This window comes from Fringilla coelebs (genome assembly GCF_963513975.1).
Source record: "Fringilla coelebs genome assembly, contig: SCAFFOLD_33, whole genome shotgun sequence".
NCBI classification, from domain to species: domain Eukaryota; kingdom Metazoa; phylum Chordata; class Aves; order Passeriformes; family Fringillidae; genus Fringilla; species Fringilla coelebs.
The window spans coordinates 2,099,679-2,240,706 of record NW_028167443.1 but is presented as its reverse complement, the minus strand read 5'-3'; the positions used below and the strand labels follow the sequence as shown (position 1 = coordinate 2,240,706).

At 51.1% G+C, this 141,028-nt stretch overlaps 3 protein-coding genes, 1 long non-coding RNA gene and 1 pseudogene across 6 annotated transcripts; 2 read left to right on the top strand and 3 right to left on the bottom strand.

The window, feature by feature from the left end:
- Positions 1-28,910: 28,910 nt before the first annotated feature.
- On the top strand, positions 28,911-29,843 carry LOC311165917 (olfactory receptor 14A16-like; the record flags this gene model as incomplete). Its single annotated transcript, XM_084227406.1, has 1 exon — positions 28,911-29,843. One exon carries the CDS (start codon positions 28,911-28,913, stop codon positions 29,841-29,843), a length of 933 nt encoding a protein of 310 aa, XP_084083532.1.
- Positions 29,844-48,329: 18,486 nt separating this feature from the next.
- Positions 48,330-77,331, bottom strand: LOC311165934 (uncharacterized protein; the record flags this gene model as incomplete). The annotated part of the gene is made up of 22 exons (XM_084227419.1): positions 48,330-48,667; positions 50,519-50,745; positions 52,032-52,197; positions 52,704-52,795; positions 53,658-53,822; positions 54,270-54,405; positions 55,648-55,748; positions 56,552-56,784; positions 56,905-56,911; positions 57,775-57,788; positions 58,177-58,368; positions 58,923-58,990; positions 60,922-61,145; positions 62,273-62,391; positions 63,269-63,393; positions 64,046-64,245; positions 65,680-65,814; positions 69,731-69,829; positions 72,442-72,687; positions 75,777-75,887; positions 76,630-76,782; positions 77,194-77,331. The coding sequence occupies 22 exons, from the start codon at positions 77,329-77,331 to the stop codon at positions 48,334-48,336; spliced, it is 3,285 nt and encodes a 1,094-aa protein (XP_084083545.1). The 3' UTR covers positions 48,330-48,333.
- A 132-nt stretch (positions 77,332-77,463) lies between these two features.
- On the top strand, positions 77,464-109,671 carry LOC311165933 (annotated as a pseudogene). The gene is made up of 28 exons: positions 77,464-77,489; positions 79,490-79,547; positions 80,500-80,610; positions 80,793-80,921; positions 81,373-81,504; positions 81,914-81,974; positions 82,070-82,206; positions 82,325-82,447; positions 82,982-83,134; positions 84,219-84,348; positions 85,729-85,854; positions 86,838-86,995; positions 90,218-90,517; positions 93,083-93,181; positions 94,144-94,263; positions 95,742-95,795; positions 96,055-96,189; positions 97,623-97,822; positions 98,476-98,600; positions 100,777-100,945; positions 102,876-102,943; positions 103,366-103,557; positions 104,958-105,190; positions 105,994-106,094; positions 107,321-107,456; positions 107,903-108,067; positions 108,935-109,026; positions 109,587-109,671. The product of its transcript is annotated as an uncharacterized misc_RNA (transcript).
- A 10,074-nt stretch (positions 109,672-119,745) lies between these two features.
- LOC311165932 (uncharacterized protein) lies at positions 119,746-120,450 on the bottom strand (the record flags this gene model as incomplete). The annotated part of the gene is made up of 1 exon (XM_084227418.1): positions 119,746-120,450. A coding segment is annotated over one exon (705 nt), but the record flags the coding sequence as incomplete, so codon positions are not given.
- A 124-nt stretch (positions 120,451-120,574) lies between these two features.
- LOC311165920 lies at positions 120,575-126,075 on the bottom strand. 2 transcript variants are annotated; one of them, XR_014616963.1, is made up of 3 exons: positions 125,977-126,075; positions 120,905-120,970; positions 120,575-120,749 (listed from the first exon to the last, which is right to left on the bottom strand). It is a non-coding gene; the product is annotated as an uncharacterized lncRNA (long non-coding RNA). The 2 variants fall into 2 exon arrangements; XR_014616964.1 differs by lacking the exon at positions 125,977-126,075 and adding an exon at positions 123,993-124,116.
- Positions 126,076-141,028: the final 14,953 nt, after the last annotated feature.

The window sequence follows — 141,028 nt, the reverse complement described above, 5'->3', positions numbered from 1 at the left end:
AGAACTGGAGGATATCACACATGGGTAATGAGCTTTTGTAAGGAAAAATTTCCTGTTCTTCTCTTGCACCAGGTGACCCTGTGCTCCAACACGGTGATGGAATTCTACAGGAGGATGCTGGTGGATCTGGAGGGTATTGGCAAGGGAGTGGCAACACTGATCATCACAGCCAGGTACCAGCCCTTGCTGGCCTTCCCCGGCACTGCCTTGCACAGGCTTTGCTGGCTGCAGCTGCCCAGGAGAAGTGCTGCTCAATGGCCTCATGTTGTGCCAGCTGGACATGAGAACAGCAGGGCTTGGACAGCAGCCTGTGGTGAAAAGCAGCCCTGCTCACAGCCTAACACAGCCCTGGGCCCTCATCTAAAGGGAGCAGGAATGATATAATTGATGGTCCTGGGTTTTGGTGCTTGAGGTGGGACAAATTTCCCGAGGGCCTCCTCTCCTTCTGGCTGCAAGAGGTGGAGTTGTGCTGGTTGTGAGCAGCGTGCATTGGTTTGGGCCACAGCAAGCAGCCTGCTGAGAGTCAGGGTCTGCTTCTGTTGATGAGGGCACCTGGCAGGGGGCAAGTGGCTCCCAGCAAGTGCTGAGGGCAAGGTCTTAGGAGGGGAAAGCAGCCCTGGATGTGGCAGGTCAGCTGCAGTTTTTCTCCTTCCCTCTGCTTCCCATTTGGAGCTTTAATGTTCTCAGAGTTGAGACCAAAAGCGGTTGTTGCTGCAGCAGAATTGCATCCTGCTGTGCTGCTGTGGGTGCCAGCTGAATGGCCAGAGGGCTGCAGCTCCCTGGTGCTGTTCCCTGTCCCAGGCAGAGCCATGCAGTCAGTGCCTAGGCTGCCATTGTGTACAGCAGGTGGAGCTGGGGCCAGTCAGTGCCTGGAGCTGGGCAGTGAAGGAGCGAGGGAGCTGCAGGGCCTGGGAGGGGGTGATCAGCCACTCTGGAGGGCAGCTGGTGTCTCGTGCCCTCCAGGGCTGGGGCAAAGAGCTGAGTTCTCAGGCAAGGCAGCAGCACCATGGGAGAGAAGGGAGTCATTTTTACTGAGACACTGGAGCTGTGTGTTCCTTGAGCCTTAGTGAGCCCTGATCCTTGTTGGGAAGGCTCCCCCAGAGCTCATGGATCACTGGGACTGTGACAGGAGTCCTTGCCAGCCTCCTTGGGTGAAGGAGGGGCTGAGGCAGCTGTGGCACCAAGTGCTCTGCCTGGGGCACTGGGCATCCTCTGGGTGCTGCCTCTCAGGGTTTGTCCCTCCTTGACAAGACCTGTTGGAGTGGGAAGAGGTAGAAGGCAATTTATCCCTGTAGGGCTGTTAAATGTCCATTTGACAGTGACCAATGTGTTCTGCTCCATTTCCCAATCTTTGGGGGTAAATGTTCTCTATTCTCTCAGTACCTCTGATTCCCCTGGGGTCATCTCTTTGCCCAGATGTCTCGTTCCTGAGCTCCAAGTGTCCAACCATGTGCTCCAGTACGATGAGTGCCAGCTGAAGGTGCCCTATGAGAGGAAGATCCTGATTAGGAATCCCAGCCACCTTCCTGGCTGCTACGGGCTTATTCCCCAGGTTTGGCATCACATCCACTTCCTCCTGTCAAATATTATTGAGGAGATTATTAGGGGAAAAAAGGCTTTGGATAAGACCTTGTTAATTTCTATTCAGTCTTAAAGATCTGCTGAGAACAGGATCCTACCCGAATGTAAACTCGAGGAGGCAGTTGAAGCTCCCGAGGAATCAGTTGATGTTCTAGTCTTGAGGGTGTTTTCTTGTGGGAGATCATAGAGGGTTGTGAAAAGCTGCTGCATCCACAGACAGCAATGCCTGTGCTGGCAGCCTCCTTGCAGGATCCCCTGGGAATGCTGAGCCTCCAATTCTTGCATCTTGTTTGTGCCTTTTACCTTTGTCCTGGGGGGTTTTAAACGTGTGTGTAAGTTGCTGTTGCGGTGGATGTTAAGGAGTCTAAAGTTTCTTCCGAGGTCCCTCTGAAGCTGCATTTCATTCTGTCCCTTCCAGAAACGCAAGGAGGACTCTGCTGTGTTCTACTCCAGCCCCAAGCCCTGTGGCATTGTCCAGCCCCAGAGCACAGCAGAGATCCCCGTTGTGGTGGAAGTGCAGGCGCCGGGCGAGCATCGCACCAATGTTCTCATCGGCGTGTTCGGGGATGAGAGAAACCCACGGGTGAGGGCACGGGGAGCTGTGTGCCTGTGTGCAACTGCTCCTGGCAGGGGGCACAGGGCACAGGGATTCTGCCGGGGAAAACAGGCACAGGCTGCTGTGGGAAGGACAGGAGGGATGGGTGGCACAAACAGCTCGTGCCTTCAAGGTGGGAATCTCAGTGTCTGACACAGAATGGAGTTGGGCACAGCTGGAATCCAGGATCAGTTTAGTTCATTATTCTTTCAAATGCTGGTAACTTTGGAGACATCCGGTTTAAAATGTCATCTCTCTGAGCAAAAAAGAGGATGTCAGAAGACTTCGGGGAATCTTGAGCTTTCTGTAAAAGAAAGGAAAGCTGGCATTTGAAGAGTGGTTGCAAGGATTGAAACTTATATTAAGACATATGAAAATGATGATGCCAAATTCCCTGGATGGCACCAAACATCTGAACCGGCGCCATTGTGGCACTGCCTGTAAATCAGTGAACAGGAAGAACAGGCAGTACAGGCTGTGCCAGGGAGCCTGAAGTCTGACAAAACAGTTGCTTTCAACTCTGAGGCTGCTTCTCTTAAAGAGGAGGGTTTCTCCCCACCAGAAGAACCAGTTGTTGAACTGTCAGCCTGGTCTTAACTAGAGATTTCTTGCAAAGCTTTTACGTTTGGGCCGGTAATTTGTAGTTTGAAAGGTTCTCTTACCTTAATCCTTTTCCATTTAGAGGTGAACATGTAATTTTCTTTTTCCCCAAAAGCCCAGCATTTCAGCTGGAGAGTGGTAGTTGTCCCTAAAGAAATGACTTGAGCAGGGTTGAGCTGTTGAAGGCTTTTTAGGTTTCCCTGTTGTGGTTTGTTTTGGGTTTTTTAAAATCTTTCTTGCTTGCTTCCTGGCACAGAGAGCACAATTACGGAGCTCAGGACAGCCGGCAGAAACCTCCCCAAGGCCAAGGGTGACAGAGCTTGGCAGGATCCCAGCACCACAGCCTGAGTATGTGTGGATGGATGGGTGGGGAATGTGAGCTGAGTCACCTGGGAGTGTTGGAAAATGTCACCCAACCCCCCAGCAGTGTCAGGGGAACATTGCTGATAAATCCCTGGTAGAGCTGCAGAGTTTCTGGCCTTGGGCCCTGGCGGGGCTGTGCTGGCTGGGCACTGGCTGGGTCTGCCCCTGGGTGCCTCAGATGTCACCTTTTTGCTGCCTTCTCTGTCTTTTCCTCTCCCACTGTGCTTTTCGCATCCCCACAAGGTGTTCATGCCTGTCCTCTGTAGTTGCTCAGTGCAAGCAGTTGCAGCTGCTGCAGCAGCTCAGTGCCATCCCTGGGCTGCCTTTAGAACAGAGCTGCTCCAGGCTGGATTGGGAAGGGCTGGATCAAACCATTTCTCAGTCCAACCTGCCCAGCACCCACCCAGGGGCTGCATCCTGGCCAGGAGCTGCTGGTGCAGGTGTCCCTCCCTCCCACTGCAGGTCCCTGTTCATGGTTATCTTATTTTCCAGAAATGAGCTTTACCCACCGAAATTAAAACCTGAACCACCAAAAGAAAAAAGGAGCAGTGCTTCCTCCTCAGGAACTCGATGGAGGCACTTCAGGATTAGAAAGGAGGAGGAGCCAGCCAGAGCCCTGAAGGAAGTGCAGGATTTTAGCCACTCTTCAGGAGCAGAGGTAGATTTTGTTGTACATCCAGTGCTTGTGTTGCCTCCCCAGCCTGCCAGCACCAAGTCATGCTCGTGCTGACCTCCCTTTTTGCTGCCCTGCTGTGCTGTGCCTGGGCAGTGGGCTGGGCAGCAGGGCCAGTGGCTGGACATGGGGTGAGTGGGAGGGAGAAATAGGAGTTTTCCTTGGAGAAGCTGACTCAGATCCTACAGGCCTGTGCTGAGTGTGGGATTTTTTGCCTTCTTTCCTTCCCAATGTGAGATGAGGCTTTTATCTGCATCATCTTGGTCAGACCTGCAGCTTCCTTCCCAGAGCCAGCTGGGATGAGTCCTGATCTCCATGGAGCCTCTTGCCAAGCCAGCCAGACTCCCTTTGTGCAGGGCTCTGCTTTCACCCCAGAGCTGCCATTGCACTGCTGGCCCTGAAGCTCTCTTACAGACAGTGACTTTGCAGAGTGGCTGTCTCTTTCTGCCAGCACAGAAAATGGCTTGTTTTTCAGGTGCCAGCACAAACTCCTGAAAACCCTCACCTCCCACGAGGCTTGGAGGGGTTCAGGTGCTCCCTGGACGTAGGGCACACTCCCCTGGAAGTGGAGAAGGCAAGAGGGAATCTGTCTCACTTGCCCATTGTCAGTGTGGCCAGCAGGGCTGGAGCTCCCAGTGCCACTGGGGGCCCTCAGCATTGGGCACAGAGGGGCCTCCCATCCCTCCAGGCCATCCCAAAGTGCTGCTGAAGCAGCTGCTTGTTGGAGAGGCCGTGCAGGACACATTGGGGGGCTGCCCAAGGACGCTGTGCAGCCCCTGTGGAGGGCACTGCTCCCCCTGGAACTGCTCCGGTGGTGCACAGGAAATTTTTGCAGGAGCTTTTGCTGTAGCACCTTGAGAAAGCAGCATTTAAATCGGAGAGAGAGAGAGGGGAAGAGCCTCAGGAGTCAGATGACCTGGGCTGGAGTCCTTCCCTCAGCTCCAAGAGCTCTCACTCTGAGTCTCCTCCTTGTCTAAAAGCAGGAAGTTTTTAAACTTTTTAAAGGCAAGTTGTGCATCAGAGAGAATGTCTACTGCCAGGCATACATCCCAGTTCCCTTTCATGTAATGTACTAATTAATGCATTGACCTGTGAGTATGGGAGAAGATTTTTGCCATGGTCCCTGCACTGGTCAGTGGCATGGATGCAGGATGAGGTGAGGGTGATTCTGGCAGTGTTTGGGGAATAGGCCCCTCCAGGTACAGCTGCACTTTGCTCCAAGATGCTCTTCTGCATCCATTTCCATGCTCAGCACCTCAATTTCTCCGGTCTTCCATCCAGGCTTTCAGTATCCTGCCACTGTCAGGTGTGCTGCAGCCAGGACAGAGCCAGCAGGTCTCCTCCACCTTCTCTTGCCAGGAAGAGAGGTGGAAAAAGGGACAGAAGGGAGTCTCTGTGGGGAAGCAACATCCAAAACCAGACAAGGGGAAAAGCAAACCAACCGAGAAGAATGAAACCAAAATCTCAAAAAATGAAACCAGATCTCCTGGGAAGAAGGAAAAGAAAGCCGCAGAGAAGAAAGCAATCAAAGCACCAGAGAAGAAGGGAGCCAAAGCCCCACAGAAGGGGGAAGCAAAAGCCCAGAAGAAGGGGGGGAACTGAAATCCCAGAAGACCCACCTGTGATGGAGAAGGACTCTTATTTTTTCAATAACAAAACTGGTTTTACACAGTTTGACTGACTTTTAGTGCAACTTTAGTAAGTTAATAGATTTCCTGCCAGTTTTTCTAATATTGGTTACTAAAATAAATTTTACTAGTGCATCACATCTCTCTATTGTATCATTTACCTGTTCTCTTCACTGATTCTCATGGGACAAATCCCTTGTTGTTGCAGGTGCATTTGTTTCTCACCCTCAGAGTAGATTGTTCACAAAGTCTCACTCTCAAAACAGCTTCAGATGGGAACTTGTAACTGCTCAGCTGCACTCAGAGGAGATGACAGGCCAGCTATTAATAGAGCAGAGCAAGGCCTGATTTCATAAGGCCTTTCTTTTATCATTGTTCTACCTGTCTCTGGCATCTCCCCCTTTTTGTTCATTTAAAAAAGGCTCCTATGTTCTGATGTTGAAACTGCTCACTCTTGTGAGGGTATTATCTCATCAAGGTTGTCACTGGTTCTCTATTAGATTTGGGATAAGATAGATAAAAGAGCAATTACAATCAACAAAACTTACCAAATTCCATCAAGTCATTGACACAGGGTTTTGCAGCATGAGAAAACAAAGGAATAATGCCCAAGGTCTCTTGGGGAAATGGAAAGAAATGACCATTGTTTCCAATTAGTTGAGAAGTGTGAGAAAGTCTATTAGCTGGAAATGTTGATCTTTGCCATCCCTGAATGTTCTCCTGGGAGCTGGAACAGGGAATAACTGAGGAAGGGCAGTAGGAGCACTGTACCATGAGGATGCCCTGAGGCTTTTGTTGGCAAATGGCCTCTGTCAGTTTCCAGACATAGCCATGTCTTGGCAGTCCTCCTCCTGCTCCTGCTCTGGCCACAGAGGCTGCAAGGTTATTTCTCTTTCCACTGGGCCTCATTATTTCAGAGCTGATCAGTGTCTGATGGAATGAACAGGTGACTGCTTTGAACTGCTGATGATAAAACACAGGCACATCTTCTCCTGAAGGTAAAGAATCAATTGGGCTTCACTGTGGTACACCTCAGTTGGGATTTAGAGGTGATGATCTTTTTTCCTAATTTCTCATGTAAATATTGCATCATTCAGAATGATTAGTCATCCAAATTTCTCAGGTACATTTTGCATTTTTTGAATGTTCTTAAGGCATTCATTCCTCTTCTTTTTTGTTTTTTAAGAATGAGATGCATGTCTTTTGTTATGAGTATGAAGCAACATCATAGTAAAATAATACATGCAGTGGACAAGAACCTTACAGCAATTAGGAATAATTTGGATACAACAATCAAGAATATTTCAAAACGCAGACAAAGCTAACAACAAAGGTGGAATTAGGTAAATAGCAATCTCTGAAATAATGTACCATCATCCCAGAATTTGCAAACAGCTGACAAACCTCCATTCAGGGGGGACTTGGATAATTATTTCCAGATAATAATTCCCAAGCTCCCTTTAAAAATAGTCCAACTGTCATATCTAGAGGGTCAGATTGCCCAGTCAAAGCAACTCAGATCGAGTTTTGATGCAGAAAACATCTGGGTCTGTTGGCAAATTCCCGTCCAGGCAGAGCTGAGGCCTGGCCACCACCCAAACTCTAAGTGGGAGAGAATTCCCTAAATGGAATTTAAAACAAAGCTCTTGAGAATGGCACTTAGGAGTGAAGGTCTGGGGGTGACAGACTAATGAACCATCCAAGAGCTGTCTCCTCCAAAATTCCCTCAGCACAGAGATGCTTTAAACCCAGCAAACTGTTGGAGTAATTGGGACTGCAGCTGATTCCTTGAGGAGATGGCACAACACCATCGGTTTAGAGGAGGCTTCCCCCAGGGCTGAGATATCATTTCTTGGAACTGTGAAAAATCCTTAAAAATGATGAGACAGCACTGGGTCACAGCATGGAGGATTTTGGTGGGATTTTGGGCAGATGGTTTGGTGTGTATCCAGAGTGACTTTTGGCAGATTTGGGGCCTGCTTGGGGCAGATCTGTTGCTGATGTTGGGGTTTTTCTCCCGTTTGCCCAGCTGTGGGCAAAGCCCCGAAGCACATCCTGTTCCTGCCCCAGCTCCTGAGGAGCCCCAGGAGCTGATGCTCTCCATGCTCTGCCCTCAGGGAGATCTGGGGCAATCCCGGCATCCCGGGGATTCCAGGGATTCCGGGCGGTTTTTGGGCATTGGGGAATTGTGGGGCTTGGGGGCTGAGAGGGGTGAGGTAGGCTTGGGGCTGGATTGTTTGGGGAAAGTATCGGGATTTTGGGAGAATGTCTGGAATTTTGAGGGTGAATTTCCAGGGTTTTAGGGGGAATTTTTGGATTTTTGGCGGGAAATATCTAGATTTTTGGGGGGGGGGGTGAATTTCAGGGTTTTCTAGAGGGGAATTTCTGAATTGGGGTGGAGACTTCTGGATTTTTTTGGGGAGGTTCTGGATTTTTTTGAGGGAGAATTTCAGAATTTTTGGAGTAATGTTTCTGGACTTTTGAAGCGATGGGAGGGATTTTCTGGATTTTTGGGAATGTTTCTGTACTTTTGGGGAATGTTTCTGGATGGGGAACCAGGTTTGTTTTGGAATTTTTGAGGAGGAATATTTCTGGATTTTCTGGGGCAAGTTCATCATTTTTTTGGAACGTTCCACGATTTTTCAGGAAAACATGTCTTGATTTCTTTGGGGAACATTTGTAAATTTTGGGGGGGAATGTTTCAGGATTGCTTTTTGAGAACATTTCTGGATTTTTTTGGGGAACATTTCTTCATTTGGGGGGCACATTCCTGGGGGTCTGGGGAACATTCCCGGGTGTCTGGGGATCGTTCCCGGGTGTCTGGGGCTCTCCTGGCCCCGTGTCATCCCAGGTTCCCGGGGTTCCAGGAGCTGCCCTGGTGCCGGGTGCCGCAACATCGCCTGGGTGAGGTTGGACACCGAGGTGCAGGCGGGTGCTGCCTGCGAGGCCCTGCAGGGCTCCAGGATCACCCAGAGCAGCGCCAGGAAGATCTCCTTTGCCAAAAAGGGACCCAGAACACCCCAAACCCCTCCAAAACACCCCAACCCCCCCCCACAAAAGGGTCTGAAATACCCCAAAATCCCAAAAAATCAAACTTTCCCCATCCTGAATCCCCCAATTCCCACACTAATCCCCCTTTTTTTTCCCAGCATTGTACCCAGGGTCTCTCTGCATACCTTGCACCTGGAGCTGTGTCATATAAACCCCAAATATCTCCAAATAACCCAAACAAACCCCACTGAGCACCCCCGGGCCTGGAATGGGTTTGGGGGGGGGGGGGGGGTGGGGGATTGGGGGGGGGGTCTCAATCCCAAACATTGGGGACTGGTGGGGTTTGACCCTAAGATTTGGGGTTTGGGGGGGGGTTTTGCCCCTCAGGGTTTGGGGGTTTTTGACCCCCAAACTTTAGGATCAGGGCAGCTGGAGACCCCAGATGTTTCAAACCCCAGGATTTGCAATCAGGGCGTTTTGACCCCAAAGTTTTGGATGTGGGGGGATTGACTCCAAGATTTGGGGGGGTTTAACCCAAAAGTTGGGGGATCAGGGGGATTTGACGCCTCAGAATTTGAGTTCAGACAGCTTTTGACCACAAACTTTGGGGATCAGGAGATTTGGGCACCCCAGGCATTTCAAACCCCAGGAGTTGGGGATTGGGGGTTTGAACCCCAAACTTTGGGGTCTGGGGGTGTTTGACACCTCAGGATTTGGGATTTGGGGGTGTTTGACCCCAGACTTCTGGAATTCAGGGTGTTGGACACCCCTAATGTTTCAAACTCCAGGATTTGGGGTCAGGGGGATTTAACGCACACATTTGGAAATTGGGGAGTGTTTGACACCCGAGGATCTTGGATTTGGAGGGGTTTGATCCTAAAATTTGGAGTTGGAGGGTTTGGGGCAGGTGGGAGGGGAGGTGGAGATCCCAGAGTTTGGCTTTCGGGGTGTTTCAACCTCCCCCCCCCCCCGCACTCCCCCGCCAGTGTTTCAACCCCCGGGATTTGAATTGGAGGGAGCTGACCCCAGGATTTGGGGTGTTTGACCCCAGGATTTGGGGTCAGGCTTGGGATCGGAGCCATTTCCTGGAAAGAGCAGCGGGATCGGGATTGGAAAGAAGAATGGGAATGGGATCGGGAATGGGATCGAGAAGAGACCCTGATGCAGTCCCGGACCCAATCGCAGGGACAGACCCCGCCCCAGTCCCGCAATGGACCCATCCCCACAATCCCGGACCCATCCCCACAATCCCGGACCCCTTCCCAGTCCCAGCCCCTCCCCAGCCGCTGATCGAACCCTCCTTAATCCCAGCCCGCCCCAATCCGGACCGGAGCCATCCCAGAGCCTCCCCCATTCCTGGCCCGGACCCTTCAATCCCTTTTTGGGGTGGCTCCTGCCACTTCCCGCCCATTCCTGGGGGTTCCAAAGGGCCCCGGGGACCCTCCTCATTTTGGGGGTGTTGGGGTGGCCCCAGGGCCGCCCCGAGGGCCGAGGGGGGATCGAAAGCCCCAAACCCGAGGGGCTCCTGGGGGTGCCCAGTTCCTCCCGTCCCCACCCCAAAACAGATCCTGGCCAATCAGAGCGCATGGCGCTGGACCCGCCTGGCAAATTTCAGCGAATCAGCACCCGGCTCTGCTCTGACTCATCAGCTGGCGGGGAGAACCCAGCCCCTCTCACAGAGCTAGCCAATCAGAGACTGCAAGAGGCCATTTCCAGCCAATCAGAGCGTTTGTCGCTGATGACTCATCAATGTGCAGGAGCGGAATTTTGGGAGGGGGGAGGTGACCCTGGGGATTGGGATGAAGCGTACGAGGGCAGCTGGGGCCGCACTGGTGGCACTAGGGGTGCTGGAGCCCCCCCGGCCGCGGGGGAAGCGAGGGCGCGGTGAGAAGGGGGGTGGGGGCCCCAAATTCAACCAAAAAGGGAGTCGGGACCCCCAAAGGGAGCAGGAAGAGCCTGGAATCCCCAAAACCAAGCACGGGGGAGGGGATTGGGGGAACAATGGGGAAGGGGTGGAAGAGCAGGAAGGAGGGGGATATACTAAACACAAAGCCAAACACCACTATAATTTCTCATACATTTTATCCAAACAATTAAACTTTAATAATATCCTTAAGTGCTCTAAAAATATTAAAATTATTTTAATTTAACTGTGGGTGAGTGGTCTTATTTCGATATTGGTTTTCGGATTGTTTAGGTTAGATTATTCAAAAAATGGGATTTTTAAGGAATTCATTCAGATGAGAAGGCAGCACTCTAAAAACAGAACTGACTGAAAATGAACAGGACAGAAATCAGTAACTCTGAAAGTTTTATGTGCTATCAAATACATCCCACCCAGCCAGCCCCACACAATCCCCATCCCACCGCTCTAAATTGGGATCCCACTTCTCCCAATCCCCTCCCAACCCCATCTCACCCTGGCAGCTGTGGAAGGGAGTGAGTTTGGCCTGGGATTGAGAATTTTTGAGGAGGGAACAAGCAATTTGAGCTGCTATGGCACCTTGATGGGCTAAAATTCAGTTCTTTACAGTGGGATTTGAGTGGTTTTGAGGTGACAGATCCATCCCTCTTGGTTTTGGAGTGCAAAGAGATGAGTGGATGACCCAAATTCAAATTCATTCATTTAACTCTATTTTGGCAGTTTTTAAGGGATGAAGATGAGGCACAAGAAAATTAAGGCCAAACCAAAAGGAGAAGCAGCCAGGTGTGTTCCCAGCATGGATCACAGGGAATGTGGGGCACCAGGGCTGTGCCGAAAGTGGCTCCTCCAGTGGGGGATGGAGCTGGAGCAGCACACGAAGCTCTTCCCACACTTAGGGGACTCGCAGGGCTTTCCTCATCGGTGCCTCCATTGGTGTCGGGTCAAGGTAGAGCTGCAGGAGAAGCTCTTCCCACACTGGGGACACTCGTAGGGCCTCTCCCTAGTGTGGATGCGCCAGTGCCTAACGAGGTTGGAGTTGTACCTGAATCCCTTCCCACAGTCGGGGCATTGGAAGGGCCTCTCGTCCGTGTGAATCTGATAGTGCTGGAGGAGATCTGAGTTGCTTTTAAACCTCTTCCCACATTTATCACACTCGTAGGACCGTTCCCCAGTGTGGATCCTTTGGTGCTTGATCAGGTGTGAACGCTGCCTGAAGCTCTTCCCACACTCCCCACATTCATGGGGCCGTTCCCCAGTGTGGGTCCTTTGGTGCCTGATCAGGGTGGAGCTCTGCCTGAAGCTCTTCCCACATTCTCCACACTTGTGGGGCCGTTCCCCAGTGTGGGTCCTTTGGTGTTCGATCAGGTGGGAGCTCTGGCTGAAGCTCATCCCACACTCCCCACACTCGTGAGGCCTCTCCCCAGTGTGAATGTGCCGGTGCCTGACAAGATTGGAGTAGTGCCTGAAGCCCTGCCCACAGTCGGGGCAGCGGAAGGGCCTCTCCTCTGTGTGCGTGTGCAGGTGCTTGAGGAGATGGGAGCTAATCTGAAACCTCTTCCTGCACTGATCACACTCGTAGGGCCGTTCCCCAGTGTGGGTCCTCTGGTGCACGATCAGCTGGGAGCTCCACCTGAAGCCCTTCCCACACTCCACGCACATGTGGGGCTTCTCCCTATCACGAAGCTGCTCATGGAGCACCAGCTCTGAGCCCTGGTTTGATCTCCGGCCGCCTTCCCGGCCCAGGCTGGGTCTTTCCCTCTCAGATCCCCGTGATCTGCGTTTGCAGCCCCTCCTCGTGCGGGATCTCCGGGGCTTTTCCTCCCCGTTGGGTTCCTGTGCCATGGAGCTGCTCAAAATGGCGTCTTCCACCAGGTTCTGCTGTGGGGATTTGTCTTCCCTGCTCTCCATGCTCAGCTCCTGCTCTGGAGGAGGAAGGACAAGGAGAGGATGAGATTTGCCTCTGTGCCACAGGCAAGGGGAAGGAGATCCCCCAGGGCTGTCCTGCAGCCAGGGGCCGTGCTGGGCTGGGAGATGGAGCAGCACAGGGGGGAACGGGGCACTGACTTCCTCCTCACCTGTCTCAGTCTCCCGGGGCATCTTCCTCTTCCTCACAGCCTCCCAGGGGTTGGGAATGGGAAAACCTGGTTTGGACAAAACAAGGGATGAGCATGCTGACTTTGAAGGTCTCTCTGCCCGACTCCATCTCTACAAGTCAGCAGCCATCTGGGCTCCAGAAAAACCTCCCAAACACCAAGATTCCGCCCTGAAAAAGCCTCCCAGGAGTTCCCCATCCCTGGTCCCTCCCCTCTGTTGTTTGGGGGGTTTCCCTCTGTCCCAGCTGCTGGCGGTCACCCTTGGATTAGGAGTCTCCCTTCTCTTCGGTGCCTGCGCTCTCCAGGCTGCTGGCAGTCCCAGCAATCCTAAAGGTTCCCCCTCTTCGCTCTCCCCATTTTGGGATGCCAGGGCTGTTTGGGCTCCCGGGGTCCCTTCTCCCCTTATTCTCTGCCCTGGGCTGCAGGGGCTTGTGTTGGTTTGGAAAGACAGGTGCCTGCTAAAGGAGACGAGAGTCTCCCCTGAAATGGAGAATGCAAACCCTCCCCACCCCTCCAAATTGCTATGAATTTTACATTAAGGGGCTCTCAGGCAAAAAATATGGGAGCAGGAAATAACAGTTCTTTAATAGGGGAGGAAAAAAAATAAAAGGATAAAATAAAACAATGCAATACACTAGAACAACACTGTCAGAGTCAGAACTCTACCTGATACCCTGCTGGTCAGGGTGTTGGTAGCAGTCCAGTTGGAAAAGGGGCTGCAGTCCTCCTGGAGTGTCAGGTGTAGTTCTGTTCGAGCAGGGAGTCCTGTAGGAAAGGGGTGTATTCTTCCTCCGCAGATCCGTGGAAGTAGAAGCAGCTGCTGTTCCTCTGGGGAGTCCAGTGGAGAAAGCACTGCCTGGCGTGTCAGAATCTTCCAGGTTATATCTGCATGGCACTGCTTGGCTCCTCCCTCTGGGCGGAGCATCTCATAATGGGATGGTATAGTTCTTATCAGTCATGTGGTGACATTCAGTAACCTCTTATCAGCAGATGTTCCCTGCTGAGGGACCTTGATTATGATCACCCAGGAAGAGAGATAAGGAGCATTGCCCACTTGACACCAGACAACTCCCATACAGATGGCAATAGAATACATCTTGCCTTGCAATCTGGAACAGACACTGAGAGGTCTCATGGAAGCAAGGGGCTAGTGTAAAACATCCAGGCCTGGTGGAACCAAGGGACCCTTATGATCCTGGGGAACCCAATCGAACCAAGGGGCTATTTTGAAACTCTGACCTCATGGAACAAATGGGCCATTGTGGCATTGTGCTGTCCCATGGAAACAAGGAAACCGTTTTGATACTGCAAGGTCTCATGGAAGCAAGGGGCCATTGTGCTACTGTGGAGCCAAGGAGACCATTGTTACATCACTGGGCCTCATGGAAACAAAGATCTGTTTGTGATCCTGCAGGGACTCATGGAACCAAGGGGATATTGTGATGCTGCAGGGTCCCAAGGATCTAAGAACATGGAACAGGTCTGGCGGGCTGGGCCTCCTGGGGGCTGCCTGACTGGTCCAGCTAACCTTGGCATGTTGAGGGTCACTTCTCATCACCCCTTGAAACCCTGGAGTCCTGTGCATTCCTTCCTGTGGGAAAGAACTGTCTTCCTCCTCCAGGGGTTCATGGCAGAAATTGGGATTCCTTCTCCAAATTTGATTATATCCAAGGATTATTCCCCTATGAAACCTGCCAGGACAGACAGCTCTGGCTGGCCTTGGCCTCTTAGGGGCCACCTCTCATCTGCCCTCAAAACAGTGTGGGCTGTGCTTTTCTTCCCATGGAAAAAAATCGTGTTTCAAGTCCAGGCATCCATGGCCAAAATTGAGAATCAGCCTCCAAAATTCCTTATATCCAAGGATACCTATCAGACAAAAGCTGCCAGGATTGTCCAGGTTCCCTTGGATTCCTCAGGGCCAGCTCTCATCTGCCTTCAAAACACTGGGGTTCTGCACTTTCCTTTCTATGGAAAAGAACTGTCCTTCCTGTCCAGATGCCCAGAGACAAAAGTGGGGTTTGGCCTCCCAAGTTCTGTCTATCCAAGGATTCTTCCCTGAAAACAGGTCTGGCTGGCTTTGACCTCCTTGGGGCTGCCTCTAATCAACCTTTGAAACACTGGGGCTCTGCCCTTTTCTTCCTATGGAGAACTGTCATTCCAATCCAGGAACCCATTGCTGAAATGGAATTCCACCCCCAAAACGCCCCATATATCCAAAGGTTGCTTTCAGACAAAAGCTGCAAGGTCAGACAGATGTGGCTTGCCTTGGCCTCTGGTGACTGCCTCTCATCTGCCTTTAAACCGTGGGGTTCTTTGGTTTCCTTCCTGTAGAAAAGAACTGTCCGCCTTGTCCAGGTGCTTTGAGCACACTTTGAAGGGCTGAGTCTGATGCAAAGAGCACCAAAGCCCCCGAGGGTGATTTAAGTCCTGGTGCTGTGTCTGTGCTGCTGAGCTGGGCTGGGCTCCTGGCCCAGAGGCAGCTCCTGGCAAGGGCAGTGCTGCAGGGAGACAGCTCTGTCCAGGAGCAGCTCCTGTGCACAGCCCAGCAGGGCTGGGGCACTGCCAGGGCACCTCAGGGACATCAGCAGGGCACAGACAGAGCTCACAGGGGCTCAGCACTGGCAGGGGCTGTGGGATGTCCCAGAGGGGGCTGTGTCACAGCAGCACCTCTGTGGCTGTGTCAGAGAGGCACAGAGCAGCTGTGATGTCATCAAGGGGCTGTGTGACAGCACAGAGTGGGCTGTGTGAGGTCACTGGTTTGGTTATGACTTCACAGAGTTTGTTGTGTGAGGACACTGAGCAGCTGCAGCACCACAAAGGAGATTCTCTGACATCACAGAACAGGCTGTTAGGTCAAACTATGTGCCGTGACATTACAGAGTGGCAGTATGACATCACAGAGAGGGTTTTTGTGACATAACGGAGGGGGTTGTGACATCACACAGCTGTCTCTGATATTATAGAGTGGGGTGTGAGGCCAGACAGCAGATCCTGCCACCATAGAGGGTGGCCCTGTGAAATTAGAGGGTGGGTTGTGACATCAGTGGGTGGCTGTGTAACATCATAGAGCAGGCTATGACATCACAGAACAGACAGTGATATCACATGGTGACTTTGTGACATCACAGAGTCTTCTGTGACATCACACTGCAGCTGCATGACTGACATTCCAGGGTGAAATCCCAGAGTGCGCTCTGTGACATCACAAGGGTGCTGTGTGAGGTCTCGCAGTGGGCTGTGACATAACAGGAGGTTCTGTGACATCACAGGGGCAATGTGATATCACAGGGGGCTGTGTGAGGTCACAGAGATGGCTGTGTGACGTCATTGGGGTAGTGTGACATCACAGCTCAGTGTGACATCACAGGGTCAGTGTGACATCACAGTGGCTGTGTGACATCTCAAAGGCTGTGTGAGGTCATTGGGGAGGTCACTCTGCCCTGTCCCCCCTCACAGTTCCCCCCAGAGCAGTCCAACCTTGCTCGTGCACAGCGGGGTCCCCTGTCCCCCCGGGTCCCCCCGCCCCCGGCGCCGCAGCCTCCCCCAGAGGATGTTCCATGAGATCGACCCCAGAGCCTGACACGGGGATGGGGGGCCAGGGCCCTGGGGGTGCGACAGGGGGACAGGGACCCCCAGCAGCGTCCCCGTGTCCGTGTCCCCCAGGGCCAGAGCCTGGGCCAGGGCTCCTTCACCCTGTTACGAACGAGGGCTTGAGAGCGCTGAAAAAATCCCCAGCAAGAGATCAGCAAAAACCAGATTTAATATTAAGGGACAGCAGCACAAAGTTCCTTGGCAAGAGTCACTCTGCTCCTGGCTGGACACTTCAGGCACTAAAGAAAAACAAAGCAACAACAAAACCAAACAGAATCCAGGCAATCAAACCAGAAATTAACTGAGAACTGTCCCTCTGTGTGTGTGTGACACAAGGACAGTGAGGGCAAGGATAAAAGGAATATGGCCTAAAAGCTTAACAGAGCTAAAACATAAGAGGACTTAACTTATACCTTAACCTTTAATGATACCTTCAACTTCACAATTTAGCAAAGAATAGCAATTAACTGTATTTAACCTAACTTAAAATCTATGACTTTGCAATTTAAAAGAGGAATATAATTTAACAGTATTTAACTCCGCTTTTATAAACTCCGCATATATTAAACAACTTAGCAAAAGAACAACTCTTAGCAGCATTTAACTTCACTTAGACCTTGTGATTTAACCTCACTTACAGGCCTGACTGACTCAACTATCCAAGGCACTCAAACCCCTCAGAGAGTAGCATTTCTGTCACATTTTCCCAGCACAGGCACTCCTGTGTGCACACAGACACAAAGAGTCAGTGCAAGGCACCTGGGAGAAATTCCCCTGAGGGCAGGGAATGCTCACTGCTGATGCTTTGGCATCTCCCCAGCGGGTGAAGGGTTGAGCCTGGAGGAGTGGGGCGATCGGCCCAGGCTCTGTCGTTGTTTGGGATCCCCGAGTGCAGCAAACGGGAGAGTTCCCGGCTGGGAGAGGCCCCACTCAGAGGGAGTCGCTGGCGCAGGAGAGCTCCAAGGGCTCCTTTTGGAGCACTGTTTGCAGGGCCCCACGAGAGGGGCTGCAGTCCCAGCAATGGCTCATCCTGGCCACACTTGGCATCAGCAGCTTTCTTTGGCAGTGTGAGAACAGGGATGTTGTGCCACTGAGGGAACAGAAACAGTTCCCAGGGCTGCTCCTAAAGGAGCCAGGAGCTGTTTGGGCAGCAGCAGTGCCTGGAGCAGACAGTGTTTGTGATGAGCTGCAGAGGAGCTGAGCCCAGGGGCTGTTGTCCAAGGCCGAGGCCCAAGGAGCATTTCTGAGCTGGCAGGGCGGCCTGAGAAGGGGAGGGGGGAATGCAGCAGCACAGGGCCATGGAACCAAGGGAGCCTTGTGACACTGTGGGGCCCTGTGAGACCAAGGGACCCTTGTGACACTGTGGGGCCCTGTGGGACCAAGGGACCCTTGTGACACTGTGGGGCCTCATGGAATCATGGAGAGCACTGTGACATTGCTGGGCTCATGGAACCAAGGGGACTGTACTGACGCTGTTTGACTCCATGGAATGTAGGGATCATTGTGACACTGATCACGGAGACCATTGTGACACTATGAGGCCCCATGGAATAAGCAAAGCATTGTGATGCTGTGAGGCCTCATGGAACCAGTGAGACCATTGTGACCCTGGGGGTCCCCACAGAACCAAGAGGATCATTGTGATATTGTGGGGCCTGGTGAAACCAAGAGGCCTTTGTGACACTGCAGGGCTGCATGGAACCAAAGGAGACCATTGTGACACTGCAGGGCCTCATGTCATCAGTGGTCCATTTTGACACTGTGGAGATAAAGGAGACCATTGTGACACAGCAAACCCCAGGGTCGAAAGGTCCACTGTGACATTGCAGACCTCATGGAACAGAGGAGTCACTTGACATTGTGGGGCCTGGGGAGCCACGGAGACCATTGTGACACTGCAAGCCCTCATGGAAACATTGGGACCATTGTGACACTGCAAGGCCTCATGGAATCCTTGGGATCACTGTGACACTGTGGGACCCTATGGAACCTAGGGGCCAGTGTGACACTGCAGGTCTTCTTGTAATCAAGGGGCCAGTGTGACACTGCTGGAACCCATAGAATCAAGTCACCTTTATGACACTGTGGGGCCCCATGGATCCAAGGCACCATTGTGACCTATGGGACCCCATAAAACCAAGGGAACACAGAAAAGGCCTGGCTGGTTTGGTTTCCCATGGATTGCCTGACTGGTCCAGCTGACCTTGGCATGTTGAAGGTCACTTTTCACTGCTGAAACACTGGGGCTCAGTGCTTTCCTTCCTGTGGAAAAAAACTGTTATTCTGTTCCAGGCACTAAGGGCCAGAATTGGGGTTTGATATCCAAATTTCCTTATATCCAGGCATTGTTCCCATAGGAATATTGCCAGGACAAGTCTGCCTGGCAGTGGTTTCAAGCTAGTTAGGTCTCATCCATCCCCAAAACACTGGGGAAGGCTCCATGCTTTCCTTCCTATGGGAAAGAATTGTTCTTCTTGTCCAGGTGCCCATGGCCAAAATTGGATTTTCACCTCCAACACTGCCTGTTGTGACAAACTGGAGGAGATTGTTGGCTCTAAACATTTCATGTGTGGGGGAAGAAGGGGCAGGTCCATCCTTGCCCTGCCCTGGAACCCCAGCCCTGCCCTGCCCTGGAACCCCAATCCCCCCCGAGCCTCTATGCCAGCCCAGCAGTGTCTGCCAGTCCCTGGCACAGCACAGGCAACGCTCCACAGCCACCTCTGGAGCCCCCAGCCCAGCTCCTGAGGGACCAAATTACCCCAAGTGCCACCTGGGGCAGGGCCCAGGAAGACCAAGGGGTATTCAAGGCTGACCACAAGGCAAGCACACATCTTGACCCTACCTCCTCTTGGAATTTCCATCTAAACACCACTGAAATCCAGGAGTTGGTTACTGTGTGTGTGTTTCTTTAAATTTTTTTTGTCTTTCTCTCTTTCTGTGTCTTCTTCTGATTCCCTCCTCTTGCAAGTTTTGGTTAACTTAAAAGTGAACAGGCTAAAAGGTTGTGAAGTTGAATAGGCCAAGGTAATGCTTGGAGAAGTGTTTTCTGTTGATTGGATATTGTATGAAACCTTTTGCCAAGTTCCTCCAATTTTCTCAAGTTGCCAGTAAAGGCTGTTTGGTTGTTTTGAGCTCCTGACAATCTCTTGTCAGTATTTCTCTAGTACATGTAACTCAGAGGACACAAACAATTGTAATTCTTTCAAAATGTCTCCTTGAGAGAATAGTTTGGGGGGGTGGGAGTCAGGGCTTGTCTGTCCTGCTTGGCCCAGCCCAGGCAGGGCTTTCCCAGCCACATTCCACACTCCATTTCCCAGCTGGAGCCGCTGGTGCCTCTGAGTTGTGCTGCCCCAGCCCCAGGGACACTCTCCTTGTCTGCCCATTCCCCCACGGGCTCTGGGCAGGGATGGCCTCAGTGGGGGCTGCTGAAATCCTCAGCAGCTTGGAGGCTGCTGCTGAATTTCACTGCTCCAGAGGCTTGTTCAGCCTTCAGCTCTTCAGTTCAGGAATTCAGTGTCCCAGGGCTCATTAACACTCAGAACACCTTAACAAGCCAAGCCTCTGGGAATAATTTGATTTAAGTTTTCAAATCATTTGTGTTTAATTCAACAGATTTTAGAAGTGTATTCAAAGTAAATGTATTATATTTAAAAATTTAGTGAGAAAACATTTTTACATCCTGTTTAGGTTTTTTCTTGTTGATTCATTGATATGTGCAATCTCCAATTGACACTGAATCCATGTACCTCCACAGTTGGAATAGAGATGCAAATTAAGACCCTTCATGGATGACAATCAATCAGACTCTGTCCCTACCCCCTCCCCACCATTTCCCCCATCCAAGCCCTGGCACTCAGAGCAGTCTTGTGCAAATCTGAGCTCCCTCCAGCCCAGGCTGCACCTGCAGCTTTCAGCTCCTTGGCTCCAACTCCCACCTGCTTTCCTTGCAGAAGGAGCTGCCCGAGACACAGAGGGATGTTCATTTCTTGTCAGCCAACAAAGCCAAGGGAAGGCACAGCTCCATAAATGCAAAAGTCATTCTTCTCCCTGGCTCTGCCCTGCCCCTGATCCCCACAGCCTGTCCTGTTTCCTTCATCCCTCCTTTGCCAGACACTTTCTGGGACAAGCGACCTCTGCTCTGGCTATGGAGGGAGGTCCAAGTGCAGCCACTGGAGTGGGAACCACAACTCATCAGGTTTGTGTCCTTTGAGGGACCAGGAACTGGTGGGGCTCAGAGGCACAGAAAGGTTTCTCTTCATGGCCAACATAAAAAATGTGAACATGATAAAATTTAAGAAACATCAAAACCCTTCCCTCAGTTCCTTGTGACATCCCAGCAACATTTGACATGTCCACCATCCACAAGGAATTGCCATACAGGAAGGATTTTTGACAAAGACTTAAGAAGAGGTGATATAAAAGATAAAACTACAACTAAGATGCTGACTAAGGAGTTATTTAAAATTCTGAAAGATTGGGTAACTCCCTGAAGCTCAAAGCATGAATCCAGTCAAGAGAGACAAATTGCAAGGACCAGAGAACAGCTGCATGAGGAAGTCTGGGAGCAAAGGGATGGACAAAGATCCAGCTGCTCTTAATGAAGAGATGTCCTTAGACATGGACATTTAAATAAAAGAGGTGAAAACACATGAAGGAAGAGTGCCATAAAACATTTGACTGAATGGTGGCAAAGGTAGCGGGGAAGATCAGTATTTCTTCTCCTGCCATCAGCAGTAGAATCCAGTATATCCAGGAAATTCCTGTCCCTGGTGGGAAAACTTTGCCATTTCTCAAAAGTACTCAAGTGACCCAGGTAAAAATTATTTGCTTGTATATTATGAAAGGAAAAGGTATTAAAACCTGTGCCCCTATCCAGGCAGACATCATCTGTGTGCCCATGAACAGGCAGTGCCACTTGTGCCCTGAGGTGCCCAGCTGGGATTGGATCTCTCTGAGAGCACCTGAGGGAGAGCAGAGCACCTTGCAAGCTGCAGGTCCCTGACAACCCCGCAGGGCTCCTGTCCCATCAACATCTGCTCTGCTCCAGCCTGGAACAGGGCCCCGCATGGGGCCAGGATCATCAGAGAGCTGAGGTGTGTGCTGGAATTCAATGCCCTCCCCATCCTGCAGCAGCCCTGCATTTCCCTGCTCCTTGGTCTCCAGCACAGCCATGGAGGCTCTTTGGGCTCTGGACTGTTCCTGCAGCCCCCAAGGGCAGCTGAGCTCTGCCTTTGGCACACTCAGCCCTGGCACAGGCACAGACCATGCTCAGCAATTCCCTGTCTGTGCCTGGCCTTGCTGTCAGCCCCGGCAGCGGCTGCGTGGCCCCTTTGTGGTCCTGTGCTGGCCCAGCCATGGTGGCACAGCCCCTGTGCAGGCCCAGCCCAGGCCAGGAGCATTGCGGCTGGGAAGGGCCCCTGTGCCGTGGTGCCCACAGCAGCCTTGGGGCTCTGTGCCCCATGGCCTCCCTGCTGGGCAGCCTCTGCCAGCTCCTGCAGAGCCCGTGGCACCTGTGGGCCTGCACAGACAGCCCTGCCCCAGGCTCTGTGGGCCTCTGGGCCAGCAGAGAGGCAGCCAGGGCTGGCCATGGCCGGGAACAGGCCCTGAGCCCCTCAGGAGGATGGAGCTGGTCCACGGCCAAACTCAGCCCAGGGCAAAGCTGGGCTCAGCAGCCAGGGCTGCCAAAGCCTGGGGACAGAGGCTGGCACTGACAAATGTCCTGGGTCCCCTCCCTGCTCTGTCCGTGCCCCCAAGGGCACAGAGCAGCCTCCTCTCTGGGGCACTTGCCTGTTTTCAATGCCTGGCACAGGTGCTGGCCCTGCCCCACAAGGCCTGGCCTGAGTCCTGCCCCTGCATGCTCAGCCAGGCTGAGATGGACACTGATGGTGTCTGGGCCAGGCTCTCTGAGCCCAGCCCAGCTCCCTGCAAGCTCTGCCAGCTGCCCTGAGCTCTGGGCAGCACCAAGGGCCTCTCCCCAGCCCAGCCCAGCCACCTCTGGCCCCACAGCTCTGCTCAGGCCAGGCTGCTCTGGGCACTGGCCCCACAGCCTCAGCCCCTGGCAAGGGCACAGCAGCAGCTGCAGCTGCCACAGGACTCAGCCCCAGCCATGGGGGAAGGGGCTTGGCCAAGGCACAAGGAGGCTCCCTGGGTGCCCTGCTCCCCTCTGGCTCAGGTGCTGAGAGCTCTGCAGCCCCTGCTGCCATCTCACCTGCCCAGGGGAGCACAAGAGCCCCGGCCTTGGGGCCCTCCAGAGCTGCTCCTGCTCTAGGCCCAGGGCCCATCCCAGAGCTGGGGCAGCCACAAAGCTGTGCCCATTTATGTTCATTGCTGCTTCTTCCAGATTGCAAGGCAAGATGTATTGTATTACCATCTGTATGGCAGTTGTCTGATGTCAAATGGGTAATTCTCCTTATCTCTCTCCCTGAGCGATCATAATCTCTCCTCCCTCAGCAGGGAACATCTGCTGATAACGAGCTATTGCATCTCACTGCATGGCTGATAAGAATTATAACATCCCATTGTGAGATGCTCCGCCCAGAGGGAGGAGCCAAGCATTGTTACCCCGATATGATCTGGAGATTCTGACACACCAGCATGGCTTCCCACAGGATTCCCCAGAGGAACAGCAGCTGCTGCTACTTCCATGGATATACGGAGGAAGAATACACCCCTTTCCTACAGGACTCCCCTGCTCCAACAGAACCACGCCTGACACTTTAGGAGGACTGCAGCCACTTTTCCAAGTGGGCTGCTACCAACACCCTGACCAACAAGGTGTCAGGTGTAGTTCTGACTCTGTCAGTGTTGTTCTAGTGTATTGCATTGTTTTATTTTATCCTGTTTTTTTCCCTTCCCTATTAAAGAACTGGTATAGTCTGCTCCCATATTTTTTGCCTGAGAGCCCTTTAATTTAAAATTCATAGCAATTCGTAGGGGTGGGCAGGGTTTGCATTCTCCATTTTAGGGGAGGCTCCTGCCTTCTTTAGTAGGCACCTGTCTTTCCAAACCAAGACACTTCTCCAGAGGCCCACAGCCAAAATTGGAATTCCACTTCCATATTTCCTTATATGCAAAGATTGTTCCCAGATGAAATCTGCCAGGAGAGACAGATCTGGCTGCCTTGGCCACCCAGGGGCCAACTCTCATCTGCCTTTGAAACACTGGGACCATGTGCTTTTCTTTCTTACGGGAAAAAAACATCCATCTGGACCAGGCACCCAAGGCCAAAATTTGGCATCTGCCTCCAGAATTCCCTGTATCCAAGGATAGCTCTCAGACAAAAGCTGCCAGGACTGATAAGTCTGGCTGGCTTTGGCTTCCTGAGGGCTGGCACTCATCTGCCACTGAATCACTGGGGTTCTGTGCTTTCCTTCCTCATGAAAAGAACTCTTCTTCCTGTCCAGGCAACCATGGAAAAAACTGAGATTCCACCTCCAAAATGCCCTATGTCCAAGGACAGCCCCTAGATTAAAGTTGCCAGGAGAGACAGGTCTGGCTGGCTTGGCCTAAGGGTGGCCACCTCTCCTCTTCTTCCAAAACACTTGGACTTTGTGCTTTTCTTTCCTGTAGGAAAAAACATCAATCTTTACCAGGTGTCCAGGGCCAAAACTGGGATTCTACGTCCAAAATTCCATATATCCAAGGATGGCTCGCAAGTAAAAGCTGCTGGGAAAGAAAAGGGACACTGGGGGGACCTCATGGAACCAAAGGGATCATTGTGGCACCACTGGAGCCCATGGAACCAAGGAGCCATGGTGACACAGTGGGGCTTCATGGAACCCAGAGACCAGTATGGCTCTGTGGAGCCTGATGGAACCATGGAGACCATTGTGACCCTTCAGGGCCTAGTGTCACCAAGGGGGCATTATGGCACCTCAGGGCCTCAGGGAAGCAAGGGACCATTGGGACACTGTGGAGGCCCCATGGAATAAGGGAACATGGAACAGGTCTGGCTGGCTTGGCCTCCAGGGGCCATGTGACAGGTCTGGCTGATCTTGGGATGTCAAGGGCTGCCTCTCATCAGCTCGTGGAGCACTGGGGCTCTGTGCTTTCCTGGCTGTGGAAAAAAACCATCCATCTTATTAAATGCCCACTTGATACTCTCCCTAAAACTTTTCCTATATGCAAGGGCATCACTCAGAACAAAACCTGCCAGCTCTGGCTGGCCTTGGCCTCTGGTGGCCTCACCTCTCATCTGCCCCTTAAACACTGGGGCTCTGTTCCTTCCTTCCTATGGAAGAAAACCATCTCGCATGTCCAGGGGTCATGGACAAAATTAGAATTAGACCTCCCAAATTCCATATATCCAAGGATCTCTGGGCCCTTTCCTCTGGTGATTTTCTTAGACTCTGACCTGAATGTTTTCAGTTGAAAACACTTTGGAGAGGGCCCAGAGATCTCCCAGGATGGGATTTTGAGGCCTCAGGCACAAGACCACTGCATATGGACAAAGGAGCTCTGTGCTCTGTGCTGTTGTGGTGGTTTTGCCTCATGGAAATGATGTCCTAAGAGAAGCTGCTAGCAGTTTCCTCTGTGTCTGACAAAAAAAACCAATCAGTAATTAGCTTTGAGGATTGACAATCTGTTAAATCACTAGAGAAACTGTACATGGCTCTGTGAAGACCCATGTTTAAGACAAAAAAGCCTGGAATGGTTGTCACTGTCATATTTTCTGGAAAAATCCGTTAACCAGGACTTCTCTGGGGAAGCTGACACCTCAGAGTAAAAGGAAAACAATATTATCTCATTTGCTTCTCATGTGTTTTGCTACTTTGGAATGTGGTTGGAGATTGTTTATCCAACATGTGAATTGTTTTGACTTAATGACCAATCGCGGTCAGGCTGTGTTGGACTCTGAGGAGGGAGTCAGGAGTTTTTAATTAGTATCTTGTTGAGCCTTCTGTAAGTATCTTTTCCCTGTTCTTCAGAATAGTTATAATGTAATGTAATGTAATGTAATGTAATGTAATGTAATGTAATGTAATATAATATAATATAATATAATATAATATAATATAATATAATATAATATAATATAATATAATATAAATATGCCTTATAAGAACATGGAGTCAGATTCATTCTTTCCTCCTCTGTCTGGGGACCCCAAAATTACCTTAAAGGGTCTCTTTCTCTTCTGGCTGGCAAAGATGTAACAAGGCTGACCCGGCCCGTCTCAGCCAGGGCAGGCCGGGTGGCCCCTGGCGTGGGGCTGGCCCCTTCCTAGGGACCCCGCCAGAACCCATCAGCTGCCGGGCAGGGCAGGGGAGGCCACGGGGCCGAGGCCGGGCTGGGCAATGGCTGCAGTTGCCAACATCTGGGCACTGCTGAGCCCTGCCTCACTGCCAGTCTGGCCGAGCCAGGATCCACTGGGCTCCAGGAGCAGCCCCGGGCCGGGCCGGATCAGCCAAGGTTCTGCCACTGCTGGGATTTGCCCGCAAGCCCCAGGCAGGGGGAGGAGAAGCCATCGGCCCCCGGCTGTGCTGCTGCTGTGTTCTGGCCTGGCTGCTGAGATCCTGGTCCTACCCCCAGCACGGCCCATCCTGACATAGCCCCAGTGCAGCCACTGCAGAAACCTCCATCGTAAAACAGCTCCGGCCGCAAGGACCGAGCCCGGCCGGGGTCACGGAACCATCTGCAGGCCCCGGGTGAGATATGAACTCTTTCAGTGCTTCCATCCTCCCTCGAGTGAGAGAAAAGGACAAAGTGCAGGCACATAGAGGAGCAACATGAAAACACCAAGCTCAGTGAATGGGAAGTTGAGTGGGAGGGATGATGCCTTGATCCTAGGGCTGAAATCCTCTTGCAAAGCTATGGAGAAGGATGGAATTGATACATCAGACTCTCTTTTTCCCTATAATGCATTGAAAAGTATGGGGAGATGAATTGTTCAGGATAGGGCTCCATGCTAAAGTAAGCAATTGTTGAAGTAGCTGTCATCCCATGAGAAGTTTGAACAGAGAAAGAGAGCAGAGTGATGAGACCCTGTGCCCTTAGGGAGAGAAGAAGAAGATCTCTGTTCTCAGAGATGAAGATGATTTCAGAAATAGATGAAGAGAATCTTTGCTCTTAAACAGCTCATCTTTAAACTAATACCCCATAAGTTGATATGGCCCATAAACAGAGCTGAGGGAAAAGATGTGAAAAAGTCGGAGGGACTTCATAATTGCAGATTTTCTGGGTGGCTGCTGTTCATGGAAATTGAGAGCCACAAGAGAACATTTTCTTATGGAGAAGTCTGCATAGCATGAAAGAGACATTCTTCTCCCTAAGGGAACTGAAGAAAGACTATTCTAGAAGTGGTAAATTTTAGGTTATGACTGAAAATTTTAGGTTATGACTCTTTAAATTGTGAGCAAGAATGAAAAGATTGTAGGAAGATGAGAAGTGTTCTGAAAATTTTGTTCTGATTATTACTTTTTGTTTTAGTTATAATTAAAAATGTTTCTTTATACCCTGGTAAAGTTGTAAGCTACATTGCCTTTCTCCTAATCCTATCTCACAGCAGGAAATAAGTAAGGATATTCTAGTGAGTGCACTGCTAATTAGCCAATACTGAACCTACCACACTAATTGATGCATTTGCCAAGAAATCTCAATTTGGCAAACCAAAACCACTACAGAAATATTCCTGATGAACTGCAAAAGAGCAGAGGAAAATCAAGGCAGAGCCATGGTTTGTTGGGACTTGCCTGATCCTAATGAGCCCCGTGGTGCATTTGGAGCTAAGCCCTTGAACCTCAGGGCCTGAGGGGAGATTGCACAAACCTTTCCAGGAGTCAAAGTCTGAAAAAAACTCGAAGTGTCTCAAGGCATGAATGGGGTCCATCCCACACACAGGCTCCTCATGGACTCCTTGGAAAAAGAACAGGAAGCCAGGATCACTCAAAAACTTTTCAGAAGATTCAAAGCAGAAAGGAAAACCCAAAGTAGCTCAAAAAACTTGAGTATCTCAGGGTATTAATGAGCCCCACTGAGTGTCAGTACAAACCTCTCCAGGGACTCATTAAAGCAGATAACTGGGGCCATGATTGCACAAACCTCTCCCAGAGTCTGTATCCAAAGGGAAACACCAAGTACCTTAAAATAACTGAAGTACCCTGAAGCATTAATGAGCCCCACTGTGTGTTGTTACTGACAAAGACTCTCCAGGGACTAACTACAGCAGATAATTGGAGGCCATAATTGCACAAACCTCTCAGAAATTCCAAGCTGAAAAGCCAAACCCAAAGTCCTTTGAAAAACCTGCAGACCCTTGGACCATTAAGGAGCCCCCAGGGCCATTCCTGAACAAGGCTCCCCAGGGACTCCTTCCAGTAGATCCTTGAGGCCACTGGGATGTGGGCTAGGTGGGGATGCAGAGGGCAGGACAACGGGGTGACAGTGCCCAGCCTGGCTGGGGCTGTGCCAGGAGGCCCCAGTGCCTCAGGACAAGGTGTCTCCTCCCAGCCCTTGGTGGCACAGACCCTGCTGTGCCCCAGGGCACCAAGACTTGGCTTCTCTTTGTCACCAGCTGCCATCACTGCCTCCAGTTCTCTGCTCTGCCTGGGGCCTGGGGACACTTTCTCAGTTGTGTCCCTCAGTGGGACCCATTAAAAGTGAAAGAAACTTTGGAGTTGGATTCTGACTTGGAGTTCTGGAGAGGTTTCTTCATCTCCCTCTCAGGGATTGATGTTCAGGGCCTCAGCACAAAGCCCCAGAGGCTCATTAAAGTCCTTGTGCTGTGTCTGTGCTGCTGAGCTGGGCTGGGCTCCTGGCCCAGAGGCAGCTCCTGGTAACCAAGAAGAGCTTCAAAAGCACATTTCTCTTGATGAGCAGCTCTTCTCCCAGCCCAGCAGGCTAGGGCACTGCCTGCAGCCACCCTGGGCACAGCACAGAGGCATGGAGAGCTTCAATCAGTCAGGGCTGGGAAGGTGCTGAGAAGTGCCTGGGGCACAATCACTGCCAGCCCTTGGCACAGGAACCTCTGGCTGCAGGACAATGCAGCTGCAGCTCCTGGAGCCATCTCCTCAACCTGAAACATTCCAATGCCTACAGACTCTGTGAGTACATTCTCTAATTATCTCTTGCGCAGAGCAGCCAGGGGTGCTCAAGGCTGTCCTGCAGAACAGGGTCCTGCAGCCCAGGGCACTGTGCTGGGGCAGGGACTCTGCTGCCTGCCAGGAGCAGCTCTCAGCCAGCCCTGGCAGCTGCTCCCAGCACTGGGGAACATGATCTGTGTGGGAGGAGAGAGCTGGTAAGGCTTGGAAGTGCTGTCCTTGTGTGGGGAGGATGCTACATTGTTCAGGAGTGGTCCCAGCATGGCATTTAACTGCAGAACATTTCCAAGTTGATCATACAGGGAGCGCAGCAAGGCAGGGGTTGCACAAAAGGGAAAATCCTGCTTTTTTATTCTACTGCTCCGGGCTGCCTGGATGGGAAATGGCACATAGATATTCATCTCTCAGTTCAGGCTGAGGATTATAAAGAAATTTTCTCTCAGATGAGAATAAACCAGGCAGTGACAGAAATCAGCACAGGGCCCCTCAGAGGCAGAATCAGTGTGGCTTTTCCAGGCTCCTCAGCGTTGCTTTGATGTTGCCATCAGAGCCTGCAGAGCAAGAGCTGCCCCTGGGCTGTGCCTGAGCTGGGAGGGGTCTGCAGGGCAGAGCTGAGCCCCCAGGGCTGGGCTGGGCTCTGGCAACATTGGCAGGGCCCAGCCCTGGGCACAGGGAAGCAGCTGCTGGCAGGGACAGCTCCAGGCAGCAGAGCCCTGGGCAGGCAGTGGGGGGAAAAGTGGCCCCAGGCTGTGCTGGGATATTTCAAGTCCTCTCCAAACCCAAAAATTCCATAATTACTTTTTTTTTCAGATCCCCATGCCACTGCACCACCAATGTCCAACAGCAGCTGCATCAGGCACTTCCTCCTGCTGGCATTGGCAGACACGCGGCAGCTGCAGCTCCTGCACTTCTGCCTCTTGCTGGGCATCTCCCTGGCTGCCCTCCTGGCCAACGGCCTCATCATCAGCGCCGTAGCCTGCAGCCACCACCTTGACACACCCATGTTTTTCTTCCTGCTCAACCTGGCCCTCACTGACCTGGGCTCCATCTGCACCACTGTCCCCAAAGCCATGCACAATTCCCTCTGGGATGCCAGGAACATCTCCTACACAGGATGTGCTGCTCAGCTCTTTTTCTTTGTTTTCTTTACGGGAGAAGAGTTTTCCCTCCTGACCATCATGTGCTACGACCGCTACGTGTCCATCTGCAAACCCCTGCACTACGGGACCCTCCTGGGCAGCAGAGCTTGTGCCCACATGGCAGCAGCTGCCTGGGCCAGTGGCTTTCTCAATGCTCTCATGCACACGGCCAATACATTTTCCCTGCCCCTGTGCCATGGCAATGCCCTGGGCCAGTTTTTCTGTGAAATCCCCCAGATCCTCAAGCTCTCCTGCTCCAAATCCTACCTCAGGGAACTTGGGCTTCTTACAGTTAGTGTCTGTTTGGTATTTGGCTGTTTTGTGTTCATTGTTTTCTCCTATGTGCAGATCTTCAGGGCAGTGCTGAGGATCCCCTCAGAGCAGGGACGGCACAAAGCCTTTTCCACCTGCCTCCCTCACCTGGTTATTGTTTCTGTGTTTGTCAGCACTGTAGCAGTTGCCTATCTGAAGCCCCTATCCATGTCCTCCCCATCCTGGGATCTGGCCCTGTCAGTTCTGTACTCAGTGGTGCCTCCAGCCCTGAACCCCCTCATATACAGTCTGAGGAACCAGGAGCTCAAGGCTGCAGTGTTGAGACTGATGACTGGATGCTTTCAGGGACATTAAACTGCTGGCACATTTCTGCAAATCACTTATAATAAAAATCATCTTTGATACTTCTTGTTGCTGTCATTGTAGTTTTTATTTCCATTGTTTTAATTCTCTCATATTGTCTCTGAAGAAATTTCCTTTCTCATACCGTTTCTCACTTTGTTTCTCTCCACCGTCCCTGTGGCCACAAACTGTGTCGATGAGGGGCTGCGCTCTTGGTGGCTTTAAGTGAACTAAAGGATCTGCCAGCAAAGTTTTCTGCAGAGATGCCCTTTTGTTGCCTTCTTTGGAGCTGCAGCAACGATGTCTGTGTGCAGAGCTGGGGGCAGATCAGTGCTGGCACAGCAGCTGTGCCCAGCAGCAGCAGCACTTGGTGTTGCCAGTGCTGCTGCCGTGGCCCTGCCCCACTGCCCTGGTGTCCCTGGTGTTGCTGTAGGGCCTGAGTGCTCTTGGGGCCGGGCACAGTCCTGGGGTGGCAGTGCCAGGGCTGCAGCAGGGACAGGCCATGGGCACTGCTTGGACAGCGCTGACACCTCAGGCCAGGGCCTGGGGGCTCCAGGCTCCTTGCCTAGGCTCTCTCAAGAACACACCTAGGCCAATGCTCAGCACAGAAAACCCCCATGAACAGCCCCAAGGTGGCCGTGGGCAGGCTGGGGGTAAACAGCATGGCTGGTGCTCTGTAAGGGCTCTGGGGGAGACAGGAAGGAGCAGCAGAGCAGGGGCTGATCCATCCCCAGTGTGCTGGACAGCCCAGGGCAGCGTCCCAGAGCGTCCTCATGGAGCTGCCAACAACATCCCCCCTCTGCAGCCCTGGCCTCTCCCCCAGCTCACACAGTTGACCCATCCTTGCAGGCACAGACACAGCAGCACTGGCTCAGCAGCCCCTGTTTGCATTGCACAGAGCAGGTGGGAGCACCCCCATGCTGTTGCTGTGGGGACATGAACCTGAGAGGGCACAAATACCATCAGCCCCTGAGGAGAGGAAGGGCTGGGGGACAGCAGGGAAACCACTCAGCTTTGTCCTGGCCTCTGCAGTCAGCCAGAAAGTTTGTTCCCATCATCTGGGAGTTTCCAGTCCCACTGCAGACGATGTTGCTCAGAGCCAGGCCTGCCTGGCAGCCACCCCCAAACTGCCCTGAGCATTTCCTTTGCTTCACCTTTGATTTCTTCACTCTTCCCTGGCACAAATTTCTTCCTATTTCCAACCCCTACTCCCTCCCCTGCAAATAGCCCATCCCTGTTTGCCCTTTCTTCTCTGGCCCCACTTCCCATTTCAGTTCCTGACTTGGCACCATGGGAATGTCCCTTGGGCAGCAGGATCATCCTACAAGTACTGCAGGAATTGTCTGCAGGCTCCTGCAGTGCCTCGTGCTGCTCCCTTGCCAGAGGCACCACAGGCCAGGGGGGCACATCTGGGCTGCTGTGTCTGCCTCTGGGTCTCCCTGTTCTGGGCAATGAGGAGGAGCTGCAGAGGCTCTGCAGGATTGACAGGATGGTCTTTGGGGCTGGCAGGAGAAGCTGAGGGACCGTGGCTTCTGGAGCTTCTGAAGAGGAGGCCCAGGGCTCATGCTGCAACTGCTCCAAGGGTGGTTTCAGAGAATCCCAGGACCAGCATAGTTGGGAAAGACCTTGGAGATTATCAAGTCCAACCTATGCCCTGATACTGCCTTATCTCCCCTGAGCCTCCTCTTCTCCAAGATAAACAACCCCAGCTCCCTCAGTCACAACTCACAGGACTTGTGCTCCAGACCCCTCAACAGCCTTGTTGCCCTTCTCTGGACACGCTCCAGCCCCTCCATGTCCTTCCTAAACTGGGGAGCCCAGAACTGGACACAGCAGTTGAGGTGCTGCCCAATCATTGCTGAGCACAGGGGAAGAATCACTGCCCCACTCCTGCTGGCCACACCATTCCTGATCCATAGGACTGCCAGGCATTGGGTGAGGAAAATTGTGGGGAGGGGGTAGGGAAAAAATCTGATTGATTATGAGTCATGAAGGGTCTTGATTTTCATATCTATTAAGACTGCATGAGGAGGTACTTGGATTTAGTGTATATTGGATGTTGCACATATCAATGAATTAACAAAGATTAATAGAACCTGAAAAGGACTTAAAAAAATGTTTTCTCACAGTCTTTTTAAATATAGTGTATTCACATTGAATAGGCTTCTGAAATCTGCCTAATCAACCACAAAAGATTTGAACACAACTCAAATTATTCCCTGAACCTTGACTTGTTAAGGTGTTCTGAATGTAATGAGCCCTGGGACACTGAATTCCTGCACTGAAGAGCTGAAGGCTGAACAAGCCTCTGCAGCAGTAAAATCCAGCAGCAGCCTCCAAGTTGCTGAGGATGTCAGCAGCCCCCACTGAGGCCATCCCTGCCCAGAGCCCATGGGGGAATGGGCAGACAAGGAGAGCGTCCCTGGGGCTGGGGCAGCACAACTCAGAGGCACCAGCGGCTCCAGCTGGGAAATGGAGTGTGGAATGTGGCTGGGAAAGCCCTGCCTGGGCTGTGCTAAGCAGGACAGACAAGCCTTGACCTCCATCCCCCAAACAACTCTCATGGAGACATTTAAAAGGAATTACAATTGTTTGTGTCCTCTGAATTGGATGTACTGGAGAAATACATTAAGGGATTCTCAGGAGCTCAAAACAACAAAAGAGCCTTTACTGGCAAATTTAGAAAATCAAGGAAATTTTTGTAAAAGGTTTAATAGGACATTCACTCAATAAAAAACACATTTTAAAGCATTAATTTAGCCCATTCAACTTCACAATATCTAAGCCTTTTCAATTTTAAACTAATCAAAGTTTGCAAGTGGACAAAAATTGAAGAAGTATTTTTCTTCCTCTCTCTCTGAAAGAGAGAAAGAAAAATAAGATTTAGAGAAACACACACACACAGTGTCCTAGGCTGATGTTAGGATGCTTGTATCCCCATTCGTGTGTCTGTTTATGCTGGATATTATGTTCCCTGCCTTCAAGACTGGCTCTGCAGAGGGAATGTTTTGTTTTGGCCCCTTACCAGCCGCTCCCCCACGGCCGGCGGGACATACAGACAGGGCAGTACATAGTGCTGTTTCTGGTTTTTTGGTTTCTTTTCGGCTTTTGCTCTTGCTTCTGCTTGCCCCCGCTTCTGCTTGCTCTTGCTCCTTGCTTTTTTTTCTCATTAGTTAGTTTAGCTAAACAGTCCAAATTTCTTCCTGGACTGTTTCTCCTCTCCTCTTTGGATCTACTCGAACCTGCTCCGGACTGGGACCTGGGAACACCAAGAGTTTGCACCCTGTGACTGCAGCAGCTGCCCAGCGCCGGAGGGACTGATACCAGAGCGACCCCCCAGAGAGACTTTCTGAATTTGTCATCTTTTTCAGAGTGGTGAAACAGTGCTGTCATCCGGTATTGTTCATTTTGTGTGCGGGGGGTGCTGTGCTGTGCAATAAACAGGTTCTTTCCACTTCTCTCTGAGGAATTCTTCCCAAACCGGCTGGGGGGAGGGACCGTGTGGGTTTGCTTCCTGGAGGGGCCCCTCTTTGGGGATTCTCTCCCAAATTTGCCCTAAACCAGGACAAATTCTTGGCGCCCAACGTGAGGCTGTTAAAGGGTGAGTGGGTCTTACTGACCACCCCTTGGCTCTCCAGCTCTCGGATCATCTTGTGGATGGGGATCACAGCATCTCGAGTGGTTCTATACTGTCAGTGATGTACTGTGGAAGTGGCAATTGGCACCTGTTGCTCTTCTCCTTTCAGAAGTCCTACTGCAGAGGGATTCTCAGACAGCCCAGGCAAGGTGTTCAATTGCTGGATGCCCTCTGTCACTACAGCTGCTATCCCAAATGCCCACCTGAGTCCTTTTGGGTCTTTGAAATACCCACTCCGAAGGTAGTCTATGCCCAAAATACATGGGGCCTCTGGGCCAGTCACAATAGGATGTTTCTTCCACTCATTCCCCGTCAGGCTCACATCCGCTTCCACCAGAGTGAAATCCTGGGATCCCCCTGCCACGCCGGCAATAGAAACAGACTCTGTCCCCACATGTCTCGATGGGATTAATGTGCATTGTGCACCAGTATCGACCAAAGCTTTATACTCTTGTGGTTCCGATGTGCCAGGCCAACGAATCCACACAGACCAGAAAACACGATTTTCCCTAGCCTCTACCTGGCTAGAGGCAGGGCCCCTCTAAGCCTGGTGATCCTTCTTTCCCTGGGAATATGTCTTGGATGTTCCTTCAAGGGGATTTGACATGTCGTCATCATCATCATCATCATATCTGGCAGTTCGGCTACGGGCAACTGGAGCTGCTTTCCTTTTGGTGGAACTCCCTCTCTGAGCCCTGTCTTCCTTCAATTCACGCACCCGTCGTGCCAGAGCAGCTGTAGATTTCCCATCCCATCTCCTCATTTTTTCTCCACAGTCACACAGGAAGAACCACAGCTCAGCTCGTGGGGTGTACCTTCTCTCTCCATCTGGGGAACGCCTGTGTTGGGCACTAGAACCTCTGATCTGTACTGCTGAGATTTGGAGAAGGTCTTCTTTAATCTCCTCTCTGAGCTTCTTGTGATTCTCCTTTATCTTGTCCTCTAATTTCTGCAGACGCGTTTCCACTGCTGCAATTCTGGCGTGTGTTGGGCCATGCACAGTGTCTGCATACGCTCGGAGCTTCCTTGCCATATCCAGCACGGTCTCATCCCTCTCATCCCGCTTCATTATGGCTAAGGCAGAAGCATATTCATGTGGCCCAAGTCGAACAAGTTTCCACCACATCACAGACATGCATGGTACCAAGTCTGGGTTCCTAGTTGTTACATCATCTGAGAAAATATTCTCTGCCACTGCCATTTCTCTCAGGCGTTGGATCCCTTGCTCTATGGTCTTCCACTGTGTTTGCTGAATATAAAGATCATCTGCACACAGGTATCTTTGTGCAACACTTTCCAAGACCCGTGCCCAGAGGCTGTGTAGATTAGCCCCCCTCATCATTCCTTGGTCGATGACAGGATCATGTGACAGGGATCCCAAATGCCTTGCTTCAGTGCCATCCAGAATTGTAGCCTCGCCTGCAGCATCCCAAAGACGGACTAACCAACTAATTATGGATTCATCGGGTCGCCGGGTGTAATCCTTCCTTAGGCCACGAAGGTCCTTCAGGGAAAAGGACTCAATATTGGCTTCGGCTCTTTCCCCTGCTGCTTTAACTCCTGATTTTATGTCACGAGGTGTTGAGGGTCCTTCTCCTGCATCATCATCATCTTCATCATCATCGACTGGTCGATTGGTCTTGTCCATGCATTTTCCACTTCTAGTGCTGGTAGCAACAGCCATTGGTTTAACTGCTGGCTTAGGCTCACTATCTGGTGTGGCTGCAGCCTGAGTGACTGGGAGAGCTGCTGATTTATCTCCCTGCCCCCCTGCCTCTGTCTGCTGCCCTACAGTATCTAGCAGAGTGCGATAAGCATATGCCAAGGCCCAGCTCACTGCAATGATCTTTTTCTCCTTAGGCTCATCCTTGTACTTCTCTTTCAGGTATTTCCCCATCTCAGCTGGATTCTGAATTTGTCCATGGGGAAAATCCCAGACTATAGGGTCAGAGAATTCCTTCAGGATTTGGCCCATATCCTCCCATTTCCCACACCACTTAGGATTTTCCACACCTGGGTCTACTCCTGGGTCAGGGGTCTCATCAGCCCGCCTAGAAATCTCAGCCCTCATTCTAGAGAAGCAGCAGACTGTATAGAGGAAGTTTACCAGATTGAATACCAGAGGGATTGTCTCTTTAACATTCAGGGGAAACTGAACACTCTCCAATAGTGATATAACAGATTCGGAGTAGAAGAAGGAAAGCAAAGGCTGGAATGCCTCATCCCCTGCTCCTCCTCTAACAAACTCGATGCATAACCATAGCCACGAACCATTCATACCTGGAGCAGACTCCAGCAGGTTTATAAGCTTCTTACAGATCATTACCACAAAGCCCAGCAGAATAGCTATTCTGGTCACTGCCCCTCTGCTGTAAAAACTATGTATTAGGGACAGTGAAAGTCCTCCATGTAGATGCCCATGTCCCCAAGAGTAGAGCTAATGAGGAGCACCAAAACAATGAGCAGGACACACACACACAGAGCTACCGACTCCTGGATTCCAGCAATGTTCAGATGGAAATTCCAAGAGAAGGCAGGGTCAAGTTGTGTGCTTGCCTTGTGGTCAGCCTTAAATACCCCTTGGTCTTCCTGGGCCCTTCCCCCAGCCGGGACTTGGTGTCATTTGGTCCCTCAGGAGCTGGGCTGGAGGCTCCAGAAGTGGCTGTGGAGCATTGCCTGTGCTGTGCCAGGGACTGGCAGACACTGCTGGGCTGGGATAGAGGCTCTGAGGGGATTGGGGTTTCAGGGCAGGGCAGTGCTGGGGTTCCAGGGCAGGGCAAGGCTGGATCTGCCCCTTCCTCCGCCACACACAAAATGTTTTGCGCCAACAATCTCCTCCAGTCTGTCACAACGGGCAATGTTGGCGGTAGAACCGAAATTTGGCCATGGGCACCTGTCTGAGAAAGACAGTTATTTTCCATAGGAAAGAAAGCCCCATGGCTGGGAAGGCAGGTGAGAGCCTGACTAGTCCAAGGCCAGCCAGACTTGTCAGTAATGGCAGATTTTGTCTGGGAGCAGTCTTTGGATATAGGGAATTTTAGAGGTGGAATCCAAATCTCACCCATGGGCATCTGGAGAAGCAGGACAGTTCTTTCCCATAGGAGGAGAAGCACGGAGCCTTCCCTAATGTTTTTGGGACAGATGAGAGGTGACTCTTGCGAAACCACTGCCAGACAGACTTGTCCTGGCAATATTCCTATGGGAACAATCCCTGGATATAAGGAAATTTGGAGGTGAAATCCCAATTCTGGCCATGGGTGCCTGGAGAAGGACAGTTCTTTTCCATAAGAAGGAAAGCATGGAGCCCCAGGGTTTAGCAGCAGATGAGAAGAAACACTCAACATGCCAATGTCAGTCTGACTAGTCGGCAGTCAATGGGAGGCCAAACCAGCCAGACCTGTTCTGTGTTCCCTTGGTTTTATGACACCCTGCAGTAACACCATGGTTCCCTTGGTTCTATGGGGCCCCGCAGTGTCCCAGTAATGCTTTGATTCCATGGGGTCCAGCAATGTTAAAATGGCCCCTTGGTTACAAAAAGACCTGCAGTGTTACAATGGACTCCTGGTTCAATGGGGTCCTACAATGTCACAACGGCCCCTAGGTTCCAGAAGGCCCCGCAGTGTCAAAATTGTCTCTGTGGTTCTGTAGTGCCACAAAGGACCACTGATGACAGGGGGCCCCGCTGTGTCACCCTGGACCTATGGTTCCATGCAGCCCCGCAGAGTCACAATCGTCTCCTTTTATTCCCCAGTGTCACAGTACTCCACTGATGACACGTGGCCCTGCAATGTCACAATGACCCCTTGGTTCCCTGAAACCCCACAGTATCACAATGGTCCTCTTGATTCTGTGGGGATCCCCAAAGTCACAATGGTCTCACTGGTTCCGTGAGGCCTCACAGTGTCACAATGCTTTGCTTATTCCATAGGCCCTCACAGTGTCACAATGATCTCCATGATCCCATGAGTCCCCTCAGTGTCACAGTGGTTTCACTGGTTCCAGGGAGTCCATACAGTGTCACAATGGTGCCTTGGTTCCCTGAGGGTGTGAAGTGACTTAATGGTCTCCATGTTTCCATGAGGCCTTGCAATGTCACAATGGACCTTTGCCTTCATGGGGTCGTGCAGTGTCACAATGGCCCCATGGTCCCATGACACCCCAAAGTGCCATAATTGTCTCCACAGTTCCAGGAGGCCTCGTGGTGTCACAATAGACCCTTGGTTTCATGGGGCCTCTCAGTGTCACAATGATCCCTACATTCTATGGAGTCACACAGCGTCAGTACAGCCCCCTTCATTCCATGAGACCCCACAGTGTCACAATGGTCACTTGGTCTCACAGGGCCCCACAGTGTCACAAGGGTCCCTTGGTTCCATGGCCCTGTGCTGCTGCATTCCCCCCTCCCCTTCTCAGGCCACCCTGCCAGCTCAGAAATGCTCCTTGGGCCTCGGCCTTGGCCAACAGCCCCTGGGCTCAGCTCCTCTGCAGCTCATCACAAACACTGTCTGCTCCAGGCACTGCTGCTGCCCAAACAGCTCCTGGCTCCTTTAGGAGCAGCCCTGGGAACTGGTTCTGTTCCCTCAGTGGCACAACATCCCTGTTCTCACAGTGCCAAAGAAAGCTGCTGATGCCAAGCGTGGCCAGGATGAGCCATTGCTGTGACTGAAGCCCCCCTTGTGGGGCCCTGCAAACAGCGCTCCAAAAGGAGCCCTTGGAGCTCTCCTGGGCCAGTGACTCCCTCTGAGTGGGGCCTCTCCCAGCCGGGAACTCTCCCGTTTGCTGCACTCGGGGATCCCAAACAATGACAGAGCCTGGGCTGATCCCCCCACTCCTCCAGGCTCAACCCTTCACCTGCTGGGGAGATGCCAAAGCATCAGCAGTGAGCATTCCCTGCCCTCAGGGGAATTCCTCACAGGTGCCTTGCACTGACTCTTGGTGTCTGTGTGCACTCAGGAGTGCCTGTGCTGGGGAAATGTGGCAGAAATGCTGCTCTCTGAGGGGTTTGAGTGCCTAGGATAGCTGAGTCAGTCAGGCCTGTAAGTGAGGTTAAATCACAAGGTCTAAGTGAAGTTAAATGCTGTTAAGAGCTGTTCTTTTCCTAAGTTGTTTAATATATGTTATAAGCACAGTTAAATACTGTTAAGTGTTACTCCTCTGATAAATTGCAAAGTCATAGATTTTAAGTTAGGTTAAATACTTTTATGTGCTGTTCTTTTGCTAAATTGAGAATTTAAGGTATCAGTCAAGGTAAAGTCCTGTGAACCTCTGTTAACCTTTTGGGCTGTATTCCTTTTATCCTTACCATCACTGTCCTTGTGTCACACACACACACACATGGACAGTTCTCAGCTTATTTCTGGTTTGATTGCCTGGATTTTGCTTGGTTTTGTTGTCGCTTTTTTTCCCTGGTGTGCCTGAAGTGTCCAGTCAGGAGCAGAGTGACTCTTACCAAGGAACTTTGTGCTGCTGTCCCTTAATATTAAATCTGGTTTTTGCTGATCCCTTGCTGGAAATTTTTTCAGCACTCTCAAGGCCTCGTTCGTAACAGGGTGAAGGAGCCCTGGCCCAGGCTCTGGTCCTGGGGGACACGGGGACGCTGCCGGGGAGTCCCTGTCCCCCTGTCCCACCCCCCAGGGCCCCGTACCTCCGTCCCCGTGTCAAGCTCTGGGGTCGATCTCGTGGAACATCCTCTGGGGGAGGCTGCAGTGCCGGGTGGGGGAAAACCCAGGGGGACAGGGGACCCCTCTGTGCATGAGCAGGGTTGGAATGCTCTGGGGGGAACTGTGAGGGGGGACAGGGCAGAGTGACCTCCCCAGTGACCTCAGACCGCCCCTGGGATGTCACACAGCCCTCTTGTGATGTCACACAGGCCCTGTGATGTCACACTACCCCTATGATGTCATACAGCCATCTCTGTGACCTCACACAGCCCCCTGTGATATCACATTGCCCATGTGATGTCATACAGCCCATTGTGATGTCACAGCCCACTGTGAGACCTCACACAGCGCCCTTGTGATGTCACAGAGCCAACTCTGGGATGTCACCCTGGAATGTCAGTCATGCAGCTGCACTGTGACATCATAGATGACTCTGTGATGTCACAATGTCACCATGTGATATCACTGTCTTTTCTGTGATGTCACAGTCTGCTCTATGATGTTACACAGCCACCCACTGATGACACAGCCCACTCTCTAATTTCACTGGGCTGCCCTCTATGATGGCAGGATCTGCTCTCAGGCCTCACACCCTACTCTATGATGTCACAGGGAGCTCTGTGATGTCCCAACCCCCTCAATGATGTCACAAAACCCTCTCTGTGATGTCATACTGCCACTCTTTTATATCACAGCACATAGTTTGACCTAACAGCCTTTTCTGTGATGTCACAGAATCTCCTTTGTGATGCTGCAGTTGCTCAGTGTCCTCACACAACAAACTCTGTGAAGTCATAACCTAACCAGTGACCTCACACAGCCCACTCTGTGCTGTCACACAGCCCTTTGCTGACATCACAGCTGCTCTGTGCCTCCATGACACAGCCACACAGGTGCTGCTGTGACACAGCCCCCTCTGGGACATCCCACAGCCCCTGCCAGTGCTGAGCCCCTGTGAGCTCTGTCTGTGCCCTGCTGGTGTCCCAGAGGTGCCCTGGCAGTGCCCCAGCCCTGCTGGGCTGTGCACAGGAGCTGCTCCTGGCCAGAGCTGTCTCTCTGCAGCGCTGCCCTTGCCAGGAGCTGCCTCTGGGCCAGGAGCCCAGCCCAGCTCAGCAGCACAGACACAGCACCAGGACTTTAATCACCCTCGGGGGCTTTGGTGCTCTTTGCATCAGACTCAGTCCTTCAAAGCATGGTCAAAGCACCTGGACAAGGCGGACAGTTCTTTCCTACAGGAAGGAAACCACAGAACCCCAGGGTTTAAAGGCAGATGAGAGGCAGTCACCAGAGGCCAAGGCAAGCCAGACCTGTCTGTCCTTGCAGCTTTTGGCTGAAAGCAACCTTTAGATATATGGGGCATTTTGGGGTGGAATTCCATTTCAGCCATGGGTTCCTGGACTGGAATGACAGTTCTCCATAGGAAAGAAAGGGCAGAGCCCCAGTGTTTCAAAGGCTGATTAGAGGCAGCCCCAAGGAGGTCAAAGCCAGCCAGACCTGTTGTCATGGAAGAATCCTTGGATAGACAGAACTTGGGAGGCCAAACCCCACTTTTGTCTCTGGGCATCTGGACAGGAAGGACAGTTCTTTTCCATAGAAAGGAAAGTGCAGAACCCCAGTGTTTCAAAGGCAGATGAGAGCTGGCCCTGAGGAAGCCAAGGGAACCTGGACAATCCTGGCAGCTTTTGTCTGGGAGGTATCCTTGGATATAAGGAATTTTGAATGCTGATTCTCAATTTTGGCCATGGATGCCTGGACTTGAAACATGATTTTTTTTCCATGGGAAGAAAAGCACAGCCCACACTGTTTTGAGGGCAGATGAGAGGTGGCCCCCAAGAGGCCAAGGCCAGCCAGAGCTGTCTGTCCTTGCAGGTTTCATATGGGAATTATCCTTGGATATCATCATATTTGGAGGAGGAATCCCAATTTCTGCCATGAACCCCTGGAGGAGGAGGACAGTTCTTTCCCACCGGAAGGAAAGCACAGGACTCCAGGGTTTCAGGGGGTGATGAGAATGACCCTAAACATGCCAAGATCAGCTGGACCAGTCAGGCAGCCCTCAGGAGGCCCAGCCAGCCAGACTTGTTCCATGTTCTTAGATCCTTGGGGCCCTGCAGCATCACAATTGCCCCTTGGTTTATGAGGCCCTGTAGGATCACAACAGATTTTTGTTTCCATGAGGCCCAGTGACATAACAATGGTCTCCTTGGCTCCATAGTGGCACAATGGCCCCTTGCTTCCATGAGACCTTGCAGTATCAAAACGGTTTCCTTGTTTCCATGGGACAGCACAATGCCACAATGGCCCATTTGTTCCATGAGGTCAGAGTTTCAAAATAGCCCCTTGGTTCGATTGGGTTCCCCAGGATCATAAGGGTCCCTTGGTTCCACAAGGCCTGGATGTTTTACACTAGTCCCTTACTTCCATGAGACCTCTCAGCGTCTGTTCCAGATTGCAAGGCAAGATGTATTCTATTGCCATCTGTATGGGAGTTGTCTGGTGTCAAGTGGGCAATGCTCCTTATCTCTCTTCCTGGGTGATCATAATCAATGTCCCTCAGCAGGGAACATCTGCTGATAAGGGGCTATTGAATGTCACCCCATGACTGATAAGAACTATAGCATCCCATTGTGAGATGCTCCGCCCAGAGGGAGGAGCCAAGCAGTGCCATGCAGATATAACCTGCAAGATTTCTGACACCAACTCAGCTTTTGCTCCACTGGACTCCCCAGCGGAACAGCCGCTGCTTCTACTTCCACAGATCTGCTGAGGAAGAAGACACCCCTTTCCCACAGGACTCCCCTGCTCCAACAGAACCACACCTGACACTCCAGGAGGACTGCAGCCTTTTTTCTAACTTGACTGCTACCAATACCCTGACCAACAGTATGTCAGGTTGAGTTCTGACTCTGACAGTGTTGTTCTAGTGTATTGCATTGTTTTATTTTATCCTTTTATTTTTTTTCCTCCCCTATTAAAGAACTGTTATTTCCTGCTCACATATTTTTTGCCTGAGAGCCCCTTAATTTAAAATTCATAGCAATTTGGACAGGTGGGAAGGGTTTGCATTCTCCATTTCAGAGGAGGCTCTTGTCTCCTTTAGCAGGCACCCGTCTTTCCAAACCAACACAAGCTCCTGCAGCCCAGGGCAGAGAATGAGGGGAGAAGGGACCCCGGGAGCCCAAACAGCCCTGGCATCCCAAAATGGGGAGAGCAAAGATGGGGGAGCTTTTGGGATTGCTGGGACTGCCAGCAGCCGGGAGAGCGCAGGCGCCGAAGAGAAGGGGGATTCCCAATCCAAGGGTGACCCCCAGCAGCTGGGACAGAGGGAAACCCCCCAAACAACAGACGGAGGGACCAGGGATGGGGAACTCCTGGGAGGCTTTTTCAGGGTGGAATCTTGGTGTTTGGGAGGTTTTTCTGGAGCCCAGATGGCCGGTGACTTGTAGAGATGGAGTCGGGCAGAGAGACCTTCAAAGTCAGCATGCTCATCCCTTGTTTTGTCCAAACCAGGTTTTCCCATTCCCAACCCCTGGGAGGCTGTGAGGAAGAGGAAGATGCCCCAGGACACTGAGACAGGTGAGGAGGAAATCAGTGCCCCGTTCCCCCCTGTGCTGCTCCGTCTCCCAGCCCAGCACAGCCCCCATCTGCAGGACAGCCCTGAGGGGATCTCCTTCCCCTTGCCTGTGGCACGGAGGCAAATCCCATCCTGTCCTTGTCCTTCCTCCCCCTAGAGCAGGAGCTGAGCATGGAGAGCAGGGAGGACAAATCCCTGCAGCAGAACCTGGTGGAAGAGGCTGTTTTGAGTGGCTCCACAGCGCAGGAACCCAATGGGGAGGAAAAGCCCCGGAGATCCCGCATGAGGAGGGGCTGCAAACGCAGATCGCGGGGATCTGAGGGGAAAGACCCAGCCTGGGCCAGGAAGGCGGCTGGAGATCGAACCAGAGCTCAGAGCTGGTGCTCCATGAGCAGCTCCACAATGGGGAGAAGCGCCACATGTGCGTGAAGGGTGGGAAGAGCTTCAGGTGGAGCTCCCAGCTGATTGTGCACCAGAGGACCCACACTGGGGAGAGGCCATATGAGTGTGGGGAGTGTGGGAAGAGCTTCAGCCAGACCTCCAACCTGATCGTGCACCAGAGGACCCACACTGGGGAGAGGCCCTACAAGTGTGATCAGTGCAGGAAGAGCTTTCAGACCAGCTCAAATCTCCTGCTGCACCAGCGCGCGCACACAGAGGAGAGGCCCTTCCGCTGCCCCGACTGCGGGCAGGGCTTCAGGCGAAACTCCTATCTTGTCTTGCATCGGCGCATTCACACTGGGGAGAGGCCCCACGAGTGTGAGGAGTGTGGGAAGAGCTTCAGTCACAGCTCCAACCTGATCAGGCACCAAAGAAGCCACACTGGGGAATGGCCCTATAAGTGTGGGCAGTGTGGGAAGAGCTTCAGGCAGCGTTCCAACCTGACCCAGCACCAAAAGATCCACACTGGAGAGAGGCCCTACGAGTGTGATAAATGCAGGAAGAGGTTTAAGACCAGCTCACATCTCCTCAGGCACTATCAGATTCACACAGAGGAGAGGCCCTTCCAATGCCCCGACTGCGGGAAGGGATTCAGGGACAACTTCAAACTCATCAGGCACCAGCGCATCCACACTGGGGAGAGGCCCTACCAGTGTGACGAGTGTGGGAAGAGCTTCTCCAGACGCTCTCACTTGACCCAACACCAACGGAGGCACCGGTGAGGAAAGCCCTGCGAGTGCCCCGAGTCTGGGAAGAGCTTCGTGCGCTGCTCCAGCTCCATCCCCCACTGGAGGCCTCACGTTGGCCGCAGCCCTGGTGTCCCACATTCCCTGTGATCCATGTTGGGAACACACCTGGCTGCTTCTCCTTTTGGTTTGGCCTTAATTTTCTTGTGCCTCATCTTCATCCCTTAAAATCTGCCAAAACAGGGTTAAATGAAGGAATTTGATCCAAAATGTCTAACGTCCCACCATTTCACAGGTGTTTGAGGGGAAATTTAGGATTTGGGGACACATTCTGTGTGGAGTGCCCCTGTTGCTAAGAGGCAGGAATTTGATCTCACCCTTCTTGCGTTTCTAAGAACTCCTCCCCTGACCCACACCCGAACTCCACCCCTGGAATACCGTATAAAAATCCCACGGCCCTGCCTTTGCCGTGTCTTTCGTGGGTCAGAAATGGATTCTGGAGCTTTCTGACACCAAGCACCGTCTTGTTTGTCCCTGGCACCGGCAGCTGCTGCCTCCCTGGAAACCATGAACTCAGCTGCAGGAGTTCTGGAGGATTTGTGGGTTCTGGGAGGATTTTGGGCTGTCCGCTCCATCTCTTTGCACTCCAAAAGCCAAGAGGGATGGATCTGTCACCTCAAAACCACTCAAATCCCACTGTAAAGAACTGAATTTTAACCCAGCAAGATGCCATAGCAGCTCAAATTGCTTGTTCCCTCCTCAAAAATACTCAATCCCAGGCCAAACTCACTCCATTCCACAGCTGCCATGGTGAGATGGGGATTGGGGAGAAGTGGGATCCCAATTTGGAGCGGTGGGATGAGGATTGTGTGGGGCTGGCTGGGTGGGATGTATTGTATAGCACATAAAACTTTGAGAGTTACTGATTTCTGTCCTGTTCATTTTCAGTCAGTTCTGTTTGCAGAGTGCTGCTTTCTCATCTGATTGAATTCTTTAAAAATCCAATTTTTTGAATAATCTAATCCAAACAATCCAAAAGCCAATATCCAAATAAGACCACTCACCCACAGTTAAATTGAAATAATTTTAATATTTTTAGAGTACTTAAGGATATTATTAAAGTTTAATTGTTTGGATAAAATGTATGAGAAATTAAAGTGGTGTTTGGCTTTGTGTTTAGTATATCCCCCTCCTTCCTGCTCTCCCGCCCCTTCCCCATCGTTCCCCCAATCCCCTCCCCCGTGCTTGGCTTTGGGGGTTCCAGGCCCCTCCTGCTCCCTTTGGGGGTCCCGACCCCCCTTTGGTTGAATTTGGGCCCCTGGCCCCCTTCTCACCGCGCCCTCCGCTCCCCCTGTGGCTGGGGGGGCTCCCAGCACCCCCAGTGCCACCAGTGCGGTCCCAGCTGCCCCCGCACGCCCCATGCCCAGGGTCACCTCCCCCCTCCCCAAATTCTGCTCCTGCACACTGATGAGTCATCAGCATCACGCGCTCTGATTGGCCAGGATCTGTTTTGGGGTGGGAACGGGAGGATCTAGGCACCCCCCGGAGCCCCTCAGGTTTGGGGCTTTTGATCCCCCCTCGGCCCTTGGGGCGGCCCTGGGGCCACCCCAACACCCGGGAATGTTCCCCAGACACCTGGGAATGTTCCCCAGACACCCAGGAATGTTCGCCAGAAAACCCGGGAAGGTTCCCTCCAAATGAAGAAATGTTCCCCCAAAAAATCCATAAATGTTCTCAGAAATCCTGAAACATTCCTCCAAAAATTTAGAAATGTTTTCCAAAGAAATCGAGAAATGTTTCTCTGAAAAATCGTGGAACGTTCCAAAAAATGAGGAACATTTCCCAGAAAATCCAGAAATATTCCTCCTCATAAATTCCAAAATCAAACTGGTTCCCTATCCAGAAACATTCCCAAAAAGTAAAGAAAAGTTCCCAAAAATCCAGAAAATCCATCCGCTTTAAAAATCCAGAAACATTGCTCCAAAAATTCTGAAATTCCCCCTCAAAAAAATCCAGAACCTCCCCCAAAAAATCCAGGAATCTCCACCCTAATTCAGAAATTCCCCTCTTGAAAATCCTGAAATTCATCCTCCAAAAAAATCCTGAAATTTTCTGCCAAAAATCAAGAAATTCCCCCTAAAACCCTGGAAATTCACCCTCCAAAATCCCGATACTTTGCCCAAACAATCCAGCCCCAAGCCCGCCTCACCCCTCTCACCCCCCAAGCCCCACAATCTTCCAATGCCCAAAAGCCGCCCGGAATCCCCGGAATCCCCGGGATGCCGGGATTGCCCCAGATCTCCCTGAGGGCAGAGCATGGAGAGCATCAGCTCCTGGGGCTCCTCAGGAGTGGGGCAGGAACAGGATGTGCTTCGGGGCTTTGCTCACAGCTGGGCAAACGGGAGAAAAACCCCAACATCAGCAACAGATCTGCCCCAAATCTGCCCCAAGCAGGCCCCAAATCTGCCCAAAGTCACTCTGGATACACACCAAACCATCTGCCCAAAATCCCACCAAAATCCTCCATGCTGTGACCCAGTGCTGCCTCATCATTTCTAAGGATTATTCACAGTTCCAAGAAATGATATCTCAGCTCTGGGGGAACCCTCCTCTAACCTGATGGTGTTGTGCCATCTCCTCAAGGAATCAGCTGCAGTCCCAATTATTATTACAGAACCACTCCAACAGTTTGCTGGGTTTAAAGCATCTCTGTGCTGAGGGAATTTTGGAGGAGACAGCTGTTGGGTGGTTCATTAGTCTGTCACCCCCAGACCTTCACTCCTAAGTGCCATTCTCAAGAGCCTTGTTTTAAATTCCATTTAGGGAATTCTCTCCCACTTAGAGCCTGGGTGGTGGCCAGGCCTCAGCTCTGCCTGGACGGGAATTTGCCAACAGGCCCAGATGTTTTCTGCATCAAAATTAGATCTGAGTTGCTTTGACTTGGAAATCTGACCCTCTAGACATGACAGTTGGACTATTTTTAAAGGGAGCTTGGGAATTTTTATCTGGAAATAATTATCCAAGTCCCCCCTGAATGGAAGTTTGTCAGCTGTTTGCAGACTCTGGGATGATGGCACATTATTTCAGAGATCACTAATTACCTCATTCCACCTATTTTGTTAGCTTTGTCTGCTATTTGAAATATTCCTGATTGTTGTATCCAAATTATTCCTAATTGCTGTAAGGTTCTTGTCCACTGCATGTATTATTTTACTTTGATGTTGCTTCATACTCATAACAAAAGCCATGCATCTCATTCTTAAAAAACATAAAAGAAGAGGAATGAACACCTTAAGAATGTTCAAAAAATGCAAAATGTACATGAGAAATTTGGATGACTAATCATTCTGAATGATGCAATATTTACATGAGAAATTTGGAAAAAAAGATCATCACCTCTAAATCCCAACTGAGTGTACCACAGTGAAGCCCAATTGATTCTTTACCTTCAGGAGAAGATGTGCCTGTGTTTTATCATCAGCAGCTCAAAGCAGTCACCTCTTCATTCCATCAGACACTGATCAGCTCTGAAATAATGAGGCCCAGTGGAAAGAGAAATAACCTCATCACCTTGCAGCCTCTGTGGCCAGAGCAGGAGCAGGAGGAGGACTGCCAAGACATGGCTGTGTCTGGAAACTGACAGAGGCCATTTGCCAACAAAAGCCTCAGGGCATCCTCATGGTACAGTGCTCCTACTGCCCTTCCTCAGTTATTCCCTGTTCCAGCTCCCAGGAGGACATTCAGGGATGGCAAAGATCAACATTTCCAGCTAATAGACTTTCTCACACTTCTCAACTAATGGGAAACAATGATCATTTCTTTCCATTTCCCTAAGAGACCTTGGGCATTATTCCTTTGTTTTCTCATGCTGCAAAACCTTGTGTCAATGACTTGATGGAATTTGGTAAGTTTTGTTGATTGTAATTGCTCTTTCATCTATCTTATCCCATATCTAATAGATAACCAGTGAGAACCTTGATGAGATAATACCCTCACAAGAGTGAGCAGTTTCAACATCAGAACATTGGAGCCTTTTTTAAATGAACAAAAAGGGGGGGATGCCAAAGACAGGTAGAACAATGATAAAAGAAAGGCCTTATGAAATCAGGCCTTGCTCTGCTCTATTAATAGCTGGCCTGTCATCTCCTCTGAGTGCAGCTGAGCAGTTACAAGTTCCCATGTGAAGCTGTTTTGAGAGTGAGACTTTGTGAACAATCTACCCTGAGGGTGAGAACCAAATGCACCTGCAACAACAAGGGATTTGTCCCATGAGAATCAGTGAAGAGAACAGGTCAACAATACAATACAGAGATTTGATGCACAACTAAAATCACTTTATTAACCAATAACAGTGTAAGTGCTAAGAAATATCTTAACTAATTAAACTTTCACATGAGGTCTGTTAAACTGATTAAAATGAGCTGGGTGGATAAAGAATAAAGAGTTCTTCATCCCAGATGGGTCCTCTGGGATTTCAGTTCCCCCCCTTCTTCTGGGCTTTTGCTTACCCCTTCTTTGGGGTTTTGGCTTCCTTCTTTTCTGGTCCTTTCCTTTCCTTCCCTGGGATTTTGGTTTCCTTCCTCCCTGATGCCTTGGTCTCATTCTTCTTTGGGTCCTTGGTCTTCTTCTTCTCTGTGGCTTTCTTTTCCTTCGTCTCAGGAGATCTCGTTTCCTTTTTTGGGATTTTGGTTTCATTCTTCTCCTGTGGTTTGCTTTTCCCCTTCTCTGGTTTTGAAGGTTTCTTCCCCACAGAGACTCCCTTCTTTTCCTTCTTCTGCCTCTCTTCCTCCTCTGAGGCTTTTGCCTCCTCCTTTTGAGCTGGCTGCTTCAGCTCCCTTCTGCAGACAAAATAGAAAACATGGCTCAGAGTCCCCAGCAGAAACTTGGGCTCACCAGTCCTGGCTGGCTCTGCACTTGATCCATTGACCCTGAGGCCATTTCTATGAATTCTCCTCAGCCCACAGAGGTTGGGAACATCCCAAGTGAGGGCATTGCTGGAAGGGGACCTCCAGGACCAGCCAAACCTGAGCTTTGCCATCATAAGCTCTTGGCTGTGCAAGCTCCCTCTCAAGGCACAGCCAGAGCCCTCCAGCCCAGTGCCAAAGGCTGATCCACCAGCTCTCTGTGCTCATGCTGAAAATGCCTTTTCTCTCTTGGCTTCCCAGGTGAGAGCAGAGCACAGATTGCCAACATCTGCTCATCTCTCCTACAATTCTTACTCAGCTCATTCAGCCCCCTTCTCCCTGGGCATGGCTGAAGCATGATTTTAAAGAGTTAGGATTTCAGCTGAGGGTTAGAAGCAATTCACATGGATCAGGATGTAAGGTAGATAGGCAGACCATAGGTTAACGATTATGAGATGCTGAAGCTGGAGCTGATTGTTCTATTGTTTACCATTAGGAGCTTCTTTCTAGAAAGAAAGTGGAGGAAGTGAACTGTTATAAGAACAAATTGAAACCAGGAGAACAATGGTTAGCACCTGGGCTTGATGTCAATCAATCACTGAGCAGGGTCCTTGGATCCTGCCAGAAGGTGACAGAGACCTGATGAAGACATTCCTGACTTCATCCCTTAACACCACGGACCCAATTCGAGACCACAGACCCAATTTAAGGGAAGAATTGCACAGGTGTGAAGGACCAATGACCTCACTTGAACGCAGAGCAGGGATGGGAGGTGCTGGGGCTGTGCAGATGTATTGTATGTAAGATCTTGGGAAATAAAGAGAGGGCAAAGAACCTTGGGCAGTGCGGTCACGCCCGTTAGGGACGGCTCTGGTGCCGCCCGCCGGTGTTAATAAACACACCACTGTCTAACTTTAATTAGTTAGAGAGTCTCTGCCTGTCATCTTCAGGTTTAACGACTCACAGCCTGCTCCTTAATGAGAACAATCCTATCAGTCAGAAAGCAAAGGCTGCAGGAACTCCTCTCCTGCCAAACAGGCTCTTGGCAGCCAGATTTCCTGCTGGAGCCCAGCTGGGACCAAGCAAACCAGGGCTGCCTGCCATGGAAACCATTTGAAGCAGCCTCGTCCCTCTCCTCCCTGTGAGACCAACTCCAGCCTGGCCTGGACAAGTCCTGATGCACAGGCTTGCTTTAAGCAGCCTCCACTCCCAGCTCCACACTTTGCCTGTGTGTCCTGAGCTGGGCTGCCCGGCTGGAGCTGAGCTTCTCCTGGGCTTGCCTACTGCTGCAGCTGAAGGGGAGCCCAAAGGACATGAGCTTTTCTGGGTGCTGTCCCACCACAAGGAGAACCCTGGCAGATCAGCACTGCAAGGACTTCATCTGGGGCAGGAGCAGGACCCAAAGCAAGGTTTGGTCTGTGCCCCACGCCTGCCCACACCACAATCCCACTGCTTTGGTGAAGAAGGGAGATGATGAAGAAGATGCCACTCAACACCATGGACTTCAAGACACCTCTAGAGGCAGTGCCAAGGCCAGCCCAGAGCCCAGCTCCCTGCAGGCAGCAGCTAAGCCAGGAGGGCTCAGCACTCCAATAGAGAAGATGTTCTGTGTCAGCAGAAAAAGGTCCTTCCTCCCTTGGGAGCCGGGGAGCTCAGAGTGGCCATCCCTGAGCTGCTTCTGGCCTTTGCTAGGCAGCACCTCTGAGCTCAGAGTCCTTGGAGCAGAGAAGCCCTGCAGGGACAATAACCCCTGGCAGAGCAGTAACCCATGGAAGGCTCACTCACCTTTCTCTGAGAGGTGCCTGAGAGCCACAGTTGATCTTCCAGGGGCTCAGGGAGGAGCTGACACCTGAGGCCTCCCCGCTCACCAGCACCTCGGAGGTGGGGCCTCCCTCCACGTGGCACAGCTCCCTGACATTGGAGGGGCTGCTGAGGTGGCCAGAGAAGGTGGAGGAGACCTGCTGGCTCTGTCCTGGCTGCAGCACACCTGACAGTGGCAGGATACTGAAAGCCTGGATGGAAGACAGGAGAGATTGAGGTGTTGAGCATGGAAATGGATGCAGAAGAGCATCTTGGAGCAAAGTGCAGCTGTACCTGGAGGGGCCTATTCCCCAAACACTGCCAGAATCACCCTCACCTCATCCTGCATCCATGCCACTGACCAGTGCAGGGACCATGGCAAAAATCTCCTCCCATACCCACGGGTCAATGCATTAATTAGTTCATTACATGAAAGTGAACTGGGATGTCTCCTGGCAGTAGACATTCTCTCTGATGCACAACTTGCCTTTAAAAAGTTTAAAAACTTCCTGCTTTTAGAGAAGGAGGAGACTCAGAGTGAGAGCTCTTGGAGCTGAGGGAAGGACTCCAGCCCAGCTCATCTGACTCCTGAGGCTCTTCCCCTCTCTCTCTGATTTAAATGCTGCTTTCTCGAAGTGCTACAGCAAAAGCTCCTGCAAAAATTTCCTGTGCACCACCGGAGCAGTTCCAGGGGGAGCAGTGCCCTCCACAGTGCCTGTCCTTGGGCAGCCCCACAACGTGTCCTGCACGGCCTCTCCAACAAGCAGCTGCTTCAGCAGCACTTTGGGATGGCCTGGAGGGATGGGAGGCCCCTCTGTGCCCAATGCTGAGGGCCCCCAGTGGCACTGGGAGCTCCAGCCCTGCTGGCCACACTGACAATGGGGAAGGAGACAGATTCCCTCTGGCCTTCTCCGCTTCCATGGGAGTGTGCACTACGTCCAGGGAGCACCTGAACCCCTCCAAGCCTCGTGGGAGGTGAGGGTTTTCAGCAGTTTGTGCTGGCACCTGAAAAACAAGCCATTTTCTGTGCTGGGAGGAAGAGACAGCCACTCTGCAAAGTCTCTGTCTGTAAGAGAGATTCAGGGCCAGCAGTGCAATGGCAGCTCTGGGCTGAAAGCAGAGCCCTGCACACAGGGAGTCTGGCTGGCTTGGCAAGAGGCTCCATGGAGATCAGGACTCATCCCAGCTTGCTCTGGGAAGGAAGCTGCAGGTCTGACCAAGATGATGCAGAATAAAAGCCTCATCTTACATTGGGAAGGGAAGAAGGCAAAAAATCCCACACTCAGCACAGGCCTGTAGGATCTGAGTCAGCTTCTCCAAGGAAAACTCTCCTATTTCTCCCTCCCACTCACCCCATGTCCAGCCACTGGCCTTGCTGCCCTGCCCACTGCCTGGGCACAGGACAGCAGGGCAGCAAAAAGGGAGGTCAGCACGAGCATGACTTGGTGCTGGCAGGCTGGGGAGGCAACACAAGCACTGGATGTACAACAAAATCTACCTCTGCTCCTGAAGAGTGGCTAAAATCCTGCGCCTCTTTCAGGGCTCTGGCTGGCTCCTCCTCCTTTCTGATCTTGAAGTGCCTCCATTGAGTTGCCGGGGAAGCCAAACTGCTCCTCTTCTCCTTTGGTGGTTGGGGTTTGAATTTCAGAGGGTAAAGCTCATCTCTGGAAAATAAGATAACTATGAACATGGACCTGCAGTTGGAGGGAGGGACACCTGCACCAGCAGCTCCTGGCCAGGATGCAGCCCCTGGCTGGGTGCTGGGCACGTTGAACTGAGAAATGCTTTGATCCAGCCCTTCCCAATCCAGCCTGGAGCAGCTCTGTTCTAAAGGCAGCCCGGGGATGGCACTGAGCTGCTGCAGCATCTGCAACTGCTTGCACTGAGCAACTACAGAGGACAGGCATGAATACCTTGTGGGGATGCCAAAAGCACAGTGGGAGAGGAAAAGACAGAGAAGGCAGCAAAAAGGTGAGATCTGAGGCACCCAGGGACAGACCAGCCAATGCCCAGCCAGCACAGCCCCCCCAGGGCCCAAGGCAAGAAACTCTGCAGCTCCAGCAGGGATTTATCAGCAATGTTCCCCTGACACTGCTGGGGGGTTGGTTGACATTTTCCAACACTCCCAGCTGACTCAGCTCACATTCCCCACCCATCCATCCATCCATACTCAGGCTGTGGTGCTGGGATCCTGCCAAGCTCTGTCACCCTTGGCCTTGGGGAGGTTTCTGCCGGCCGTCCTGAGCTCCGTAATTGTGCTCTCTGTGCCAGGAAGCAAGCAAGAAAGATTTTAAAAAACCCAAAACAAACCACAACAGGGAAACCTAAAATACCTTCAACAGCTCAACCCTGCTCAAGTCATTTCTTTAGGGACACCTACCACTCTCCAGCTGGAATGCTGGTCTTTTGGGGAAAAAGAAAATTACATGTTCCCCTCCAAACTGAAAAGGATTAAGGTAAGAGAACCTTTCAATCTACAAATTACCGGCCCAAAGGTAAAAGCTTTGCAAGAAATCTTTAGTTAACCAGGCTGACAGTTAAATTATTTGTCCTTCTGGTGGGGAGAAACCCTCCTCTTTAAGGGAAGCAGCCTCAGAGTTGAAAGCAAGTTTTGTCAGACTTCAGGCTCCCTGGCACAGCCTGCACTGCCTGTCCTTCCTGTTCACTGATTTACAACAGTGCCACAATGGCCCAGGTTCAGATGTTTGGTGCCATCCAGGGAATTTGGCCTCGTCATTTCCATATGTCTTAATATAAGTTTCAATCCTTGAAACCACTCTTCAAATGCCAGCTTTCCTTTCTTTTACAGAAAGCTCAAGGTTCCCAGAAGTCTTCTGACATCCTCTTTTGTGCTCATAGAGATGACATTTTAAACTAGATGTTTCCAAAGTTAACAGCATTTTAAAGAATAATGAACTAAAATGACCCTGGATTCCAGCTGTGCCCAACTCCATTCTGTGTCAGACACTGAGATTCCCACCTCTAAGGCATGAGCTGTTTGTGCCACCCATCCCTCCTGTCCTTCCCACAGCAGCCTGTGCCTGTTTTTCCCGCAGAATCCCTGTGCCCTGTGCCCCCTGCCAGGAGCAGTTGCACACAGGCACACAGCTCCCCGTGCCCTCACCCGTGGGTTTCTCTCATCCCCGAACACGCCGATGAGAACGTTGGTGCGATGCTCGCCCGGCGCCTGCACTTCCACTACAATGGGGATCTCTGCTGTGCTCTGGGGCTGGACAATGCCACAGGGCTTGGGGCTGGAGTAGAACACAGCAGAGTCCTCCTTGCGTTTCTGGAAGGGACAGAATGAAATGCAGCTTCAGAGGCACCTCTGAAGAAACTTTAGACTCCTTAACATCCACCGCAACAGCAACTTACACACACGTTTAAAACTCCCCTGGACAAAGGTAAAAGGCATAAACAAGATGCAAGAATTGGAGGCTCAGCATACCCAGGGGATCCTGCAAGGAGGCTGCCAGCACAGGCATTGCTGTCTGTGGATGCAGAAGCTTTTCACAACCCCCTAAGATCTCCCAGAAGGAAAACACCCTGAAGACCAGAACATCAACTGTTTCCTCAGGAGCTTCAACTGCCTCCTCAGGTTTCCATTTGGGTAGGATCCTTTCTCAGCAGATCTTTAAGACTGAATAGAAATTAACAAGGTCTTATCCAAAGCCTTTTTTCCTCTAATAATCTCCTCAATAATATTTAACAGGAGGAGGTGGATGTGATGCCAAACCTGGGGAATAAGCCCGTAGCAGCCAGGAAGGTGGCTGGGATTCCTAATCAAGAGCATCCTCTCATAGGGCACCTTCAGCTGGCACTCATCATACTGCAGGACTGGGTTGCACACTTGGAGCTCAGGAATGAGACATCTGGATAAAGAGATGACCCCAGGGCAATCAGAGGTACTGAGAGAATAGAGAACATTTACCCCCAAAGATTGTGAAATGGATCAGAACACATTGGTCACTGTCAAATGGACATTTAACAGCCCTACAGGGATAAATTGCCTTCTACCTCTTCCCACTCCAACGGGTCTTGTCAAGGAGGGCCAAACCCTGAGAGGCAGCACCCAGAGGATGCCAAGTGCCCCAGGCAGAGCACTTGGTGCCACAGCTGCCTCAGCCCCTCCTTCACCCAAGGAGGCTTGCAAGGACTCCTGTCACAGTCCCAGTGATCCATGAGCTATGGGGGAGCCTTCCCAACAAGGATCAGGGCTCACTAAGGCTCAAGGAACACACAGCTCCAGTGGCTCAGTAAAAATGACTCCCTTCTCTCCCATGGTGCTGCTGCCCTGCCTGAGAACTCAGCTCTTTGCCCCAGCCCTGCAGGCCACGAGACACCAGATGGCCTCCAGAGTGGCTGATCACCCCCTCCCAGGCCCTGCAGCTCCCTTGCTCCTTCACTCCACAGCTCCAGGCACTGACTGGCCCCAGCTCCACCTGCTGTACACAATGGCAGCCCAGGCACTGACTGCATGGCTCTGCCTGGCACAGGGAACAGCACCAGGGAGCTGCATCCCTCTGGCCATTCAGCTGGCACCCACAGCAGCACAGCAGGATGCAATTCTGCTGCAGCAACAACCACTTTTGGTCTCAACTCTGAGAACATTAAAGCTCCAAATGGGAAGCAGAGGGAAGGAGAAAAACTGGAGCTGACCTGCCACATCCAGGGCTGCTTTCCCCTCCTAAGACCTTGCCCTCAGAACTTGCTGGGAGCCACTTGCCCCCTGCCATGTGCCCTCATGAACAGAAGCAGACCCTGACTCTCAGCAGGCTGCTTGCTGTGGCCCAAACCAATGCACGCTGGTCACAACCAGCACAACTCCACTTCTTGCAGCAAGAAAAAGAGGAGGCCCTCGGGAAATTTGTCCCACCTCAAGCACCAAAACCCAGGACCATAAATGAGATCATTCCTACTCCCTTTAGAGGAGGGCCAGGGCCACGCTGGGCTGTGAGAAGGGCTGCTTTTCACCACAGGCTGCTGTCCAAGCCCTGCTGTTCTCGTGTCCAGCTGGCACAACATGAGGCCATTGAGCAGCACTTCTCCTGGGCAGCTGCAGCCAGCAAAGCCTGTGCAAGGCAGTGCCTGGGGAGGCCAGCAAGGGCTGGTACCTGGCTGTGATGATCAGTGTTGCCACTCCCTTGCCAATACCCTCCAAATCCACCAGCATCCTCCTGTAGAACTCCATCACCGTGTTGGAACATAGGGTCACCTGGTGGAAGAGAAGTACAGGAAATTCTTCCTTACAAAAGCTTCCTTACATACCCATGTGTGATATCTTTCTGTTCTTGAGGGAGAATTTGGCCACAATTCTTCTGCTGCTCCATGTGTAGAGCACAGTCTCAGAGGAACAAAAGCCTTCTGGCAATACCAGATTTGTTAAACACACCTTGCTATCAGGACACAGCTCAGCTACATTAAAACGTCAGACTAAAGCTCTCTGCACCACTGCATTCAAATAAAGGGGCCAATTTCTCATCTGACCACAATGACATCCATGCAGAGGAAATCTGACTTGAACACAATGAGTTCAGCTTCACAGCATGAAGCTGAGGGCAAAGTGTGGCCCAGCAGGTGCTGGGGACTTCATGGCTGCAGAGTATTTTGTCTCCACTGGAGATTCCTGCAGTGAACACAAATCATTCTGCTCCCCAGGAGGGGGGAAATGAGACCAAGAAGAAAAGCTGACTGCTTTATACACTGACATCTCTCTAACAGCCACCTTCTGCCCTCATCCTTGCTCTGCCCACTTGCAATCAAATCAATTGCTCTCAAAAACACAAGAATGGCTTCAGGCCTTGACCATAAGGTATGTGACCTCAGCACATGATTTTGGAAACCAAACAGTGCTCCTGGAGGAACATCCCGAGTAAGGCAGCTAGCAGAGGCCTCCCAGCAGTGCAGATCTCTCACTCCCAGCATGCTAAAAGCTGCCACCAGAGCTGAAGCCCTCCCACACTCCAGTGCAGCTTCAGCCCTGCTGCTGCAGCGTCTGTGGCTGCACTCTTGCCGTACCTCGATGTCCTGGTGTCCCTGGGGGAGGATGGTCCCTTGGCTGGGATTGATGGTGAACTCCCTGGGCTCCACATAGAAATGGATTCCCTTCCTCCAGGCTGGGTCGCTGTCCCTGCGGATCTGATCCACGCTGTCCACAGCCGGCTGCGTGCCATCGTCCGACATGCGAAGCTGGAACGTCAGGGGCACCGGGGAGCTGTTGGTGAGGCGATAGCGCTGGGTGTAGGGAAAGCCTGGCAAAGGACACAAATATCCAGTCAGGCACCCGGTATGGCATGATCCTGGGGTGAATATCCAGCCAGGATGAAAGTGGGATTGGAGTTCAGCTCTTTATTATCTGAACTACAGCTCACCGAGAAGCTGCGTGAGGAATTAATCGTCACTTAGTTCCCTCTGGCACAGATTCCAGACTGCAGCCCTGAAAATGCCCACTGCTAGCCCTGCTCAACACTGCAAGCTTCTCTCTTTGGCATGGGAAGGAGCTCCCTCACCTGCCCCAAACCAGCACCACTTATCTCTCAGTGATGAGTATGCACCCAGACCCAGCATTTACTCTGAGAATTCAAGCTGGAAAATTCCCTGCCAAGCCTGCCAACACTCCCACTGTTTTCAGAGATATATAAACAGTGAGTTGTCATTGAGAAGAAGCTACAGCAAAAGAAAGTGAGGATGGAATCAGGAACTACAACGTGAGGCAGAGCACCCTAAAGCAGCTTCTCTCTGCAGGATCCTTAAGGCATCTCTTGCTTTGGGCCAAACAGACTGAGCACGTGACAGCTCAGAGCCCACTCAACTGGGGGCACACCCGAGCCTTGCTTTGAGATGAGCAATGAGGAACCAGGTCCCACCTCACCCAACAAACGGGGACATCACACCCATGCTGCTCACTGGGATTGCTGCCTGCAAGGGTTGAGCCCACTTTAGCTCTGGGATTTGCTTTCCATCCTGCAAAGCCAGAGATACAGCCATTGATGGTGGGCATGTCCTGCAGAGCCCGCAGAGCAGACACAACCTGCTCTGCAGTGCACATCTGGCTGGGCTGGCCAGCTCTGTGGGGAGGACACTTCTCCCCAGGCCTGCTCACCAAGACTCACTGGAACACACATGGGCAGAAAAAACAACTGCAGCTGCAGCCCAGAGCTGCTCTGTGCCCATCCAAGTGACCACTGCCAGCTCCAGCAGTGACTCCAGCAGGGAGGCAAGAGAGGCACAAAAGGACAAACCCAGATTTCAAAACCTAAAAATGAGACATACACACAACACTCAACAGTTACAAAGAAGCAAAGATACAACAGCTGCCTTCAGCTGGAGATACCTTAGGAATGAAATCAGATCCAGCAGGATCAATCTCTAGGTACAGAACCATATTTCCATCTGTTGCCTTTCTTGTTTCATTTCCTCAAAAGGCAACTTGACAAGTGCCCCCGTGCTGATGCAGGCTGGGGAAGAAGCAGCTCAGCAAATGCAATGAGTTTCCTTCAAAAGTTCATCAACTTCATTGTTCTGGCTTTGGGCTTGGCAGTGAATGTTGCCTTTGGTCTGGGAAGGGGCAGAGGGGTTTTGGGGGTTTTGGCCCTGGGGCTGGGCTTTTCCCTTCAGGGTTTTTGGGAGTTGTGGCGTGATGCCGTGGGTGGCTGTGCAGTCGGAGCTGAGCTTGGGCAGGGAGCGGAGCTTCCCCTCCTCCCGCTCGGGGGCCGAAGCTCGGCCGCTGCTGCTGCAGGAGGTTGTGTGCTTGGCCCCAGGACTGCCCTGGCTGCAGCTCAGTGCTGGCATTGACCCTGACTGCCTGCCCCGCTCCTGCCTGCTGCTGCTCCGCACTGCCGACAGCCCCCTGCCCTTGGGCAGTGTGCAAAAGGAGCATTTCCTTCCTTCCCTTCCCTTCCCTCCACCGGCTGGGAGGGGATCACTGCCCTGCCAGAGCCCACAGCTCCTCCTGCTGGGAACTCCACCAAAGGGGGAAAACGGGACTTGGCGCCTGGGAAATGTCCATTCTTGACTTCTTGTCTGTGCTCTCCCGAGACAGTCTAGGAAAGAACTGTTATTCCTTTTCCCATAGTTTTTCCTGGCAGCCCTGTCATTTCCAACGGTTAATAATTTAGAGGGAGGGGCTCATCTTTCCATTGCAGGAAGATTCCCACCTTCCTTGGCAGACATCTGTCTTTTAAAGCAGCACAGAGACACCAGAAAGTACTGACTTTCTATTCATTGCTTCTATTGCATCTCACAAGGGCAAAATGCCACCTGAGGCAGCAGCAGCAGCCCTGCAGTTCACAGCCTGGAGAGGCTGCTGGGGAAGACCAGGAGTGAGGGAGGCTTTTCTGTGGGAAGGCACAGATCCCTGACGCTGTGTCCCAGCCCAGGGAACACTCACCAAAGGAGATGTCCCCGAAGTCAAGCTCAGGGAGGTCGAAGTGCAGACTCGGAGCAATGACGCTGCCCCTGGAGGGTGAGGACAGAGAAGGAAATGGCTCGGTTAAAGGAATTGCAAAGGCCCAGCTGTCGTGGCTCATGGGCACAAAACCTGGGCTCAGGGCACCCTGGGTTTCCAACCAACACAGCACCATGTGCTCAGCACAGGGCCCTGTGCACAGGAGGCAGCTAAAGCCAAGTGGCCAGCAGCCAACAGCCCCTGATGGGCTTTGGGCACAGGGCAGGCAGGAGAAGCCCCAGGTTGCCTGTGCTCCCATGAAGGACCCTCAACACACACCCAGACACGGCTCTGTGCCTCACTTTCCCCATCTGCAATGGGAGGGACATAAAGGTGTCCCCACAAACTTCTGTAAGCAGCCCTTGCAGCCACAGGTTCCCTGCTTTGCTCCTTCTTAGCTGGAACCGCTGTTCCCATGGAGGAGCTTTCTCAGGAGAGTTTGACCCACACAACCATTACAGACAGAGGTCTGAGACATGAATCCAGGGCATTCCCAAACATCCTCTCAAAAAGAGCAGCAACAGTTCTAGCCATGGGACAGACGAATCCTAGAGGAAAGGACCAGCTTGTCAGCAGTGCACCAGCTGGCACAGCCAAGAGCAACAGCTTCAACAACCAAACCAGGCTGTCCTGAATCCAGCACAGCACCTCAGCTCTCCTTGAACTCAGCAGACAGACTCCAAAAGTCACCAACATCCATTCAAATCAGCACTTGAAGCTGCACAACACTCACAAGTTGATTTCATGCTTGATGCCAATCAATGCCCACTCTGCCTTCTGGTTCCAAATCAAGGAGCAGTGACCTAGGCCTTCTGTTGTGTTCACAGGACTGCCCCTGGCTCTGCTCTGCACATCTCAACAAGAGACACCTGCCCTTGCCCAAGGAGAAAGCTGCTTATGCAGAAACACCCCATGGCCACTTTGGGGCAGGGACACAAGGAGAATCAATGATTTGATGGTGAAAGGTTCCCTCTTGATTTCCAAAATACAAAAGCAGCACTTTTCCTCCAAAAACAAAGCCAGCATCATTGTTTCTCCACTATGGGCACACCTACTCACCACTTTTCTCTCTCTAAGTAATAACTTCTTTGTTCTTTTTTATCCAACTCCCTTATCTCATTGGCATAACCCAGTGCAGATTGCTTTCATTTCTTTACTGCCTTGAGCCAGTGCCTGCCCACAGCAGCAGCCCAGCTCCAAAGCTGCAGAGCAGCCAGCATCAGCTCTCCTGCTCCCACTACATTATCCTAGCAGCACATGGCTCAGGCTGGCAGGGACAAGGCCCCACGCTGCTGTGCTCCTGAGCACTGAGCTCTGCCTCCCCTGGGATCAGCCCTTCTCCCTTTGGCTGCGCCAGGATTATCTCTTGCCATGGCACCAGCCCACGCGAGGATGCCCAAGTCCTTGAGACACTTCCTGCTGCACACTTCCCTGACTCCCACATCAGCCCTTTCCTGCCTGTGCCAAGGAGGCACCAGAGCACTCTGTGTACAGCAGCTGGGAGCACAGCTTGTCCCCCACAGCAGGGCTGGCAGAGGTGAGCTGAGCCTGCTGCTGCCCATCTGCCATGGATTGTTAACACAAGTTTTTACAAACACTGCTGCTGCTGCACAATCACCCAGGCTGGCCCATCTCCAGAGCCCTGGGGGCCTTGCTGGCTGCTCAGGTGGGACATCCCAGAGCAGCTGCTGCCCAAAGCTGATCCATCCCACTGCCTGCCGTGGCCCAAGGCACAGGGAGATCCCTGCAGGGAGGAGTCATTCCAGCTCCCAGCTACCACCCAGGGCAGGAGCCATCCTCACACTAAAGCAATGCCAGCATCACAGCAGAGATTCAGACCCCAGGAAACACCTTTTTTCTCTGCTCCAGCCCAACATGAGGTAGGTGGGGGATGTCCCAGACACAGCCACATATGTGCCCACCCAGCTCCCAGGGTCCTTACTTGATGGTCAGGATGGCAGGCACAGGAGATCCAGCCACTCTGAACTGGAACTCTTCCTCAAAGCTCCCCAACACGGTGGCACTGAAGGAGATCTGCACACTCTGGCTCCCACCTGCTGCAACGATGCCCTCCAAGGGTGCAAACTTGAAGCAGGAGCCCATGCTGGTGGCTGAAGGGATACAGCTGAAGGGAGCATCCAGAGCTCCTTGGTTCATCAGTTTCACCTGCAGCAGCAAGAAAGCCAAGTGGAAATACATGTGGAACCTTCCCTTCTTGTGGGTTATTGTCTCATGATGCCATGAACACCCAGAAAAGGCAGAAGATGCTTTGTGCTGCTGAATGGCAGAAGGCAAAAGATCCAACAGGACAAGTTCTGCCTTTGGGTTTTCATGCAGAGCAGAGAGAACTCCACAGAACTGCAGTCACCCTGGGCTGAGCCCATGCACACAGAGCAGTGCACCTCTGCTCAGCATCACCAAGCTCACTGAGAGCTGGCCCTGAGGGCAACGTGGGCTGATTGCAGCTTCATAGTCTATCACCCCACAGCTGCTGCTGCCCCTCTTAGCACAGCTCCAACAGCACCATCTGCTCATTCCCCTTTTCCCATACCATGAAAACAATACACTGGGAATGAGGCATCAGCTTCAAAAGGTATAGACAGCACCATCTTTTGGTAAGAAAACTCAGGGTGTCTTTCTCTTCTCCAGCCAAGCTTTTGAAAGTGTCTGCCATGATGCAGGGCCTTATTTTCTACCTCTTCACTTGCTCTTTCATGATTTTTTTGCAAACTTGACACTATTGTGGGGGAGGCAAATAGGTAGGAAAATCCTTTGCTTTATTCCCAGGAACACTTCTCTCTTTCTAGAGCCAGAGATGCACCAAGGCTGAAGTGTGGTGAGGGACTGGTCAGCAAGGGAGAGAATCCCAAGGCTTTCCTGTCACTTGCAGCAATAAGCAGGAGACACTTGGCTGGAGGCTCCTTGCAGTGGGCTGAAGCTCAAAGGCAGCCAGTTTGTTGCAGCTGCTTCTGCAGAGCCCAGCCCAAAGGTGCCTTGTGTCTGGCACTGCCACAAAAGCCTCTGAACATGCAGCTTTTGGAGCCAGTGCTGGTTGCATGTGCCAAGGGTTTCTTGTGCAGGGAGCCTCCCAGCTGAGCCCTATGGAAGGCTGCCCAAAAGCAGGGACTGGGGCTTCAGGAACAACAGACACACCTTTCTGACCCCCCAGATTTGAGCAGGACATCAAATATTCCCTGCTCACAACTGCCCAGGCTGGCAGCAATTCCACAGCTCCACCAGGCTTGCTGCTGCCTCAGGAGCCATCAGGTTCCCTCCCAAGCCCTGCTGCTCACCTCATAGACATGGGGGGTGTTGACAAAGATGTTCCCAAGGTCCAGAGTCTGCAAGCTGAGTTCAACCAAGGGTCCTTGGCCTTCCCCTCTGAGCTGCAGGGGCAGCCTGCTCTCACGGCCTGGGGAGAGATGTCCATTGCAGTACAATCATTCCCTCTCTTACACTGCATTTTCCAGGCTGCCTCAGTGCCAGTCCCTGACTCTGAGCTGGATGCAAGCAGCTCCTGATGCTGCAGGAGAACATATGGACCCTTCTCTTCCCTCACAAGATATCCCTTGGGGCTGACTTCTCATTTCTAACCCATTCCTTGGGCTCACTGAGAGGTGATCCAGGTTCTGCTCTGAAAAACCTAGCTGGAGCATTGCAAATTAAATTAAAAAGGGACAAAGGAAAGATTAGTAAGTACAGAGCAGCTTCTATATGAAGACTGAATGGGATTCCTCACTCTAGAAATGAAATGGGAGATAGATGTGAGAGGTTTGAAACAGCATGAACGGCCTGGAAACTGGGGACAGGGAAAAATTTGTTTGCGTTTGTCCCAAAAAGGAACTTGAGGGTCTGAAAATGTTGTTAGGCAGAAACTACATCTCTGTGTAAGGCCCACCTAGAAAAAGGGTCTGTGGCAAGCCAGTGGAGAAGCAGCAGATGGGACAGAGGTGTGCAAGAAATCCATTGCATTGGAGAGAGGCTGATGGAGACCTCCCCTACAGCACTGCCCAGGAATCAAAGAAAACTTCAGCCAGGCACAGCCACATGGTAGTGGAGAATCAGGGATCCTCCTTCCTCCCCTCACCAACTCCCAACAAAACAGGAGCCCAAACTCTTTGCCTGTGAGAGGGGATCCACTTTCTCAAGGCCCTAAACACCAAGGAGTTCTCAGTTTGCTCTGGGGTAGAGCTGAGCAGGGAGGTACCTCTGGAGGGAATGCAGGGCAGGGGACAGCAGGGAGCCATGGTGCAGAACTGTCCTGTGCCCCTGCAGGGCCCATCACTCACCTGTGCTGCAGCACACTGCCAGGGAGCCGCAGGGGTCACCGCTGGCCCGCGGGTGACATCCCACTGTCCCCTGCACGGTGTCACCAGCGCCCAGAGCTCCTGTGGCCGGCACCACGCAGAAAGGACTGCAACACAGAAAGAGGGAGCAGGGCTGGGGGGACACCTGGCCAGGAGATTCCTTCTGCACTGCAGCTCTCTGCAGCTGCTTTTGGCAGGCAGGGAGCAAACCAAGCACAGGCAGCAGAAGACAGCCAGGACAGACAGCATCAGAAACAGCCATGCAGCCACTGCTGAGGAGATCCAGCCCTCACCAGATCCTCTGGGGAAAATGACCTCTGCTCCCCCACACTCTGCATCCAGCTCTCTGCCATGAGCCTCAAGGGTCCCACTGCCAGCAATCCCATCACAAAATGCTTTGTGAAGAGCACAGAGAGGGTTCAGAGCTATCTGCATGCACAACATGACACTGACTGCCTCAGGAATTTCTCCCAGAGAATGGCTCTATTTGGCTGACAGGGCTGAGGAAGCTTTTCAGAAGCTGCTTGTGCTCAGGAGGGTGCAAGCCAGCTCCCAACATGTTCCAGCAGCCTCCAGGAAATCTGGGACAGAGAAAGGTCAAAGGCCACTGAAAGCAAGAGCAGATGCCATCCATCCTGCTCCCTTCCAGCCAGGCTGCAGGGCAGCAGCTGCTGTGCTCTGGTTCCTTGTGCTGCTCTTTCCCAACTCTGCCATCATCCCCCAAAGGTGTTTTGCACAAGGACAGATGAGCTGCCTCACCTCTGGCTGCTCAGCTGGTACCGAGCTGCCCGGGTACCCACACTGGGCACCAGCAGAGCCTGCTGGGTGCTGCACTGGGCTGCACCCTTGGAGATGTCCAGCTGGGCAGGGGAGTCCAGGACAGCTCGGGCACCAATGGCCCGAATTGGCACAACTATCCTTTCCCTGGTAGTCATGCAGACGAGCTCGTGGCAATAATCCTGCAGGAAAAGAAACTGGCTCAGCACAGGGCATTTAGTGCCATCCCCATGGCAGAAGAAAAACCATTTCTATAACCCTCCAAGGGCATCAATTTACCTATTGCACACTAAAATGAACACTAAGTTCTACTAATATGTCACATTTTAAAGGCACCCGTGCACTTGGCAAAACCTGTCTCTGTGGCATTCAGCTCTTGTGTCACTTGGGTCATACCCATACCCACGGCCACCATAATTTTGACTCTAAATTTTAATGATGTTAAAGAATTCCTAAGTCCCTTCTAAGGAGCTGGGAGCTAGGGAACACAAGACATTCCTCTTTAGGTTTCTATGTTATCACTGTCTGAGAATAGGACAAAGGGTTCAACTGACTCTAAGCAGCAAAAGAGGATGAGAAAACAGCTGCACCCAAGGAGATCCTGCACCTCTGGCCTGGTGTAGAAACATCAGCTGGCTCAGAACTCCCCTGAAACTATGCCTCTCCAACCAAGTCAGGAGAAGAACAGTGCCAAGAGGCAGCAGGATGCTGTTGCAAAGGGCCTCTCTTTGTTTCCCTGCAAGTCTCCCTCCTTTCCATGCCATGTCCTAAAGCCTGGTGTATGAACAGGCCTCCAGATCAGAACATGAACCCTCCAGATCCCAGCACTGACATCAGACTTGCCAGGGCCTCAGCACTGCTCTTCAATCCTGCACACAAAAGCACCTTTGGCACGGGATGGGTGCCAGCTGACAGAGCAAGCGCAGTGACAGGCATGAAGACAGAGCCCCAGCAGTGTCACTGCCACGGGCTCTGGGCTCACAGCTCTGCCTGCAGCTTGTACCTGCCCTGCACCAGCTCCTTCAGGCAGCTGTCCCAGTCCCCTGCAGCTAAGCAACCTCCTGCTGACCAAGGGCACCCAGAGCCCAGTGTGCCTGTGCCAGGCCGGCCTCACGGGCACAGCACATCCTCTGCCCTGGCCCTGCAGCTGCACCATGCTCACTTGTGCTCTGGGACAGCACAGCTGCAAGGCTGGAGAGCAGAGGGGCTGAAAAAGCACCGTCTTTGCTCCAGCCCAGGGGCAGGTGGGGAAACTGTTGCCAGTCAGGAAGGAGGAATCCTCTCTGACCTCTTTGTTCCTCTGGTGTTTTCCATCATAATGAAACCCCTTCCACTGGACCTAGAGATGGCCCAACATCTATCAACAGCCCTCTGTCATTTCCATCCTCTTCCCTGTGCATCTTCCCTTGGCAATGCTCAGGGATGGGCAGGCAGGGGAAGCAGAGCCTGGCAGGCCTGGCTGCAGTGCCTGCCAGCCCGTGCCAAGGTGGGACTGCCTGCAGGCTGCCTGCCCACGGCCTGCAGCCAATCTCACAGCATGCAATGGGCTGGAGCCAGAGTGCAGGGAAAACAATGGCTGTGCAGATCACTCTGTGCTTTGGCTCCTCCAGTCTCACCTTGTTCTCGGCGGGGCTGAAGCGGATGCGCACAGGGGCAGAGGCGCCTGCTGGCACCACATGGTACACATCCCTGGGGCATGCCAGCTGGAAATAAGGGCAGCTCTCCATGCACACCTGCACCAGACGAGGAATCTGCAGCAAAGACACCAAATGATCATTCTGACACTTATGCAAACAGCACCAGAGGAGACCTGTCCCTGCCCTGCTGACATCCCTCCTTGGCCCTTGTCCAAAGAACTTTCAGCTGTGCAGCCACAGGCACATCATTCACAAGGCTGAACTGGAATCCCTTCTGGCTGCCTCCAGCATTTTGGCCACGACCAGTAGGGCAGTGCCTGCTGGCAAGGAAGGGCCAAGCAGGTCAGCACCAGCAGGATGGAGAATGAGCACCTGAACCAAGTCATCTGCATATTCAACAAGGCCAAAAAACCTGCTGGCTTCTGCCTGCACACAGCCATGCAGTTGTCATGTTCCAGAGGGGGAAAGTGCTACCTGAAAGCAAACCAGCACATTATCCTGGGGGAAGGAAGAAATTCCCTTCTAGCATATCAGCTTTGGGCAGGGACCTTGTGGGGATAGCATCAGGCAAGCAGAGCAGCAAGAGAGGAGAAAAAGCCCTGTGGCCTTACTGGGAATAAAAGCAAACATGAAAAGCAAAAGAAGGAAGGAACACAGCAAGACAATCCCTAAAACAAGCAGAGGGCAAAGAGAATTTCAATGGGCAGTAAAGCAGCAAGGAAGAATCATAAAACCATGAGAGCAATCAGCTTGCCAAAAGTGACAGAAACACAGACAGGCTGTGCCTATTGACCGTGGGCTTCCAAGGCATTTTCTGCCTGGAGAAACATGACCAGCACTGACTGACACTGTGCTTCCAGGATGAAAAGCCAGTCTTGGCTCTCCAGGCCTTCTTGCTGCCTGTGCAGGCAAGCTGGGCTGCTGGGCATTCCTGCCTGCAGCCAGCAGGCCAGGTTCTGCCCTCTGCCATTCACAGACACAGCAAACATGCATTTTCTAGCACACTGACAGCTGAGCACCAAAATGCTCTCCAAAAGTCTAAACCAGATGGTTTGGACTCCCTCCTGTCTCCTCCTACCAGCCCACTCTTGGCACAAGCCTCACTTGAGAAAATGTTTCTCTGACTGAAATTCTAATGGTCTCAAGTTTTCCTCTTTACACTGGAACACAACTGCTGACATTTTTCAACTTTTTCCCCTCACAGCTCCCTTGGGAAATTGCAAAACAATCCCAATTTCTTCACGTGAAAGTGGGAACTTCCAGGAGCACATGGCTTTGGATGTGCTGTGGTTCTCCAAAGGGAAAGCAGAGCACCGTGCTGCTTTTGGAAAAGCTGAGCAGAGCTGGATGAAGCTGAGCAGGAGCCTGAAGTGGCACCTAAAGGCCTCTCACTGCTTCTGCTCCATCAGGCTGATTGCAGGGCTCTCTCAGAACACAGCTCCTGCACTGCCAATGCCATTCATGAGAAGGGATTCCAGCATAAAGTGGAAAGGACTCAGCCCCTGAGCTTTGACTGGGAGCTGCACAAAGGGAGACAAACTGGCTGAGAGAGCCAGAGATTCCTACCAGGAGCCAAGATTAACCAAGGAGACACAGGCTGTGGTATAGACTCAAGGCAAAGCATGAGAGCAGGTAAGAACTGTACAGCCCTCAGCATTCCTATCAGTCCAGAGCTTGCAAGAGAGGGAAACTCCTTTGGGACAGACACCATCAACACATGGCCAAAATTAGGGGACAATTCCCAGCACAGGAAGATTTTCAGCATCTTGCAGAACAAGGTGCTGAGACATTTTCTTCTGCATGTGCTGCAGCAGATAACTTGCTTTGCTGCACACTGGGACAATGACAGCACTCTCCTCTTCCAGCACAGTGTTAAAGCCCCGGCTGCCAGCACTTACCTTGCCCTTATTCGTGAGACACAGCACCATTTCAGAGACCTCCCGAGCAACGAAGTTCTGAAATACCACCTCTGGTGGGGAAACCCCAAACCAGCTCTGTTTCGGGGCAGCTGACGGCAGCTGGAGAGGGGAGAGAGAGCAGGGAGAGCTTCAGCTGCTGGGAGGAAGGTTCATGCAGGAGAATCTTCCACTGATCCCCAGGGAAGTACAGACTCTGGGGGAGCACGTCTGCCCAGTCCACACTGGGCAAACAGTGCCTCACCCACCTCTGCTCTGAGCTGATCCACAGCTGCTGGGCCACACAGAGCAGCCTCAAGCCAAGCTGCTCTTTTGGCATGTATTTCTCCAGCTTTCTTTCTCCACAATGTCAGGCAGCACTTCCTTTAATCACAGCCCTGTGCCCAGGTGGTCACAGAGCTCTGGGGCACTGACTGTGCACTCATGGAGTAAGTAAAACCCATGGATTCACAGGAGACTCCATGGATAACAATTTTGGGATATCCTTTATTCGGAGACAGGGAAACCCAGGCCCACACAACTGCAAATATCTTTTTTGCTCTAGAATTTATACATCAGTAAGAAGAGCACAGGACCAGAGGAGGTGGCAGAGATGAGGTGATATTTGGCTAAAGCCAAAAGGTTATGAAGAAAAAGAGTGGAATTTGTTGGTTCTATGTGTTGTTTGTGGTTTGGATTTGTTCAGGTTGGTTTGTTGAGTTTCGTAGTGAGAGGGACGGGTTTGAAGATCTGACCAAAAGGAAGAGGACAAGAGGGGAGGGGACAGAAAAGTTGGGGGTCAGTAGAGAATGGAAGCTCCTGAGTACCCATCAATGGGGAAGGGGACAGGGACTGCCCCGGGTACAAAGGCACAGAAAGATTGCCATTTTCTTGGAGGGTGTGTGTGTGTGCTTGGCTCTGGGGGAGGGAGACACGCCCGGCTCAGCTGAATCCTTACTAATAAACAGTTTTCTTTTGCTTGGATGACTTTGTCCCCTTTCATTCTACTTAAAAGTTAGTGTGTTTCAAACAAAGGGAAAGGCAAAAATAACAAGACAAATGAGGTGAAAAACAAAAGACAAGTGAGGTGAATGCTGAATGAGGATAAGGTTCAGTTATTTTCTCAGCAACTTGGGTAAAAGTAGAGTTGGTATCTCCTTTTTCCATCAGCTTTAAATGGCTGCTTTCTTGTCATTATTGCTATCTTATTTAGTGACATTCTAGAGGCATGTCTGGAATGACAACAGCAGCAAATGCTTCTGGAGCAGAGACATTGCTTTGAGAAAACTCTCCCCTGCTGAGTCTGCCTTCTCCAGCCACACTGCTGTCACTGCAGAGACACAAGCAGGTCTCCCGTGGGACTTCACAGCAGACACATTCTGCTGAAGGGAGTGGCTGCAGCACACTGTCCCTCAGTTGTGCCCTTCCCTGAGGTGTTCCCAACGCCCCTCTCCAGGGCAATCCTCAACCAGTTTGTTCCATGTCTCCTGCTGCCAATTTCCTGCTCAACAGCCCACCTTGGTCACCCACCCATTTGACTGTGCTTTCTACTGAGCCAGGCCTGCCAGAAAAGCACCTTTAAACACACCTCTCAGTAGGCACTGATCCAGACAAAGCACATCCATTCCCCTCTGCCCAGGGCCAGTCCCCTCTACATCTGGCAGCCTGCAAAATCCAACACCCCGTCAGGGTCCAACACATCGTTCCAGCCCAAAGCAGGAATGCAATTTGTTTTGTTAAATCTGAAGTAATTCCTGCAGATCCTTGGCCTTCAAAGGCCAACGCTTCCACTCTGGAGGGAATCCTGCGACCCCAAGCATTTGATGGTGAGCACACCAAAGCAAGAGGTGGCTATTTCAGCAGGAGAATGGCAAATGGCAATGTTCTGCCGTTGTGTCCCCAGCCTTCCCCCTGTCAGCAATGGCAGCTACACTCCAGCACAGCCCAGCACCTTCAGCAGAGGTCATTTGTGTTGCTTAGTGCACATCAGCACTCCCAGTCCACCACTCCCAGCAGTTTGCAATGACAACAGCACCTGCACACTGAGGTCTTTTGCTGGAGGCAAGCCTGTCACAAGCACACACCCTCTGCAAACTTCATGATAAACAGAAAGGAAAAGAGCAGGAAAAGGCTACCTTGGGACGAGTCTCACTCTTGTCTAGAAATGGGCCAGTTCTGGGCAGAATACTCCCCCCAGTGCTGGCCTCCTTCTTCCTGCTGGGAAACTTCTCCCTCTGGAACACAGAGGGAAGCAGCTGAAAGGCAAAATACATCAGCTGTAGCCTCAGAGATGGGCTTGTTCAGAAAGGCTTCTCTTGAACAAGTGGCACTGGTGAATAACTTGTGATCACAGCCACTAGGACAGTCCTGGGAGCCCTGGAAGTTTCCTGCTGAAATCCTTAGCATCAGTAAATTAATAATACAGAGTGCAATACACATACTCCAGCCACATGGCTCTGTCCCGTTGGCTTACCCCTGACTGGATGTGACATGGTTGGAGATTTCTGCTCTTTGGTCATTTGTTTTCTCTTACATTTCCTTGAATTCAGGCAGTGACCTTTCCAGAGAATGGGAAGGAGCTCTCAGAACTGCCTGAACTCCGTCCCTGCACAGCACTCAGAACTCACAGCAAGGAGATATCGCTGCTGGCTGAGTCCAAGAGATGCAAGAAAAGAAAGTTGTACCAAGAGGGAGGTGCACAGGAATGTGTCCAGATTTTGGTTCTCCCTGGTAATTGTTTTCTCTGTCTGGGCTGACAGAGCACTCTTTAGAAGAAAACAGAGGGATCTCCTTGACAGAGCCTCAGCACTGGGGCACCTTCAGCCAAGGGAGCTCCAGACAGCAAGGGACCTTTGTGGCCCTGGCTCCAGTGCTGCCTGCAGGGCTGGCTCTGTGCCCACACAGGAGCTGGGAGAGAACAGCTGCTCTGGAAGCTCTTCCAGCTGGGACACCCCGTGGCTCTCAAGGCTTTGGGCAGAGTTTGAGCTTTCCCCTCCCACATGCCCGGGTGCCCAAGGGCAGGATGGTCAGAGCAGCACAGGTGAGTGCCCAGCCTGACAGAAGGAATTCCTGGGGCAAAGGGAAAGGGACAGAACACAAGCTCAGGCCTTCAGCTGTACATTGGTTTCACTTGGCTCTGCTGGCACAGCCAGGCAAGGCACAACTGAAGCACCCACAGTGTTCCATACTGTACCAGGACAGCCCCCAGCAACAGGAGCACGGCACAAAGGGCTGGGGAGGGGCTCTGCAGCTTCACAGCACTGCTGGACAGCAAGGCCAGGGAGAGCAGGGACACCAGGGCACTTGCCAGCCTTAGCACAGCCCCAGGTGCTACTCACAGTATTTGGCTTCAGCCTTTCCCTCAGCAAAAGACGAGATGTTGGTGTCTTATTCTGGAATCCAGACGCCATTTCCAAGGGATGATGTCACAGATGGGTGACAATTCCTCAACAAAACTGGAAGGAGCAACAATGGAACTCTGAAAATCCACAACCCAACTCATGGCACATTCAAGGCATGTACAGGGGCTAAAAAAATTGATATGATTTGAAAGTAGCTAAGTGCTTGTTTGGCATAAGTAGCTGGTATTGTTAGGCCTCTAGTTGGACTTGATTTGAACTATATGGCTGCCTTGTACAATTCAAAGATGGATCGTACTGAAACCTGGAGTTCAAAAGCTGAACATTAATAAGAGTTGGAACAGACAAAGCTGTAGCTTCAATATTACTTTAAAAAAGCTGGAGTGGGCCTCCTCTTCTCTAGGCTAAACCACCCCTGCTCTCTCAGCTGCTCCTCACAGGAATAGGGAGAGAGACTGGAATGTTATGGCTAATGGCTGAAATCTTGTTATGAAGGAACTTTTGCCCATTCTGACAAAACTGAATAAAGAAGCTGCACTGCTGCACCACTGAAGCCCAGCCCTCTCTGAAAATGCCTCCTGACTGGAACTTGGGACTGGGAGTTAAGCCACTTAAAGGAACTTGAGACAAGATCAAGGTGACACCATTGTCCTTTTAGCACAGGTCTGGGGAGAAGTGAACAAGGCTCATTGAGAAAAATGTATCCACACAAAGCCAAACCCAGCTGCTCTCCTGAAAATCAGCACTGCCTGCCTTCAGGCTGGGCAAGGCATAGCCACAGACTCGTCTGCTGAGGCCAGGTTTGCACACAAACCTCCCATCAGCCGAGGGGGGAGGAGGAAATCTTGGGGATGTGGCGCAACCTCTGGTAAGGGGCAGTGGACACCCATCCTCCCTCAGACAAACGGACTCAGCTCTAAAACCCCCCAGCCCCAGAAGGCCACAGCCAGGGCACATTCCCATGAGGGCCAGCTGAGGGGGTGTCATAACCCATCCAAGACCTCCAAAGTGCCCCCACACTCATTCCTGAGGCCTTGCACCAGACAACGGCAGGGCATGCAAAGGAACACAACAGATCTGAAAATCCACAACCCAATTCATGGCAGGCTCAAAAGGATATACTGGTGCTAAAGATTTTATATTATTTGAAAGTAGCAAGAGACAGAGTCCAACTTGCCCCACCCCAAGGAGGTACCTGTACATGCAACTGAACTGCTGCATGAGGAGAGTGGCATGATCACATCCTCTCTTTCCCTTTGGAACTCTCTTTCAGAGCACACATGTGACAAAACCAGAAAGTACAACTGGAGCCCATCTTTACCTTCAAACGAAATTCAGGACTCCTCGCTGGCAGAGACCAATGCCCTGCGAGTTCGGGGCTGGCTGGCAGAGACAATCTCTGTGCACAAGTCACCTGCGGAATCGCTGGCTGCGGCCGTGGCAGAGCCCAGGCTGCCAACACCCAGCCCGGAGCGCTCTGCGCCAACTGAGGCGGCGGCGCCGTCACAGCCGCTGTGGCCGCGCTCGCGGTTCCCCGGCAACCACGGCACCCGATTGTCGGGGCCGGGCCGGGCCGGGGACGCCGGGCGGGCCTCGGTCCCCGCTCCTTCCAGCCCTGCTGCCCCCTCGGGCCCCGGGCGCAGGGCGAGGAATCCGCTCCGGGGCCCGCACCGTGACGGCCACAGCGGCAGCGCTCGATAGCGCCGGGGCTCGGCCCCAGCCCCGGGCTGCTCCTGCACAAGGAAGGCGGCGCCGGGGGAACCCAGGCTCGGACACTTTGTGTTCAGCGTAAAGAACAAGTGGGAATCAGCCACTGCAGGCAGGAACAGGCACCTTCTCCTTCTTCCTAGGGACACACAAGGAGCAGAAGGCATTTCCTGCTGCAATGGTTTATCACCTCATCAGCAGCCAGCAATTAGTGCTCCAGAAGACCGACATGATCACATCCTGGATTTCCCTTTGGCATTCTCTTTCAGAACACAGATGTGCTAAAAGGAAAAAAAAAACCAACAATATTTATCAACTTCTATCTTCAAATGAAATGCAAGACTGATTTTCAGTTGTATTCCCAGCATTGTAATAAAAACACACACTAGAATCAGAATTGTTGCAAGGTTCCTGCTGGCAGTAAACTCCAGATTTTAATCTTCTTGCAGTAAACTCCAGATTTTCATACTTTTTCTGAGTTGATCTGGAATATATAGGGTTATATATTCTAAAGAACTTAGGTTTTTTAAATTACTGCATACAGCTTCATGCTGCTGAGCAATTGCACAGATTGATTGTGTCTTCAGCAGAACTGGTTTGTCTTTGTAAAAATACTTAGAAATGAAAAACTTTCCAAATTAACCAGAATTAAGAAAGTACTTTTGAAAAGAAGGAAAAAAAGACCAACCCCATTAGTTTATGATGTTTCTAAGTCTACTACTCTGTGCAGCCTAAGGAAGCTGTCATGGAATAAGGGAAGAGAGATCTCACAGCCATGTTATCCATAAGTGTGTGGAAAACCTTCACACAGAGTGCCTGCACGGCCGCTTTACAGACTTGGAGACAGAAGAGCAACACAGGATTGAACTAAGACAGACAAACATCCAGTTCAAGTCAAATGACAAGTTATTTTCTTGTCAGATGGGGCCGCAGATTGTACACTGCTCACCATCCTGGGGGTTCAGGATGTCCTGCAGCATGGCTGAGCCATGAGGCTTGTGGAGTAGAATTATGAAAAGGTGAAGCACAAACATTTCCCATGCACCTTTATTGCGTTACCCATTCAGTTTAAATCTCTGAAGTAGTCATTAGTGTCAAGAGCATATCCAACCACAAATTTATCTGGAATTTCAAAGCCCGTATCTGTAGAAAAAATGCAGTTCTTCTTATACTTCAGTGGTGTAAGTAGCTTTGAAATGCACAGTTGGTTTTCAACACATACTTGAGCTTCGATAAATAGGCATTATTTCCTTCAGGGTGCTTTCTTAAGAATCTGAGCTGTACATTGATGACAGAGGCTACAATCTAAACCATTCCCATCTGTCAGTAATATAATTCAGGTGTTAAGATGTTGGGATGTTGGAGGACATGTAAGATGTTCAGATGTTGGACTTTGGACCTGGTAAACAGAAGACATTTTATAACAGGATGGTTTGGCAAAAACAAAGGGAACTTTGAAAATTAGACCTAGAGTGCAAGAAGATTAAATCAGACAGCTTTACTGGAAAAAGATAATCCCATTAAACTCTGCAACCAAGGGATGTTGTTATATGCATGTTTATTTATGTGATTTTAACCTAATCATTGTAGTTCACATTACTAGTCTCCATAAAATAGTACATAAGTGCTTGTATCCCACAATAAAAGCAGATTCTGATCACCGAGTCAGTCTCCCTGTCTCTCTCCATCGCTGACACTTCCCTAATAAAGAACTGTTATTCCTGCTCCCATATTTTTACTGAGAGCCCCCTTTAATTTCAAATTTTAAACAATTCAGAAAGAAAGGTGTTTACATTTTTCCATTTCAAGAAAGGCTCCTGCCTTCCTAAGCAAACACCTGTCTTTCCAAACCAAGACACAGGAGCCACCTGTATTATACAGGTAAATACTTAACACAAAAAAAACAAGAGCCTCAAAATGGCAAAACAGCTTGGTAATTCATTGAATTATTCATTGAATTCTCATCCTTCTGTACACTTCAGTTCTGCTGCAAACTTCAGAGACATTTTTTCACAAGCTTCTAACAAGTTACTCTGGATCCATAATTACTGAGACCAAATGGAGTCCAAATGCCAAGTGGGATTACTCTTTCTCAAAGCCTGGAGTCACACAGAATGGAGCAGTACTTAAATCATCCTGTGCATGCCATACACATAACAGTCCAGTTACTGACCATCTGCAATCATTTTTTGACTTTTGCTACAAATCACCTTCAAGAATAAACTACAAATAATACCTTGAACCTGTTTAAATTCAGGGATGGCATTGCAATTGCCCTAAAAAATTCTAAGGGTACCTCATGCTGTTGCAGTGATACAAGAGAACTGTAAGTGTGTATTACTAGTTGTTATTCATATTAGGTAAAAATGGCTCAGCTCAGCTTTGCAAAGCAAGAAACAAGTCATGGAGAGTTGAAATGACGGAGTTGGGAAAGTGTAGCCAGTCTGCTTTTTGTGAGAGATGCTCTTAAGCAGTGGCAGTAGTAATGTACTCATCTCCTGTAACTCTGCTCCTTGTGATCTACTATCCACCTCTGCTATTTCTCCTGCTCTCTTTTTCCCTTCATTTCTTTAGCTGAGTACCAAAAGGAAACACAGAACTGCAGTGTTACTACCAAAATAATAGATATTTTTTCAAACTAAAAAATACTCAGAGCTTTTAGAAAACACAACAGAAGTGTTGGAAAGCATAGCAATACAAGCTATTGAACAGTATTTTTACATTATACTACATCTGCCAAAACAAATGGATAGTAGGGCTTGAGGAACAAGGATATCAATGAAGTTTGGTTAAAAGGGCTTATTTTGGTCTCAGTGTGGTAACTGTCATCATCCTGATGTAAATACTTCCCGATCTATTTAAATTTTCCTAAGCTGTATTATTTTGCAATCAACTGTGATTTTTAAAATTTCTCTTGTACCCATCACTGAATTATCTGAGCACAATCTCCACACAAGACAAATGCTAAAGTGGCAAAGGGCTGCAATAACTGAGCAGCCAACAGGATAAGCCACATTGGCATCTCTTGGCTTTGCCAAATCCTCTCTGAGTGCTTTCGTTTCTTTTCCTCTTTGGTTTAAAATGCAACACATTTTCATTAGTTCTGATGACTCACCTCTGAAAGAAAATGGCAGTAGCTGTTTTTGGCAGGGTATGTTGCATTTGCAAATTGGCTCACCTCATTGGCAGCAGATCTGCATTTTTTCTTATCAAAGCTGCTCCTAAGCTTGAGTGGGGAGAAGGTGCAAAAGGATGAGAGAGGCTGGTGGAGCTCTGATGGTCTGAGGATCCAAAGGTACAAAGAGCTGGAAGGTGAAATACATTTTCTTGAGTTCAGGTTCATTAGGGAAAGGGAGTGTGTGCCTGAAAGCTCAGTTCTGTCAGCCAGATTCACCAAGTAAAAGGTTTTTTTCCTGCACCTGTGTGTGTCGCCAGTGCCAAGGGATGGCAGCTCTTTCTGTTGTGGGGACAGTACAGCCTCCAACTGCAGAATACGCAAACTGAGCTGCACTGAAATGTGTTCTCCAGGGCTCAGTTTTGGGGCTGGTCCTGGTTAACATCTTTATTGATGAACTGGAGGTGGGGATTGAGAGCACCCTCAGTAAATTTGCAGATGCCTAGTTGGGTGGGAGCGTGGATCTGCTGGAGGACGGGAAGGCTCTGCAGTGAGACTTGGACAGACTCAATCAATGGGCCAAGGACAAGGGCGTGAGGCTCCACAAGGCCAAGTGCCACATCCTGCAGGTCACCAGCCACCCCAGTGTGAGCCCAGGTGTGCCCAAGGGGGCAAGAGGCCAATGGCACTTGGCCTGGATCAGCAGCAGTGTGGGCAGCGGGACCAGGGCAGCGCCTGCCCCTCTGCGCTGGGCAATGCTGAGGCCACAGCTCGAGTGCTGTGTCAGCTCTGGGCCCCTCATAAAAAGGACATTGAGGGCTGAGTGTGTCCAGAGAAGGGCAGCAAGGCTCACGAAGGCTCTAGAAAACATGCCCCATGAGGAGTAGCTGGGGGAACTGGGTTTGTTCAGTCTGGAGAAGAGGCTCCGGAGGGACCTCACCGCTCTCTCCAACTCCCTGACAGGAGCGAGCACTGAGGGGGGGCTGCTCTCTTTGCTGGGCCTGCACTGAGAGCCAGAGGAAGTGGCCTCACGTTGAGAGGAAATTCAGGCTGGACTTTAGAAAAAAAATTCACTGTTCAGGTGTTCAGGCCTGGGAATAGGTTGGCCAGAGAGGTGGTGCAGTTGCCATCCCTGGAGGTGTTAAAGAGGCCTCTGGATCTGACACTGGCAAATGGTTTAGTGGTTTAGGGTTTGCAGTGTCAGTGCTGGGCTGATGTTGAACTGATGGTTTTCAAGATCTCTTTCACCCCTGGCGGTTCTACAATTCCAAGTGCTTCCTGCCTGGCCGAGGGGAAGGCTCAGGGCTGTCCCGACTCCGAGGGCGGCCGCGGCCTGAGGCGCTCGGGCGGCGCTGCGGCTGCGGCGTCCCCTGAGGGGCCGGGCCGGGCTCTGCCCTCAGCTCCGAGAGATCCCAGCCCTCAGTCCGGCGGGGTCTCCGCTGTCCTTCAGCCCACAGATCCCATCCCTCAGCCCGCAGATCCCACCCCTCAGCCCGCAGATCCCATCCTTCAGCCCGCAGATCCCACCCCTCATCCCGCAGATCCCACCCCTCATCCCGCAGATCCCACCCCTCAGCCCGCAGATCCCACCCCTCAGCCCGCAGATCCCACCCCTCAGCCCGCAGATCCCATCTCTCAGCCGGACAGCGCTCGCCGTGGGCACCCGCCTCGCCTCGGGGTCTGCCCGGAGCCGCCCGCGCCGCTGGATCACAGGTACCCGAGCCGTGCCCCATTTCCCCCTCGGGACTCCCCGGCCTTCCCACAGAAGAATGCAGCTGCTGTTTCATCTTTAGACTGTTGCCTTCCAAGCCCTTCCTCCCTCCCCACCTTGTTTTAAATTTTGATATGTTCTTTCCCTTTTCTAATTGGGCTGATCTGGGGTGCTTGCTAAGACTTCAGAGTGAGCTCTGATAATGAGCTGTAAATCACACACGGCCCATCTGAGGGAGGAGGGTGCGAGGCAGCTGGAATAGGCCAGGACAGCCCCGAGTCCTGTTCCACAGCTCAGCGTCCTCACGGCCTCAGCTGCTGCTGTGGGGTTTGGTTTGCACAGGACGCCAACAACCCGCACTTCTCCCCTCTGGGCTTTGCTCCCTGGGTTTCGAAGGGTAAATCCTGCCCAGGCTGGCTGGTCTACTGACCGTGCCAGCCATGTGCTCTAGTGCTGCTGAGCACACACGTTGGCAGATCTGCACTTCTCCAGGAGTGGTTTCTGAGGTTTGATGCCATGTTACTGGGTTATTTTCCATAACTGATGGAGAAGAGTTTGATATGCAACATGTGGCAGCTGTTTGTTGAAGCAAATCTAGTTGTTTGCCTTTCCACCTTGCTCTGTGATGCAATAACTGAGGTGAGCTATTTGCATCTAATTAATGTAAATCTGACTTATAAATACTATTTTGTGTAATTCCTGTAGATTGCAAAAGTCAAAAAGATGCAGGTAGATGTCAAGATGTGTCCTTGTATACATCCCCTTTTAAACCCCTTGTGCTTCCTATATTGCATAATTGTATAAACATGTATGAAATGAAACTCTTCTGAAAAGCAATTAGCTCCAGAGCGAACTCATTTTTACAGCCTTCCTTTTGTTTGGATGAGTTGTGTTTTTTCTTAGGCTGGAGGGGTGGTGGCAGTAGGACAAAAAGAGGTGAGGAAGGCTGGCAAGCTTTTCCTTCTTGTGGCAGTATTGGATTTGCAGGAAAATGAAATGCATGTCTGTTATCTCTTCTGAAAGGCTGCAGGGAGATGAACTCTCAATTCTCGCTCTCTAAGGGAAGCAGCAAAGGAATGGGAGCAGTCAGTAACTCCCAAGAGAAAGCAGGGCTGGCTGTCTTCATTAAGATGACAATGATTCTGCTTTGAGCCTTTGCTCCACTTGGAGAAGGAAAAGGAATCCATTCTTTCGCTGCATTTGCCACTGATTTAAAGTTTCTACCTGGAGCAAAGTAATTTTTGGAGAAATTGTAAGAGGTTGCTGTGATGCTTGCATCAACCTTCTCTGTTTGGGACTTGGGGCGTGTTTGAGGGAGCATCTTTCTGCCTCCAAAGCTGAATGTCACTCTGCTGCTCTGCTCTCAGAGGCTGCCCCGTGGGGTTTGTGAAGAAGCAATGCTGTGGGGTTTTGTGGGTTCCATGGTCCATGGAATGTGGCAATGTCTGTGGCGAATTTCAGTGAGTTCTCACTGTAAGGAACATGTCTCTGTGCTCACTGCCCTTGGTTTGATCAGTGCTGCCAGAACAGTGCTGATGCTTTAGTGGCTCCTTGAGCAGCAGGAGGCCGAGTGTTTTAGAGTGTTCACCCCCTAAGGAACGTGACTTGGTCTTAGTGCCAGTTGTTGGCTGATGGCAAAGTTGGCCACTCTTGTAAGGAGAGTTGGATCAGCTTTGTTGTGATCAGTGACACGGAGCAGGGGATATTCTTTACTGACAGTGCCCCTCAGGGGTAACATGGAACAACCTGATTTCTGCAGAATGTCCACTCTCAAAAGATGATCACCTGGGAGTTACAAATGCAGGGCTATTATAAAATGCTGTATTTCCAAAGGAAAACTTTGCCATACAAGAATACATTCAACTGTGTGTGTGAGGTGACATAGTAAAAGCAGAAAACTGGGAAAAGTGCATTTCAGGAAAATGATGTCATTTATACTGGATATATTATAAACACTGCTAATCTGAACAGAACTGAAAGAACTTTTTCCTTGCTGTTGTAGAACAAGAACAGAGATAAAACAAAAATGAAGACTCAAAAGGTGCAGATAAATCAGTGTGGTAAGATACCTAATATAATTTGTCATTATAATCTGCATCAATTTTACAAAGTTTTAGTAGACCACTGTGATAGGCCTGTTGTGGGGTGGTGAGCAGTTGGGAAAACATGCTTTTTCCTAGTTGCCAAATTCTGGATACTGTATTGGATATGCAAAGGGTAAATCCAATGCCAAACCTACACACATAGTAAAACACACAACCACAAAGTCACTTTTTTTTTTTTTAATTTGCTAATATTTATCCACATTTTTATTGTATTTTAACTTCTTTAAGAGCCCTCAAAGCTTATAAGGGTTTGCAGTAAACAATACCTTCTGTCACTGTTAGAAATAATTATCAACTAAGTCTTTTAATGATAGCCCAAAGACTAAGAAGCAGATTTTCCAAGTCTGTTTACCCACCTAGGGTTGTATGTAGGTGCCCAGAGAATATTTTGTGTTACATCTCCAACCACCTGACTGAGGGCTCTGCGGCTGTGCTGCTGGTTTATGTCTCCTGTACCTCAGTACCACGGAGCAGCCTTGTGCTCTTGGACTCTTTCCTTACTACTCCACAGATTTTCAGCTGCACTCCGAATTTTACTTGCACTCTGAATACTTTAATGGCTGTGTATTATTAACACTTAATGCACCTTGCAATTGTGAATTTAATATTTAGTAGTTTACATCAGACTTCCTAAGAATTGCTAGTAATTAAAGGCCAGAAATATTAAAAGGAGGCTGTTAGTCTGCAAATGAAGTCATGCTCAAAGAACAAACTCTGGACATAAAAATATTTCTGGGTTTGTTGTTTGTGGCTGAATAGAAGTGATGTTGCTCCATTTTGGCTCACTTCCCCTCCTTTTTAAAAATACACATACATACTACATTTTGACAGGTTTATTCTACTACTGACTAGATGAATAGATTGAAAAGATAACAATTTTAATGAAGTTTTTTGTGTTTGCTCCTAGATATGAAAAGAGATCTGAACTTACTGCTTGAATGCCTTAAATCTCAGGTGGAATGCGCTCGGTCTGAGCAGGAGGCTTTGGTCACTATCCATTCCATTTGCCAACAAAACAGTAAGAAAGGCTTTTTCTTAGAAACAATGCAGTCATTTCTGTTCACCATATATGCCAAGAAACTGGTGGGCACTGTAAAAATGTCTAAAGGACATAAGGCTTGAGATGTTGGAAAATCTTAGAAGCCTTTCATTTTGCGGAGAAACAGAAGCAAACGTTTCTGTTCTTTTTTCCTCTTGTAGGTGAAGCGAGCGAATACTTTGGAGAAATTGGTGGTTTGATGTTTATAAATGACCTTGCCAAGTCGAGTGCTCATTGCATGGTAAAGGAAGCAGCTTTATTTACATTGGGGATTATTCTAGAGAGTAATGGTAATAAAAATAACATTGTTTTATTTCTGAGTGCGCTATGGCCTCCTGCCATTACTTGGGCTCCTGCTTTGTCTCCATTTGCTTTTGGTCTCACCAAATGAGATGACAAGATTGTCAGTTGGAGCAAGGGCAGTGAGGGTGCCCCAGTTGCCCTGTCCATGCCCAGATTTGATCAGTGCCTTGCTGACTTGTGCACACAGCGTGTCTTTAAGTTACCAGACACCTGCACTCCCCCTCTCCCTCAGCAGCAAGTGTTCAGTGACTCCTGGGTTGTTCCAAAGCTTGCCAGGGTCCTGCTTGGTGTAGAACTCACTGCAGGGGGAAGCCCTCAGGCACTTCATAGTCCTGCCCTGTCTCTGCTCCCCACATACTGGCCACAAGTGAGAATTAATAATTTAGGATGATGAGTAGCTTACTTTAGGACTTAATGGTTGTCACTTTTCATTTTCAGTGTCTTGTCAACAGACTTTGTGTACTTCTGCATTGTTTGAAGACCTCATTTGATTTTTAATTATAAAGAATTCTGGTGTGAATTTGAAAAGAATGTCTGTTTCTGTCATCTTAGTACTGGTGTCAAATAATGGTAAGTTGGGTTTTTTTCCGTGTTACAACAATACTCCTTTTCTATTTGCCAATCTGCAGTCCAAAATTTGGAACATTCAACAAGCAATGTTTTGGTGAAGTGAATTTATGAAGATGAATGTTTGCATGGAACTGACCCTGAATTGTCAAAGTAGGTCATTGCTCACTGGGGTTTCCTTAAACAACAGAACGTGGTTTAGTTCTAAAAAGATTGCTTGCAAATACAAACCCATCATTTCTGAGAGTGTCTAGAAAGAGAGAGACATAGGAAGGTTATTTACCAATATGTTGATCTGATTTTGTATTTCCTTCTGGGGAGGATATGTGCTTAGGAAAGCAATTCAGCTTGCTGTTAAGATTTTGTCTGCAGTTGCATTTGTCTCTGGAGTCTTGTGTGTGTTCTCTTTTAGAAACTGGGCAAAGCTATGTCAGAGACACAGGTTGCATCAGCCTGCTGCTGCAGTTGTTCAGGTGAACAGGGTTGCAATTCAAACAGACAAATAGTAGGCTGGTTAGCAGCTATGTTTCCTTGACTATTTGGGACTTGTTTGCATTTTCCCTAAGAGAACAATTCTCTCCAGGTCTGAGAAGAATCTGTCAGCTGAAAACACTGATCCCTGCTATCAGCTCTGGTCCTCAGTGTGCAGCACTCTCTGTGCCTGTGTCAACAACCCCCAGAATGGGATGTGTTGCTCTGAAAATTGTGAAAGAAGTTCAAAGATATTCTCCAAATCGGTAACACTTTGGTTTCATTTTTACCGTTCAGCTGAAGTTGATTTCATTGCATTTTGATTTGGGGTAATTTGTTTTTCCTTTTCCAGAAGGGAATCAAAACATTTCCTGTTGGGTTTTTCCCTATGCCAAAGAGTGGCTGGGGAGTTGCACAGAGCCTGAGATAGTTCATCCCATCTGTTCATTTTGTGGTCTCACAGTTGCAAACAACTGTAAGTGCAGCTCAAGCTTTACACAGCTTTGCATTTGATAAAAGGAGGCTTAATCCAAGAGCTCAATGGGTTTTTCTTTCTTGTCAATCCCTACAAAGTCATTTGCTGTTCTTCCCACTTTTACTCTGACCACTGTATTCCACCATCTTTACTTACACTACGCTATGCTCAAGTCCACAAATAGCCACAGTCTGCTTACATTTCATAGGGTCAGTAAAACTGTTCAGAGCTGTTCTGATTAAAAGTGTGTCTAAATTAAAGCCCTTATGATGTGACTGAAAACAATGACTTAGGTAGAACTCAGGCATGATGTTTGCCCTTTTGTGCACATATCAGGGTCATGTTTTCCTGTAACTATTTTATATGCAGTTACTGCATTTCTTGAGATCAATGTGTATCCAGCTTGTGTTTTATATAAGAAATGTAATGACTAGCACATGCACAGAAAACCTCTGATGGACTTACTCGGTGAAATGCTGAAATAATTTGCAGACTCTGTAGCTTAAATCACATTTTTTTCTTTTTTCCACTGAGCAGATGTGCAGAAATATTTTGTTTCTATTGGAGGATTGGATACATTAGCCAGAGTTCTCCTTGAGCTTTTGCATGATTCCTGTTTGTGTCACTCCAGCATGAAACTTGCAGTGGTAGTAACAAAGACACTGGATGCCTGTATTGCTACTAACTGTGAGTGAAAAGACATTTTTGATCTGTGGTAATTTTAAAATGTAATTTTTAAAGTCTTGTGCTGGTGGAAAAGTTGCAGAAATGAATGCTTCAAGACAGTCAAGTTCTACACATCCCAGTGGATGCAGGAGTGCTTTTTAAAACTCAGAGGTGTAAGTGGGGGGTGATTCAGTTACTCTGAGGTGGATTACTGTCCCATTGTTGCTCAAATAAATGCAGTAAATTTAAACCCCACTGAACATTAAAAGTGAGATGCTCCAGCCCTTGCTGGGTAAGTAAAGCTGAGCTCTGGGCCTGGATTTGACCAGTCAGTTTGGATCCTGGAGTTAGGCCTGTGGCTGAAACATAAATTGTGTAGCTTTAGGAAGCTTTAGTCATTTAGAGGTGGAGCTGAACGAATGTGTTGTTTCTGCACAGCACACTCTGCTGTGGTTTGCTGGCTGGGCACTGCTCTCCTGATGAGGTTTTGTGTTTTGCACAGGAGGTTTGCAGAAGCCTGTGATCCTGACGAGCCTGTGCTGTGGCCATGGCTGGTGTATCTCACACTTCTGCTGTAAGAGCTTCAAATGGAAATTCCCAAGGGTTGAAAAGCATCAGCCTGCACTAGTTGGGAGGGTAGTTTTAGATCAGCTGGGTGTGACAGGACTGGGCCTCAGCGTGGATGGTCCGGCAGTGGTGTTGTCAGTGCCAGGAAGGGCTTGCCCCCTGCTCTTTTCATGGCAGATACTCTGCATGTCAGAGCTTATTCAGCTCTCTCTGGCTCCATCCTGGAGCTGATCAAGGACATGGAGAAACTCAGCAGGGATCTCCAGAAGCTGCACAGTGTGAAGCCCTCCTCATTTATCAGATCTTCTGCCTCCTCTCCGTGGAGCACAGGCTGGGAGGATGGGCAGGGCTGGATTTGGGAGCAGCACAGGACGGGTGGGGTAATCTGAGCTGTTCAAGGTGGAGCAGGGCAGAGCTGAGCAGGCCCAAGGCTTTGAGGGCTCTGCACAGTTCCCTCCAAACCCAGCATTTGATCCTTGGATAATTCCTGTACACTCATGATTGACCTTCTTTTCCTTCCAATTATTTTAACAAACAGCTGCCATGAGTGTTGTCTTGGCAGAGTATCCCCCTGTGTCAGAGCTGCTGAAGCTGCTGTCCAATGAGACACTGAGCACAGGAGAAAAAAATCAGTATTATTCTAACAATTGGACACTGTACTGAAGTTTGTGCTAAGATTTACTTTTTCTCTTTCCTGTCTGTCAGCTTCTCCTAAATTCTCATCCACTGACTCCTCCCATGGTGTCACTTCATCAAGACTGGAACATGAGAGAGAGTTCTATTAAATAATACAATGTCAGTATTTGGAAAAAAAGTTTTCTAGAATGTTCCATCTTTACATTTTAAAGCTTGTTAGCAGGAAGTATCTTTAGGAGCTTTGAAACCTAGACTAAGTATGCAAGAATTCAGAGCTGGGCTTAGGTGTCCCAGGGAATAATTAATGCAGATCTGAAAGCTACTACAATCCAGACCTAGCAGATGGGTTGCCTTGAGCACCCTTTTCATGGTCCTGGGCACATACAGCTTCTATCCACTGCTTACAAGGCCAGGAATATTTGTAAAAGCCATGTAAGAGCATTGCTTTCAAGACACAGAAGCAGTTGGTAGCCCTGAAATGTTTTTGTCATGTTCCTCAGGGTTTGCCCAAGCATGTCTGGTACAAATACAGCACTTCAGTTGGTATTTTGTGGTAGCACAAGCAAAGAGAAAGGGAAATTTATTTGTACTTCTGTTTTTTCATGTATGTTTAGAGAAACAAGAAAAAGGCCTTATGTTCCAAAATCCTGGTTGATTCTCATCCTCTGAGTGTCAATAACATGTTCAATAATTAGCTCAAGAGGTCATAAATTTCTTTTAACAGACATTTTTTCATGAAGAATTAGTGAAACAAGACTTAATGGAAAATGTCTTTTGAAAAGAAAAAACATTAAAAATTATTGAAAAATTATTTCAAAAGAAAAAAGTTTCTCTTAAAATGTCAACACTGTCAAAATAAAAATGTTAAAATTTTTTATTTCCTTTTTTTTATTAAGTTTAAAGAAGAAAGAACTATGTTTAGCAAGTTACCAGTTCTATGATTCCATATGTGAATGAGAGCACAGTAAAAATTCAGCTAATGACATAAGAAATGAGGAGGAACAGATTGGCTAGACCAGGCTTAAGCTACTAATTTTATTTTGCTAATTATAATCCTTGAGATTTTGATATTTCTGCATCCCAGGCGTCACAGAAATGTTGCATATCTACTCCAAGAGCAGGTGATGGAAGAGAAGAAATACAGGAGTCATTATTCATATGTTTAAGGCCAGAATTAAATGAGCTTGGAACTCCATCAAATAAGTGGTCTCAGTCCTTCAGTTTCCTCACAGCAATCTGAGTTCTGGTCAAATCATCCTGTGGGATGTGAAGCTCTCCTGCTGTCACTGCAGCAGGCTCGGGTCTGGAATGAAAATCTCTCTTTCTACAGAAACTTGCAGCCCCTTAAATGACTGTAAGGTGAAGGTGTGCGGGGCTGAAACCAAAGCTTTCCTTACCATGTCCTGTTCTAGAAGAGAACCAGCGTGAGCTGCTTCAGAGCAATGGTCTGGCACTCATGGTTCAGGTATTGACAGAATCTCAGGACGAGGAACTCATCAAAGCTGCTACTTTTGTGCTGCAGAACTGCAAACAAATGAGTAAGCTTGCTGTTACTGCTTTTAAAAGGAGAGGGATTGTTTTCATCTCGGTGTTCTGCTGATTCCCCAAGTGATTTTAACTGTGGCAGCTTTTTTGTAATTCTGTATAGTCCAAAAGATGTTTGTTTTCTGCACAGAAAGTTGCCTATTTGTCATCAAGAACTGACTTAGGCAAAAAAAAGAGAAGTAAAAATTCCAACAGTGTTGCAAAAATGCATTTGTGATACCTCTCCATGTAGGGCCAGTTCTTAAAGCTTTCCCATCTCTAAATTGTGTGCAAAATATCAATATTTTCATTTAACACCCAGGGGATACTCTCTTCCTGGGGATGTACCACTAGAGGGAGAGAATAAACCAGAAGATCAGCAAGCCTGAAATCACTGTGTCTGCATTAATTTCCAATCTTAAGTAATCTTGATCTTTTTTTTTCTGAAGTAGGATGTATTTTTAGGCCCCCTGTTTCAGTTTTTTTGTTAATTATCTGTACAATCCCTCCCATGAAACAGAGAGACCTGTCCTCTAATCTCTAGAGCGTGGAGGGTGTGCAGTTGCTAATTAGGAAAAAACAAATGTGTACCTCCATTTCTGTGCTGCAGGCACAACTGAGATGTTTGTGTAGGACTGAGGAGGTGTGGGGATTTGTAGTGTCCATTAATATGGAATTGCTTTTTTAAAAAAGCAGAGACTCGTACTGGTGAAGAGCCCAGAGTTAATTCAATGAAAAAGCTTTTCTTTTTATTTTCACAGCATCATTGTGAAAGCAGTTTATAGGAACTCTAATTGCAAGTTCACCTCTTGTAACTGCAGCTTATATTTCAAGTGTGCTTACATTTATATATAAATCTAAGTTTTATAAAAATTGTTATTTTGTATTAAATTATTGGGGCTGTCCTTCAGCATACTAAAATATAGTAAATACCTTTAAAATGTTGTATTTAGTTGATAAAACTTTAAATATTAATGTTGTTTTATATTTCATAAAGCTGAACAGTTGTCTGTGAAATGATATGATAACTCATTAAATGTGAACAATGCAGAAGAATTGGATGTGCAAGTCAGAAAAGGATGTCTGCAAGACTGCTGGAAAAAAGCAAAAGTAATTTTATACAGAATAAACTCAATTGAAAAACAGCACGATGAGGTTGGCCTACTTACTAAATAAGATAAAACTAATCGCGTCTTTCCAGAGTTTAAGGAGAAAGCAAAAGTAAATCCTGAAGATAAGTTCAATGTAAGCAGAAAACCAAGGAAAAAACGTTGAATTTGTGTGAAACTCCAACCTGCAATTTTTATCAGTACTGTAGATCAGCCAGAGTTACAGGTGTGCAGAGAATGGAGGCATCTGTATTGTAGGAAGTATTCTAGTTTGTTGTAAACCCAGTTTTTCCAAGGGCTAGAAAAAGAAGTTGGATAAATTTTTAATTGCTGGACATTCAAACCTGTAATTTTAATATTTGGATGCATGAAATGCTCAGGGTTGTACAGCTGTAGGAGCTGATTTACTGATCTACCCCAGAGGGTGGAAATTATACATTCACTGGAATAAACATCCAGCAGAATACTCAACATGCCAAAGCCAGGGGCAGAGCTCCAACTCCCTCCTCTTGCAAAAAGCAAGAGCAGCACACCCTTCAAATAAATACAGGATAACCCTTTGGGGCATGCTTTATATGACTTCCATCTCTCTTTTCTCCTTCTAGAATGACACTTCTGAAAAAAAAAAAATCTTTTTTTTCTTGGAGAGGAACTGTCTGCACTAAATGGGAAGGTATGAATTAGCATCCTCAGCTTTTAAAGGGAAGCAACTGTTCTTGTGTATTTTCCAGGAAATCCATCTTTATTGAGATTTTCATACTGCATCCTTCCAGCCACTTAACACTGATTTAAATTGCTGGGCTTTGAAACAGTGAATAATTCCCACCCAGCTTAGTGGAAATTTGGAGTGATCAGTGATGACTGCTGCCAAAGATCCTATTCCCCATTTTATCCCAGAGTGCCCAGAAATGAACCATACTAAACTGACTCATTCAGTGTGGCTCCAGAATACCAGTGCTATACAGAGAGCAATGGATAGACCTGACATAGGTGCCTTTATCACCATCTTTTAAGCTTTCCTAAATACTTACAGAAAGACTCTTCAGAAACCACTAAAGTCAAGTCAGTAGTTCAGGCAACAATCTCCTTTGAAAATCAGTGCAAATTCCTTTAACTGAGGGTTTTAGTGTGTTTTTCTTGCCTAATTTGCTGCAATTTGCTGTTTCCCTTCCCTTCCCTTCCCTTCCCTTCCCTTCCCTTCCCTTCCCTTCCCTTCCCTTCCCTTCCCTTCCCTTCCCTTCCCTTCCCTTCCCTTCCCTTCCCTTCCCTTCCCTTCCCTTCCCTTCCCTTCCCTTCCCTTCCCTTCCCTTCCCTTCCCTTCCCTTCCCTTCCCTTCCCTTCCCTTCCCTTCCCTTCCCTTCCCTTCCCTCAGACACTTATGGGAAGGTGTGGCAGAATGGAAGTCTAGAGCTTAGGCCAAGGCATTTTAAAAACCAACCTTCTCTGCTCTGCCTTACAGCCTGCTCGTTACAAGGACACATCAGAGTCCAGGAAACAGAGCAGACTGTAAGTATCATCTTTTTCTGGCATTTTGTTTTTTCTGTCCTTTCCAAAACAGTCCTGCAATTTCACTTCAAGCAGCACATCTGACAGCTGGCACATAAGTTTCATGAATGGCAAGAGCAATGAGGAGAAGCTACACAAAAAGCCAATGACCAGCTAGGCTATCCTGAGACTTCATGACCACCTTGTTTTTTCCCCCCTGGTTGGCCTGAGTGCAGGTTTAGCTATTTGATAAACAAATTCAACTCTTTAGATAGCAGAAACAGCTCAAACCTTAACTGTGTTTTGCTTTGCTTTGACCCTGGAGGGCATTTGTTTTGACTCCACATTATTAAACTTGACTTTTTTCCAAACTGAAAAGTCCTACTGAATCACAGTTCATCTACATTCACTCAAGTAAAATCTCACTTCTTGTCTCCTCTCTGAGAACAACCTCATAACTAGGTTTGAAACAAATATTTTTTTCATAAAAATCATTCTCTTAACACCTTAATTATCTTACTGACTTATGGGAATGGTTTAGATTGTAACCTCTGTCATCAATTTATAGCTCAGATTCTTAAGAAAGCACCCTGAAGGAGATGATGCCTTTTTATCTCAGCTCAAGTATGTGTTGAATACCAATGGCATTTCAAAGCTACTTACACCACTGAAGTATAAAAAGAACTGTGTTTTTTTGCAGGCTTTGAAATTCCAGATAAATTTATGGTTGGATATGCTTTTGACACTAATGATTACTTCAGAGATTTAAAGGGAGTTGGTAATGCAATAAAGGTGCATAGGAAATGTTTGTGCTTCACCTTTTCATAATTCTACTCCACAAGTCTCATGGCTCAGCCATGCTGCAGGACATCCTGAACCCCCAGGATGGTGAGCAGCGTACAGTCTGTGGCCCCATCTGACAAGAAAATAACTTGGCATTTGACTTGAATTGGATGTTTGTCTGTCTTAGTTCAATCCTGTGTTGCTCTTCTGTCACCAAGTCTGTAAAGCAGCCGTGCAGGCACTCTGTGTGAAGGTTTTCCGCACACTTACGGATAACATGGCTGTGAGATCTCTCTTCCCTTATTCCATGACAGCTTCCTTAGGCTGCACAGAGCAGTAAACTTAGAAACATTATAAACTAATGGGGTTGGTCTTTTTTTCCCTCCTTTTCAAAAGTACTTTCTTAATTCTGGTTAACTCGGAAAGTTTTTCATTTCTAAGTATTTTTACTAAGACAAACCAGTTCTGCTGAAGACACAATCAATCTGTGCTATTGCTCAGCAGCATGAAGCTGTATGCAGTAATTAAAAAGCCCTAAGTTCTTTAAAGTATATAAACCTATATATTCCAGATCAGTTCAGAAAAAGTATTAAAATCTCGAGTTTACTGCCAGCAGGAAACTTGCAACAATTCTGATTCTAGTGTGTGTTTTTATTACAATGCTGGGACTAAAACTGAAAATCAATCTTGCATTTCATTTGAAGATAGAGGTTGATCAATATTGTTGGGTTTTTTTTCTTTTTAGCACATCTGTGTTCTGAAAGAGAATGCCAAAGACAAATACAGGATGTGATCATGTCAGTCTCCTGGAGCCCTAATTCCTGGCTGCTGCTGAGGTGATAAACCATTCCAGCAAGAAATGCCTTCTGCACCTTGTGTGTCCCTAGGAAGAAGGAGAAGGTGCCTGTTCCTGCCTGCAGTGGCTGATTCCCACTTGTTCTGTGCGCTGAACACAAAGTGTCAGAGCCTGGGTTCCCCCGGCGCCGCCTTCCTTGTGCAGGAGCAGCCCGGGGCTGGGGCCGAGCCCCGGCGCTATCGAGCGCTGCCGCTGTGGCCGTCACGGTGCGGGCCCCGGAGCGGATTCCTCGCCCTGCGCCCGGGGCCCGAGGGGGCAGCAGGGCTGGAAGGAGCGGGGACCGAGGCCCGCCTGGCCTCCCCGGCCCGGCCCGGCCCCGACAATCGGGTGCCGCGGTTGCCGGGGAACCGCGAGCGCGGCCACAGCGGCTGTGACGGCGCCGCCGCCTCAGTTGGCGCAGAGCTCTCCGGGCTGGGTGTTGGCAGCCTGGGCTCTGCCACGGCCGTACCCAGCGATTCTCCAGGTGACTTGTGCACAGAGATTGTCTCTGCCAGCCAGCCCTGAACTCGCAGGGCATTGGTCTCTGCCAGCGAGGAGTCCTGAATTTCGTTTGAAGGTAAAGATGGACTCCAGTTGTACTTTTTGGTTTTGTCACATCTGTGCTCTGAAAAGGAATTCCAGAGGGAAAGAGAGGATGTGATCATGCCACTCTCCTCATGCAGCAGTTCAGTTGCATGTACAGGTACCTCCTTGGGGTGGGGCAAGTTGGACCCTGTCTCTTGCTACTTTCAAATAATATAAAATATTTAGCACCAGTATATCCTTTTGATCCTGCCATGAATTGGGTTGTGGATTTTCAGATCTGTTGTGTTCCTTTGCATGCCATGCAGTTGTGTGGTGCAAGGCCTCAGGAATGGGTCTGGGGGCACTTTGGAGGTCTTGGATGGGTTATGACACCCCTCAGCTGGCCCTCATGGGAATGTCCCCTGGCTGTGGCCTTCTGGGGCTGGGGGGTTTTAGAGCTGAGCCCGTTTGTCTGAGGGAGGATGGGTGTCCACTGCCCCTTACCAGAGGTTGCACCACACCCCCAAAATTTCCTCCTCCCCCCTCTGTTGATGGGAGGTTTGTGTGCAAACCTGGCCTCAGCAGACGAGTCTGTGGCTATGCCTTGCCCAGCCTGAAGGCAGACAGAGCTGATTTTCAGGAGAGCTGCTGGGTTTGGCTTTGTGTTGATACATTTTTTCTCAATTAGCCTTGCTCACTTCTCCCCAGACCTGAGCTAAACAGACAATGGTGTCACCTTGGTCTTGTCTCAAGTTCCCTTAGGTGGCTTAACTCCCAGTCCCAATTCCCAGTCAGGAGGCATTTTCAGAGAGGGCTGGGCTTCAGTGGTCACAGCTTCTTTATTCAGTTTTGTCAGAATGGGCAAAAATTCCTTCATACCAAGATTTCAGCCATTAGCTATAACATTCCAGTCTCTCTCCCAAGTCCAGTGAGGAGCAGCTGAGAGAGCAGGGGTGGTTTAGCCTAAAGAAGAGGAGGCCCACACTTGCTATTTTTAAGTAATATTGAAGCTACAGCTTTGTCTGTTCCAACTCTTATTAATGTTCAGCTTTTGAGCTCCAGGTTTCAGTTTTCCATCTTTGAATTGCACAAGGCAGCCATATAGTTCAAATAAAGTCCAACTAGAGGTCTAACAATACCAGCTATTTATGCCAAACACGCACTTAGCTACTTTCAAATCATATCAAATTTTTTAGCCCCAGTGTATGCCTTGAATGTGCCATGAATTGGGTTGTGGATTTTCAGAGTTCCATTGTTACTCCTTCCATTGTTGCTCCTTCCAGTTTTGTTGAGGAATTGTCGCCCATCTGTGACATCATCCCTTGGAAATGGCGTCTGGATTCCAGAAGAAGACACCAACACCTCGTCTTTTGCTGAGGGAAAGGCTGAAGCCAAATACTGTGAGTAGCCCCTGGGGCTGTGCAGAGGCTGGCAAGTGCCCTGGTATCCCTGCTCTCCCTGGCCCTGCTGTCCAGCAGCGCTGTGAAGCTGCAGAGCCCCTCCCCAGCCCTTTGTGCCGTGTTCCTGTTGCTGGGGGCTGTCCTGGTGCAGTAGGGAACACTGTGGGATGTTTCAGTTGTGCCTTGCCTGGCTGTGCCAGCAGAGCCAAGTGAAACCAATGTAGAGCTGAAGGCCTGAGCATGTGTTCTGTCCCTTTCTGTTTGCACCAGGAATTCCTTCTGTCAGGCTGGGCACTCACCTGTGCTGCTCTGACCATCCTGCCCTTGGGCACCTGGGCCTGTGGGTGGGGAAAGCTCAAACTCTTCCCAAAGCCTTGAGAGCCACGGGGTGTCCCAGCTGGAAGAGCTTCCAGAGCAGCTGTTCTCTCCCAGCTCCTGTGTGGGCACAGAGCCAGCCCTGCAGGCAGCACTGGAGCCAGGGCCACAAAGGTCCCTTGCTGTCTGGAGCTCCCTTGGCTGAAGGTGCCCCAGGGCTGAGGCTCTGTCAAGGAGAATTCTCTGTTTTCTTCTGAGGAGGGCTCTGTCAGCCCAGACAGAGAAAACAATTAAGAGGGAGAACCAAAACCTGGACACATTCCTGTGCACCTCCCTCTTGGTACAACTTTTTTTTCTTGCATCTCTTGGAATCAGGCAGCAGCGATATCTCCTTGCTGTGAGTTCTGAGTGTTGTGCAGGGATGGAGTTCAGGCAGTTCTGAGAGGTCCTCCCCATTCTCTGGAAAGGTCACTGCCTCAATCCAAGGGAACATAAGAGAAAACAAATGCCTAAAGAGCAGAAATCCCCAGCCATATCACATCCAATCCTGGACAAAACAATGTGACAGAGCCATGTGGCTGGAGTATGTGTATTGCATTCTGTATTGTTAATTTACTGATGCTAAGGATTTCAGCAGGGACCTTCCAGGGCTCCCAGGACTGTCCTAGTGGCTGTGACCACAAGTTATTCACCAGTGCCACTTGTTCAAGAAAAGTCATTCTGAACAAGCCCATCTCTGAGGCTCTAGCTGGTGTATTTTGCCTTTCAGCTCCTTCCCTCTGTGTTCCAGAGGGAGAAGTTTCCCAGCAGGAAGAAGGAGGGCAGCACTGGGGGGAGTATTCTGCCCAGAACTGGCCCAATTCTAGACAGGAGTGAGACTCGTCCCAAGGTAGACTTTTCGTGCTCTTTTCCTTTCTATTTATCATGGAGTTTGAAGAGGGTGTGTGCTTGTCACAGGCATTCCTCCAGCAAAACACCTCAGTGTGCAGGTGCTGTTGTCATTGCAAACTGCTGGGAGTGGTGGACTGGGAGTGCTGATGTGCACTAAGCAACACAAATGACCTCTGCTGAAGGTGCTGGGCTGTGCTGGAGTGTAGCTGCCATTGCTGACAGGGGGAAGGCTGGGGACACAAAGGCACATTGATGGGTACTCAGGAGCTTCCATTCTCTACTGACCATAAACTTTTCTGTCCCCTCCCCTCTTGTCCTCTTCCTTTTGGTCTGATCTTCAACCCCGTCCCTCTCACTGCGACACTCAACAAAGCAACCTGAACAAATCCAAACCACAAACAACACATAGAACCAACAAATTCCATTCTTTTGCTTCATAACCTTTTGGCTTCAGCCAAATATCACCTCATCTCTCCCACCTGCTCTGGTCCTGTGCTCTTCTTACTGATGTGTAATTTCTAGAGCAAAAGAGATATTTGCAGTTGTGTGGGCCTGGGTTTCCCTGTCTCAGAGTAAAGGACATCCCAAAATTGTTACCCACGGAGTCTCCTGTAAATCCATGGGTTTTACTTACTCCATGAGTGCTCAGTCAGTGCCCCAGAGTTCTGTGACCACCTGGGCGCAGGGCTGTGCTTAAGGGAAGTGCTGCCTGGCATTGTGGAGAAAGAAAGCTGGAGAAATACATGCCAAAAGAGCAGCTTGGCTTGAGGCTGCTCTGTGTGGCCCAGCAGCTGTGCGTCAGCTCAGAGCAGAGGTGGGTGAGGCACTGTTTGCCCAGTGTGGGCTGGGCAGACGTGCTCCCCCAGAGTCTGTACTTCCCTGGTGATCAGTGTAAGATTCTCCTGCATGAACCTTCCTCCCAGCAGCTGAAGCTCTCCCTGCTCTCTCTCTCCTCTCCAGCTGCCGTCAGCTGCCACGAAACAGAGCTGGTTTGGGGTTTCCCCACCAGAGGTGGTATTTCAGAACTTCGTTGCTCAGGAGGTCTCTGAAATGGTGCTGTGTCTCACCAATAAGGGCAAGGTAAGTGCTGGCAGCCGGGGCTTTAACACTGTGCTGGAAGAGGAGAGTGCTGTCATTCTCCCAGTGTACAGCAAAGCAAGTTATCTGCTGCAGCACATGCAGAAGAAAATGTCTCAGTACCTTGTTCTGAAGGATGCTGGAAATGTTCCTGTGCTGGGAATTGTCTCCTGATTTTGGCCATGCGTTGCTGGTGTCTATCCCAAAGGAGTTTCCCTCTCTTGCAAGCTCTGGACTGATAGGAATGCTGAGGGCTGTAAAGTTCTTACCTGCTCTCATGCTTTGCCTTGGGTCTATTCCACAGCCTGTGTCTCCTTGGTTAATCTTGGCTCCTGGTAGGAATCTCTGCCTCCCTCAGCCATTTTGGCTCCCTTTGTGCAGCTCACAGTCAAAGCTCAGGGGCTGAGTCCTTTCCATTTTATGCTGGAATCCCTTCTCACGAATGGCATTGGCAGTGCAGGAGCTGTGTTCTGAAAGAGCCCTGCAATCAGCCTGAGGGAGCAGAAGCAGTGAGAGGCCTTTAGGTGCCACTTCAGGCTCCTGCTCAGCTTCATCCAGCTCTGCTCAGCATTTCCAAAAGCAGCACGGTGCTCTGCTTTCCCTTGGAGAACCACAGCACATCCAAAGCCATGTGCTCCTGGAGGTTCCCACCTTCACTTGAAGAAATTGGGATTGTTTTGCAATTTCCCAAGAGAGCTGAGAGGGGAAAGTTAAAAAATGTCAGCAGTTGTGTTGCAGTGTAAAGAGGAAAACTTGAGACCATTAGAATTTCAGTCAGGGAAACATTTTCTCAAGTGAGGCTTGTGCCAAGAGTGGGGTGGTGGGAGGAGACAGGAGGGAGTCCAAAGCATCTGTTTTAGACTTTTGGAGAGCATTTTGGTGCTCAGGGGTTGATGCTGTCAGAGTGCTAGAAAATGCACGTTTGCTGTGTCTGTGAATGGCAGAGTGCAGAACCTGGCCTGCTGGCTGCAGGCAGAAATGCCCAGCAGCCCAGCTTGCCTGCAGAGGCAGCGAGAAGGCCTGGAGAGCGAAGACTGGCTTTTGATCCTGGAAGAACAGTGTCAGTCAGTGCTGGTCATGTTTCTGCAGGCAGAAAATGCCTTTGAAGCCCACAGTCAATAGGCACAGCCTGTCTGTGTTTCTGTCACTTTTAGCAAGCTGATTGCTCTCATGGTTTTATGATTCTTCCTTGCTGCTTTGCTGCCCATTGAAATTCTCTTTGCCCTCTCCTTGTTTTAGGGATTGTCTTGCTGTGTTCCTTCCTTCTTTTGCTTTTCAGGTTTGCTTTTATTCCCAGTAAGGCCACAGGGTTTGTTCTCCTCTCTTGCTGCTCTGCTTGCCTGACTCTATCCCCACAAGATCCCTGCCCAAACCTGATCTGCTAGAAGGGAATTCCTTCCTTCCCCCAGGATAATGTGCTGGTTTGCTTTCAGGTAGCACTTTCCCCCTCTGGAACATGACAACTGCATGGCTGTTTGCAGGCAGAAGCCAGCAGGTTTTTTGTCCTTGTTGAATATGCAGATGACTTGGCTCAGGTGCTCTGTCTCCATCGTGCTGGTGCTGACCTGCTTGGCCCTTCCTTGCCAGCAGGCACTGCCCCACTGTCCCTGGCCAAAATGCTGGAGGCAGACAGAAGGGATTCCAGTTCAGCCTTGTGAATGATGTGCCTGTGCCTGCACAGCTGAAAGTGCTTTGGACAAGGGGCCGAGGAGGGATGTCAGCAGGGCAGGGACAGGTCTCCTCTGGTGCTGTTTGCACAAGTGTCAGAATGATCATTTGGTGTGTTTGCTGCAGATTCCTCGTCTGGTGAAAGTGTGCATGGAGAGCTGCCCTTATTTCCAGCTGGCATTCCCCAGGGATGTGTACCATGTGGTGCCAGCAGGCGCCTCTGCCCCTGTGCGCATCCGCTTCAGCCCCGCCGAGAACAAGGTGAGACTGGAGGAGCCAAAGCACAGAGTGATCTGCACAGCCATTGTTTTCCCTGCACTCTGGCTCCAGCCCATTGCCTGCTGTGAGCTTGGCTGCAGGCCGTGGGCAGGCAGCCTGCAGGCAGTCACAGCTTGGCACAGGCTGGCAGGCACTGCAGCCAGGCCTGCCAGGCTCTGCTTCCCGTCCCTGCCCATCCCTGAGCATTGCCAAGGGAAGATGCAGAGGGAAGAGGATGGAAATGACAGAGGGCTGTTGATAGATGTTGGGCCATCTCTAGGTCCAGTGGAAGGGGTTTCATTAGGATGGAAAACACCAGAGGAAGAAAGAGATCAGAGAGCTTTCCTCCTCCCTGACTGGCAACAGCTTCCCTGCCTGCCCCTGGGCTGGAGCAAAGATGGTGCTTTTTCAGCCTTCTGCTCTCCAGCCTTGCAGCTGTGCTGTCCCAGAGCACAAGTGAGCATGGTGCAGCTGCAGGGCCAGGGCAGAGGATGTGCTGTGCCCGTGAGCCCAGCCTGGCACAGGCAGACTGGGCTCTGGGTGCCCTTGGTCAGCAGGAGGTTGCTGAGCTGCAGGGGACTGGGACAGCTGCCTGAAGGAGCTGGTGCAGGGCAGGTACAAGCTGCAGGCAGAGCTGTGAGCCCAGAGCCCGTGACAGTGACACTGCTGGGGCTCTGTCTTCATGCCTGGCACTGTGCTTGCTCTGTCAGCTGGCACCCATCCCGTGCCAAAGGTGCTTTTGTGTGCAGGTTTGAAGAGCAGTGCTGAGGCCCTGGCAAGTCTGATCTCAGTGCTGGCATCTGGAGGGTTCATGTTCTGATCTGGAGGCCTGTTCGTACACCAGGGTTTAGGACATGGCATGGAAGGGAGGAAGCCTTGCAGGGAAGCAAAGAGAGGCCCTTTGCAACAGCATCCTGCTGCCTCTTGGCACTGTTCTTCTCCTGACTTGGTTGGAGAGGCAAAGTTCAAGGGAAGTTCTGAGCCAGCTGATATTTCTACACCAGGCCAGAGGTGCAGGATCTCTTTGGGTGCAGCTGTTTTCTCATCTTCTTATGCTGCTTAGAGTCAGTTGAACACTTTATCGTATTCTCAGACAGTGATAACATAGAAACCTAAAGAGGAATGTCCTGTGTTCCCTAGCTCCCAGCTCCTTAGAAGGGACTTAGGAATTCTTTAACATCATTAAAATTTAGAGTCAAAATTATGGTGGCCGTGGGTATGGGTATGACCCAAATGACACAAGAGCTGAATGCCACAGAGATAGGTTTTGCAAAGTGCACGAGTGCCTTTAAAATGTGACATGTTAGTAGAACTTAGTGTTCATTTTAGGGTGCAATAGGTAAATTGATGCCCTTGGAGGGTTATAGAAATGGTTTTTCTTCTGCCATGGGGATGGCACTAAATGCCCTGTGCTGAGCCAGTTTCTTTTCCTGCAGGATTATTGCCACGAGCTCATCTGCATGACTACCAGGGAAAGGATAGTTGTGCCAATTCGGGCCATTGGTGCCCGAGCTGTCCTGGACTTCCCTTCCCAGCTGGACATCTCCAAGGGTGCAGCCCAGTGCAGCACCCAGCAGGCTCTGCTGGTGCCCAGTGTGGGTACCCGGGCAGCTCGGTACCAGCTGAGCAGCCAGAGGTGAGGCAGCTCATCTGTCCTTGTGCAAAACACCTTTGGGGGATGATAGCAGAGTTGGGAAAGAGCAGCACAAGGAACCAGAGCACAGCAGCTGCTGCCCTGCAGCCTGGCTGTAAGGGAGCAGGATGGATGGCATCTGCTCTTGCTTTCAGTGGCCTTTGAGCTTTCTCTGTCCCAGATTTCCTGGAGGCTGCTGGAACATGTTGGGAGCTGGCTTGCACCCTCCTGAGCACAAGCAGCTTCTGAAAAGCTTCCTCAGCCCTGTCAGCCAAATAGAGCCATGCTCTGGGAGAAATTCCTGAAGGCTGTCAGTGTCAGGTTGTGCATGCAGATAGCTCTCAACCCTCTCGATGCTCTTCACAAAGCATTCTGTGATGGGATTGCTGGCAGTGGGACCCTTGAGGCTCATGGCAGAGAGCTGGATGCAGAGTATGGGGGAGCTGAGGTCATTTTCCCCAGAGGATCTGGTGAGGGCTGGATCTCCTCAGCAGTGGCTGTGTGGCTGTTTCTGATGCTGTCTGTCCTGGCTGTCTTCTGCTGCCTGTGCTTGGTTTGCTCCCTGCTTGCCCAAGGCAGCTGCAGAGAGCTGCAGTGCAGAAGGAATCTCGTGGCCAGGTGTCCCCCCAGCCCTGCTCCCTCTGTCTGTGTTGCAGTCCTTTCTGCGTGGTGCCGGCCACAGGAGCTCTGGGCGCTGGTGACACCGTGCAGGGGACAGTGGGATGTCACCCACGGGCCAGCGGTGACCCCTGCGGCTCCCTGGCAGTGTGCTGCAGCACAGGTGAGTGCTGGGCCCTGCAGGGGCACAGGACAGTTCTGCACCAGGGCTCCCTGCTGTCCCATGCCCTGCATTCCCTCCAGAGGTACCTCCCTGCTCACCTCTAGCCCAGAGCAAACTGAGAACTCCTTGGTGTTTAGGGCCTTGAGAAAGTGGATCCCCTCTCACAGGCAAAGAGTTTGGACTCCTGTTTGTCTGGGAGTTGCTGAGGTGAGGAAGGAGGATCCCTGAGTCTCCACTACCATGTGGCTGTGCCTGGCTGAAGTTTTCTTTGATTCTTGGGCAGTGCTGTAGGGGAGGTCTCCATCAGCCTCTCTCCAATGCAATGGATTTCTTGCACACCTCTGTCCCATCTGCTGCTTCTCCACTGGCTTGCCACAGAGCCTTTTTCTATGTGGCCCTTACACAGAGATGTAGTTTCTGCCTAACAACATTTTCAGACCCTCAAGTTCCTTTTTGGGACAAACGCAAACAAATTTTTCCCTGTCCCCAGTTCCCAGGCCGTTCATGCTATTGCAAAGCTCTCACATCGATCTCCCATTTCATTTCTAGAGTGAGGAGGAATCCCATTCAGTCTTCATATAGAAGCTGCTCTGTACTTACTAATCTTTCCTTTGTCCCTTTTTAATTTGATTGGCAATGCTCCAGCTAGGTTTTTCAGATCAGAACCTGGATCACCTCCCAGTGAGCCCGAGGAATGGGTTAGAAATTAGAAGTCAGCCCCAAGGGATATCTCTTGAGAGAAGGGTCCATATGTTCTCCTGCAGCATCAGGAGCTGCTTGCATCCAGCTCAGAGTCAGGGACTGGCACTGAGGCAGCCTGGAAAATCCAGCGTAAGAGAGGGAATGATTGTACTGCAATGGACATCTCTCCCCAGGCCGTGAGAGCAGGCTGCCCCTGCAGCTCAGAGGGGAAGGCCAAGGACCCTTGGTTGAACTCAGCTCTCAGACTCTGGACCTTGGGAACATCTTTGTCAACACCCCCCATATCTATGAGATGAGCAACAGGGCTTGGGAGGGATCCTGATGGCTCCTGAGGCAGCAGCAAGCCTGGTGGAGCTGTGGAATTGCTGCCAGCCTGGGCAGTTGTGAGCAGGGAATATTTGATGTCCTGCTCAAATCTGGGGGGTCAGAAAGGTGTGTCTGTTGTTCCTGAAGGCCCAGTCCCTGCTTTTGGGCAGCCTTCCTTAGGGCTCAGCTGGGAGGCTCCCTGCACAACAACCCCTTGGGATATGAAACCAGCACTGGCTCTAAAAGCTGCATGTTCAGAGGCTTTTGTGGCAGTGCCAGACACAAGGCACCTTTTGGCTGGGCTCTGCAGAAGCAGCTGCAACAAACTGGCTGCCTTTGAGCTTCAGCCCACTGCAAACAGCCTCCAGCCAAGTGTCTCCTGCTTATTGCTGCAAGTGACAGGAAAGCCTTGGGATTCTCTCCCTTGCTGACCAGTCCCTCCCCACACTTCATCCTTGCTGCATCTCTGGCTCTAGAAAGAGAAAAGTGTTCCTGGGAAAAAAGCAAAGGATTTTCCTACCTATTTGCCTCCCCCACAATAGTGTCCAGTTTACAAAATCATCATGAGGGAGCAAGTGAAGAGGTAGAAAATGAGGCCCTGCATCATGGCAGACACTTTCAAAAGCTTGGCTGGGGAAGAGAAAGACACCCTGAGTTTTCTTACCAAAAGTTGGTGCTGTCAATACATTTTGATGGTGATGCCTCATTCCCAGTGTATTGTTTTCAAGGTAGGGGAAAAGGTGAATGAGCAGACGGTGCTGTTGGAGCTGTGCTAAGAGGGGCAGCAGCAGCTCTGGGGTGATTGACTACGCAGCTGCAATCAGCCCACGTTGCTCTCAGGGCCAGCTCTCAGTGAGCTTGGTGATGCTGAGCAGAGGTGCACTGCTCTGTGTGCATGGGCTCAGCCCAGGGTGACTGCAGTTCTGTGGAGTTCTCTCTGCTCTGCATGAAAACCCAAAGGCAGAACTTTTCCTGTTGTATCTTTTGCCTTCTGCCACTCAGCAGCACAAAGCATCTTCTGCCTTTTCTGGGTGTCCATGGCATCATGAGACAATAACCCACAAGAAGGGAAGGTTCCACATGTATTTCCACTTGGCTTTCTTGCTGCTGCAGGTGAAACTGATGAACCAAGGAGCTCTGGCTGCTCCCTTCATCTGTATCCCTTCAGCCACCAGCATGGGCTCCTGCTTCAAGTTTGCACCCTTGGAGGGCATCATTGCAGCAGGTGGGAGCCAGAGTGTGCAGATCTCCTTCAGTGCCACCGTGTTGGGGAGCTTTGAGGAAGAGTTCCAGTTCCAAGTGGCTGGATCTCCTACGCCTGCCATCCTGACCATCAAGTAAGGACCCTGGGAGCTGGGTGGGCACATCTGTAGCTGTGTCTGGGACATCCCCCACCTACCTCATGTTGGGCTGGAGCAGAGAAAAAAGGTGTTTCCTGGGGTCTGAATCTCTGCTCTGATGCTGGCATTGCTTTAGTGTGAGGATGGCTCCTGCCCTGGGTGGTAGCTGGGAGCTGGAATGCCTCCTCCCTGCAGGGATCTCCCTGTGCCTTGGGCCATGGCAGGCAGTGGGATGGATCAGGTTTGGGCAGCAGCTGCTCTGGGATGTCCCACCTGAGCAGCCAGCAAGGTCCCCAGGGCTTTGGAGATGGTCCAGCCTGGGTGATTGTGCAGCAGCAGCAGTGTTTGTAAAAACTTGTGTTAACAATCCATGGCAGATGGGCAGCAGCAGGCTCAGCTCACCTCTGCCAGCCCTGCTGTGGGGGACAAGCTGTGCTCCCAGCTGCTGTGCACAGAGTGCTCTGGTGCCTCCTTGGCACAGGCAGGAAAGGGCTGATGTGGGAGTGAGGGAACTGTGCAGCAGGAAGTGTGCCAAGGACTTGGGCATCCTTGCGTGGGCTGGTGCCATGGCAAGAGATAATCCTGGCACAGCCAAAGGGAGAAGGGCTGATCCCAGGGGAGGCAGAGCTCAGTGCTCAGGAGCACAGCAGTGTGAGGCCTTGTCCCTGCCAGCCTGAGCCATGTGCTGCTAGGATAATGTAGTGGGAGCAGGAGAGCTGATGCTGGCTGCTCTGCAGCTTTGGAGCTGGGCTGCTGCTGTGGGCAGGCACTGGCTCAAGGCAGTGAAGAAATGAAAGCAATCTGCACTGGATTATGCCAATAAGATAAGGGAGTTGGATAAAAAAGAACAAGGAAGTTATTACTTAGCAAGAGAAAAGTGGTGAGTAGGTGTGCCCATAGTGGAGAAACAATGATGCTGGCATTGTTTTTGGAGGAAAAGTGCTGCTTTTGTATTTTGGAAATCAAGAGGGAACCTTTCACCATCAAATCATTGATTCTCCTCTGTCCCTGCCCCAAAGTGGCCATGGGGTGTTTCTGCATAAGCAGCTTTCTCCTTGGGCAAGGGCAGGTGTCTCTTGTTGAGATGTGCAGAGCAGAGCCAGGGGCAGTCCTGTGAACACAACAGAAGGCCCAGGTCACTGCTCCTTGATTTGGAACCAAAAGGCAGAGTGGGCATTGATTGGCATCAAGCATGAAATCAACTGGTGAGTGTTGTGCAGCTTCAAGTGCTGATTTCAGTGGATGTTGGTGAGTTTTGGAGTCTGTGTGCTGAGTTGAAGGAGAGGTGAGGTGTTGTGCTGGATTCAGGACAGCCTGGTTTGGTTGTTGAAGCTGTTGCTCTTGGCTGTGCCAGCTGGTGCACTGCTGTCAAGCTGGTCCTTTCCTCTGGGATTCATCTGTCCCCTGGCTAGAACTGTTGCTGCTCTTTCCAGAGGATGTTTGGGGCTCACCTGGATTCATGTCTCAGAACTCTGTCTGTAATGATGGTGTGGGTCAAACTCTGCTGAGAAAGCTCCTCCACGGGAACAGCGGTTCCAGCTAAGAAGGAGCAAAGCAGGGAACCTGTGGCTGGAAGGGCTGCTTATAGAAGTTTGTGGGGACACCTTTATGTCCCTCCCATTGCAGATGGGGAAACTGAGGCACAGAGCCATGTCTGGGTGTGTGTTGAGGGTCCTTCATGGCAGCACCAGCAACCCGGGGCCTTCTCCTGCCTGCCCTGTGCCCAAAGCCCATCCGTGGCTGTTGGCTGCTGGCCACTTGGCTTTAGCTGCCTCCTGTGCACAGGGCCCTGTGCTGAGCACATGGTGCTGTGTTGGTTGCAAACCCAGGGTGCCCTGAGCCCAGGTTTTGTGCCCCCGAGCCACGACAGCCGGGCCTTTGCAATTCCTTTAACCGAGCCATTTCCTCCTCTGTCCTCGCCCTCCAGAGGCAGCGTCATTGCTCCGAGTTTGCACTTCGACCTCCCTGAGCTCGACTTTGGGGACATCTCCTTTGGTGAGTGTTCCCTGGGCTGGGACACAGCGTCAGGGATCTGTGCCTTCCCACAGAAAAGCATCCCTCACTCATGGTCTGCCCAGCAGCCTCTCCAGGCTGTGAACTGCAGGGCTGCTGCTGCCTCTGGTGGCATTTTGCCCTTGTGAGATCCAATAGAAGCAAGGAATCGAAAGTCAGTATTTTCTGGTGTCTCTGTGCTGGTTTAAAAGACAGATGTCTGCCAAGGAAGGTGGGAATCTTCCTGCGATGGAAAGATGAGCCCCTCCCTCCAAATTCTTATACCTTTGAAATGACAGGGCTGCCAGGTAAAACTATGGGAAAAGGAATAACAGTTCTTTCCTAGACTGTCTCAGGAGAGCACAGACAAGAAGGCAAGAACAGACGTTTCCGCACACTCCCCAAGGGCAGGGGGCTGTCGGCAGTGCGGAGCAGCAGCAGGCAGGAGCGGGGCAGGCAGGCAGGGTCGATGCCAGCGCTGAGCTGCAGCCAGGGCAGTCCCAGGGCCAAGCACACAACCTACCGCAGCAGCAGCGGCCGAGCTTCAGTCCCCGAGCGGGAGGAAGGGAAGCTCCACTCCCTGCCCAAGCTCAGTTCTGACTGCACAGCTGCCCACGGCATCACGCCACAAGTCCCAAAAACCCCGAAGGGAAAAGCCCAGCCCCAGGACCAAAACGCCCCAAAACCCCTCGGCCCCTTCCCAGACCAAGGGCAACATTCACTGCCAAGCCCAAACCCAGAACAATGAAGTTGATGACCTTTTGAAGGAAACTCATTGCCTTTGCTGAGCTGCTTCTTCCCCAGCCTGCATCAGCACGTGGGCACTTGTCAAGTTGCCTTTTGAGGAAATGAAACAAGAAAGGCAACAGATGGAAATATGGTTCTGAACCAGGAGATTGATCCTGCTGAATCTGATTTCATTCCTAAGGTCTCTCCAGCTGAAGGCAACTGTTCTATCTTTGCTTCTTTGTAACTGTTGGCTGTTGTGTGCATGTGCTGAGCTCAGTCTCATTTGAGGTTTTGCCATCTGGGTTTGTCTTTTTGTGCCTCTCTTGCCTCCCTGGAGTCACTGCTGGAGCTGGCAGTGGTCACTTGAATGGGCCCAGAGCAGCTCTGGGCTGCAGCTGCAGTTGTTTTTTCTGCCCATATGTGTTCCAGTGAGTCTTGGTGAGCAGGCCTGGGGAGAAGTCTCCTGCCCACAGAGCTGGCCAGCCCAGCCAGATGTGCACTGCAGAGCAGGATGTGGCTGCTCTGCGGGCTCTGCAGGCCATGCCCACCATCAGTCGCTGTATCTCTGGCTTTGCAGGATGGAAAGCAAATCCAGAGCTAAAGTGGGGTCAACCCTTGCAGGCAGCAATGCCAGTGAGCAGCATGGGTGTGATGTCCCCATTTGTTGGGTGAGGTGGGACCTGGTTCCTCATTGCTAATCTCAAAGCAAGGCTTGGGTGTGCCCCCAGTTGAGTGGGCTCTGAGCTGTCACGTGCTCAGTCTGTTTGGCCCAAACCAAGAGATGCCTTAAGGATCCTGCAGAGAGAAGCTGCTTTAGGGTGCTTTGCCTCACGTTCTAGTTCCTGATTCCTTCCTCACTTTCTTTTGCTGTAGCTTCTTCTCAATGACAACTCACTGTTTATATATCTCTGAAAACAGTGGGAGTGTTGGCAGGCTTCCCAGGGAATTTTCCAGCTTGAATTCTCAGAGTAACTGCTGGGTCTGGGTGCACACTCATCACTGAGAAATAAGTGGTGCTGGTTTGGGGCAGGTGAGGGAGCTCCTCCCCATGCCAAAGAGAGAAGCTTGCAGTGTTGAGCAGGGCTAGGAGTGGGCATTTTCAGGGCTGCAGTCTGGAATCTGTGTCAGAGGGAACTAAGTGACGATTAATTCCTCATGCAGCTTCTTAGGGAGCTGTAGTTCAGATAATACAGAGCTGAACTCCAATCCCACTTTCATCCTGGCAGGATATTCACCCCAGGATCATGCCATAGTGGGTGCCTGACTGGATATTTGTGTCCTTTGCCAGGCTTTCCCTACACCCAGCGCTGTCGCCTGACCAACAGCTCCCCGGTGCCCCTGACGTTCCAGCTCCGCATGTCGGACGATGGCACGCAGCCGGCTGTGGACAGCGTGGATCAGATCCGCAGGGACAGTGACGCAGCCTGGAGGAAGGGAATCCATTTCTATGTGGAGCCCAGGGAGTTCAGCATCAATCCCAGCCAAGGGACCATCCTCCCCCAGGGACACCAGGACATCGAGGTACGGCAAGAGTGCAGCCACAGACGCTGCAGCAGCAGGGCTGAAGCTGCACTGGAGTGTGGGAGGGCTTCAGCTCTGGTGCCAGCTTTGAGCATGCTGGGAGTGAGAGATCTGCACTGCTGGGAGGCCTCTGCTAGCTGCCTTACTCGGGATGTTCCTCCAGGAGCACTGTTTGGTTTCCAACATCATCTGCTGAGGTCACATACCTTATGGTCAAGGCCTGAAGCCATTCTTGTGTTTTTGAGAGCAATTGATTTGATTGCAAGTGGGCAGAGCAAGGATGAGGGCAGAAGGTGGCTGTTAGAGAGATGTCATTGTATAAAGCAGTTAGCTTTTCTTCTTGGTCTCATTTCCCCCCTCCTGGGGAGCAGAATGATTTGTGTTTACTGCAGGAATCTCCAGTGGAGACAAAATATTCTGCAGCCATGAAGTGCCCAGCACCTGCTGGGCCACACTTTGCCTTCAGCTTCATGCTATGAAGCTGAACTCATTGTGTTCAAGTCAGATTTCCTCTGCATGGATGTCATTGTGGTCCGATGAGAATTTGGCCCCTTAATTTGAACACAGTGGTGCAGTGAGCTTTAGTCTGACGTTTTAATGTAGCTGAGCTGTGTCCTGATTGCAAGGTGTGTTTAACAAATCTGGTATTGGCAGAGGGCTTTTGTTCCTCTCAGACTGTGCTCTACACATGGAGCAGCAGAAGAATTGTGGCCAAATCCTCCCTCAAGAACTGAAAGATATCACGCATGGGTGTGTAAGGAAGCTTTTGTAAGGAAGAATTTCCTGTCCTTCTCTTCCACCAGGTGACCCTATGTTCCAACACGGTGATGGAGTTCTACAGGAGGATGCTGGTGGATTTGGAGGGTATTGGCAAGGGAGTGGCAAGACTGATCATCACAGCCAGGTACCAGCCCTTGCTGGCCTCCCCAGGCACTGCCTTGCACAGGCTTTGCTGGCTGCAGCTGCCCAGGAGAAGTGCTGCTCAATGGCCTCATGTTGTGCCAGCTGGACATGAGAACAGCAGGGCTTGGGCAGCAGCCTGTGGTGAAAAGCAGCCCTGCTCACAGCCCAGCACGGCCCTGGGCCCTCATCTAAAGGGAGCAGGAATGATCTCATTTATGGGCCTGGGTTCTGGTGCTTGAGGTGGGAGAAATTTCCCGAGGGCCTCCTCTCCTTCTTGCTTCAAGAGGTGGAGTTGTGCAGGTTGTGACCAGCGTGCATTGGTTTGGGCCACAGCAAGCAGCCTGCTGAGAGTCAGGGTCTGCTTCTGTTGATGAGGGCACATGGCAGGGGGCAAGTGGCTCCCAGCAAGTGCTAAGGGCAACGTCTTAGGAGGGGAAAGCAGCCCTGGATGTGGCAGGTCAGCTGCAGTTTTTCTCCTTCCCTCTGCTTCCCATTTGGAGCTTGAATTTTCTCAGAGTTGAGACCAAAAGTGGTTGTTGCTGCAGCAGAATTTCATCCTGCTGTGCTGCTGTGGGTGCCAGCTGAATGGCCAGAGGGCTGCAGCTCCCTGGTGCTGTTCCCTGTCCCAGGCAGAGCCATGCAGTCAGTGCCTGGGCTGCCATTGTGTACAGCAGGTGGAGCTGGGGCCAGTCAGTGCCTGGAGCTGTGGAGTGAAGGAGCGAGGGAGCTGCAGGGCCTGGGAGGGGGTGATCAGCCACTCTGGAGGGCAGCTGGTGTCTCGTGCCCTCCAGGGCTGGGGCAAAGAGCTGAGTTCTCAGGCAGGGAAGCAGCACCATGGGAGAGAAGGGAGTCATTTTTACTGAGCCACTGGAGCTGTGTGTTCCTTGAGCCTTAGTGAGCCCTGATCCTTGTTGGGAAGGCTCCCCCAGAGCTCATGGATCACTGGGACTGTGACAGGAGTCCTTGCCATCCTCCTTGGGTGAAGCAGGGGCTGAGGCAGCTGTGGCACCAAGTGCTCTGCCTGGGGCACTTGGCAGCCTCTGGGTGCTGCCTCTCAGGGTTTGGCGCTCCTTGACAAGACCCGTTGGAGTGGGAAGAGGTAGAAGGCAATTAATCCCTGTAGGGCTGTTAAATGCCCATTCCACAGTGACCAATGTGATCTTTGGGGATAAATGTTCTCTATTCTCTCAGTACCTCTGATTCCCCTGGGGTCATCTCTTTGCCCAGATGTCTCGTTCCTGAGCTCCAAGTGTCCAACCATGTGCTCCAGTACGATGAGTGCCAGCTGAAGGTGCCCTATGAGAGGAAGATCCTCATTAGGAATCCCAGCCACCTTCCTGGCTGCTACGGGCTTATTCCCCAGGTTTGACATCACATCCTCCTCCTCCTGTCAAATACTATTGAGGGATTGTACGGGGAAAAAAGGCTTTGGATAAGACCTTTTTAATTTCTATTCAGTCTTAAAGATCTGCTGAGAACAGGATCCTACCCAAATGTAAACTTGAGGAGGCAGTTGAAGCTCCTGAGGAAACAGTTGATGTTCTGGTCTTCAGGGTGTTTTCTTGTGGGAGATCTTAGAGGGTTGTCAAAAGCTGCTGCAACCACAGACAGCAATGTCTGTGCTGGCAGCCTCCTTGCAGGATCCCCTGGGAATGCTGAGCCTCCAATTCTTGCATCTTGTTTGTGCCTTTTACCTTTGTCCTGGGGAGTTTTAAACGTGTGTGTAAGTTGCTGTTGCGGTGGATGTTAAGGAGTCTAAAGTTTCTTCAGAGGTGCCTCTGAAGCTGCATTTCATTCTGTCCCTTCCAGAAACGCAAGGAGGACTCTGCTGTGTTCTACTCCAGCCCCAAGCCCTGTGGGATTGTCCAGCCCCAGAGCACAGCAGAGATCCCCGTTGTAGTGGAAGTGCAGGCGCCGGGCGAGCATCGCACCAATGTTCTCATCGGCGTGTTCGGGGATGAGAGAAACCCACGGGTGAGGGCACGGGGAGCTGTGTGCCTGTGTGCAACTGCTCCTGGCAGGGGGCACAGGGCACAGGGATTCTGCTGGGGAAAACAGGCACAGGCTGCTGTGGGAAGGACAGGAGGGATGGGTGGCACAAACAGCTCGTGCCTTAGAGGTGGGAATCTCAGTGTCTGACACAGAATGGAGTTGGGCACAGCTGGAATCCAGGGTCATTTTAGTTCATTATTCTTTAAAATGCTGTTAAATTTGGAAACATCTGGATTAAAATGTCATCTCCCTGAGCACAAAAGAGGATGTCAGAAGACTTCTGGGAACCTTGAGCTTTCTGTAAAAGAAAGGAAAGCAGGCATTTGAAGAGTGGTTGCAAGGATTGAAACTTATATTAAGACATATGGAAATGATGATGCCAAATTCCCTGGATGGCACCAAACATGTGAACCTGGGCCATTGTGGCACTGTTGTAAATCATTGAACAGGAAGAACAGGCAGTGCAGGCTGTGCCAGGGAGCCTGAAGTTTGACAAAACAGTTGCTTTCAACTCTGAGGCTGCTTCCCTTAAAGAGGAGGGTTTCTCTCTACCAGAAGAACCAGTTGTTGAACTGTCAGCCTGGTCTTAACTAGAGATTTCTTGCAAAGCTTTTACCTTTGGGCCAGTAATTTGTAGTTTGAAAGGTTCTCTTACCTTAATCCTTTTCCATTTGGAGGTGAACATGTCATTTTCTTTTTCCCCAAAAGCCCAGCATTTCAGCTGGAGAGGGGTAGTTGTCCCTAAAGAAATTACTTGAGCAGGGTTGAGCTGTTGAAGATTTTTTAGGTTTCCCTGTTGTGGTTTGTTTTGGGTGTTTTAACATCTTTCTTGCTTGCTTCCTGGCACAGAGAGCACAATTACGGAGCTCAGGACGGCCGGCAGAAACCTCCCCAAGGCCAAGGATGACAGAGCTTGGCAGGATCCCAGCACCACAGCCTGAGTATGTGTGGATGGATGGATGGATGGATGGATGGATGGATGGATGGATGGATGGATGGATGGATGGATGGATGGGGAATGTGAGCTGAGTCACCTGGGAGTGTTGGAAAATGTCAACCAACCCCCCCAGCAGTGTCAGGGGAACATTGCTGATAAATCCCTGCTGGAGCTGCAGAGTTTCTGGCCTTGGGCCCTGGCGGGGCTGTGCTGGCTGGGCACTGGCTGGGTCTGCCCCTGGGTGCCTCAGATCTCACCTTTTTGCTGCCTTCTCTGTCTTTTCCTCTCCCACTGTGCTTTTGGCATCCCCACAAGGTGTTCATGCCTGTCCTCTGTAGTTGCTCAGTGCAAGCAGTTGCAGCTGCTGCAGCAGCTCAGTGCCATCCCTGGGCTGCCTTTAGAACAGAGCTGCTCCAGCCTGGATTGGGAAGGGCTGGATCAAACCATTTCTCAGTTCAACCTGCCCAGCACCCAGCCAGGGGCTGCATCCTGGCCAGGAGCTGCTGGTGCAGGTGTCCCTCCCTCCCACTGAAGGTCCCTGTTCACAGTTATCTTATTTTCCAGAGATGAGCTTTACCAACCTAAATTCAAACCTGAACCACCAAAATAAAAAAGGAGCAGTGCTTCCTCCTCAGGAACGCGATGGAGGCACTTCAGCATTAGAAAGGAGGAGGAGCCAGCCAGAGCCCTGAAGGAAGTGCAGGATTTTAGCCACTGTTCAGGAGCAGAGGTAGATTTTGTTGTACATCCAGTGCTTGTGTTGCCTGCCCAGCCTGCCAGCACCAAGTCATGCTCGTGCTGACCTCCCTTTTTGCTGCCCTGCTGTGCTGTGCCCGGGCAGTGGGCTGGGCAGCAGGGCCAGTGGCTGGACATGGAGTGAGTGGGAGGGAGAAATAGGAGAGTTTTCCTTGGAGAAGCTGACTCAGATCCTACAGGCCTGTGCTGAGTGTGGGATTTTTTGCCTTCTTCCCTTCCCAATGTAAGATGAGGCTTTTATCTGCATCATCATGGTTAGACCTGCAGCTTCCTTCCCAGAGCAAGCTGGGATGAGTCCTGATCTCCATGGAGCCTCTTGCCAAGCCAGCCAGACTCCCTGTGTGCAGGGCTCTGCTTTCAGCCCAGAGCTGCCATTGCACTGCTGGCCCTGAAGCTCTCTTACAGACAGAGACTTTGCAGAGTGGCTGTCTCTTCCTGCCAGCACAGAAAATGGCTTGTTTTTCAGGTGCCAGCACAAACTTCTGAAAACCCTCACCTCCCACGAGGCTTGGAGGGGTTCAGGTGCTCCCTGGACATAGCGCACACTCCCCTGGAAGCGGAGAAGGCAAGAGGGAATGTGTCTCACTTGCCCATTGTCAGTGTGGCCAGCAGGGCTGGAGCTCCCAGTGCCACTGGGGGCCCTCAGCATTGGCCCCAGAGGGGCCTCCCATCTCTCCAGGCCATCCCAAAGTGCTGCTGAAGCAGCTGCTTGTTGGAGAGGCCATGCAGGACACCTTGTGGGGCTGCCCAAGGACGCTGTGCAGCACCTGTGGAGGGCCCTGCTCCCCCTGGAACTCCTCAGGTGGTGCACAGGAAATTTTTGCAGGAGCTTTTGCTGTAGCACCTTGAGAAAGCAGCATTTTTTATCAGAGTGTTAAGGGAAGAGCCTCAGGAGTCAAATGAGCTGGGCTGGAGTCCTTCCCTCAGCTCCAAGAGCTCTCACTCTGAGTCTCCTCCTTCTCTAAAAGCAGGAAGTTTTTAAACTTTTTAAAGGCAAGTTGTGCATCAGAGAGAATGTCTACTGCCAGGAGACATCCCAGTTCCCTTTCATGTAATGTACTAATTAATGCATTGACCTGTGAGTATGGGAGGAGATTTTCGCCATGGTCCCTGCACTGGTCAGTGGCAGGGATGCAGGATGAGGTGAGGGTGATTCTGGCAGTGTTTGGGGAATAGGCCCCTCCAGGTACAGCTGCACTTTGCTCCAAGATGCTCTTCTGCATGCATTTCCATGCTCAACACCTCAATCTCTCCTGTCTTCCATCCAGGCTTTCAGTATCCTGCCACTGTCAGGTGTGCTGCAGCCAGGACAGAGCCAGCAGGTCTCCTCCACCTTCTCTGGCCACCTCAGCAGCCCCTCCAATGTCAGGGAGCTGTGCCACGTGGAGGGAGGCCCCACCTCCGAGGTGCTGGTGAGCAGGGAGGCCTCACATGTCAGCTCCTCCCTGAGCCCCCGGGAGATCAACTGTGGCTCTCAGGCCCCTCTCAGAGAAAGGTGAGTGAGCCTTCCATGGGTTACTGCTCTGCCAGGGGTTATTGTCCCTGCAGGGCTGCCCTGCTCCAAGGACTCTGAGCGCAGAGGTGCTGCATAGCAAAGGCCAGAAGCAGCCCAGGGATGGCCACTCTGAGCTCCCTGGCTCCCAAGAGAGGAAGGACCTTCTTCTGTTGACACAGAACATCTTCTTCTCTATTGGAGTGCTGAGCCCTCCTGGCTTAGCTGCTGCCTGCAGGGAGCTGGGCTCTGGACTGGCCTTGGCACTGCCTCTAGAGGTGTCTTGAAGTCCATGGTGTTGAGTGGCATCTTCTTCATCATCTCCCTTCTTCACCAAAGCAGTGGGATTGTGGTATGGGCAGGCGTGGGGCACAGACCAAACCTTGCTTTGGGTCCTGCTCCTGCCCCAGATGAAGTCCTTGCAGTGCTGATCTGCCAGGGTTCTCCTTGTGCTGGGACAGCACCCAGAAAAGCTCATGTCCTTTGGGCTCCCCTTCAGCTGCAGCAGTAGGCAAGCCCAGGAGAAGCTCAGCTCCAGCAGGGCAGCCCAGCTCAGGACACACAGGCAAAGTGTGGAGCTGGGAGTGGAGGCTGCTTAAAGCAAGCCTGTGCATCAGGACTTGTCCAGGCCAGGCTGGAGTTGGTTTCACAGGGAGGAGAGGGACCCGGCTGCTTCAAATGGTTTCCATGGCAGCCAGCCCTGGTTTGCTTGGTCCCAGCTGGGCTCCAGCAGGAAATCTGGCTGCCAAGAGCCTGTCTGGCAGGAGAGGAGTTCCTGCAGCCTTTGCTTTCTGACTGACAGGATTGTTCTCATTAAGGAGCAGGCTGTGAGTCGTTAAACCCGAAGATGACGGGCAGAGACTCTCTAACTAATTAAAGTCAGACAGTGGTGTGTTTATTAACAGCGGCGGGCGGCACCAGAGCCGTCCCTAACAGGCGTGACCGCGCTGCCCAAGGTTCTGTGCCCTCTCTTTATTTCTCAAGATCTCACATACAATACATCTGCACAGCCCCAGCAGCTCCCATCCCTGCTCTGTATTCAAATGAGGTCATTGGTCCTTCACACCTGTGCAATTCTTCCCTTAAATTGGGTCTGTGGTCTCAAATTGGGTCTGTGGTCTTAAGGGATGAAGTCAGGAATGTCTTCATCAGGTCTCTGTCACCCTCTGGCAGGATCCAAGGACCCTGCTCAGTGATTGATTGACATCAAGCCCAGGTGCTAACCATTGTTCTCCTGGTTTCAATTTGTTCTTGTAACAGTTCACTTCCTCCACTTTCTTTCTAGAAAGAAGCTCCTAATGGTAAACAATAGAACAATCAGCTCCAGCTTCAGCATCTCATAATCATTAACCTATGGTCTGCCTATCTACCTTACATCCTTATCCATGTGAATTGCTTCTAACCCTCAGCTGAAATCTTAACTCTTTAAAATCATGCTTCAGCCATGCCCAGGGAGAAGGGGGCTGAAGGAGCTGAGTAAGAATTGTAGGAGAGATGAGCAGATGTTGGCAATGTGTGCTCTGCTCTCACCTGGGAAGCCAAGAGACAAAGGGCGTTTTCAGCATCAGCACAGAGAGCTGGTGGATCAGCCTTTGGCACTGGGCTGGAGGGCTCTGGCTGTGCCTTGAGAGGGAGCTTGCACAGCCAAGAGCTTATGATGGCAAAGCTCAGGTTTGGCTGGTCCTGGAGATCCCCTTCCAGCAATGCCCTCACTTGGGACGTTCCCAACCTCTGTGGGCTGAGGAGAATTCACAGAAATGGCCTCAGGGTCAAGGAATGAAGTGCAGGGCCAGCCAGGACTGGTGAGCCCAAGTTTCTGCTGGGGACTCTGAGCCATGTTTTCTATTTTGTCTGCAGAAGGGAGCTGAAGCAGCCGGCTCAAAAGCTTGAGGAGGAGGCAAAAACCTTAGAGGAGCAAGAGAGGCAGAAGAAGGAAGAGAAGGGTGTCTCTGTGGGGAAGCAACCTCCAAAACCAGAGAAGAGGAAAAGCAAACCACCAGAGAAGAAGGAAGCCAAGGCCCCAGAGAAGAAGGAAACCAAAATCCCAAAAAAGGAAACCAAAGCCCCAGAGAAGAAGGAAAAGAAAGCCCCAGAGAAGAAAGAAACCAAGGCCCCAGAGAAGAAAGAAACCAAAGCATCAGAGAGGAAGAAAACCAAAATGCCAGAGAGGAAGGAAACCAAGGCCCCAGAGAAAAAGGAAACCAAAGCCCCAGAAAAGAAGGAAAACAAACTCCCAGAAAAGAAAAATAGATCTCCAGAAAAGAAGGAAACCATATTTCCAGAGAGGAAGGAAACCAAATTCCCAGGGAAGGAAGCCAAAGCACCAGAAAAGAAGGAACTCAAAGCCCCGAAGAAGGAGGCAACCAAAAAGCCCCAAAGAAGGGAGGAACTCAAATCCTAGAGGACGCAGTTGAGCTGGAAAAGAACTCTTTATTCTTTAGTCACACAACTAATTTTATACAGTTTGATAGACCTCGTGTGCAACTTTAGTTAGTTAATAGATTTCTTAGCAGTTATTCTATTATTGGTTAATAAAATAGATTTTACTAGTGCATCAAATCTCTATTGTATCATTTACCTGTTCTCTACACTGATTCTCATGGGACAAATCCCTTGTTGTTGCAGGTGCATTTGTTTCTCACCCTCAGAACAGATTGTTCACAAAGTCTCACTCTCAAAACAGCTTCAGATGGGAACTTGTAACTGCTCAGCTGCACTCAGAGGAGATGACAGGCCAGCTATTAATAGAGCAGAGCAAGGCCTGATTTCATAAGGCTTTTCTTTTATCATTGTTCTACCTGTCTCTGGCATCTCCCCCTTTTTGTTCATTTAAAAAAGGCTCCTATGTTCTGATGTTGAAACTGCTCACTCTTGTGAGGGTATTATCTCATCAAGGTTCTCACTGGTGATCTATGAGATATGGGATAAGATAGATAAAAGAGCAATTACAATCAACAAAACTTACCAAATTCCATCAAGTCATTGACACAAGGTTTTGCAGCATGGGAAAACAGAAGAATAATGTCCAATGTCTCTTAGGGAAATGGAAAGAAATGACCATTGTTTCCAATTAGTTGAGAAGTGTGAGAAAGTCTGTTAGCTGGAAATGTTGATCTTTGGCATCCCTGAATGTCCTCCTGGGAGCTGGAACAGGGAATAACTGAGGAAGGGCAGTAGGAGCACTGTACCATGAGGATGCCCTGAGGCTTTTGTTGGCAAATGGCCTCTGTCAGTTTCCAGACATAGCCATGTCTTGGCAGTCCTCCTCCTGCTCCTGCTCTGGCCACAGAGGCTGCAAGGTGATGAGGTTATTTCTCTTTCCACTGGGCCTCATTTTTTCAGAGCTGATCAGTGTCTGATGGAATGAAGAGGTGACTGCTTTGAGCTGCTGATGATAAAACACAGGCACATCTTCTCCTGAAGGTAAAGAATCAGCTGGGCTTCACTGTGGTACACTCAGTTGGGATTTAGAGGTGATGATCTTTTTTTCCAAATTTCTCATGTAAATATTGCATCATTCAGAATGATTAGTCATCCAAATTTCTCAGGTACATTTTGCATTTTTTGAACGTTCTTAAGGCATTCATTCCTCCTCTTTTTTGTTTTTTAAGAATTAGATGCATGGCTTTTGTTAGGAGTATGAAGCAACATCATAGTAAAATAATACATGCAGTGGACAAGAACCTTACAGCAATTAGGAATAATTTGGATACAACAATCAGGAATATTTCAAATAGCAGACAAAGCTAACAACATAGGTGGAATTAGGTAAATAGCAATCTCTGAAATAATGTACCATCATCCCAGAGTCTGCACACAGCTGACAAATCTCCATTCAGGGGGGACTTGGATAATTATTTCCAGATAATAATTCCCAAGCTCCCTTTAAAAATAGTCCAACTGTCATGTCTAGAGGGTCAGATTGCCCACTCAAAGCAATCAAAATCTAGTTTTGATGCAGAAAACATCTGGGTCTGTTGGAAAATTCCAGTCCAGGCAGAGATGAGGCCTGGCCACCACCCAGGCTCTAAGTGGGAGAGAATTTCCTAAATGGAATTTAAAACAAGGCTCTTGAGAATGGCACTTAGGAGTGAAGGTCTGGGGGTGACAGACTAATGAACCATCCAACAGCTGTCTCCTCCAAAATTCCCTCAGCACAGAGATGCTTTAAACCCAGCAAACTGTTGGAGTGGTTCTGTAATAATAATTGGGACTGCAGCTGATTCCTTGAGGAGATGGCACAACACCATCAGGTTAGAGGAGGGTTCCCCCAGAGCTGAGATATCATTTCTTGGAACTGTGAGAAATCCTTAAAAATGATGAGAGGGCATTGGGTCACAGCATGGAGGATTTTGGTGGGATTTTGGGCAGATGGTTTGGTGTGTATCCAGAGTGACTTTGGGCAGATTTGGGGCCTGCTTGGGGCAGATTTGGGGCAGATCTGTTGCTGATGTTGGGGTTTTTCTCCCGTTTGCCCAGCTGTGGGCAAAGCCCCGAAGCACATCCTGTTCCTGCCCCAGCTCCTGAGGAGCCCCAGGAGCTGATGCTCTCCATGCTCTGCCCCCAGGGAGATCTGGGGCAATCCCGGCGTCCCGGGGATTCCAGGGATTCTGGGCAGCCTTTGGGCATTGGGGAATTGTGGGGCTTGGGGGGTGAGAGGGGTGAGGGGGGCCTGGGGCTGGATTGTTTGGGGAAAGTATTGGGATTTTGAGGGAAATGTCTGGATTTTTGAGGGTGAATTTCTGGGGTTTTAGGGGGAATTTCTGGCTTTTTGGTAGGAAATTTCTGGATTTTTGGGGGGCTGAATTTCAGGATTTTTTAGGGGGAAATTTCTGAATTGGGGTGGAGAGTTCTGGATTTTTGGCAGAGTTCTGATTTTATTTGAGGGGGAATGTTGGGATTTTTGGAGCAAGGTTTAATGATGTTTTTTGTGTGGGGGGTTGCATTTCTGGATTTCTGGGAATGTTTATGGATGGGAAACGGGGTTGGTTTTGGATTTTTTGAGGAGGAATATTTCTAGATTTTCTGGAGAAAGTTCCTCATTTTTTCGGAATATTCCAGGAATTTTTGGAGGAACATTTCTGAATTTTTGGGGGGAACATTTCTTGATTTTTGGAGAATGTTTCAGGACTTTTTTTGAGAGCATTTCTGGACATTTTTGGGGAACTGTTACTCAACAGAGAACATTTCTGAATTTGGGAGGGAACATTCCTGGATTTTTTGGGGGGAGCATTCCCGGGTTTCTGGGGAACATTCCTGGGTGTCTGGGGATCATTCCCAGGTGTCTGGGGCTCTCCTGGCCCCGTTCCCATCCCAGGTTCCCGGGGTTCTAGGAGCTGCCCTGGTGCCAGGTGCCGTGACATCGCCTGGGTGCGGTTGGACACCGAGGTGCAGGCGGGCGCCGCCCGCGAGGCCCTGCAGGGCTCCAGGATCACCCAGAGCAGCGCCAGGAAGATCTCCTTCACTAAAAAGGGACCCAGAACACCCCAAACCCCTCCAAAACACCCCCAAACCCCCCCAAAAAGGGCCTGAAATACGTCAAAATCCCAAAAATTTGAACTTTCCCCATCCTGAATCCCCCAATTCCCACACCAATCCCCCCTTTTTTTCCCAGCACTGTACCCAGGATCTCTCTGCACCTGGAGCTGCCTCATATAAACCCCAAATATCCCCAAATAACCCCAAACAAACCCCACTGTGCCCCCCCGGCTTGGAGTGGGTTTGGGGGCGGTGGGAGGTGCGGGGAGTCTCGATCCCAAATGTTGGGGACTGGTGGGGTTTGACCCTAAGATTTGGGGTTTGGGGGGGTTTCACCCCTCGGGGTTTGGGGCTTTTTGACCCCCAGACTTTAGGATAATCTGGAGACCCCAGATGTTTCAAACCCCAGGATTTGCAGTCAGGGGGTTTTGACCCCAAAGTTTGGGATTTAGAGGGATTGATCCCAAGATTTGTGGGGGTTTAACCCAAAAGTTGGGGGATCAGGGGGATTTGACACCTCAGAGTTTGGGATCAAAGGGCCTTTGACCACAAACTTTGGGGATGAAGAGGGTTGGGCACCTCACACATTTCAAACCCCAGGAGTTGGGGATTGGGGGTTTGAACCCCAAATTTTGGGGTCTGGGGGTGTTTGACACCTCAGGATTTGGGATTTGGGGGTGTTTGACCCCAGATTTTAGGAATTGGGGGTGTTGGACACGCAAAATTTTTCAAACTCCAGGATTTGGGGTCAGGGGGATTTAACCCCAACGTTTGGAAATTGGGGAGTGTTTGACACCCTAGGATCTGGGCTTTGGAGGGGTTTGATCCTAAAATTTGGAGTTTGAGGGTTTGGGGCAGGTGGGAGGGAAGGTGGAGATCCCAGAGTTTGGGTTTGGGGGTGTTTCAACCTCCCCCCAAGCCCCGCTAGTGTTTCAACCCCCAGGATTTGGAATCGGAGGGAGTTGACCCCAGGATTTGGGGTGTTTGACCCCAGGATTTGGGGTGAGGCTTGGGATCAGAGCCATTCCCTGGAAACAGCGGCAGGATCGGGATTGGAAACAAGAATGGGAACGGGATCGGGAATGGGATCGAGGAGAGACCCTGATGCAGTCCTGGATCCAATCGCAGGGAGAGACCCCGCCCCAGTCCCGCAATGGACCCATCCCCACAATCCCGGACCCCTCCCCACAACCCTGGAGCCCTCCCCAATCCCAGCCCCTCCCCAGCTGCTGATCGGACCCTCCCTCAATCCCAGCCCACCCCAATCCGGACCGGAGCCATCCCAGAGCCTCCCCCATTCCCGGCCCAGACCCTTCAATCCCTTTTTGGGGCGGCTCCTGCCGCTTCCCGCCCATTCCTGGGGGTTCCAAAGGGCCCCGGGGACCCTCCCCATTTTGGGGGTGTTGGGGTGGCCCCAGGGCCGCCCCGAGGGCCGAGGGGAGATCGAAAGCCTTAACCCGAGGGGCTCCTGGGGGTGCCCAGTTCCTCCCGTTCCCACCCCAAAACAGATCCTGGCCAATCAGAGCGCATGGTGCTGATGACTCATCAGTGTGCAGGAGCAGAATTTGGGGAGGGGGGAGGTGACCCTGGGGATGGGGCGTGCGGGGGCAGCTGGGGCCGCACTGGTGGCACTGGGGGTGCTGGTAGCCCCCCCGGCCGCGGAGGGAGCAGGGGGAGGGGTGAGAAGTGGGGTGGGGTCCCCGTATTCAACCAAAGGGGGGTTGGGACCACCAAAGGGAGCAGGAGGGGCCAGGAACCCCCAAAACCAAGCACAGGGGAGGGGATTGGGGATTGGGGGAATGATGGGGAAGGGGCGGGAGAACAGGAAGGAGGGGGATATATTAAACACAAAACCAAACACCACTATAATTTCTTATACATTTTATCCAAACAATTACACTTTAATAATATCCTTAAGTACTCTAAAAATATTAAAATTATTTTAATTTAACTGTGGGTGAGTGGTCTTATTTGGATATTGGTTTTCGGATTGTTTGGGTTAGATTATTCAAAAAATGGGATTTTTAAGGAATTCATTCAGATGAGAAGGCAGCACTCTGCAAACAGAACTGACTGAAAATGAACAGGACAGAAATCAGTAACTCTGAAAGTTTTATGTGCTATCAAATACATCCCACCCAGCCAGCCCCACACAATCCCCATCCCACTGCTCCAAACTGGGATCCCACTTCTCCCAGTCCCCTCCCAACCCCATCTCATCCTGGCAGCTGTGGAATGGAGTGAGTTTGGCCTGCGACTGAGTATTTTTGAGGAGGGAACAAGCAATTTCAGCTGCTATGGCACCTTGATGGGCTAAAATTCAGTTGTTTACAGTGGGATTTGAGTGGTTTTGAGGTGACAGATCCATCCCTCTTGGCTTTTGGAGTTAAAAGAGATGGAGCGGACGGCCCAAAATCCTCTCAGAACCCACAAATCCTCCAGAATTGCTGCAGCTGAGTTCATGGTGTCCAGGGAGGCGGCAGCTGCCGGTGCCAGGGACAAACAAGACGGTGCTTGGTGTCAGAAAGCTCCAGAATCCATTTCTGACCCCCGAAAGACAGGGCAAAGGCAGGGCCGTGGGGTTTTTATAGGGTATCTCAGGGGTAAAGTTGCGGTTTGGGTCAGGGGAGGAGTTCTTAGAAACGCAAGAAGGGTGAGATCAAACTCCTGCCTCTTAGCAACAGGGGCACTCCACACAGAATGTGTCCCGAAATCCTAAATTTCCCCTCAAACACCTGTGAAATGGTGGGATGTTAGACATTTTGGATCAAATTCCTTCATTTAACCCTGTTTTGGCAGATTTTAAGGGATGAAGATGAGGCACAAGAAAATTAAGGCCAAACCAAAAGGAGAAGCAGCCAGGTGTGTTCCAAATATGGATCACAGGGAACGTGCGGCACCAGGGCTGTGCCCAAAGTGGCTCCTCCAGTGGGGGATGGAGTTGGAGCAGCGCACAAAGCTCTTCCCACACTCAGGGCACTCGCAGAGCTTCCTTCATCAGTGCTTCCGTTGGTGTCGGGTCAAGGTAGAGCTGCAGGAGAAGCTCTTCCCACACTCAGGGCACTCGTAGGGCCTCTCCCCAGTGTGGATGCACCGGTGAGTGACGAGGGTGGAGTTGTACCTGAATCCCTTCCCGCAGTCGGGGCATTGGAAGGGCCTCTCCTCCGTGTGAATCCAATAGTGCCTGAGGAGAACTTTGCTGGTCTTAAACCTCTTCCCGCATTTATCACACTCGTAGGGCCTCTCCCCAGTGTGGATCTTTTGGTGCTTGGTCAGGTTGGAGCTGAGGCTGAAGCTCTTCCCACACTCCCCACACTTGTGGGGCCGTTCCCCAGTGTGGGTCCTTTGGTGCTTGATCTGGTTGGAGCTGAGGCTGAAGCTCTTCCCACACTCCCCACACTCGTAGGGCCGTTCCCCAGTGTGGGTCCTTTGGTGCTCGATCAGGGTGGAGCTACGGCTGAAGCTCTTCCCACACTCCCCACACTCGTGGGGCCTCTCCCCAGTGTGGATGCGCCGGTGCATCACAAGATGGGAGTTGTGCCTGAAGCCCTGCCCGCAGTCGGGGCAGCGGAAGGGCCTCTCCTCTGTGTGCGTGCGCTGGTGCAGCAGGAGATGGGAGCTGGTCTGAAACCTCTTCCTGCACTGATCACACTCGTAGGGGCGTTCCCCAGTGTGGATGCGCCGGTGCACGATCAGATCAGAGCTCCACCTGAAGCTCTTCCCACACTCCACACACGTGTGGGGCTTTTCCCCATCACAAAGCGGCTTATGGAGCACCAGCTCCGAGCTCTGGTTTGATCTCCGTCCGCCTTCCCGGCCCAGGCTGGGTCTTTCCCCCTCAGATCCCCGTGATCTGCGTTTGCAGCCCCTCCTCGTGCGGGATCTCCGGGGCTTTTCCTCCCCGTTGGGTTCCTGTGCTGTGGAGCCACTCAAAACGGCCTCTTTCAGCAGGTTCTGCTGTGGGGATTTGTCCTCCCTGTTCTCCATGCTCAGCTCCTGCTCTGGGGGTGGAAGGACAAGAACAGGATAGGATTTGCCTCCGTGCCACAGGCAAGGAGAAGGAGATCCTCCCAGGGCTGTCCTGCAGCCGGGGGCCGTGCTGGGCTGAGAGATGGAGCAGAAGAGAGGGGGAAAGGGGCACTGACTTCCTCCTCACCTGTCTCAGTGTCTCGGGGCATCTTCCTCTTCCTCACAGCCTGCCAGGGGTTGGGAATGGAAAATCCTGGTTTGGGAAAAACAAGGGATGAGCACAATAAGTTTGAAGGTCCTTCTGCCCAAGTCCATCTCTGCAAGTCACTGGCCATATGGGCTACAGAAAAACCTCCCAAACACCAAGGTTCAGCCCTGAAAAAGATTCCCAGGAGTTCCCCATCCCTGGTCCCTCCCCTCTGGTGTTTGGGGGTTCTCCCCTGTCCCAGCTGCTAGGAGTCATGCTTCAATTGGGGGTCCCCCTTCCCCTCAGTGCCTGCCCTCCTCAGGCTGCTGGCAGTCCCAGCAATCCCAAAAGCTCCCCCTTCTTTGCTCTCCCCATTTCGGGATGCCGGGGCTGTTTAGGCTCCTGGGGTCCCTTCTCCCCTCATTCTCTGCCCTGGGCTGCAGGGGCTCCAAGGAGTCCCCCCTGCCCCTCTCCAGGCTCTTGAGGGTCCCGCCCATGGCGGTGCTCCCCCCTCTCTGAGCTCCCCACTTTGGGCTCCTGGGGGACACAGGGCTCTGCTCCTCCAGGCTGCCTCTGCCGGCAGCCGCCACCGGCACCCCCAGGGTCCCCCCAAGGGGCCTTTTCTGCTCAGCCTTGGACTGCTTCATTCTGCAAACATCCCCCCAAAAACCCAACTGGGAGTGACTGGGAGGGACTGGGAACATGCTGGGGGTGACTGGAAACAACTGGGCTTATACTGGGTTTAACTGGCATCATGCTGGATGTGACTTGGATCAGCCTGGCACAGAGTGCCACTACACTGAGGCTGACTGGGAGTGCTTGGGAACAAATGGGATCAGACTGGAAGGAACTGGGAGTGACTGGGAACATGCTGGAGGGAACTGGGCTACACTCAGAGATACTGGGAGGGACTGGAACAAAAGGGAGGGTGAAAGAGAACAACTGGAACCATGTGGAGCACAACGGGTTCATACTGGCAGGGACTGGGAGCAGACTGGGATCATCTTTGGATCATACTGGGAGGGACTGGACTAATACTGGGAGTATCTGAGAGCAACTGGGAACACACTGGGTTCATACTGGCAGGGACTGGGAGCAGACTGGGATCATCTTTGGATCATACTGGGAGGGACTGGACTAATACTGGGAGTATCTGAGAGCAACTGGGAACACACTCTGCACATCATCCCCCATACTGGGCCTGACTGGGAGCAACTGGGAGCACACTGGGAGCAAATGGCATCATACTGGGACTGACTGGCTTGATCTAGGAAGCAACTGGAACCACACTGGAGGCAGCTGGGGCCACACTGGGAGAGACTGGAAGCAACTGGGATTATACTGGGACCACACTGGGAGGGCTGGCATGTGACAGGATCAAACTGGAGCTTACTGGGATCATACTGGGGTTGAAAGGGAGCGACTGGGATCGCACTTTGGGCTACCGGGAGAACTGAGAGAAACTGGAATCGTGCTGCAAGCAAACTGGAGGAACTGGGAAGGACTGGATGCACGCTGGAGGCAACTGGGATATTCTGGGCATGACTGGGGGATCATACTGGGATGACTAACACCTTACTGGGGCCACTGGCAGTGCCTGGAAGCGACTACAGACATGCTGGGGGGACTGGAACCACACTGGGGAGAACTGGGTCCATGCTGGGGGCACTGGCATCAGACTGGGAGTGTCTGGGAGTGTAGGAGCAACTGGGATTCGACTGCAAGTGACTGGGATCATACTGGGAGTGGCTACAATCACACTGGGATTATAGTGGGTGTGATTGGATCCTGACTAGGAGTTACTGGGCGCTACTGGGCCCGTGCTAGGAGGAAATTGTTTACTCGGATGTATACTGGGAGTGTCTCTCGAACCATACTGGGGGGACTGGAACCACAGTGGGATCATGCTGGTGTCAACTGGGACCACGCCTGGGCCAACTGAATCTACCCTGGAGGCAACCTGGCATGACTGGGACCCTGCTGGGAAAGACTGGGACTATTTGAGTGGCAACTGGGATCATAATGGGAGGAACTGGGAACAACTGGAACTATGCTGGGGGACACAGGGATCACACTTGAATCACAGTGGAATCAGCTGGGTCCATGCTGGGTTACACTGAGATCTCACTGAGAGTGCCTGGAATCATACTGGGATTGACTGGGAGCAGCTGTAAGACACTGGAATTGTGCTGAACGCAACTGGGAGAAAGGGGGAGTGACTGGGAGCATGCTGGGGCTGACTGGGATAAACTGGGAGAGACAGGGAATCACTGGGAACACACTGGAGGCTACTGGGATCATGCTGGCATTGGCAGGGAGCACCTGTGATCACACTGGGGGCTACTGGCATCAGACTGGGAGTGACTGGGATCACACTGGGAGCGGCTACAATCAGACTGGGATCAGAGTGGGTGTGATTGGATCCTGACTGGGGGTTTCTGGGAGCTACCAGGCCCTCCTGGAGCCACCTGGGGTCATAATTAGAGGAACTGGGAGCAACTGGGAGAAAACTGGGGGCAAGTGAACCACCCTGAGGTAACTGGGAGCACCTGGCAATGACTACGAGAATGTTCAGGGAGCATGTGAGACCATGCAGGTGGTGACTGGGATGAGACTGGGAGCGACAGGGAATGTGCTGGGGGAACTGGGAACATGCTGGGGGCAAGTGGCAGTGACTGGGGCCCTGCTGGGAGAGACTGGCATACTACTGGGAGTGGCTAGGACTATGCTAGGGGAAAACTGGGGGAACTGGGAACACACTAGATGAAAGTGGCAGGAACTGGGAACAACTGGGACCGTGCTGGGAGCAAATTGCATCATTATAGGGAATGACTGGGAGGGACTGGGCTCATGCTGGGAGTGCCAAGGAAACTGGAAGCACACGGGGGGACCAACTGGGCTCATACTGGGAGCAGCCACTCCAGACCCCAGGACCCCCAACAAAACCTCCCGGGAACCCCCGATGTTGCCCCGAGGGCCATCTGCGGCTCAGCTTTGGAGCCCTGCCAGCTCCAAACATCCCCCCCAAAAAACCCCAACCCCAGGCACCCCTCGGCAGATTTGGGCCCAGCTACCCCTCCCTGGGCACCTGCGGGATGGGGGGCGACGCTCCCGGGGCTGTGGCCACTCCAGGGTTCCTTCTCCCCTGCTGCACCTGCTTCCTGCTGCCGCTCGGCCTCTTCCTCCCTCCCTCCTGCTCCTCCCCCGTTCCCAAGGCCGAACCCTGAGGAGAAAGGGGTGGGGCCAAGGGGAGGCACAGTCCTAAAAGGGCCTGGTTTGGTTTAAAATAACCCAAAAGAGCCTCAAATGCAGAACAAATCCACTAGGTTTAGCTGAAAATCAGCCTAACAGCATTAAAATTATCCAAAGGGCTCTAAAATCCAACCAAATGGGCCTAAAATTGCCCAAACTGGTTTACAACTTCTTAAAATTAGCCTAAAAGCATCCTTAAATCTCCAAAATGGGCATTACAACCACCCTGAAAGTACCTGCTTTGGCCTAAAAACTCCCAAAGGATCCTAAAATCCATCCCGCTTTGCCAAAAATCACCTAAATTGACTTAAAATCAGCCAAATGTGCCTGAAAGCAACACAGGAGGACCTAAAATCATCCTAAATTACTTGGTTTGACCTAAAATTATCCAAAGAAGCAAAAAACCTACTCAAATGGTCTCAAAATCACCAAAAAAAGGGACCTAAATTCATCCACGCAGGATTAAGATTCACCCACGTGGGCCTCAAATCATCCCAAGGGATCCAAAATCCCCGCCCAAACTCCACCACATTTGGCCCAAAATCAGCCAAAGGGGCCTAAAATCTGCCTGGAAAGCCTGGGAATCCCTGCCAGGGATCTGAGCCCACCCTCACCCTGCCCAGCGTGGCCCAAACTGCCCCCGAGGGGCCGAGCCTGAGGCCCTGCCCGGGATGGGCTCCGGGCTCGCTCCGCGCCCTCCGCGCTCGCTCCAAGGAGTTTAGGCCGCGGCCCCGGACGGGCCTAGGTGGGACTGGGAGGGACCAGGGAGGGCTGGGCAGGGCTGGGGCATCTGGGGCTGCTTGGGCTGGGGGAGTCTGGTGGGAGTTTGGGGCAATTATTGGGGTTTTGGAGAGAATGACTGGGGTTGGGGCAGTTGGGGAATTCTGGGGGGTTTTGTGGATTTTGGGGGTTTGGGTTTTGGGGGGGTTTTCTTGGCACTTTGTGGGGGGGTGTTTTTCTGGGTGTGTTTGGGGTTTATTAAAATTTTTTGGATTTTCTTATAATTTTGTGGGGTTTTACTGGGAGTTAGTGGGAGTCTCTGAAAATTTTGGGGGGTTTCATTGGAATTCTGGAGCCATTTAGTGAGATTCCTTGGAGGTCTAAATATTTTAAGGAAATTTTGGGGGGTGGTTGGGGATTTTTGAGGGATTTTGGGGGGTTTTGTGGGGTTTTTGGGTTTTGCCAGGATTTGTGTCTTGGGGGGGAATTTGTAGAGCTTTCTATGGTTTTGGGGACATTTTTGGGGGATTTGTGGGGCTGAATTGGGATATTGGGGGGGGGCTGTTGGGATTCCAAGGGGTTTTGTGCGCTTTTATTGGGATTCTAGGGTGTTCTAAAGGGATTTTGTGAGATTTAGTTGGGATGTTGTGGGTTTTATTGGGACTTTTGGGGGTTTTAAGGAGATTTTGGTGCCTCTCAGCACTTCCCCACACCCAGGGAAAACCCTAAAACCCCCTCACACCACCCAAGGCCCCCCAAAATTCCACTAAAACCCCCTAAAATCCCAGGAAAAACTGAAATAAGATCCTCCAAAACCCCAGAAAACCCCAAAGAATCCCAGTGGAACCTCAAAAAATTAAAAAGTACTCCCAAAAATTTAAATAAATCCCTCCCCCCCCAAGAAAACTCCTATAAGACTCCAATAAAATCCCCCAAAATCCAAAACCCCCCAAATCCACCACCCCCACCCAGAACTCAATAATTCTCCACAAAAACCTCAAAAATTCCCCCTAAACAAATAAATCCCCCAAAGCCCCAAAAAGCCACCACCAAATCCTCAAAAAAGCCCCCAAAATCCCCCCCGAACCCCCCAGACTCACTGGGGCCATCCTGGATCAGGGGGCACTGGCCGGTGGAACAGGAGCAAATTCAGGGGGCTCTCGGAGCTTTTTGGGGAGGGGGCACCATGGGAGACCCCCAAAAAAGGGGGGGAAACCCCCTGAAACCCCGAGACCCCGGGTCAGGGTGCGCTTGGGACCCCCTGGGACCCCCAAATCTCCCCCAGGACCCCCAGAGACCCTCAAGGGTGGCCCAGGATCACTCCGGACCCCCAAACCCTCCACAATACCCTCAAAACCTCCCCAGGACCCTCACACGACCCCAGTTCTCCCCAAAATTCACCCCAAACCCACCTGGGACTCCCCTGAAATCCATCAGACTGCCCCAAATCCTCCGCAGTCCCCTCAATCCACCTCAAATCCCATGTAATCCCCTCAGACTGCCCCAAATTCCCCCAGATCCACCTCAGAACCCCCCAGATCCTCTCACAATCCCCCAAAATCCCCTCAGACTCCCCCAATTCCCCTCCGATCCCCCTAAACCCACCTGAGAACGCTCCAGACCCTCTCAAACTCCCCCCAAAGCTCCCGAAAGCTCCCTCAGACCCACCAAAGCCCCCTCACACCCCCTCATTCCCCCCCAAACTCACCGCACACCCCCCTATTTCCGGTCAATGCCCCCAAAAATGCCCCGTTTCTCCTCAAAGCCGCCTCAGACCAGCCCCAAACCCACCCACCCCCCAGTTTCTCTCCGGTCCCACCTCAGCTCAGCTCCGCTCCGCTCCTCTGCCGCTCTCCCCTCACGATTTCCCGCGGCCGCCGCGTGAGCGGGCTCCCAGCCAATAGCGGCGCGCACTGCCCCATCAACCAATGATCTCGCTGCACGTCCCCAGCCCAGCCAATCACCGCGCGGCTCTCCTCAGCAACGCCCGCCTCCCCGCGCCGCCCCAGCCAATCAGAGGCGATCCGGAAGCGGCGCCCCCTTCCCCGCCGCCGCCGGGACCCGCCGGGCTCGGGACAGGAGCGGGAGGGGCCTGAGAGGGGATCGGGGGGGCGGGGGAGGGTCTGGGGGGGGCTTTGGGGAGGGGTCCGGGGGTTTGGGGGGGTCTGGGGGGTCCGGGGAGGGTCCTGGGGCATTGCGGGGGGACCTGGGGGGTGCGGATGGGTCCTAAGAGGGGTCTCGAGGGGGGGACGTGGGAGGGTCTGGGGAGGTTTTGGGGAGGGGTCGTAGGAAGGTCTGGGGAGGGGTCGTAGGAAGGTCTGGGGAGGGTCTGGGGATGTTGGGATGGTCCTGGGGGAGTTTGGGGAGGGCTCTGGGGGGTCCTGAGGGTGTCCTGGGAGGGTTTTGGAGGTTGTGGGGAGGGGCTTTGGGGGTCTGGAAGGGTTTTGGGAGAGGGTCTGGGGGGGGTGCTGGGCAAGCCTGAGTTGGGTTTGGGGAGGGGTCCTGGAGGGTCCTGGCAGGGTCCTGGGTGGGGTCTTGGGAAGGGTCTGGGGGGGTCTCAGGGGACATCCTGGGCTGGGCCCGATTAGGGTCTGGGGGCTCTCAGGGGTCCTGGGCCAACCTTGGGGGGCTCTGGGGGGTCCTGGCAGGGTCCTGGAGGGGTCCCGGGGGAGATTTGGGGGTCCCGGGGGGTCCCAGGCCCACCCTGAACCGGGGTCTGGGGGTTTCAGGGGAAGGGGCACAGCAGGGGTTCCCCCCCCTCCCCGGTTTTTGTGAGGTCTCCCATGGTGCCCCCTCCCCAAAAAGCTCCGAGGGCCCCCTGAAGTGGCTCCTGTTCCATCCTGATCCAGGACAGCCCCAGTGAGTCTGGGGGGATTTTAGGTGCTTTTGGGGCGATTTTGAGAGGGTTTTTGGGGATTTGTTGGTGGCTTTTTTGGGCTTTGAGGGATTTTGTTTTTTAGGGAGGAATTATTGGGTTTTTCGGGAGAATTATTGGGTTTTGGAGGGGTTGTGGATTTGGGGGGTTTTTGATTTTGGGAGATTTTATTGGGATTTCTCAGGCGGTTTGGTTTTTTAGGGCTATTTATTGAAATTTTTGAGAGTTTTTTTAAATTTTGGTGGGTTGCATTGCGAGTTTGTGGGATTATCTGGGGTTTTGGGAGACCTTATTTTAATTTTGGGGGGATTTTGGGAGTTTTTAGTGGAATTTTTGGGGGGCCTTTTGTGGTCTGAGGGGGCTTTGGGGTTGTCCCTGTGTGTGGGGAAGGGCTGAAAGGCACCAAAATCTCCTTTAAACCCCCAAAAGTCCCAATAAAACTCACAACATCCCAACTAAATCTCACAAAATCCACTCAGAACACCCTAGAATCCAAATAAAAGCCCACAAAATCTCTTGAAATCCCAACAGCCCCCCTCCAAAATCCCAATTAAGCCCTGCAAATCCCCCAAAAATGTCCCCATAACCATAAAAATTCACATAAAATCCCCCTCAAGACCTAAAGAAATCCTGGCAACACCCAAAAAACCACACAAAACCCTCCAAAATCCCACAAAAATCTCCAAGAAAACCCAAGATTCCTTAAAAAAAACCCCAAAAATCCAAGGAATGCCTGTGAATGCCTCCACAATTCCAATGAAACCACCCAAAATCCCGCAGAAATTCCAATAAAACCCCCAAAAATTCAAGGGAATCCTAAAAATCCCAGTAATTCCTCCCAAAATTATAATAAATACAAAAAAAATCCAGTAAACCTCCAAAAGCCTCCAGTAAAACACCTCCCCCCATGTCACAATCTGTCCTTGCGGGCAGGTTTCGTGATGCTTCGTGGGGAATCTCAGAGTACAAAAAGAACCAACAAGGTACAAGGGGGTTTGCAGCAATAATCAAAACAAATGCGCTTTATTGAAATAAACACAGCAAAAATGCGCTGGGTAAGGGTTGTGAAAAGGGAAAGATAAGGAAAAAGGGAGGAAAAAGGAAAGGGTATATAGCTCCCAAACGTGGAACGACGAAGGTCCTTCGGTGTCCAGCCGATGTAGTTCACCAGTTCACGTCTGGGGAGATCTCAGAGATGCAGTTCATCAGGATTCCAATTATACTCTTTTCCAATGGGGGAAGGGAATGATTTTGAAACGGAATCTATTGTATTTGAAAGAAGGGTGTGCACAGTCCATATCTCCGTGGGGCGAGAGCCATTGTTGGTTACTCGCATCTGCAGCATTGCTTTGGTCAGCTCGCCTCCCCCCACGCACCTCCCCTGGGCCGGGGGCTTCAGTCCTTGGCAAGTGTGGGAGGGGCCTTTTCACATGGGGATTTCATGGATCTCAGTTTGTCTGTCCCGGTGGGCGTAAACGAACCGAAGGGGTCTTCTTTGAGGGACCACAGTCCAGCCAGGCCAGGAATCGGGAGAGAAGAAATCTCAGAGATACTGTTGCAAAAAGGTCAGAATGTTCCTCTCCTGAAGCACGCTGTCGCATGCAGCAAAATACACCCACCTGTGGCGACAGTAGCTTAGCAATGCTCTCAGGTCATCACGCTCTCCTAGCTTACGAAGCCAAAGGCCTGTGGACAGGGGGATCTTCAGTGGTCTCTCAATGACGGTCGTGAGGCAGTTGAAGGATATTTCGGACAGACTCTCACAACACTGTGGACACGCCAGGCACAAGGACACCACGGACACAGCCCATGCTGGCCCAGGTCACCCTCACCAGCTCATGATCACATCCCCATGATCCCATCCCCATGGCCACATCCTCACGGTTCTTGTCCCTTTCTGTCCCTGCATCCCAGTTCCCTTGTCCCTATCCCCAGAGCTACCTGAGCCCAAAGGTGCCAGTCCCCACATTCCTGCCCTCACATCCCCATCCCCCAATTCCTGCCCCCTGTTCCTGTCCCCAAAGCCACCCTACATCAGTCACAGTCACACCAAGGTCCACTGTGGGTAACATGGACTGGCTCTGCTGGCACTGGGGACCTCAGGGGACCCTGCAGCCCCCCTGTGCCCCCTTCCCTTGCCATCCCCGGGCTGTCAGGCCTGTGCCCGGAGCACTCACCCCACAGGAGCAGCGCCACCTTCCCGGACATCTCGGTGTCCCCAGCCATGTGGACTGGCTGTCACTCGCTGCTGTGGCCACCGCTCCCCTGGCTGGCAGCTCTTGGGATGAAAGGGAAGGAAGCGAGGTCATGCCCGTCCCCACGTGGAGGTGGCCTTTGGTGGAGGCAGGGTGGCCACAAGCTGGGCACAGGATGGGGACAAGGCTGGGTAGGATAAGGTGGGACAAAGAATTCCCAGGAGTGGAGGGCTCAGGGGGTTTGGGGAGCCAGGGATGAGTGTCAGGGGAAATGGGGAGATCCTAGGGATGGGGTGCCTGGAAAATGGGCGTGCTGAGGAGGGGGAGTCACTGAGAATGGGGGTGCCGTGGGAATGGGGGTCCCCAGAGCTGGGGGGGACTCAGGGTTTGGAGTCCCAGGGGAATGTGGGCTCCAGGGATTTGGGGTCAGGAGATGGGGATCCTCAGGATGAGGGTGCCGGGGGAATGGGGTGTCCTGGGAGAATAAAGGCTCTGGAGAAAGGGAGATTTCTGGGGATGAAATGAACAGGAGCGTGTTCCTTGGGAATGGGATGCTGGGCCATGGAGATCCTGGGGAATGGCAGTAATGGGATGGGGGTCCCAGGGATGGGGGGATATTAGGAATGGGGCTCCCATGGCATGTGCCTTATCACCTCACACCCTACTCTATGATGTCACAGACAGCTATGTGAGGTCACAACCCCCAGTGATGTCACCAAACCTTCTCTTTGATGTCATACTGCCACTCTGTTATATCACAGCACAAACTTTGACATCACACCCTACTCTATGATGCCACAAAGCCATGCCATGACGTCACAGCCTGCTCCGTGATGTCACAGAATCTCCTCTCTGATGCTCTAGCTGCTCAGTGACATCTCACAACAAACTCTGTGATGTCATAGACCAATCTGTGACCTCACACAGCCCACTCTGGGCTGTCACACAGCCTCTTTCTGACATCACAGCTGCTCTGTGCCTCTATGACGCAGCCACAGAGGTGCTGCTGTGACACCCCTGGGACATGCCACAGCCCCTGGCAGTGCTGAGCCCCTGTGAGCTCTGTCTGTGCCCTGCTGGTGTCCCTGAGGTGCCCTGGCAGTGCCCCAGCCCTGCTGGGCTGTGCACAGGAGCTGCTCCTGGCCAGAGCTGTCTCTCTGCAGCGCTGCCCTTGCCAGGAGCTGCCTCTGGGCCAGGAGCCCGGCCCAGCTCAGCAGCACAGACAGCACAAGGACTTTAATGAGCCTCTGAGGCTTTGGTGCTGTTTGTGTCTGCCATGGCCAAAGTGCTGCAAGAGTTGGCTCTGTCAGGGCCTTGCAGCTGTGCCCTGTGCAGCCCAGGCTGTCCTACGGTGTCCCTGCCCTGGCCTCTGTCCCTGCAGGCTGTCGTCATCCCCCAGCTGCCCCACCTGGCTGGCCCCTTCCTTTGCTGACAGCTCTGCCTCCTGCCTGCCTCAGCCTGCCCACACAAAGCGTTGGGCTGCTCCAGGCTCCTGCTGTGGAGGTGCATCACTGGGGGTTGTGACATCACAGAGCTGTCTGTGACATCATAGAGTAGGGTGTGAGGTGATAAGGCAGATCTTGCCATCATAAAGGGTCGTTCTGTGACATCAGAGAGTGGGTTGTGACATCATTGGGTGGCTGTGTAACTTCATAGAGCAGGCTCTGAGATCATGGACTAGACAGTGACATCACAGGGTGACTTTGTGACATCACAGAGTCTTCTGTGACATCACATAGAAGCTGTATGACATTCTAGGGTGACATCCCAGAGTTGGCTCTGTGACATCAGAAGGGTGCTGTGCGACATCCCAGAGTTGGTTGTAACATCACAGGAAGGCTGTGTGGCATCATAGGGGGCTGTGTGACATCACAGGGGCAGTGTGACATCACAGAGGCTGTGTGAGGTCACTGGGGAGGTCACTCTGCCCTGTCCCCCCTCACAGTTCCCCCAGAGCACTCCAATCCAGCTCGTGCACAGCAGGGTCCCCTGTCCCCCCGGATCCCCCCGCCCCTTGCGCCGCAGCCTCCCCCAGAGGATGTTCCACGAGATCGACCCCAGAGCCTGACACGGTTATGGGGGGTCAGGACCATGGGGGTGGGACAGGGGGACAGGGACCCCCCGGCAGCATCCCCGTGTCCCCCAGGCCCAGAGCCTGGGCCAGGGCTCCTTCACCCTGTTACAAACGAGGCCTTGAGAGCGCTGAAAAAATCCCCAGCAAGGGAGCAGCAAAACCCAGATTTAATATTAAGGGACAGCAGCACAAAGTTCCTTAGCAAGAGTCACTCTGCTCCTAACTGACGCTTCAGGCACACCAAGGAAACAAAGCAACAACAAAATCAAACAGAATCCAGGCAATCAAACCAGAAAAGAACCAAGAACTGTCCCTGTGTGTGTGTGTGTCAAAACGACAGTGAGGACAAGGATAAAAGGAATACAGACCAAAAGGTTAACAGAGCTCAAACTTAATAGGACTTAACTTTGACTGATACCTTAAACTTCACAATTTAGCAAAAGAACATCACTTAACAGTATTTAACCTAACTTAAAATCTATGACATTGCAATTTAACAGAGGGATAACATTTAACAGTATTTAACTCCATATATAACATATATTAAAACTCCGTTTATAACATATATTAAACAACTTAGCAAAAGAACAGCTCTTAACAGCATTTAAATTCACTTAGACCTTGTGATTTAACCTCACTTAGAGGCCTGACTGACTCAGCTATCCAAGTCTCTCAAACCCCTCCGAGAGCAGCATTTCTGCCACATTTCCCCAGCACAGGCACTCCTGTGTGCACACAGACACAAAGAGTCAGCGCAAGGCACCTGTGAGAAATTCCCCTGAGGGCAGAGAATGCTCACTGCTGATGCTTTGGCATCTCCCCAGCAGGTGAAGGGTTGAGCCTGGAGGAGTGGGGGATCGGCCCAGGCTCTGTCGTTGTTTGGGATCCCCGAGTGCAGCAAACGGGAGAGTTCCCGGCTGGGAGAGGCCCCACTCAGAGGGAGTTGCTGGCCCAGGAGAGCTCCAAGGGCTCCTTTTGGAGCGCTGTTTGCAGGGCCCCACGAGAGGGGCTTCAGTCACAGCAATGGTTCATCCTGGCCACACTTGGCATCAGCAGCTTTCTTTGGCAGTGTGAGAACAGGGATGTTGTGCCACTGAGGGAACAGAAACCAGTTCCCAGGGCTGCTCCTAAAAGAGCCAGGAGCTGTTTGGGCAACAGCAGTGCCTGGAGCAGACAGTGTTTGTGATGAGCTGCAGAGGAGCTGAGCCCAGGGGCTGTTGGCCAAGGCCGAGGCCCAAGGAGCATTTCTCAGCTGGCAGGGTGGCCTGAGAAGGGGAGGGGGGAATGCAGCAGCACAGGGCCATGGAACCAAGGGAGCCTTGTGACACTGTGGGGCCCTGTGAGACCAAGGGACCCTTGTGACACTGTGGGGTCTCATGGAATCATGGAGAGCACTGTGACATTGCTGGGCCTCATGGAACCAAGGGGACTGTACTGACACTTTGTGGCTCCATGGAATGTAGGGATCATTGTGACACTGAGTGGCCCCATCAAACCAAGGGTCCATTGTGACACCGCGGGCCTCATGGAATCATGGAGACCATTGTAACACTTTGGGGTGTCATGGAACCAAGGGGCCATTGTGACACTGCGAGTCTCCATGGAGCCAAAGGTCCATTCTGACATTGCAAGGCCTCATGGACTGATGGAGAGACCATTAGGACACTTCACAGCCTCATGGAACCACGGGGCCATTGTGACACTCTGAGGCCCCTGGAATAAGCAAAGCATTGTGACACTGTGAGTCCTCATGGAACCAGTGAGACCATTGTGACCCTGGGGGTGCCCACAGAACCAAGAGGAACATTGAGATATTGTGGGGCCTGGTGAAACCAAGAGGCCTTTGTGACACTGCAGGGCTGCATGGAACCAAATCTCCAGGGTGACACAGAGTGGCCTCTTGTCATCAATGGTGCATTGTGACACAGCAAACCCCCAGGGTTCAAAGGTCCATTGTGTCATTGCAGGGCTCAGGGAATAGAGGACTCAGGTGACATTGTGGGGCCTGGGGAACCATGGAGATCATTGTGACACTGCAAGACCTCATGGAATCCTTGGGACCTTTGTGACACTGTGGGGCCCAATGGAATCAAAGAATCATTGTGACACTCTGGAGCCCCATAAAACCAAGGGAACACAGAACAGGTCTGGCTGGTTTGGCCTCCCATGGAATGCCTGACTGGTCCAACTGACCCTGGCATGTTGAGGGTCACTTCTCATCTGCTGCTGAAACACTGGGGCTCTGTGCTTTCCTTCCTATGGAAAAGAACTGTCCTTCTGCTGCAGGCACCCATGGCCAGAATTGGGGTTTCATCTCCAAATTTCCTTATATCCAGAGATCATTCCCATAGGAATATTGCCAGGACAAGTCTGGCTTGCAATGGTTTCATGAGGGTCACCTCCCATCTGTCCCCAAAACACTGGGGAAGGCTCCATGCTCTCCTTGCTATGGGAAAGAACTGTCCTGCTTCTCCAGGTGCCCCATGGCCAAAACTGGGTTCAACTCCGAAATTTCCAAAATCCAAAGGCTCCTCCCAAACACAATCTTCCTTTGCTGACAAGTCTGGATGGCATTTGGACTAGTGAGACACTCAGCTGCCTTCCAAACATTGGGGTCTGTGCTTTCCTTCCTATGGAAAAGAAATGTCCTTCTCCTCCAGATGCCCTTGGCCAGAATTGGAATTTCACCTCCAACATTGTCTTACTGTGGGAGACTGGAGGAGACTTAGCTAGAAACATTTTGTGTGTGGGGGAGAGGAAGGGGCAGGTCCAGCCTTTCCCTGCCCTGGAACACCAGCCCTGCCCTGCCCTGGAACCCCAATCCCCCCAGAGCCTCTATCCCAGCCCAGCAGTGTCTGCCAGTCCCTGGCACAGCACAGGCAATGCTCCACAGCCACCTCTGGAGCCCCCAGCCCAGCTCCTGAGGGACCAAATGAGCCCAAGTCCCACCTGAGGCTCATTAATGCTTTGAGACACTCAAGGTGTTTAGGATACTTTAAGGATTTTCCTTTCCACACTGAGTGTCTGAGAGGTTTTGTGCCATCCTGGCCACCAATTCTCTCCTCCAAGGAGTCCATGAGGAGCCTGTGTTGGAGAGGGACCTCAGTGGGACCCATTAATTCCTTGAGACACTTTGGGTGTTTCCTCTGACTCTGACTCCTGGAAAGGTTTGTGCAATCTCCTTCCAGGCCCTGAGGTTCCAGGGTTCAGCTCCAAATGCACAGTGAGGCTCATTAGGATCAAGCAAGTCCTGACAAACCACGGCTCTGCCTTGATTTCCCTCTGCTCTAGTGCAGTTCATTAGGAAGTTTTCCTTTGACAGTTAAGGAGAAAGAGTTCAAAGAGCTTCGAGGAAATATGGAATCCTATTTTAAAGGGTGTCTTTTATTGCTGTTCTTATAACATCAGAGGTGATTGCAGCATTCAGTGACTGATATTGATGCAGGGACTCTCCTAAGGAGGTCTGGCCTGCTCAGAGAAGCTGTGCCTTGAGGTCTGAGCCAGTGTGGACAACCTTGCTCCACATTCCCCATGCCCATCGTGTCTCTCCTCACTCACCTAGGACCAGCTTTGCTTGGAGAACTGGCTGCACACAGCCAAAGAGGAATTTCCCTTCTTTTATTTTTGAAGCAATCTAAAACTTCTGAGTTTCCCCATTGCAAACAGACATCCTCCTCAAGTGTGTGCCAAGCCCAAGGTGCCACCAAGAGCACTCCAGACCTGCCCTGGGCCAGCTGTGAGGGTGGATCATCATCCCAACCTGCAGTGGGCCATTGCAAGGGACTGTTGCCATGGACACTGCAGTGACCCCACTGCTAGGTTTGGGTACCACGGCAACCCCCATCAGTTCAGGTTTCCTAGGAAACCAGTCCAAGGAGCCATTGCTGCAGCCAGGTTCCATGGCCACTTGCCTGCAGAGCTGTTGCTGCCCTGGGCTGCCATGGCAACCCTCAGGACAAAGCGGTGCCAGGCTGTTCCAGGTACAATTGCAGTGACACTCCTTGGTGCCACCAGGTGCCATGGCAACGGCCACGGGGACCCGTTCCTTGGTTTGGTGCCATGGCAACCAATGCCCGGACCCGCTGTGGTGGTTGGTGGCCATGGGAACCTGCCCTGGGCCCCTTGCTCAGGGCTGGTGTCAGTGCCCAGAGCCAGAGGGGATCCCTTGCTGGGGGCTCGTGCCATGGCCACCTGCCCTGTGCCGCGCTGGCCGGGCAGGCACCAGGAACCAGCAGCCAACGCCACTGCCAGGGCCAAAGGCCAGGTCAGCCAGACAGAAAGGGGCAGTGCTGGGCACTGTTTCCATGGCAACCGGCACTGGGGGTGACACCTGGGTCACCTGTGCTGGCAGTTGCCATGGAAACCCCTGGCAGGCACTGAGGGCACAGACACTGGCACTGAGACACTGCTGGGCCGGTGCTGAGCACAGGGCTGAGCACGCAGAGATGGTTTTGTTCTTGCTGAGCTGCAGCAGAGCCAAGGCCTGTCCTGCCCCTCATCCAGCCACGCTGGGGAGGGGCTGGGGCTGCGGGGCAGCTTGGCAGGGGACACAGCCAGGACACGTGACCCCAGCTGAGCCCGGGGATACCCCAGACCATAGGACATCATGCTCAGTGTATGAAGGGGGGAACAAGGAGGAAGTGGGAATTTTGGAGGGAGGGATTTTGCCTTCCCAGGTAACACTTAGGCAAGAGGGGGCCCTGTTTCACCAGTGGGCAGGGTCACTACCAAAGACACAGACACCAACTTAAGGAATTGTGTCATTTATATCATTGCACAGATGCAAAGAATTACAAAAGGATAAGCTCAGCAAAGCACATCATCGTTAGCAAAGAATTACAAAAAAGCTCAGCAATCCATCCAGTCTTTACTACCAAAGATTGCCTGCAGTGATTAAAGAAAGATCCATCAGCAGTTCCCCTCTGACTTCACCATCACCCAGACCCACACATCAGCTGGGGAAGCCAAGGACTGCAGAGCCACTCCCAGACACTGGGAATTCCTGCAGGTGCCTCCACCTTTGCAGCCAAGGAGGCTCCAAGCTCCCTGGGAGAGGACACAGCTTTTACACTGCTAAACAAACAAGCTGACATCACTGCTACTGTGGGAACATCTGGTTTCATTCTCCTCATTGCTTTCTCCCAAAGCCTGTCCAGGGCTCAAGGAGGAACCAAAGGAGTTGACTTTGATCCTTCAGCCCCAAACAAGGCCAGATGGGGCCTGGTCTGGTTTCTAAATACAGAAAGATAAATCCATGTTTTATCAAGGAACGCATACACTGATCATGTTGTTAATAATGCTTCCTTAAGGAGTGGATACAAATATAACATTTGGTTGGAAGATTCATCCAGAGGTGAACTTTGCCTCAGGGCCTGTTCAGGCCTTGAGACTTTGATTGGTCCTCAGACCTACAATGAACTACAACCTTCATAACAATTCTTTCAATAACACAGTTTAGATTTACATATAAGGCATAAAGGCATCTCCTCTTGTGCTTCAATTAAGTGCTGTTTAATTTCATTACTCTGAGCTATTCACATCCCTTTTAAAACATGCCTAAATAGTTGCTGTTATTCTCTTCTCTTTATCAAATGCCTCTCTTTTCTTGAGACTGTCTCTTTTCAGACAAGTCTCAATACTCCACTTCCCAGCACAAAGCATCACAACAACTCTAACATGGAATGTCACAGTGCACACCAAGTGCACACGCTGCAGTGATGACAGGCATTGCCACAAATGCATTTCACAGCAGCCTCCAGTTTGGCAGACATGAAGCCAATCCCACCAAGAAGAATTTTCTTCTTTCTGCCACTCTTCTGCTGCTCTTTGTGTCAAGGTCATTCCTGACTGTTGGACTTCAAACCCATCCATGAGAGCAATGCAACATTCCTGTCCCATGGCAGCCCAGGCTCCTCCTTGGCCAGCAAGCAGATAATCCAAGGCCATGCGGTTCTGTGCAGTCCCCATTTGTGTTTGTTGGAGCTCACAGGATGTGCTATTGCACATTTTAACAGCATCATTTGCTGCTTCTGATAATAATCCATTCAGCTGATTCATGGAAACTCCACAGGACGGGGCAGCACACATGGGGCACAGGAGGAACCAGAATCTTTTGCTTTCTGAAAGCCAAGGCACTCCCTGGGGGGAAAATGTTCTCTGGGCCCCAACTCTTCCTTGTGGTTGTGGCTGAAGGACCCGAAATGGTGGCCCTGCAGCCAAGAGTGGTGTGACACTGACACCGACCAGCTCCAGCACCCCAAGTTCTACTGACACTGGCAGGGATGGGAAAGCACAGAAATCCTCTCACACTGTGGCCTCTAGAACTAGAACAGGGTTTGGTTTCTCCTGAAGGGAAATCTTATGGAATCCTGTCACACTGATCACTGTATTCCTGTGTTTTCTTTAACTGTCCCTTCAATGACAGTGACGAGTCAGAGCCCATGGACAGAGTTCTGGCCACCCCACAGGGTGGGCCCTCCAAGGGAACCCCATTCCTCCCAACTTCAGCTGAGAACACACACAGAAATTGCTGACATGCAGCACTTTGGCTACCCTGATCTTTACATTTTCATAACTAATCATTCCATTTTGATCACTAACCCCTTAGTAAAACACTAGAGGTGTTTGTGGCAGACAAAGATTCTGGCTGACCATCAAGGTACAACTTACAGACATCAGCAGCACTTTAGTGACACCGTTCCTCATTCTTTTTTCTCAATCTCATTTGAGTTAGGAACAATAATTCTGTTATCCATGGAGCTGGTGCCTTTTTAATTCCAGAATAATGCCACCAGGCCCTTTGCTGTTCAGCTTTACCATGTTGTCTGTGCCTAACAAGGCTTGGGGGGCCCTTTCCCCTCTGGCTGGAAGGGGGCCGAGTCCCAGTCCCTGAGGGGCACCCAGGCTCCTGGATGGAATTCCTGTGCAAGTCCCTCAGGGTCACAGCAGCCTTCACATGGAGTCCCGTGGATCAGAGCATTTTCCAAAGGGGCCCTTGGGGCAAACAGGGAGATTTGGTCTGGCAGGATGTGTAAAACAATATCCTGTCAGATCCACTTGTTCTCACACAGAACACTTGGCTGCAGGGACACATTCCCATTGTTCCTGCCCAGGTTTCAGGACTCAGAGTTGTCTTTCCCAGGAGCTGCTCCTTCAGCTGCCTCGGGAGGGCCTTTTGGCCTCCAGACCCACACTCTGGCTCCATTATTAGGACTGCTGGATCCAAACTCTTTATCTCCACAAATGGTGGTGATTGGAGGTGAAGCTTCTTTTTTCACAATGGTTCTTAAAATTGCAATATCAATAATTGTGCTACCCTTTCATGGGGTTGAATAATACAATCCTGTTCACTATTGTTTAACAGAATTACTGTCATTTCTCCTTGACATTCTGCATCAATTCCTCCTGCCATGACATGAGCACTTTGCAAGCACTTTGCAAGCTCCAAGCCAGCAGTGTCCAAAGCAAAGTGTCCTGGAGGAATCTGAATTCCTGTCTCAGTACTGACAGCTCTCATTTGCTTTGAATTTATCCTCACTCATTCCAGTGCATGAAGGCCCAGCCCTGCAGCCTCTGGGCTGGCCCTGCCAGGGCCATCACAGCCAGAACAATTTCCCAGGCAGTCCAAGTCTCACTGCCCATGGCTGGATTTGCAAATTGGGTGCAGCCGTGCACAGCCAGGGGGTTTCCATTTCCCCAGTGGGCCATTGTTAAGGGCATGGAGCACATCTGGGAGATGGGTTCTCCATGGGCACAGGTTCCCATCTCCTCATTTTTTCAACTGCTCTTTTAACAACACCTTCAATTGTTCAAACAATCCTGTAACTTGTGGATAGTCTGGGACATTAAAACCCTGCAGGCTTAATCACTGTATTTTTCACAGGAACAGACAAAGCATTCTGCATTACAGTATCAGCAAACCCTGTAAAAATAGCCAATTTCATTTCTTCCTCCTTTTCTCATTGTATACAATCTCACAGAGTTGACCACTGACATTAGGGTCCTGACCAATCCTGTTCTGTAGGGTATTTAGTGTTACATCCCTGAGCAGCCAAAGCTACCAAATTAGTACTGTCAGCACTCTGTCACATTATTATTATTTTATATGTAGATACACATATTGATATTGATATAGATAGATATAGACATACACACAATAATATAAAGAAATATATAAATTGAGGTCTTATTATCCTATAAATATGTGTATAGTTATTTTTTATATTAATATTTCACTTGCCCAAATGCATCTGAGCTCAAGATTAAAACCTCTTTCTGTTGCTCCATGTGGGAGCATTCAAAAAATAATTGTTCCTTCTCAAGTTTCTGTTTCCAATGTACTCTTAACAAATTCATCTTTGTCTGCCCAAACCCATCAGTTCTTTTCCTTTTCCACATGCAATTTTTGGATGCATTTGAAGACATCCAGGGGGTCAGCCTCTTTTAACCGACTGCCCCACTGCTCACACGGTGCTCCAACCTCAGCCCACTCCAGAGCCAGGGAACTCCAGGGAAGGGCTTCCCATCTGGGAATTCCTGATGGGACTGATTCCTTACATTTACACTGAACAAGTGACATTTGGTTGTCATCTGGCCAGACTGGGCCAGTTTGGTTTTACCAGTGGGCAGGGTCAGCACCAAAGACACAGACTCCAACTGAAGGAATCAGTGTCATTTACTGCAGCTCAAAGCAGCACAGAATCACAAAAGGAGCAGCTCAGCAATGCACCCAACCATCCCCACCAAATATTGCCTGCAGTGATTAACAAAGATCCAGCAGCATTTACCCTCAGCCTTTCCCATGCCCCAGATCCACACAGCAGCTGGGGGAAGCTGTCACAGCCCAGGGCTGCAGAGCCACTCCTGGGCACTGGGAATTCCTGCAGGTGCCTCCAGCCACAGGTGAGGCTCCAACCCCGCTGGGAGAGGGCCCAGCTCTGACAGTGCTGAATGAACAAACTGACAGCACTTCCAGTGAGGGCACATCTGGGTTCATCCTCCTCTTGGCT